This window comes from Ambystoma mexicanum, chromosome 3p, assembly GCF_040938575.1.
Source record: "Ambystoma mexicanum isolate Mex_15411 chromosome 3p, UKY_AmexF1_1, whole genome shotgun sequence".
In the NCBI taxonomy this organism is placed as follows: Eukaryota; Metazoa; Chordata; class Amphibia; order Caudata; family Ambystomatidae; genus Ambystoma; species Ambystoma mexicanum.
This window is the reverse complement of record NC_090925.1, coordinates 1,259,431,676-1,259,575,854: the sequence shown is the minus strand read 5'-3', so window position 1 is coordinate 1,259,575,854 and position 144,179 is coordinate 1,259,431,676. Positions and strand designations below refer to the sequence as shown.

Genomic DNA, 144,179 nt, shown 5'->3' with positions numbered 1-144,179 from the left:
AAAAACATTCAAAGTCAATGCAGCAGACCTGCATTGAATATTGCGGTAAGCCCGAGCAGTTTATTCCGACCTGAATCGCTGCCTACAGCTGATACTGCGGCCCACGATCAGCTGCGATTTGCCCGCGAGCGGCGCGCCTGGTTCCAAAATGGTGGGCACAACGCGGCCTCCAACCAAGGCTCGCACTGGTTGCTGAGCAACCTCTCATTACAATCGCAACGTGCATCCGCCGGCAGGCGGAAGGAAGCCGGCCACTTGGAACAAGGCCAGGGAAAAAGGCCTTGTTTGCCGTTGTTCGCCGGTGGCAGCCCCTGGCCTCCCGGACCCCTATTAAGGTACTTAACACTGCACCTCCATCAACATTCCCTTTACCTGCCTGCAGCCACGATCCAATATCGAATCAGCCTGCCGCTCTAAACTATAAACTACACTGTAAACCATAACACTTCAGCAGAAGTGCTTCATGCACTGAGCGAATACCATCCTCCGTGTGTCCCTTCGCCAAAAGACATCCTACGCCTAGTATCGGTACAAGAGGCCCTTTTAGGTTGCTTAATTGTGCGTGAACTACCTAACTGCTATTACTGTCTAGTAACGCTTCTCCTGTCCATCACCCTTAGTATTGACCACTGTTATGCATTGCCGCTCCTTTAGCTATTCACTCTCTCTCTACAGCTGCCTAACTATGTACTTCCCGTTCTGCTCAGAAAACGTGCTCCCTTTTCACCCTTGATTGCCTCCTTGTTCAAACTAGGTCCTTCCAACCTCAGAAACTCGTCACCCAGAGGCTTTTGACATTCAAATGTGTGTACATTATATTGAAGCCAAAGGAACAATCTTGTATATCCAGTTACCAGTGTCACAACCCCTCGAGCTAAAAATTGATTCTAGATGCCAGCACACCCAAGCACAGCATGTTAGAATTATCTATTGCATGCTACTATACTAATGTACTGTATATTAGCACATTGTATTTTCCTAGGTTTAGGCCTCTGAGTCAAAGACACCGCCTGCATTATACCAATTGTTGTGCCTTACCTGATGTTGCCTTATACTAGTTTGCACCTAACTACTATTGCTGCGGCTACACAGTAACCACTAGACCTTTACCTGATGTTATTCGCTGCACCCTTCTACTATCGCTACAGCCAGAATAGCCCCGCTATACAATGTACCTTAGTAAGAGCCAAACAGCCACGCTACCGTACCTCCTCATACCTTTATTACACCGTGCCATCTCTATTGCTGCCATAACTATGTACCCTGCAGAAAATGCACCTTGTCCAACTACAGAAAGCAACACCAGACTACGAGCCAGACTACCCCGCCTCTACGAGCCCATCTGCCATGACAAAAGACCCACCTCGCAACACACTAAAACCCGCCCTAACCATACCACACCCTGCCACAAATCCACCCAACCCAAACTCATCCCTATAACAATCCAGGACACACCTAACACTGCCACTCTATCCGGAGCTTTGATCAACGCTAGATCGCTAGTGGCCCACGTCACAGAAATAGCAGACACCTTATCCACAAACAACCTCGACCTCCTAGCAATCACTGAATCATGGTTGCACGATGCAGCAGGCCCAGCACTTTCAATAGCCATTCCAGAAAATTACCAAATAATCAGAATGGATAGGCCCAACAATAGAGGAGGCGGCCTAGCCATCATAGCGAAACCAAACCTTGAGCTATGACCACTGCCTCAAGCACCTCTCAAATCCTGCGAGCTCCTAGTAGCCAAATTGCCTATCTCCAACTGCTGCATCTTAAACCAATTATCTAATATATAGGCCACCTGGCCCCATTGGCTCATTCGAAGCAGACCTATCCAGCCTCCTAGCCAACAACATAAAAGACACCTGCCAAATATTATTGCTAGGTGACTTGAACCTTGGGTTAAATGACCCCGATGACAAACCAGCACAAGCTATAGCTAACATGCTAGATGAACACGGCCCAATCCAAAGAGTGCTTACCCCCACCCACAATAAAGGTAGAACCTTGGACTGGATCGCCACCCTGAACTGCGACACCGTCATTACCAAAACCGCTCCCCAACACTGGACAGACCATCACCTCATTAACTTCACTTTATCTCTCGATAAAGAAGTCAACAAAGAAAAAATCATGGCGCCACCACTGCCCACTAGAGCAAAAAAAATATAACCCCTTACAACCTCCTACCACTACTACTGCCAACCCTCAATGCTCTTCCCGACAACCTAAACCCAGAGTGTCTAGTAGAAAACTACAACAATGCCATAAAGAAAGGACTAGACATCATCGTCCCTCTTAAACTGCAAAAGAGCAAACAACAAGCCCACCTGAACACCTGGTTCACCCCCCATCTGAAAGAACTCAGATTGCACAAAAGGAAACTAGAAACCCAATGGTGCAATTCCCCTACAGAAGAGAACAAATCACAACTTAAAGTTTTTTTGAACAACTATAAAAAAGAAATCCTACTTACTAAAAAGAATCTCTTCAATGAAAGAAATGAAAAATCTAGCTCCAACACCAGAGAACTATTTGCCATACTAAGGGAACTAGAATCCTCCATACCCCCACCAGACAACATAATTAAGTACAAAGTATGGTGCACCAGCGTCCAAAACGCCCAACGAATAAAATCAAAACTCTCCAAACTAAAATCGCACTAAAAAAAGATTCTCTCACCACTAATGAAGCATCTCCCAGCAACCTCGCCAAAATAACCAACCATCCAGGCCCGAATCTCTTCAGGTTCACCAAAATATCTATCCCAGAAACAGAAAGAATTATAGCCTCACTTAAATCATCCAACTACAAAGGCGACAACTGCCCTCCCCAGATAATCAAGGATGCTGCCAGGGACCTAGCTCCCTTTATAACCAAGCTGATCAACGCATCCTTCTATTCCAACACCATACCAAGCAACCTCAAAGAATCTTGGGTCCTGCCTCTCCTCAAGAAGCAAACCCTAGACTCTGCTATTCCCACCAATTACAGGCCCATCACCACGGTGCCGTTCCTGCTAAAGATAATAGACAGAGTAGCATACCTGCAAATTCAGCAATATCTTGAAACTCACAAACTACTAGGCGCCTGCCAATCGGGCTTCAGGCCACAGCACGGTACTGAGACAGCCCTAATCGATCTTAAAACCCAAATCAACGAGATTAACGACAAAGGGAACACCGCCATGTTACTCCTCCTCGACCTGTCGGCAGCTTTCGACCTGGTGGATCACACAGTCCTGTGCCAACACCTGGCCTCAGCTGCCCATTTCTCAAAAGTGGCCATAGCCTGGATCCAATCATTTTTGGACAATCGAACTATGAGGGACTTCTCCACTCTAGTCTCAGCAGACCCCATCAAAATAACCTGCGGGGTACACCAGGGCTCCTGCGTCTCTCCCACCCTCTACAGCATCTTTACCAAACCCCTATTTGACAAGTTGGACAGACTGGGTGTCTCATATACTAATTATGCAGATGACACCCAGATCGTCATACCCCTTTCGGGCAACTTCGACTCAGATAAGGCCTTGGTAAACAAAATATATCTCATCATTCAGGCATGGATGGCCACACACCGGTTATGCCTGAATGATGAGAAAACCGAAATCCTGCTCCTCGGATCCAACACTAATCTAAAAAACTCAGCTCCAACTATAAGGCTTTCAACATTGATGGCAACACCATCACAGTGGCCAAAACAGTGAAAACGCTAGGCTTTCACCTTGATGCAACCATGTCACTAAAAAAACAAGTCAAATCACTAGCATCCTCTACCGCCTACACATGCAAGCTAATCAGGGCAAGCAGAGCCTTCCTCACCCAAGCTAGCTGCATCATCATCGCCAATGCCCTAATACTATCCAGACTTGACTATTGTAATGCCATGTACCTAGGACCCAACAAATGCATAACCAACAAACTACAGACATTACAAAATAACGCTCTCAGAACAGCCCTTAACCTACCTTCCAAGGAACACATTTCCAACAAAAGGAGAGAACACAAATGGCTCAAAATCTCTGACCGCATCTCTCTCAAAACGGCATCACTCACTTTCAAATGCTTAAACAATGCAGCCCCCCCCTATCTCGCAACCAGAATAAAGAAAAACATCTCCATCCGCCCCATCAGATCGATTAACTCTTACCTGCAGGTACCCAAATTCAGACAAAAGAAAACCGGCGGCAGTAGCTTCCCTGTCTTGGCAGCCCAACACTGGAACGCCCTCCCACTCAACATTAGGGCAGTCCAATCCTACTATAGCTTCAGGCGAAGTACCCTCACCTGGTTACGGTCCGATGATCCCCATGACTAATCCTGCCCTCTCACCTGCCCATGCCTTTGTTCAACCCTGACGGCTATGCTCAGCATTAAATATGTAAATATGTAAGCTCAACCGAACTGTCTCTATACACAGTATTAAATATGTAAATATGTAAGCAATTTATTAACTATATGCATATATGCACATTCCACGTAATGTAATGCTATGCTTCTTTTTCATGTGTGCCTTATCCTGTAACTAAGTTTTTATGCAATCTTACCTTCCTGCTCTCTGTTGCGCCCTGTTACCTCTGGGTTTTGCACGCCATAGTAAATAAATAAACAAACAAACAAACAAACAAACAATGCAAAAGCTTTACTAAAGGGACATTAAACAACCTTAACTCGGCCACCACCATGCACGGCTTATGATGCCACATACGCCAACAGAAAAGCCATACACATACCCCACACTGGTTATGATGACTTTAAATTAGAGGTGTGGCCAACACACACAAAAGAAGCCCTAATAAAGCTTTGTTATGTGATATGATTTTATAAAGCGCACATACGCCCAAAGGCATCTTGGCGCTAGGAGCAGCAGGTGAGGCAGCCCGAAATTAAAAGAGAAGAGTCTTCAGGGCACGCCTGAAAGCCAGATGGTTGGAGGTCGCACGAAGGGCCCAGGGCAGTTGGTTCCATGCTTTAGCGGCTGCCACAGAAAAGGCACGACCGCCAGTACGAGCTTGTTTAAAATGGGGGAACCAAAAATAGTAGGGTAGCCTGTGAGCGAAGGGAACGAGCAGGGACATAGAGAACGAAATCCTCCTGAAGATACTCTGCTCCCACCTTATAGTAGGCTTGGCATACCAGGCACTTAGATTTAAACCGAATCAGTTGTTCGAATGGATCCAGTGCAGTTGTTTCAAGAGTGGGTCATATGAGTGCGTGCTGGAGGGCGCAGTAGCTCGAGCAGCTGCGTTTTGGAGCATTTGAATGCGATTCAACAGATATCATGGTTGCCCGTAGTACAGCAAGTTACAGTAGTCAACTGTACTAAGAACCAACGCTCCTACCACGGGGGCATGAAGATGACCAGGGAGAAAGGGAACAACATTCCTCCGAGTGCGCAGTTTGAAGTGGCTGGCTTTACAGACCGCACCACCTGCTCAGTCATCGTCAGCGAAGATGAGAACTTGACCCCCTTTATGCTTACTTTAAAACACACAATTGGAAGGCTCTGCACTGCAACCATGAAGTTACATTTTTTTCTTCTGAATTTTAACATTTTTTTTATGGGAAACTTAACCATAAAGTCTCTTTGACCAATGTTTTTTCTCACGGAATGCATATATGCACCAGGCACAGCGCTCGGGAGAAGGCACGGCATCCAGGCTTTTGATGTCAAAAGGCACCCACGGCGGTGGGCTAAATGCGCCCCTCCACTGTGGGTGCCTTTGACAAAAGGCGCCATTAGCCCCCCACCACGCCAGCTCGGGGGAGTCTTTCAAGGACTTCCCTGAGCTGGCGTAGTGGGAGAAGGCGCGGCATGCAGGCTTTTGATGTCAAAAGGCACCCACGGCGGTGGGCTAAATGCACCCCTCCGCCGTGGGTGCCTTTGACAAAAGGTGCCATTGGCCCCCCACCACGCCAACTCGGGGGAGTCTTTCAAGGACTTCCCCGAGCTGGCGTAGCAGGAGAAGGCGCAGCATGCAGGCTTTTGATGTAAAAGGCGCCCACGGCGGTTGGCTAAGTGCGCCCCTCCGCCGCGGGTGCCTTTGACAAAAGGCGCCGTTAGCCCTCCACCACGCCAGCTCGGTGGAGTCTTTCAAGGGCTCCCCCGAGCTGGTGTGGTGGTAGAAGGCATGGTAGGCGCCTCATTGTCATTGAATGCACCCGCGGCGGCGGCGGGCTTATTCAATGACAATGGGCTGCTGACGCACCCTTTTCCTATCATTACCTCCTCGCCTGACTATTTTTGAAACTTTAAGATTCCTACTGATTTTTGGTCACAGAATGTTGGCATGTATGCTGCCAGCTTCCATGTTGAAGGCCAAATAAGTAGTCTATGTTTCCCTAGATAAAAATGGAAACGTGTGCGGAAGAATACACACAATAAGGAGTATACTGTTCACCAAGCAGCATACCTAATTCTCATTACCATCTGAGGAGAGAGAGTTCGAGCATGGAAGGCACGTGTCTGGCGTCTGAAGGAAGGAAGGGACGTAAGGGACGCAAGGGTCGTACCGTCGGCCGTATCCATGGAAACCATGACCCTCCCCTGCCATTAAAACGAATACAAGGAAATAGTCTCAGAAACGATATCTTCTATAGCACAAGCCACAGATGGAGTAAATACTATGCTGTGCAACGTATGCAACACTACCAATATAACATGGTTTACTGCAACACAACAGACAAAACGTGCAATAAGTGGTGGTCAAAAATGGAGTTGCCATGGGGTGTTAAATGAGCCCCGTCTCCACAGAAAGCATAGGGGCAACTGCTGCAGGTGTGGACACGGCAGATGTTTGACCTCCCTGATCACACACGAGGACACACCTTCAGGTGTTCCCACTCCGGCGATGTACCACAATCTACAAGCAGCAGTAAACGCAAGCTGCAATGTGGCATGATGGGAGGGCCAGAAACAACCACTCCTGGTCAGCCCTCCTATTCCCCAGAAGGTCATTCGAGGTAACCGAACTCAAAAAGTAGCTCACAATCTCAGAAGCCATTTTATCATTAAAAAAAAAAATGAATATTAGTGTTTTATGGTTAATTAAACCTGTTAACACTACAGTTAAAACATTTTACACAAGACGATATAAAAACGACATCCATGTTATGTTATGTTATGTTATTTTGCACTTATATAGCGCCTTATATACCATTGGTATGGTCTGAAGGCGCTGGTAGGTTGAACGCCCTTGGGAACCGAAGTTCTTGTCAGTAGAGGGAGGAGAGAGGGTCCAATAGGTGCGAGTGCGCATCTGGTATGTGTGCAGCTGGTGCGAAAATTCCTGTGGAAGCTGCTTCATAGCGGTAGGTGTGGTGGCTGAGAGGTCAGGAGTATGTGTTCGAATCTGGCAGGAATTATCCAGACCGAGAGTGGCAGCGTAAGGCCTGAGGATAACGCCTGGCTGGGGGTGCGAGACCAGCAGTGATTACATAGAGTGATGTGGAGTGAGTGGCGTCAGATGTTGATATGAGAACAGTTATACCGAATGGTGTCATAGTATCTCTGTGTTCTAGTTGGGTGGTGGTGTAAGGAGAGAGTAAGCGTGGGGTGTGATATGAGGTATGATCTTTTAAAGGATCCATGCATTCTAGGTATAATATGGACGTCATGCAGTTAAGCAATTCGTCCGTTCTGCACATTTGTCGGCCCTCCACCCGTCCTCTCGCCACACACGTCCTCTCGCTACACATGTCCTTTCGCCACACACGTCCTCACGCCACACACGTCCTCTCGCCACATACGTCCTCTCGCCACATACGTCCTCTCGCCACAACACGTCCTCTCGCCACAACACGTCCTTTTGCCACCACATGTCCTCTCGCCACCCACGTCCTCTCGCCACCCACGTCCTCTCGCCACCCATGTCCTCTCGCCACACATGTCCTCTCGCCACACACGTCCTCTCGCCACACATGTCCTCTCGCCACACACGTCCTCTTGCCACACACGTCCTCTTGCCACACACGTCCTGTCGCCACACACGTCCTCTCGCGACACACGTCATCTCGCCACACCACGTCCTCTCGCTACACACGTCCTCTCGTCACAACGCGTCCTCTCGCCACAACACGTCCTCTCGCCACACACGTCTTCTCTCACACACGTCTTCTCTCCACACACGTCTTCTCTCCACACATGTCTTCACTCACTACACCCGGCCGCCCTCCACACCCGGCCGCCCTCCACACCAGGCCGCTCTCTACACCCGGCCGCCCTGCACACCCGGCCGCCAATAATAATAATACACATCGTCAATTACATCAAATACAAAAACACAACTGGTGAAATTCTATGCTACAAATCTAATAGCGAAAATAGCTTAATTCATCGTTTAATATCACTTCATATTTTATCATTCGGTGCGCTATATAAGTACCTTTAACATAGCATAACATTTGGTATTACAACGTTTAAATATGCCCGAACGTTAGCGCCCTCTGGTGGTTGCTTGAAAAACGATATACAGCACAGGTTTATAAGCAAAAGCAAAAGAACGGGTATAGAATAGGTTATTCCTTCCACGACTTCTTATGGATTTGGGATCATTTCCGTCGCAGTTCTTGTTCCCTTTTTGTTTAGTCAAATAGATGTGTGTGTGTGTGGGGGGGGGGGGGGCACTTCAGGTTTTTTTCTTTGGTTAATCTCTTTGTTAGAAAGGTACTCGGAGCTTGCTCTGAAGCCTTGGCACAAGGTTACAAAGAACTGTAGACGAAGAACTAGAAGTGATTCGAGTTCGAGGTATGCTCTGGCCTTGCTGCTGTCGGTTTTCTGATCAATGTAGCGCTTAGGATTCATACATCAGAATAAAGACACTTTTAATGTATATTTTGGTTTTGAATCGCTTGAAGGCAAAAGTACATCAAAGATAATCAGTGCTGCTATTGGGCTTGACGATGCATTTTGGACAAGGTCCGTCTTCAGGGCTAGGGCACTGTATGTATTAACAGTAAATGGGGTCATTTCCATTTTTCATTCATCCAAAAACATATCACCAGAAAAGTATATTCGCGCAGGTCTAAACCCATGCGCGCATATCATACATTCAAATGATATTATCCCCATATATACATCTAAACTATCAGATAAAGTAAGCAAACGTTCACATACCGTGTCCCTTCCAAGTGGCGGGTCAAAACAACACATAAAACACATGAAGCAAAATGGTAATGAAATGAGTAATTGTGCATCTACAGCCCTTCACGGGTTAAATATACAAGGAAAGAGTGCCAGAGGCACCATCTCCTTTAACTGATTGTTACCTGATCTGTAGGCCATCAGGCCAATAAATGTCCATATAGCTCTGGAAATGGAGAACAAACCGGAGTTATAAAATGTTTGCCGCATAGAACCAGTGGCTATGTGATCAATAGTCAAATGTGAGAGCGTGTGCCTTCTGCCGTGTTCTCCGCTCGAGGGCGTTCACCTGAACACGGAAGAACGGCTCAGTATCCTTACGTGGTATAAACAGGGTTCTATGCTTTGTAACTCCGGTTTATTCTGGATTTCCAGAGATATATGTGGCCTACAGATCAGCTAACAATCAGTTGAAGTAGACGGTGCCCCAAACGAGATGCCAAATTTGAAGGAAGACCTCATGGCTATTCTAACTAACCTTAACACTCCTAATTCATCCACTTTGCTCATGGGAGACTTTAATAGGTGGAAGGGAAACCCAGCTGATAAAGAGGCTATCTCCCTGGAATTGGACTTAAAGAGCATTGACATTTCTATTCATAACAATGAACGGCCACATGTTAAGGGTAACATTTTGGATTGGGTTGCAACAAGAATCATGCAGATCAACTTGATTTAAACATCTGGTTAGTGGGATGACAAACTGCGGGTAATGATGGGCGCTGGGGGGCTTCAATGGCCCAGGCACGTAGCGATTGTGTTTAGATATAGGTTCATGATCAGATCAGAACAGTCTTCTTTGTGCTTAAAACTTATTGCTTTATTATTGCTTTTGCAATTCCACACGGTAAAAATGAAACATCATAGTGGCCTGGGCCATTGAAGCCCCCCAGCGCCCATCATTATCCGCAGTTTGTCATCTCACTAACCATTCAGCCAATTGGGGATCTGGAGTTGGTCCCCAGACGAACAAGGAGTGAGGCTGCAGGTTGACTTACCTAGTGGTTCTAAAGAAAGGTGTGCGGTAGGTAGGGATTCCCGACCCAGATAACTCCAACCAATTGCAACCTTTGATTTAAACATCCCCTGCTTCTGGTCGGACCACTTTTCTGTATTTATTTATTTATTCGGATTTGTAGAGCGCACGTCAGTCCGGGGGCATCGTGGTGCTTGTTACAGACATATCATAGTTGCATGTACACAAGTAATACATAATTTACAGGTGCAGGTGTGACATTTGTCTATGTCTTTTGTAATAACTTTTCCTGGGAAATGTACTCCTCGGGTGAAACCCTTCAGAAAGGTGACCTGTAGGAATATGAATAAAATTGGAAAATGTGACCTCAAGAAATGCTTACTTAGTATCAAGGAACACACACCAGATCTCGATCCTCCTGATCTGCTGGCTGTAAAATAAGATTCTGCCATGAGAGATATGTTGGATGAAATAGCCCCCGTTAAAACTAAGGTGCTTGGAAACAGACAAAATCATCAGAGCGGGTTCTCCCCTCAGCTCATTAAATTGAAACAGGAAAAATGATTAGCAGAACGGAAATGGAATAAAACCCAGACGGATGAATATAAAACTATTTGGAAAAGTATTGAAAAGGAGTATAGGGAAAACAATCTCTCTCCAAAAAGAATGTTTGTAATCGCGAAATCGAGGGATCTTCTAATAGTACAGGAAAACTCTTTCAAATCGTGAAAACCCTAGAAAAGCCACAGCGTAAATCAGAGTTAGCCTCAACTACTAAGGTAGATTGCTGTAGGGTTCAGCAAGCGTTTTCAGATAAGATTACCAGAGCTCATGTGGAAATCCTGTCTAATTCAGACTTAGTCCCTGAAACAACCTATATTGCGCCCCCTCCTAAGTGAGAGGGGATTTCTCTACTATCTCTGTACAAACTATGGAGGTAGTTCTTAAGAAAATGCGCCCCACTTGCTGTAAGGGTGATACTCTGCCAGTTAAAATGATTTAAAACAACATTAGCATCTTTTCTCCTTTCTTGCTCTGCTTTACTAACGCTACTTTTCGACATTGCATTATTCCTAAAGAGGTTAAGAAAGTTGTAGCTTCCCCATTATTGAAGAAGACAGGTTTAGACCCTAACAATCTCAATAACTACAGACCTATCACGAATGTGCCTTTCCTTCCGAAAGTTGTGGATCGAGTTGCCACTTTGCAGCTACAAAAACATCTTGAAGAGACTAATATGTTTCACTCCAGGCAATCTGGTTTTAGACTGTTTCATGGCACAGAAAATGCGCTGCTTGATCTTCAGAGTCAAATGATGGACTGTATGGACAAGAGTAAAGTGGGTATATTGAGGCTATATTTTTTTATTTTTTTAAATTTTATTTGCAGCGTACATAACCCGTAGTTATCTAGGCGCTAGTTTCGTTGAATTGTGGAAGTGCAGGTCATTTATAACACGCTCATTTTTTTCTAGCACAGATCTGGGATTCGAACCTGTGTTTGCTCAGCGCGCTGACACAGAGCTATCCTACCTATCTGTGTTTTATGACCTCCTGGACCACAAGAAACACTTATCCACCCTATCCTCAGTAGGTCATTGCTCTCCATCAGCAGTGAAATGGCTGAAGCCTTTCTTGTCTGACAGGATGTCAAGAGTGTGTTGGGGACAAGCTTCCTTGGGGAAATTATTGTCCACGTGCGGAGTGCGGCAGGGAGCTTGTTTATCCCTACACTTTGAAACATCTATTTACGTCCCCTATGTGATATCCTGGATAAAGCAGGGGTGAAATTGACTAACTATGCAGACGATTTTCAGCTGTTGGTAGAACTGAGTGGAACCTATAGTGAAGATTTGAATACTATACAGAATACCTATCAAATCATCAAGGAATGGATGACACATCATTGGCTATGTCTTAATAGCGGAAAGCCTGAGCTGCTGGTTTTTGGATCCCCCAAGCGAATTCAAAATTGGGGCAGTTATACGCAGAATTCAACATTGATGGCCACTCCATCAGGCTCCTAGACCAGGTCAAGACACTGGGAACTATAGTGGATCAGTCATTGGGTGCTGATTCTCATGTTGCAAATGTTGTAAAGAAATCCCAGTACCACCGGAGGCTCCGTAGGTTAGTCAAACCATATGTCACCAGTAAAAACGGTGAGATCCTGGTCAGAGCCATAATACTGGCACGCATTGATTACTGTAATGCCCTGCTTGGGGGAGCCAGTAAAAACTACATACAGAAACTCCAGGTTCTTCACAACGATGTGGTCCGCATTATAAATGGTGTTTCTAAAAGGGAACATATAACCTCAGCTCGGGGGGAGCTTCACTGTCTTCCTGTTGCCTCGAGGATTACCTTCAAGATTTTGACTCCGACTCATAAATGCCTCCAAGGGCTTGCCCCCATTTACCTGAAGACTTGCCTAACACGCCAAACACAGCGTAGGTCTACCAGATCAAGCAACACCAATCGTCTTATATGTTATGTTCAAGATGTAAAAAGGAATCCCTATTTGTTTACAGCACAATAGAATTCTGAATAAAAATGACAAATGGAACCTAAAAACGAGAAAGTCTCTATATTATAACATTTAATTTTGGAGAAGCGCTAGAGGAGGGCTTCTCTTCGTTTTAGTTTTGTCCAAGCCCAGGTCAACCTCTGTGGCATCCCTCCATTTGCAGCATCTCTACTTTTTTTCATATTCAATTTAGCTACACTTCTCCATCAGAGCGCTAACACTGTTTCTAAGGTTGAAAAAGTCTTTCTCAACACCAATCGTCTTGTCTGTCCCAGGATTAAGAGAAGCCGAGGCAAAGGCCGCTCTTTCCTGGTCACAGCCACTCTTGCTTGGAATGATCTCCCAGCCGAGATGCGGATAGAGGAGAGCCTGTCAATCTTTCAGAAAAGGCTAAAAACCTTTTTGTTCCAATAAGTAAATCCTCTGCCGCCCAATGACTGCTTCTTGCCCTGAACTCTCTCCTTGTGTAGATCCTCAGATACTTTTTGTCTTTGCCTGTAGTCTGGTCCTTTTCTGCTGTTATATGTGCGCCCTGATGCCTGCGGTCTGCGGCGCGGTATAAACATAAACATAAACCAAATCAAGTGGTGCGGACAAACAGTGGCGCCACAAATGAAAGGGCGCTGCAGTTCATGGTTTTTTACATTATGTGAGCTGGCTGTCATGTAAAGTGTCAGTCAGTAGAGCGTGACAGAGGCGCGGTGTGATTCTCCCCTGCCTCTGTCCCTCAGAAAGTAATTGACTGACAAAAGGATACCGCCAGCTCACACATTGTGACACTTTACATAGTGCGAGCTGGCCGTGCCTGCACAGGGCGCAGGTAGATCTGGGACCGGCACTAGAGTTGGCCTGAGGCATGGGAAGTATGTGCTGTCACCCCCGCGTCCTGCATTCTTTGGGGCCCCAACAGCTACCTGCTGCTGGCAGTATAATAAGTAACAAGGGCTTGGCTGCTTCCAGCCACAGGGCTTTTCTTTGTTCCTATTTTAGCACAGCTGTGCTGTCAGCTCCCGAAGCCCTTTGACATGCTGCTAGAGACAAATAACTCCCAACCCCCCAACGCCCCAGCAGCACATCACACCCATTGGGCCTCACAGGGCTTATCTCGCTCTTTATTTCAAGTAACGGTCCATTACTTTGTTTTGTGCAAGGGGTTGAAAAGGGGCATTTTATCATGAAAGCACACACACAAAAACGAGTTGCCGCCCAAATCTATCCTCTTTCAATGCAAAACAAAGTGGGGTCTGGGAGTCTCTCTACCAGAATCCACCCAGCCCATTCACCTGTGCTTGGGTGGATGGCCCCTGGAGAGTCTCAACCAAGTGTTTAGCTCACTGTTCCTTTCACAGAGGAGACATATCCCTGCATATCAGTCTTTGTCCTGCCCTGGGGCAGTCCAGCACCGAAATGCTAGGCAATTTTTCTCTAAACAAGAGTACCAACAGCAACCCCAGACATGTGTTTCGGCCTAGTCGGGCCTCATCAGTGAGGTGCAGCTGTGCCTCTCTAAGAACAGTGAGCAAGGGGTCCATATCTGGATTCCCCTGCTAACTTAGGGTGAGACCCAAAGTTAATTAATATGCAAAACAAAGGGGGGTCTGGGAGTCTCTCTACCAGCAAGAACACAGCCCGACAATAAAAATATGTTGACAAAAAATGGTTGTGCTCTATCTCAATAGTATTCATGTGTCTGCATTTGGTGTCTTAAATACATTTTGGGGGGCGGGGTTCACATTTAACTTGCATCATATAAAGGATGCCTTTGACAAATGATGCGAAAGGTTACCATTTCACGTTATCTGCCTGAGTACGAGGTCGACGGTAGCCCTCTAGTGCGACCGGCGGGTTGCCACCGACCCGTAACACCGCATCCGCCACCTTACTTCCTAGTGCCACTGGGACATTACAAGTCCTAGTGGAGCGAGAAGTCAGGCGCCAGATTTTTTAAGTCCCCATTCCCATACAGTCCCATAGGACTCCATGGGAACGGGGACTCGGAAGCACTGACACCTTTGCTAACCTCCTCCTCATGGTTGCAGTGCTTGTTAACAGGGTTAAAATGGAAATAAGCAAGTTACCACCTGCTGCAGCCCATGTACCTCTAATCCCTTGGGCTGAAACGCCATTAGAATCACAAATGAAATGTGTAAACTCTGCCTTCGCATAAACACCTCGGTAGACTAATGAAAGTTAGAGAAGCTTCTTGGATTTCTGGCTGAGCATCCTCACAGTGGAGTTATGGATCAGGGCGGCCCTGACCATTGATGGGTGGGAAGCAACGGAATTCCTCGTAGTGGCACAGTGCAGGTGGCTTTTATGACAAATTAAGTGGTGCATGCAGTTTACATCATTGCTGTTTGTGCTGTTCTCCAAAATACCCAACACTCCACGAGTAATGGGTCGGGCGTTCCAGCACTACATTACCTTTGTGGGTGCACTTTAGGCTATGGGTCTTGCCAGCTTGCGCCCAAGGCAATTTGAAATGTTTGTTAACTCCTTCGAGTTGGTTGACTGTACAATGCATGGGGACATTTTGAGATCTGTGTTATAGATCCAGATTTCCTGCTGTCATTTGAGGTGCTGTTTCACAGTAGTTGTCCAACCTTGTATTTAAAATCTAATTAATGTAAAGGTTACTTATAAATGTAATTGTTATGCATTGTGTGGCACACTTTGTTTCTCCTGGTAGTGCTGAGCATGTGGTCGAATGTCATCAAAGACACATGATAAAACCAGCTGGGATGCCATTTGCCTGCTTAGCACAGGACAGCTTCTGTAAAGATGGCAGAACGGATATCTTGACGGGACACCTCAGACCTTTCTTCTTTACAGCTTGGAAACAGTGTGTCATTTCGGCACCCCGTTTCTTTTCTCACGCACCCTTCTATCACTTTAGGTATCATTCCACGGGTTTCTTGATGCACTTGTGCATTTAGATTTACTCTTCACCATTTTAACTTTTGTATGATCTAACGCAACAGACCTCCTAAATGTTGGGCTGGGAAGGGAAGTAGTGCTTGCTTCTGAAGATCATTTTTGCGCCCACCTATGGGATCTCTGTGCTTGACTTATGCATAGCCACGTGTGTAATATTGTAAAGTGATGAATCATTTATAGCATTTACTGTTCTGTAGGAACACCCCTAATTTTTGCTACGTTTTTAAAAAGCATGTCACGTGTAGTGGAACGTAAAAGTGATTGCTTAACACTATGTATGTGTTTACTGGTTAGAAACAACTCCAATGATATCAGGGAGTGGCACTAATACAACCAAAGAAGTTCTGGCTGTTTTGCATATAAAAGAGCATTCTGGGAATTTAAGAATGGCCAAAGAGCTTTATATCTGCCATATATGTTTGTGAGAGTTTTATGACTGAATCACTAAATATTTAATGCATGCTGGGTTTGGTAGGCATTTCCTTTTTTTTTTTTAATAAACAAAAGTCACTGTAACAATTAAGCTTTTGTAAATATCAAGCATATATAAAAGTTTACACAACAACAACTTTAGCTGTTAGAGAGGAATGATTACTAAGAACTCGAGGTTACTCGTGTGTTTTTGTGCATCAGTCGGACAGAGAGGAACAACATGTACTTTAAATTTAAACGGGTACATTGATGCCGCCCTAGGCCACAACATTCTCTCATCTGAAAATGTAGGAAGCATTATTACACGTTTCGAAATGAACCTTCCATTTAGAATGTCCATCTCTTTTGCCTGCTCTCAAATGTGGGACGTGTACGGATATGTTACAGCACTGGAAGTAGAGCTTTCCAAATCATGCAGCAATCCAGCCCCACAGAAAAACCGAAAGCATTCTAGCACGTAGTATTATCGTTGCCAACATTGACTTTTATGTGCCTGCAAAAGAGATTTAGTAGAAAGGACACTCACTCTAAGCAGATTCTTATGTTCCAGCTTTGGAAGCTGCAGTTTCCGTTTCAGTGTTTCTGCTTTACCACTCTGGTCCATAGAAGAGCACTCACCCCAGTATACTCACAGCCACCTGCTTTCTTTCTCTCACTGTGAATCAGACACTTGGATGCCTTATTTACTACTTCAGCAATGCCAGTCTTGCCCGAACCTCCTAATGGCCAGACCTAATTTGGTTAAATGAAGGTTAAGATGTAGGTATTGCAACAAATGCAACTACCAATAGTGACATGAAACGGTTCACATATTCTTGCTTCTGGAAGCATGGACTGGTAAATCAACATGTATGGGCTGTAGGTTGGAAGGATGCTGGTTTGTTTTGGTTATTGGTTGGGGATATAGTGCCACCGAAAAGATAAACCTATTGGCATAAGAAGAGCAGCGAGCAGGGGCATATGGAATTCAGAAGGAAGACACAGCCTGCGGGCGTTGTTTGCTTATGTGCCCAACTGTTCCACATTCCTTTGCCATCCCCGCCCACCTCAGTCTTAACCATACCAACAGGGGTCTCTTTCAGAATGTTTAGCTTGGAAAGTACAGGTGGCAGATATATTTGTACACACCATAGCGTCTGCTGAAACACAAACTAAGCTACATCATCTCTTCCAGATTAAAATGAAGGCTCCCAGAGTAATGGCATGTATTTTTTCAACATTTCCAACTGCATTCATCCATATTGTTTTATTTTGTTATTTTATCTGTATTTATCCACATTTATTTTTTACTCTAAAAATAATAAGGTGCAACTAGTATTTTTCTACATTTATTGAAATTGAAAATGTAGTGATTAGCTGCTTATACATGGATGTCCACAGAGCTTGGGTAATGCACATCACGCCTAGATCTACAACCAAACACTCGTCCAGCTGTTGCTGCAGGTGTAACTAATCTCTATGCAGCCATTCAAACAACTCGAAAGGGAAATGCATTCCTTTTCATTGCCCCTCTGTTGGGTTGCTTTGAGGAGCCATTGGCCTGCAAGACATTGTTATTATCCGGGAGAGCTCTGAAAAACACATGTATTTCCCTTTTTTCGTTTCTTACCCAATACATACTGAAATATAAAATAGTGTTGATATATTTAGGTGTTGTGATGAATTCATGGAGTTTGTCACCTCTCCCCAAGGGGGAGCCACCTCTTTTCAGGGACTGAAAGTAAGATTTGATGAGCAGGAGCTAAAAGCAGCTCCTGGGCCTCCAGCATTAACTAGTGACCTGGAGCTGCCACTGGCAAACAAGGAGCTAGTGCATAGCGTTCCAAATGTCAAATTTCCACATAAGATGCAAACATATCACTTTGTCCATCATTTATGACCCCCTTATGCTTTAAATGTACCAATTCCGTTGGTGACGGTGGGCGGTCCAAATGCCTTTAACATTATCATTATAGATGTGTCCTAATGCATATCTATAGATTGTCACAAACTCACATTGACACAATTCCACATAGCGTATTTGTTCGGTATCTGTTGGCCTGGGGAGCCAAAGGTAGCTCCTGGTAGCTTTTGGTGTCACGCTAACCAGGCTCTTCTAGGCCACAAGCAGGAGCTAAATAGCCTGCAGCTCCCCTCAATTTCAAACCTTGCTTTTTGAGATTAGGGAGGTGAGCCTGCTACACTTAACATGCTCTAGGGGACGGGGCAGGCAAGATCCCTCTGGTGGTGACTCCCCCTACGGAAACAGAAAACTCCCAGAGAAGGAATGAACCAGCTAACTGCAGTGGCCTAGAGGTTAAGTGCTTGTGTTACAGCGCTGGGAGCCTGGGTTCGAGTCCAGCTTTCGGCACATAAACGGAATAGTTGTGTAATCTCCTTGTACAGTTGTGGGTACCCACCCTCCTTCTAAAAGGTCCAGTGGTTATGAAAAGAGTTCCTTGGTAAAGGGAGGGTGAAAGCAGAGAGGCGGGACTGTGGAGGTGAGGAATTGCAGGGTAAATAAAGGGGGAGGTAGGGCCATTGCGGGGTCCATTCACACCCTCCACTGGGCTCCCTTTTCCCCTCCTCAATGCCCCCTTTCCCCACATTAGGACCCTCCTTTACACCCATCCCTCCACAATTCTGGGCCCTTTTCCCCCATGATACCGTTCCCAGGGCCAATTTATTCTTTGTCTCCCCAGGGCCCACTTTATCCTACTTCCCCATGCCCTTCCAAATGTACCCCCCACTCATCCAGCCCCTGCTCCTCTCCCCTGGGACCCATTCATCCAGCCCTGCCTCGCCCACCTCCTCCTTTATTTACCCTGCCTTTCCTCACCTCCACAGTCCCGCCTCTCTGCTTCCTTCCACCCTCCCTTTACCAGGGAACTCATTACATAGCCACTTAACCTTTTAGGAGTGGGGTACCCACAACTGTACAAGGAAATTACCCAACTATTCAGTTTATGTGCTGAAAGCAGGACTCAAACCTAGGCCCTCCAGCCTGTAACACAAGCACTTAACCTCTAGTCCACTGCAGTTAGCTGGTATTTGGTGGAGCGGGGGCCAGATGTTCTATTCTAGTTGGCTTCAGTGAACATGTTTCACAATGCAAATAGTTATGCTCACAGGGGCATGCAGGAGAAAGATATATATGCGCAAAAGCGACTCTCAGAAGCACAGGTACCAGTGGTTCAAGTGGTAAGTGCTTGGTCTTGCAATGCTGGAGACCTTAGTTCTAATCCAATGTCTGGTATCCCCTGGGGATGTTTAAAAAAACGTTTTATTGAAAATGGGGATGCATTGCCCTGCACGATCAGCCAACAGCTAACACCCCTTCAATGCCTGCGTTCCCACTAACAGCTGTGCCTTTGTTTTCTGCACTCTGGCCTTGGTAACACCCATGCACAAGCTTGTCTCTCTGGCCACAACTGACTCGAACAAAATGAGGGGAAATGGTGTAATCTACGGGTCATGGTTGATACCATAATTGCACTGGGACTCAAACAGGACACCTTCTCAAGGTGCTGTGAGGTGACCACTGGCCCCTGCATAGCAAGCAAACCTGTATCAGCATCTCACCAGCAACTGAATGTGTTGCTTGCAGGCTACACAAAGGAGGCTGCAGTAGGTGCATTAACCTATTGGGCTGTCGACCCTCCTTCTTCTGAGAGCAGGAAACTGAATTTCCATGTTGCCTTCCTTTGGCACATTAGATCTATCTTTCACCCCAATTCTGAGGATGTTTTGCTTCACGAGAGTTGATAATCATTGTGAGGTGTAAGCCACTAATAGCTAAGCATGTCAGTTAAATCTTTGACTTTGTCATTGGGGTGCATTGATATGGGCAGGGCCGTCTTCTGTCCTCTGCTACTGTATGCTTTCTTATTGCTGCTTGTTCATGATTCTTAAATGTAAAAAACTCTGCTCTCAAAAGTGAAAGATTTGAAAGACTTGCTGTAATGAGCCTTTCCCACTCTTTGCCCTGAGGGGGGAGGGTGGGGGTGAGAGGGCTGCTTTCTACCTTTAACTTCCTCAATTGTGGAGTGGCTGGCTCCACCACTGACTATCAGGGCCTAATCCTGGAGGGAAACGGGCAGAGGTCTGCGCCCTGCATCCTCCACCCATCCCTAACGCTCCCAAATGGGACCACAGCCCATATGGGCACAGCCCTATGTCCTATGTTATCCCTCTGGTGCAGCCACCCTCACAATTTAGGGTTAGAATATGTCCTCTTCCATGTAGGCCTGGCCACCTAGGCCCCAGAAAGTGTCACAGCCTGCTTTGTAAACCTTAGTGACGGTGGCCTAGGTGAAGATGATCATGATGGAATACTGATGCCTTTTTCCACCCAGAGGCCACCTGGGATCATAATAAAATGAAGGGGTGTTCCTGCTCTGCTGCCCTCTGTTTACCCCCTTTCCTTAAGTGACATTATTTCTGGGCTCTCCAGGCAGATGTATCCACCCAGGAGAGATCTAGGAATAGGACATCTCTTTCTGCAGGCACAGTGGGGAAGATTCAGAGAGCTGCATACCTGAGACATCTTTCTGTGTCCCTTGCTCATTGTTGTGTTCCCTAACTTCGAACTCTCGGCCAGGTCTTGTTTCTTTTACTGCCAACCCCCCTGACCCCCTGTCTTCCACCTACTTCCCGCTCTATTATGCCTTCTCCTTTTTTACTCTCTTCTTGAAAAGGAAGGCAGGCCTAGCTAAGCCCCATGAAGGAAATCTACTAACAAAAGATGCATTCCCCTCTTATGGGAGGTGCTGTGAGACGAGTAAGATGGGCTGAAGGGGTGATTGGGTTGTTGAGTTGGGAAGCACCAGAGGCGTAGCCAGGATTGTCTAGCAATTGGGGCCTGAAGCTAATGTAGTTGGGCCCACTGCACTGACAGAAACATCTGTAAATGCCCACACAGAGCTGCTGGGTGGGCATTTACAGATTTTGGGTGGGCCTTGCCCCTCAGGCCCTACCCTGCCTACACCTCTGACTGGTGAGAGAAATTGAGACAAGCCCAAGAGTTGGGAGAGAGGCAAGCCCCAGAGTGGTGAAAAAACAGTGAAGCCGAAGAGTGGAAAGAGAGGAAAATACATGCATCTCTGTAGGGAAAGACATGAAGAGAAAGATTCAGAGAAGCCCAGGAGAGGGGAGAATATCGAGAATCCCCAGAGTGGAGGGAAAGAGACTAAAAGAATCCCAGATTGGGAGGCTGTCAAGGAGTTCCCCCTTTCTCACCTGAGTTCGATCTTTGCTGGATTTCTTGATCGATGCCTTCTTGCGAACTGCTCGAGTCTTGAATAAGGCTGCACGAGTCTCTTCCGACTCCAGCGTGCGTTCAAGTACCGGGATGCAGGGATCCAGGAATCCAGGAAATAACAGGGTGCGCAACTAGCACACGAGTCCAGGAATCAAGAAAGGAAGGAAAGGGACTAGAATTGGGTTAGAGTGGAAGAAGCAAGGGAAACAATACCGCGAGCTACGTAGCACACGTCTGGTCGCTACTTCTCAATAGCATTGAGATGCGCGGGGCCGCAGGGGCGTGGCATATTTATGGAACGTACTACGTCCGCCGTGAAGGCTGGTGCGAGGCGTGTCACGTGATACGGCTATGTTGGGAGGAACAATGAATGCAAGCCCCGCCGTGACAAGGACCAGGAAGTCCAGAAGGGGCACGTTCTGTGGGTCATGACAGCATGCCTCCTCCGAAAACCTGTTCCACCAGGTTTGCCCGGGTGTATAAGGTGAAATCTTCTGAGTAGTCGAGGGGCCTTGAGATTAGAAAGTGGTTCACGAGGAGGATATCCTTTCCATTCAACCAGGTATTGAAGCTGACCCCGTTTATACCTGGAGTCACATATTCGAGATACTTCATATTCCAATTGGTTGTCGACCAGTAGAGGAGGAGGTCGGTAGGATTTCCGGGAGGATTGGTGGTAGGGTTTTAATAAGGATGTGTGGAATATTGGGTGAATTTTCTTCCAAGAGTCTGGTAGACTAATCCGGTATGAAACTGGATTGATAATTTCCTTCATGGGAAATGGACCATAGTACTGAGGGGCCAACTTGTTTGGCCGTAGATGCCGGGGTAGTAATTTCGAGGACAACCAGACTTGATCACCGATTGCATAAGAAGGACCTGGTCTCCTTTTTAAATCTGCATACCTCTTAGTCTGTGTTCTGGCCTTCTCTAAATTTTCTTTGGCCTCTTGGTGTACGTTGATGAGGGTTTCAATCCAGGAGTCGACAGTAGGTACTGGTGTAGGATGAGGGAGAACAGAGGGTAGAACTGATGGATGGAAACCTTGGCTACAATAAAAGGGGCTGGTCTTAATTGCTGAATGGTCAGAATTGTTGTAGGCAAATTCAGCCACGGGTATCAGGAGGGACCACTCATCCTGAACCTTGGTGGCGAAACATCGAAGATACTGTTCCAGGGTCTGATTAGCACGTTCTGTGGCCCCGTTGGTCTGGGGATGATAACCAGATGAGAAGGCGTGTTGGATTCCCAAAATGCGACAGAGATGTTTCCAGAATTGAGAGACGTACTGAGGCCCTCGATCAGATATGATCTTGGAAGGGAGTCCATGTAAACGAAATATGTGTTCCAGGAAGATTCCAGCAAGTTCGGACGAGGATGGTAACTTACACAGGGGTGTAAAAGGAGCCATATGAGTGAACAAATCTATGGTAACCATGATGGTCGTGTACCCTCGGGAAGGTGGTAATTCCACAATGAAGTCTGTAGCAATGAATTCCCATGGCCTTGTTGGCAGTGATGGTTGCATTAGAAGACCCGCCGGTCTCTTGTTATCATGTTTGTTTTGACTGCAGACAGCACAAGCTTTGATGTACTGCTGTATGTCGATCTTCATTCCAGGCCACCAAAACTCTCTTTGTATGATATGATATGATATGATATGATAGTTTATTTATATAGCGCCTATACACAATGTGTTTCAAAGCGCTTAATATTAAGACGGAGGGGGTTGGTTATGCCACGATGTCCGGATTGAAGGGTATCATGACAGAGGTTTATGATTCTTTGTTGTAATTTCTGTGTAGGAATGACCAGTGCATTGTCCTTGAATAAGTATTCTTCCTTAAGTCTTAGGTTCCATGGATTCTTCCTTGAAATATTCTTCCAGAGGTCAGAGGACTGGGTTTGTACTCGAATTTCTTCCAGGAGGTTGACTGCTTGAGCTACAAAGATCGTGTGGGGAAACATCTTAGGATAGGCCTTGTCTTCAGTAGTTACATAGTCAGGACGTCGAGATAAGGCGTCAGCAATCATGTTTTGTGATCCGAGAACATGAGTGATTTGGAATTGGTATTGGGCAAAGAAGTAGGCCCAACGCACCTGACGACTGTTCCTGCACTCCAATGATTGTAGAATTTGAAGATTCCGATGGTCCGTGCGGACCTGATCTGGATATCTAGCACCCAGAAGTAGATGTTGCCATTCAGTGAAGGCCTGGCGGATGGCTAACAGTTCCTTTTCCAGGACGGAATAGTATGTCTCACTGGGAGTCAGGGTTTGTGAGAGGTAAGCAATGGGGTGTTCCAGTTTATCCTCAAGTTCCTGTTTCAAGACCGCTCCTATGGCGTAGTTAGAGGCATCCATTTCCACTAGGAATGGGCGATTTATGTCTGGTTGGGCCAGGATGGGGGCTTGCGTGAACTCTGTCTTCAATCGTTGGAATGCTTTGTCTTGCGGTGTAGACCAGATAAAGGGAGTGTCTTTCTTCAAGAGAGCAACAATCGACTGGACGATCTCGGAAAAGGTAGAAATGAACCTCTGGTAGAAGTTGGCAAGCCCCAGGAAGGATTGAACTTGTTTCACGGACGTGGGAGCAGGCCATGCCAGTATGGCCTTTACCTTTGAAGGGTCCATACCAATTCCTTCTGGGCTAAGGATGAATCCCAGGTAGTGAACAGAAGTAACGTGAAACAAGCATTTTTTCGGGTTTGGCTAAAAGTTTGTGCTCACAGAGTCGTTGCAGTACTGCCTTTACATGCTCTTCATGCTTTAGAGGATCCTTGGAAAAGATCAATATGTCATCCAGATAGACAATGACAAAAAGGAATAACATGTCAGAAAACACCCTATCCATAAAACGTTGAAAAACCGCGGGGGCATTAGCTAGTCCAAAGGGCATGACTAGATATTCATAGTGACCAAAGGGTGTTCTAAAGGCTGTTTTCCATTTGTCTCCTTCCCGGACACGGATCAAATGATAGGCACCCCGGAGATCCAACTTTGTGAATACTACGGCGCCTCTCACAGCTTCCAGGATATCCGAGATCAGGGGTAGTGGGTACCGATCTTTGAGGCTGCATTGATTTAAGCCACGATAGTCGAGGCAAGGTCTAAGTTCCTTGGTGTCCTTCTTGGGAACAAAGAACAATGAAGCACCCGCTGGAGATTTTTAGGGTCTTATGGTGCCGTTTTCAAGGTTGGTATCCAGGTATTCTCTGAGGGCCTTTTTCTCAGGTTCGGAAAGAATGAACATTCTGCCAAAAGGAATCACTGCTGAGGGATCTGTATCTATGGCACAGTCTTCAGGTCTGTGAGGGGGTAAGGCCTGGACTATGGCACTTGAAAATACATCAGTATATCCCTGTTAGGCCTCTGGGACTTGTATGATATTAGAAACCATGAGTGGTGTTTTCAGGTCTCTTGGTGGTTCTTTAGAGGGTGTCGAGGAGGGATCCAGGATTAGACAGTGGGACATACAAAACTCTGAGCCTAGGAATAGTGATCCTGCTGTCCAATTGATATACGGATTGTGCTTCTGTAACCAGGGCATACCCAATATCATGGGGTAATGGGATGACTTAATGATGTTGAATGTAATCCGCTCTTGGTGATGGTTTATGGAAAGTTGGATCTCTTTTGTCTGCAGGCTTATGGGTCCTGAAGAGAGGGGTCTTTTGTCAATTGCTTCCACCGGCTGCATGGTGATTCGTGTCTCGTACAGAATATGATGACTAACAACCCAGTCTTGATCAATGAAAATTCCCATAGCTCCGCAGTCCACCAAGGCCAGAATGGGATAGGTCTTATTCTTGGAGGGCGACAGGAAGGCTTGTAGTATCACCAAATTGTTTTGTCCAGGAGAGTTCAAGGATGGAATTGATGTGGAGCAAACATCTCTCTCCCGAAGCTCTGCTCCATCTAGGATCGGGAGCTGGCGTTTCCCGAATGCCGAGGAGGGGCCAGAGGACACTCCCTAACCAGGTGTTTGTCTGAGGCACAATACATGCACAACCCCGTATGAATCCTTCTCATTCTTTCTTGCGGGAATATAGGTCCACGGAAGGCTCCTATCTGCATGGGTTCTGGTTCAGAGATTGAGCCTGGGTTTGTGTCCGCCTTGGTGGTACTCTCAAAGGACGGCTTCGGAGGATTAGCTTTGGATTTCTTCTTCTCTGCCTTCCTTTCCTGGATACGAAAATCTATTTGCATGGCAAGGTCCATTAGTGCTTGGAATGAGTTTGGGCTAGCCACTCTGGGCAACTCATCCTTAATCTCCTCATTCAGTCCTCTCCTGAAAAGGGTAAAACTCGCCTATGGGGACCAATCAGCTTCCTTGACTAACTGCTTGAATCGGGTAACATAGGTGAGCATATCCTGGGATCCTTGCTGAAAGTCTAACAGGCGTTCCTGGGCACTATAGACCTGTTCTGGACGGTCAGACATGGTCTTAAGGGCTTGTATGAAGCCATCATAGTCATCTAGAAGTACGTCGCCGGAATTAATGAGGGCTGTGGCCCAGGTTAAGACGTTTCCTTAAAGGTTGGAAATTATGAAGCCCACTTTAGCCCTGGGAGTTGAAAAGTAGTAGGGCTTAAAAGTAAAGTGAACCAAACATGAATACAGGAATCCTCGAAGGGTTTTTGGTGAGCCATCGTATTTGTCCACTATACCGCTCAGCAATACACTTTCTTTTGTGGCAGAATCACGGGATTGAACTAGTTATTTGAGAGTGGCGTTTTCCGCCTTTAGATTCTGCACCTCGGTTGATAGCTCTTGCATGCCACGCATCAGGTCCTGGACGGCCGCTTCCATGTCCATATCGAGTTCGGTCGGTTGGCGTCACAAACTGTCAAGGAGTTCCCCCCTTCTCACCTGAGTTCGATCTTTGCTGGATTTCTTGATCGATGCCTTCTTGCGTACTGCTCAAGTCTTGAATAAGGCTGCACGAGTCTCTTCCGACTCCAGCCTGCGTTCAAGTACCGGGATGCAGGGATCCAGGAATCCAGGAAATAACAGGGTGCGCAACTAGCACACGAGTCCAGGAATCAAGAAAGGAAGGAAAGGGACTAGAATTTGGTTAGAGTGGAAGAAGCAAGGGAAACAATACCGCGAGCTACGGAGCAAACGTCTGGTCGCTACTTCGCAATAGCATTGAGACGCGCGGGGCCGCAGGGGCGTGGCATATTTATTGAACGTACTACGTCCACCGTGAAGGCTGGTGCGAGGCGTGTCACGTGATACGGCCATGTTGGGAGGAACAATGAATGCAAGCCCCGCCGTGACAAGGACCAGGAAGTCCAGAAGGGGCGCGTTCTGTGGGTCATGACAGAAGCACCATAGTGGAAAATCTCACCCAAAGGGAGAAAGACCGTGAGAAATACCATTTAAAGGTGAAAACAGAGAGACATGGTTAGAGCCCAGGGAAGGCACTTCAGCAGTACACGAGTTGTATGTTTGGGACTGTGAACAAACGCAGAGGCCCATGGTAAACAGACACAGGGTAGGGGGTTAGAAGCCAGCAGCCAGCCCTTTCATTGGGCAAGGCCCAAAAGTATGCCCTGGTTGTTTTCTTTTTTCCTTTGGTGTCATAAGGATAGAAGGTAGGTCAGAATAGGTTTCTGGATAGAGGACTTCATTTGTGTTCAACCATCTTGACCCCCTGACGAGCATCCTTATTACTGCAGAGTTGGAGAAAGATAGATGTTTTCTGAGAGAATAAAACATCTGAAAATCATGGCTTCTTGTCCGGCTCATAAGTCTGACTTACCACAAGTGGTGTGAGACGTGGGATATGAACAACCTGACACAAGGTTGACCCACATGTTATTGAAACTGTTGAACCCGAGAGCTAGACTCCCTAAAATAGCTAGCCCCCAAGCTACAGGGTTTGACCTGCTTAGCCTAGCCTAAGTAGAAATGACCACCCAGGAAAAGAGATTAATACTTACTGGCCCGTCATCTCCCTACCAAAAGGCACCTATATTCGGTTGACCACTCAGTCTGAGATGGCATGGAAAAACTCCTTGGATGTAGCCGCCAGGGTCATCGACCCAGACTAATTGGGAGAGGAAAAGATAGTGCTACGCACTATAGAGGGTCAGAGTTCTAAAATAAGACCCATCGATCAGATAGCCCAGGGAAATTTACAGCGGGCCCTGACACCTCATTTACAAGCGGCTGAAGATCTCTCCGCCACTGAGAGGAGTAACCTAGGATTTGGGCAGACTGATAAAACGTTAAACTCTCTACCTCAGGCAGACCATGATGCCCAGAGGAATGACCATAATCTAGCAGAAGCCTTTGAATGGACTACATCTGAATAACAAGGGCCAACCAAAAAGGACTTTACTTTTTTTTATCAAGAAATATCAATTACATCTTGGGTATGTAGATGGGGGGTGGACCATGGAAGGCCCAACTGGTCATCCTTCAAAATCACAGAAAGATCATAATGGAACTAGCCCATTTCCAGTTGACAGCATGACATCAAGGGAGAGGGAAAACTCAGGATCAAGTCCTTGCACATTTTATGGGCCCAGTGCAGATGCTGACTTCAAATCCTATGTCGCCTCCTGCATAATCTGCCAAAATGCCTTAACCTCCCCATTCCCCCAATTCCCCTTAAAGCCTCTCTGTTTTTGAAGTGCCTTTTTCCTGAATAGCCATGGACATTGTTGGACTGCTAGAATCCTCCAGATTGGGCAACCAATACATCCTAGTGATCCTAGATTACGCAGCCCGATATCCCAAAGCTTTTCCCATGAGAAACAACATGATCCAGCTTATTCTGAAACACCTAACTCCCTTCTTGTCCAGGATAGAGTTTCCTTAGGAAATACTGACTGATCAAGCCATAACCTTCTTGTCCCACCTTATGCAACAAGTACGGACCTCCGTACACCATCCACAAACGGACAGCTTGATGGAACATTCTGATCAAACTCTAAAGCGAATCCTTATGAAGCAAGCTGGTGGAGACTGATGGAAGGAATTGTGACCTGATGATACCGTAGGCCCTCTTTGCAGTAAGAAAAAACCCTTACTACTCATTGGAATACTCCTCCTTTCAGTTGCTAAATAGCAGGGAACCACTCGATATGCTTTGAGAAAATTGGGAAGTCAGAGAGGATGCTCCTTTACCCATGTCCAAGGCCACTGGCAAAGTGAAATCTCACATGAAAGAAGTGAGAGAGATTGTTAACACCCATCTACCCAAGGCTTAGAGCGCTAGAAGGAGAATTATGACCACAGGGGGGTTGCAAGTTCCCTTTCCATTGGCAAGCAGGTTTTAGTCTTACTACCACCTACTGAGAATAAGATGGTCTTGAGATGGTATTGACCCTTTGAGATCCTGTAGTACAACGGTCCCCTTAACTATCTTTTCTTCCAGCCCGACCAAAGAATAAAACCCAGAATTATCATATCAACCTATTAAAGCCCTGAGAAGCGGCACAGTAGAGCAAAGCACCATAACGATGGCTGTGCTCCCGGTAGAAGATGGGGAAAAGCCTAACCTAATTCCTGACATACTTAGTAGGGACTTCTTGACTTATTGGTGCACTTCCCTGATATCTTTTCAGAGGAACCAGGGAGAGTTAAAAATGTCTTTCATTCGATTAGAACGCCTCATTGGCAGTTGGTCAAACTAAAGCCCTGTCGGAGCCCCAAGGCTTTAATAAAGATCATAGTGGAAGAAATAGAGAACGTGTTGAAATTTGGGGTAACAGAACCATCAGAAAGTCCATGCTCTTCCTCTATCTTTCTTTTTTCAAAACCTGACAACTCATGGACATTCTACATAGATGTTCAAAGACTAATCTTGGTCTTGGATAGTTATCCTATGCCCAGTTGGGTTGAAAGAAGCCTAGGGAATGTCAAGTACATCAACACCTTGGACTTGACGAAAGGCTATTAGCAGGTCCCTTTGAACCGAGCAGATAGAGAAAATACTGTTTTAGCAGCCACATGGTCTGTGCCAGTCTATGATCCTTCTGTTTGGACTACATGAAGCCCCTGCCACCTTCCATAGGCTCATTGACAGAGTCATATGACCCTACTTATCCTTTGCGGGAGCTTATTTAGATGATATGGTGATCGAAAGTGCAAGTTGGGAGGTACATCTACGCTACCTACTTGAGGTCACTAGCACCTTGAGAAGGGCCGTGCTCACAGCTAACACTAAACATGTATCATTTGGCCAAAAGTGCCATAGGATACCTAGGTTACTTTTTCTGCAATGCATTAATACAGCCCCAAAGTGAAAAGGTAAAAGCAGTGGCCCAACCACTGGCCCCAAAAACCAAGCAGGAACTTAGAGCCTTACTAGGGCTTGTAGGCTAGTCCACTGAATCTCGACAGTCGTTATTAAATGCTGCTGATACTCTGACAGACAAACTTAAGAATTCACAACCCAATAAACTTGTCCGAACAAGGTAAACCCAGAATAGCCTAGATGCACTAAAGAAGGTCCTTCGCAGTCACCCGTTCTTAAAATGCCAGCCTTCAATAAGGAGTTCATACTACAGACTGACACATCCAAGGTAAACATAGGTGCTGTCCTGTCCCAGTTGCATGAAGTTCAAGAACGCCTAGTTTTGTACACGAGTTGGAAATTATTTCCCCGGGAACAAAATTATGCAACTCTGGAGTTGGAAGCCCTAGCCATAAAATCGGCCATCACCAGTTTACCTGACTGGCATGAAGTTCAGGCTTATCACCAGCCACTCTCCTTTAACCTGGGTTTATCTGCTAAAAGACACCAGCACCAGAGTCAAGAGGTGGTTTTTAGATCTGCAGCCTTTATTCTTCATCGTTGACCACAGAAAGGGCAAAGACTACGAGAATGTGGATTATCTCAGCTGTTACCCTATGGACTGACTAGAGAGGGGCCTGAATCAAATGGTGGGGGTAAGTGATGAATCCAGGGAATTTGTCACCTCTTCCCCCCGAGAAGGAATTAAGTCAACCCTCACCCCCCCTCACCTCCAGGCACTAACACCTTTATGCAATACGTGGGAACTAAAGTGTATGGTAACCGGTGGTCAGTGATAATGTCGAATCCAATAATGTCGACAGTCAAAATGTCGAAAAAATAATGTAGAAAAAAATAATGTAGAAAAGCAATAATGTCGAATAATAAATAAATGATTAAAATGTGTTGAATATGAGGGGTGAGAGGGTGGTGAGGGGGGTAGCAGGGGGGTGTTTGGTGAGGGGGTTTGGGGGGGGACCCCCCTAGTAAATGATATTTTCCTTGTTTATTTATTGAATAAATAAATAAATATATAATTAAAATGTGTTGAGTATGAGGGGTGAGAGGGTGGTGGGGGGGTGCAGGGGGGTGTTGGGTGAGGGGGGTTGGGGGGAACCCCCCTAGTAAATGATACTCTTCTTGTTTATTTATTTATTGAATAAATAAATAAATAAATATATAATTAAAATGTGTTGAGTATTAGGGGTGAGAGGGTGGTGGGGGGCTGGAGGGGTGGCAGGGGGGTGTTGGGTGAGGGGGGTTGGGGGACTCTTGTTTATGTACTTATTGATAGTGCTAAAAAAAATCGATATTTGTTTTTCTAAAAATTGACTCTTCATTATATGTATAGGTTTTTCGACATTATTGTTTTCGACATTTTTTTTTTGACATTTTTGTAAGTCGACATTTTTTTTTCCACATTATCACTATGAACCATGGTAACCCTATGACCCTTGTAGAGGCTAGCTCGGCTTCTGAATTAAACATTCTTCATCCCATCTAGGAAACAGAAATGAGACAGAAAGATAAGTCATATAAGGAGCCAATCGCAAGAGAGTATCTGCAAAGCCTGCAGAGTTTAAGAACGTAACAGAGCAAACAGGGGGCATGGCCTACAATAATGAGAGAACGCGAGTTGCACTGCACCACAGTTTGGACCTGGCGAGTCCAGCTAGATCTTGCAGACAGGGAGCTGGAATTGTCCAGCCTCACACTAGGAACGAGAGCCGAGAACATCGGAGGGAGGAGGGCAGGCTCCAAGGATAAGCAGACCACCGCTCTTCCACCCAATAGGCCGGGAGAGAAGGGAAGCCACTGACCATAGTGGAGTCCAGGCGATGACTTGTGCCAGCAGCTCAGCAGAGACAGAGGAATGCCGGACAGACTGCACAACCCTCCTGAGGAGGGGCCCCTCATCACCAGAAAAACACTGGAAAGCCCCAGAGTGGCGACAGAGAAAGAGACAGGGACGGTCCATCCATCCATAATGAGCGAGTGGGTGCCGACCCACCAGAATCATCCTTGTCCATCATGGAGGAGTTGCGCCAGCCCAGGAGCACCCCCTCAGCTGCTGTTGACCAGCTTGCAGCCCAGCTTTTTCACTGATGAGGAATGTTGAAATCGAAGGACTCAATCAAAGGTACTTTCCGATGGGCAAACCTGCATGTGGCAATAGGTCATTGTAGGGTGTGATAAATTTATTTCTGGATAGGAAGAGGTGTTCGTACTTAATTAAGATCACCTTTTGTTCTGCCAAAATGGGCACAAAAGTCTGTTTTTCACCTTTGTTAGGAATTATCCAGAGAGATATTCCATGACAGAATTGTTCTGATGTCATTTGAAAGTTCCCCCTTCCTCTGAGCTCAGGAGGCTGAATTGCTGTTACACCTCCATTTTGCCCATTAGATGCATCTTTCACAACAGTTCAGATGCTTTTTCATTTCACAAAGAAGCTAATCATTGGAGCAGTTGAGCCTTTGTCTTCATCATAGGGGGCGTCTATTGATATGGCTTGGGCTGGCCTTTGTTTCTGCCACTTTAGGTCTGCTGCTGCCACTGCTACACCATCACATTAATCATTTGTGAAAGGTAAATAAATACACCGCGCCCCGAGGTAAGAAATTTGCCAGGCTCTTGCCGTCGCACCTTTTGCTGTCGGAGCACCTGGTTGGGTGTCACAGCAGAGTGATACTGTCTGTCTAAATATGGGAAGGCCTCAGCCCTCCCCATCCAGGGGATGGCGCTGCTTATGGGTGGGAGGCCTAACGGGGAGAGATCCAGAGCCAGTCCTACTCTTGAGGTGAATGTTGGCAGAAGAGAGGGTCCCAATTCTTGTCCCCACCTCTTGTGCTAGCATGTTTGTGTGCAACCCAGCAACATCTACAGCCTTGCCTCCAAGAACAGAAATGTGCCACTGTTTTTCTGTACATTGAAGAATCTCAAAACAAGAAGACGACAAGAAACCTGAACACTTGTAAGTGAAAGAGCCATCGCAACCGCCTAACACTTGAGGCAGCAGCGTCCCAAGTTCCGGAGCCAGAGAAAATGACCCCAAGAAACCCTCACTGGAGGCAGAGATATGCCTCAACAGGGAATGGAAACGGCATGCACCAAAGCTGCTACCATGCGGTTCATATGCTAGGGCCACAGAACTGGAGAGTAACCCCATCTCCAGCCAAAGGCCATAAGAGGCTCCCCTGGTAACACCAATCAGGAGGAAATTGCCTCATCCCAGCAACACCAGGGACAACATCAAAGAGAACAACCACAGATGGATTAGGTGATCAGTTATCATCAAACACAAGTGAACAGGGTCGATGGAACCAAAAACACCAAATCCTTGGAAGCAATTAACACACTTGGACTACACATCTCAATTAGTTAAAAATGTGTATCTTAGAGCAAGACGGGTGTCTGATTTAGACATAACACAGAAGACTCATTACATACAAATATACAACCACAAATGCTGCAATGAGTGAGGCCCCAAAGTAATTATCTTAGGAAGAAAATCATACAGTATAAACAATACATATCCTACTGTCAAGCGAACCACATGACAGGGGTCATAACAATAAACAAAACAAAGTGCTGCGTGGCATAATCATAGAAACAGTCTGCATTTTTAAACACTGTGACTTAAAGTCAGGTGATCAGTTGACAAGAGCATGTGTCATCCCTTCTGAACTTCCTAGTGGCATCCAGCCAGAGGCATCCCAGTGAAGGGCGGAACATTCAAGGGTGAAGATCAGCCATTGACCAGCCTCTTTGCCTCTTAGCCTATGAGCCTTTGCTTTTGCCTTTGTCCCTGCTGCACCTGTCTACCCACACTGCGCAACCCACCCATAATGCATTCATTCTTGCACCTCCTGCTGCTCCTCCTACTCGCCTCTCTCTACACTTTCTCCAATCACGCTACAACTTCCTCCTTTCCTACCCCTATTATAAAACTCACAACTTCTTCAGAGGGCTTCTTCAGAGGACCCTCCAGTGGTGTGCCCGATCCCCACGTGGCTGCAGGAGCAGCGTTTTACATCTCCCCAGAAAGGTAAGCCATCCAGGCTTGTGTGGTGGGGCAGAGCCTTAATATTGATTGGAGCGGCGAGCGCTCTTTCAAAAACATTGTTTTTTAAATTAATGTGTACCTGATCAACAAAAGAGTTTTTTAATCCCTGCTGCACTGCTGAAGTGTGCATTTGCTGTGTACACCTCGTGTCTAAGCCAAGTGGGCTATTGTTTGAATGTTTAGCATGCCACTCACCATCAAGGCCGCCGCAGCAGGATGCACTGTCCTGCTACTGCTCTGATTGGTCCGGCTTAAATCTTCAGGGCCTATTTGAGGAACCGGCAGACAAAAACTGAACCCTCTGCAAAGCCTTCCTCTAAGGCCCCTGTCCGGCCCTATCCGGCACTGAAGGGAGAACCTCTCCCTGCAGCTACTCAGCACCACTCTCAAAGGTTTTCATAATGATCTGGTGATCTACAGGCTCTGACCATGAACATAAACTTGATTTCAATTGCCCTGGTAAGAAGTTATGGATCTCTCTGGTCCACCCACCTCCCTTGGACACAATGGGCCTCATTCCGAGATTGGAGGTAGTCATGGCACTATTTGCGCCATGACTGCCTCCAATAACGATACCGGCACCGGTCTCGTTCAATGGGGATTTACCGGTGTAGTCCGACCTTTGCGGGACCGGTAAGTCCCCATTGAAAAAAACATTTCCCATTCCCATTTGAGCCCCCATAGGGCTCAATGGGAAAGGGGAAGTAGCTAATAACGGTACCGCAATTTGCAGTACCATTATTAGCTCTGAAGTCCCTTAGCGGGTCCCGTCTATAACGCCTGGTAAAACCAGGCGTTGAAGGAGGGACCCGCTAAGGGAACTCGTAGTAGGGCGGTAAGGGATTACCGGCACCGGTCTCCTTAACGTTGCCCAGTATCCCTTACCGCCCTACTCGTAATGAGGCCCAATATCTGCTCAAAGTGCTGCCTGCTCCTTTTCCTCCATGCCTAATCTGTAATCTCTAACTCTCTGCACCAACAGTATTATGCATCGTGATGTGCATCATACCGACTGCTACTGCTCTCTCAATGCCCTGCTTCAATGAAAAAGAAAACACATTACTTATAACTCTTTCTATTCTCTGGTGTGCTTCCACTGTGCATCCAGCACCATTTTGTACTGCTTTTGAGTGCTTTTGGCTGAAATCGAATTTAGGTGTGCTACCAATTTGTTAATGATATGTTTAGCTGCGCATCCCAGCGTGCTCATTGTTCTCTGTCTGCTTGGCTGCCTGGTGTGATTCTACTGTTGTGTAATGCTTGACCCTCTCCCAACCCACTCTGCCAGAGACACCTTGGATGCTTTCATTTCAACAGACATCTCTCTCTCTTATCCTCTCACTACCCCTCTCTCCTGGTCTGACCACTCTCTCCTCTCTTCCCACCTTGACCTAACCTGTCCCCTGACGCCTCTGCCTGCACTGCCAGTCTCCTTCTCTGCCATTCGACCGATGAAGCGTGTTTCAGTTGCTGCATTTGTCTCTTCCTTCATCCCTCCTCTACCCCTTCATTAGACTCTCCTTCTGACTCTGTACTAGCTAACCTCCATCTCTCTATCTCCAACACCCTGAACATTGTGGCCCCCATCATGAGGATCCGCATGAGGTCTGCCTCCAAATGCAACTCTTGGTATGACTCTGATTTGGCTGCTTTGAAACACAAGTGCAAAGCTGCAGAGCAGAAGAGGTAGGCACAGGCATCTAGCTTATCCTCTGACAAACTGCCTGCCGCCTATTCCAAAGGCAATACTGTCTCTCCATCTGCTCCAATAATAGGGCTCATGTCCAAGCCTGCATCTCTGGAGCCACCAATAACATGGCTGAACTCTTTCAAATCTGCAAAGAATTTGCCAAGCCTATCGCAGTTTCCTCCTCTCCTCCCCCCTCCCAGGCCCTCGGCTCTGCACTGGCCACCCATTTGTCCTCCAAAACTCTGGGCATTCTGTCCACTCTGTCATCTGGTCCGCCCCTCTTCTCTCACATACCTTGGTCACCCCACACCCCATACTCTCCTCTTTCTCTCCCATTGCACCAGATGAGATGTCTAGAGTTGTCTGCTCTATGAAAGTCTCCTCTAAACAGGTGCTTCCCTGTTCCTCCAGAACAATCAATCAAGAACAACATTGCCTCTCTAACTCCAACCATGGCTGACCTCTGTAAGTACTCATTTGCCACTGGCTCCTTCCCTCAACCCCTCAAGCACTCTCTTGTGCACCCTCTCCTAAAAAACTGTCTGCTGTCCCTTCTTGCATGGATAACTATCACCATATCTCTTTCACCCCTTTCTTGGGCAAACTCATGGAGAAGCTGGTCATCCCCCAACTGACCCTTCAGACCAAAATGGCTGGCTGCCTCCATGACCACTAGTCCAGTTTTAGGGCTGCCAGAGGCATGGAAACTGCTCTCCTGAACACCTGTGAAGACCTACTCTCCAACATGGACTTTAACACTCTCTCTGTTCTAATCCTCCTCTATCTCTCTTCTGCTTTTGACATAGTCAAACACTCCATCCTCATAAACCATCTCTGTCATACCCCAGGCATCACGAACTGGGCCCCTGTGTGGCTGACCTCCTTCCTTTCAAACAGACCTTCCCAAGTGCAAATTGGCCCTTTTGTCTCCTCCACCTCAATCTATACCTGTGTCATCCCTCAGGGCTCTATCCTATCGCATAGGCTCTTCAACCTTTTCCTGGCCCCCTCTGGCCCACCTGATCTCTACTTTCTCCCCTCATTTCCAGTCTTGTGCAGATGGCACACAGCTCTCTTTCAAGCTGCCTTCCCCTACCTCCTCCCTCATACCTGACTGCCTGACTGCATTTCAGGCATAGCGCTCTGCCAATGATCTCTTCCTTAATGCCAGTAAAACAGAGATCCTTCTCTTTGGGATGCCTGCTCCTTGCGTCCCCTCCACTCTCTGGCCAGACTCCCTGGGTCCTCTCTCTTCACCGACTTGTGAGGTTAAAAACCTTGGGATCATCTTTGACTTCCTCTCTCTCTCTTTCTCTCTACATATCATGGACCTTGCCAAGGAGTCCAATTTTCAGTTGCACCTCCTCATGGGCACTCTACCTTTCCTCACCTTCTCCTAGACGTTCAATGTCTCCGGGGCCCTGGTTCTCTCTAGGCTTGACTACTGCAACAGCATCTTCCTCAACCTGACTCTTTCCTCCCTTCACCCCCTTCAACTAATCCAGAATAGGACTGCAAGACTTATTCTTGGCCTCAAGCCCTAAGATCTCTCCAGTGGCTACCGGTGACTGCAAGGATCAAATTCAAGACCCTTTGCACCATCCAGAAGGCTGTCTGGGGCCTAGGACCGCTTCACAGCCAGCTTTCCCTCCCTAAATGTCTCCGGGCCAGAGTGCTTCAGTCTTCTGACTCCAACTCTCTGCAGGTCATACGCTTCTCCAAGCAGAGAGTGGGAGGTAGATCCCTTTCCTCTGCAGGCTCCTCCTTCTGGAATGACCTACCCCCCACCCCGCTCAGACTTGAGCCAGATCTTCTTAAGTTTCCAGAAACTTTAAAAGACTTTCCTTTTCTCCTCTTTCTTCCCTCTCCCCCTCCCTTGTTAACTCTCCATCTGCCTCTGTGACTAGGGCCAGGTCCCTTCAGAGTCATACAGGGACCAGACCACCCTCTACCAGTCCCTCTGCAACCATTGCCAGCACTTGCCCTCGGGCTCCCTTGCCTGGACTAGCCCAACATTGTCCTCCCTGTCAACCACACTCATCCCCCCTTCTCCTAGCACTTGCCGCCTTGACCCTCCCAGCATTGCCCGCCTCCACCCTTGGTGGTCCCCCACTCCTGCACTTCTCCCTCTACCTCCTCCCCTGCACTTACCACCTTGTCATGCACTTGCATGGTAGGATTGTCAAATGGCCAATATAACTGTTTTTGTTGTTCTACTTTTTTGATTCCGCTGCCAACACCTGTGTATAGGTGCCATACAAATGTCCAATAATAAATAAACTCCAAACTCCCACTGCTCCATCCCTCTTCCACCTCCTTCCAACAAGCAAAACTAACAAGCTAACCATACCTCCTTTAATGCCTATCCAACTCGCATCTCTTTCTCTGAGACTCAACTTCTCGACTCTTCCTCACCTCATCTACTGAACATTGCACTCTGGAATGCTCAGTCGCTATGCAACAAAACAAACTTTGTTTAACATGGACTGCTTTCACTCCAGATCTCTTCACATAGACTTTCTTGCTATCACTGAAACCTGGATTTCTCCCTCTGACACTGCCCCCCTGGTGGCCCTTCATGACTCCATGACTCCAAACTATCCTTCATTCACTCTCCTTGACTGACTGGCATAGGTGGAGGCGTCGGACACCTACTGTCTTCCCTCCTAAATCTCCAATGCCACCTCTTCCCCCAACGCTTTTGAATTCACCATCTCTACTATTGCTCTGTCTCACTCGGTTCACATATCCATTTATCGCCCTCCTGGTCCCACTGGCCCATTTTCTGATGCAACTCCTTGATTCTCTTTCCACTAAACATCACCTAATTCTCTTAGGTGACTTTAACCTTCCCTCCCCAACCACTTCTCAGAAATCTGAACTTCAGTCCTTTCTTAGTGACCAAACTCTTTATTCTATTCATAACCTACCTACCCACACAGGGGGTAACTCTGTGGATCTCTTATTCATCTCCACCTCTCTCTCAGACACTAATACTACTGTCACATCATCCATAATCATCCATATCTGATCACTCAATTGTTTTCACCACCATCTCCTTTTCATCCTCTGACCTTTCCTGACCACTTGCTTCACCTGTTACTAAAAGGAATGTAAACCTTCTGCCATTCCCCCTTTCGCTCAGACCTACAGTTCTCACTCTCCTCCTTCCACTAACACTGCCTTATCCAGCTTCCATTCCCTACTATATGACTCATTCTCCTCAGACTTCCCACTGCTTACATTCACCCCTGAGTCTCAGCATCCTCAACCATGGGTCATCCCATTCATACGATCTCTCTGCACAGAAATGCGTTGGCTGCTGGCCAAATGGACGCGTACCCATACACATGAGGACCTGCAAGCTCTCTCAAGTCCACTCTTGATAGAGTGAAAAGGGAATTCTACGTAACCCTCAATGATTCTCACTCCAACCATCCTCGCCAGCTATAGGGCACCCCAAATTCACTCCCCCTAAGTCTATGATTATCAACTCCACTCTCACAGCTAATGAGCTAGCTGAATACTTCGCTGCAAACGTTTCCAAAATTAGAGACTCTCTCCTGACCTTGCTCACACTCCCTCCTCCTACATTCTACACTCTGCCTATTCTACCATCATCCTCTGCCTCTATCTCCCACTTTAGTCACACTAATACTGATGAAGTGCTATCTCTACTGATGAAGGCTAACCCCTCTTGTGCCCCATCAGACCCTCTTGCTCCTCAGCTATTCAAGCCTATTGCTCCTTTAGTGGCCTCTCACCTCGCTGAACTCTTCAACCTGTCCTTCGACTGTGCTTGTTTTCCCTCTGTTTTCAAAACAGCCATCTCCTAAAAAAACAAGGTGCTGACCCGAACCTATCATCTAACTTTCGCACAGTGTCTCTCCTACTGTTCCACTCGAAAGTGCTTGAAAAGGTTGTGTTCAACCATCTTACCAATTTGTTAGACATCCACAACCTTCGAGACCCCCTACAAGCAGGTTTTCTCTCCTGTCACTCCACGGAAAGTGCACTAAGGAATGTGTCAAACTTCATCGCCTCTGCTAAGCACCCCAACCTATCCTCTACCCTAATTCTTCTTGACCTGTCTGCTGCCTTTGACATGGTCTAACCCTCTGATCTCCATAATTTCTTTTTTCTTTTTTTTTACTAAGCATTTTAGCGTAAATTAATACATAACTTGCTTTACTCATCCCACATTTCCTTTAAGTAATTTTCCAACCTAGCCGAACAAAGATGAGAAGGAAAGATAGTCATTACCATTGTTCAATTTCTCTATTTGGTGACTATCTGTCGGACTTCTTTTCCAATTCATGTGTTCGGCTCAGGTTTACCCGTTTTTAAGGTCCATATGGGTTATTTACCATATTTGTCATTCTTATTAACATATTTTCCAGATACATACCAAGTCCTCTTACAGTTTTCTTGTTCAGATCGACATATAGGGCTTGCCACCATTTGTTGGGGCCAACATGTTCTGGAGATATTTCTCTCTTTCCTCATTTAGTTCTCCACAGAACATTAATAAATATTCTAGGGATTTTTCCAGGCCATACTTCTTTAGATTCTGTCATGTCCGTAGCACGTTTAGCCTGAAACGAAGAATCAGGTCCCTGTGCTTTGGGTTGGCACTCTTCCTTAAATAGATAGGGAGCAGATTAGAGAAGTTCACTAAAGATCTTGGCAAGGTGTGAGACTTGGAGGCTGTCCGGCTTGCTTCTGTTTGTGCCCAGTCTATTGATAGGAGGAGAGTTTTGACTCTTTTAGGATGATCGCGTAGGGTTTCAACCTGGGAGCATAAGTTTTCCAATATTGTGATGTACTCTTCTCTCCATCTTTTAAGAGGTCAGAAATCTGGAGCATTATTTTCATGTTTCAGTATTTTATATTGAACAGGACACTCCATTAGTTCTACCTTTCTATACGTCGAGAATGCTTTCCAAGTCACTTGTACGTGGATTGATTGTAGTCCGAGTTCGTGACGGATCACACCTATTGGCACTGAGTTCACAAGATTTAGTAATCTTCTCCAATATCTGGCCTCTAATTTGTCCCATACTATTCATGGCATTCCTACACACGTGTCGCTAGCATATGTTATCACAGGAATCACGTTATGTTTGTAGACGTCTACAACTGGTTGTAATGATAATTTCCCATATCTTTTCTTCTCAAAGAGGGCTTGGGCTATCAGCGGGTCCATTTTAAGTTCCAGATTTGCAAGCCACGGTTTTTCTCCGTTATCATCACTTATGATGGCTCCTAGATATTTAGTGCTTTTCGTCACTTTAATCACAGTTTGTTGTAATGTCCACTTAAATTTTCTTTGGTGTTTCATTTGCCCTTTTTCAATTATAAGGATTTCTGTTTTATCAGCATTGATTTGTTGTTTATTTTCATCCACATAACGTTGTAGAGCATCAAGCTTATGTTGCAATCCTGTCGCGGTCAAATAAAGAAGAATTAGGTCATCCGCATATAGTAGGTGCCCCAAGACAATTCCACTCATACGTGGATGACAGGCTCTTGCAGGTTCTATCCACTTGCTGATATCAGATATATAGAAGTTCTACAGCATTGCCACTAATGGGCAACCCTGTTTTAAGCCTCTTTTTGTGGGAAGAGATTTGCTCAGAGACTGTTGTTGGTCTAATCTAATCTCTAGACTTGTATTAGAATGCAATGCAATAATGGCTTCGAGTAGATTTTTGGGGGCATCCTTTTTTCTTCAGCTTATACCACAAAATATTGCGATCAACCCTGTCGAAGGCGGCGGCCATATCCACACATGCTGCGTACAGTTTCTTGTTCTCTTTCATTGTTTTCATCTTTAGCAAGTTGAGTGTTAAAGGATTTAGTCCACAATCTACCTTCGTAACAAACCCTGTCTGTCTTGGGTTGCGGTTTTCGCTCGTTGTTAGCCATTCGTTTAATCTTTTAAGTAGGATACTAGCATACAATTTCCTGAGCACATCTGATAGGGATATTGGTCGATAATTTCCCAGTTTATTTCAATCTCCCTTTTTGTACACTGGGGTTACGACCGCTTTCAACCATGAGCCCGGAATATGCGTGCTTGTTCCAATCCTCCTAAAGATCATCACAGAGGTTAGCCCAGATTAGGGTTTTGCTTTAGGACGAAATATGAAAGTCCGTCCGGTCCCGGAGCACGGGACTTACTTGTCTTCTTAATTAAGTCCAATATTTCATTTTTCGGTTTCATCTTTTGCTGGGGCTTTTATTGTCGCTGGTCTACACTATTTTGATTGTAGATTTCACTGAAATGTTCCAACCACTGGTGTTCATCTTTGGGGTTAATTTGTTCATGTCCTTTTTTACATGATTGTTTGTTCATTAATGACCAAAAAGCTTTTACGTTTTTATTCTCTAGTGTCATCATCATATATTCCGAGTCCTGTTGATATAATTGGGCTCTATGAGCTTTTGCCCAATTTCGATATCTTGCTTTCAGGAGCTTTCCTTCTTGCTCCATTGTGTTGCTCTTTAGCTTTTTTAGGACTCGTAGATCTTTAGCTAGTTGTTTTTTCTTAGTTGTTACTTTCAAGTCCAATTGATGTGCGTGGATCTTATTTTTCAAATGCTTTTAGCCCTTATCTCTAAACAGTATGAAACAAGATGTGTATTCCACCCCCAAGGATGGTGTCGCTATCCAGGGACCTAGTGCTGTTTTTAGCTGAGGAATCAGCTTATTTGTTATATGCAGACGGTTCAGGCCATTCTTGACACTTACATTATGAGGCAATTTTTCCCGAACTTTAGTTTGTTTACGCCCATTACCAAAGACCGGTTCACTGCAAGTTAGAATTAGCTGTCTGTGATCGCTATTGGTGGAGTCTGATATTTTTAAAGTTTTGATGTTTTGGAAGGTGATAGAGTCTACAGAGAAATAGTCAAGAGTTGCACTGGCATTATAAGAGCTCTGTGTTTTTTACTACTCTCTTTCTTCTTGAGATTTGCAATTGAGCCCTTGTCTTGCACCGCACCAATTCTCTGTCTCCTGGAGCAACAACACCTCTCAGCTCACTTCTCTAACTGTTGGCGTCTGCACCTCTTTACACTGTACACCTCTGCTCTTGGGGCACTATTCTCCTCCTTTGGGTTCTCGCACCAACTCTTTGCGGACAACACACAAATCTTCTGCTCTTGAACTCTCCTCTGATCTCTCTATCAACATTTCCAACTGTCTCTCTGCCATTAAATATTGGATGTATTTGCACTCTCTGATGTTAAACTCTACCAAAACAGAAGTACTCTTCTTCCCTGCCAAAAGCTCTCTCTCATCTCTTCCTCTGCCTATCCAGTTCCCACCTGACACTCTCCACTACTCTTCTTCAGCGAGAAACCTCAGTGTCATCTCAGACACTTCTCACACCTTCTCTTCTTTGATCTCCAAAACTGGAAAAGCTGCTCGCCTCAACCTCCTAAATATTAGAAAACTCAGGCACCTCCTTAATTTCAAACGACCAAGCATTTCTTAACAACTCTTGTCTTCTCTAAACTGGACTTCTGTGCCAGCATCCTCTTTGGTCTCCCTAACTGTGCTTTCTGTCCTCTCGACAAGATCATCCTCTTCGCTACCAGGACTCTCTTTGAACTCCCTCCCTTCACACCCACTTCCTCGTACCATCACCAGACTGGATGGCTGATGATGCAAAACAGGGCCAGAGTTAATTGTCTTCTGCTGGATCACAAATCTATCCATGGTAAGGCACCACTGTATCTATCCTCCTCTATTCAACTCTACAAGCCTTCTTGTAATCTCTGCTCTGCATCCACGAATACCCTTGAGGATCCTCGCCCTCCCGGTGCTTCCACATGCTTCCACTATTTCTCCCTTCTTGCTCCACTTGCATGGAATTCTCTGCCCTGGATATACAAGAAGCAGTGCACATGGCTTTGTTCAAAACCAAACTAAAAGCCTATCTCCTCCCCTCTGAGTTACCCTCTTAGCCTACCTCTCATCTGCCTGCTAGCTAACATTTTTCCCTCGCTTCTAATCCGCCTCTGTACCTTACTTCCTCTGCCTCCACTCTAGCACTTCACCCATCATGGTCACATCCCGAGCACAGCTGGCTGTACCACATACCTGCACTTCCTCCTGTATATAAATAAATAACTGCCAAGCAAGCTCAGCTGGGTCGCACTACATAACGAAAGACCCCTGACTACCAGGGATCAGAAAGGGGAAGCCACACCCACCCTTCCTCGAAAGCCTTACCAGGAAACCAGTGGGATCAAAGCCTGGAACACAGACAAGAACTGTTGCTTTCCTGGGCTGTTCTCCATGAGACACGGCAAGTGTGTGTGGAGAAAGTGGGCGGGGGTTAACCCCTATTTATGAATGTTTCTCTTTACACATTTTTAGTTATTTGCCCGCGTGTATGGCGCCTTTTGCCCTGCACATTTCCACTGTGTTGTGAAAATTAGTGAACGCTGCCTGCCATGGGCGTATGGTAGGCAGCATTTAATTGTACACTCTGCCTGATATGCGCGCATGGCAGGCACCGTGTACAATGGATCCTATGGAGTCTGTCTGCTTTATGCTGGTGCAGAAACCCAGCAGACTCCATAGGGATCCAAGCATTTGCGCTAGCTTAGAAATGGATGCTGGGGCATTTGTATGGTGGAGGCAGCAGACACGCAAGTTGCATTCTGCCCTTCCTCGCCTCCATACAAATTAATGAAAAGGTGGTGTGGCGTGCATGAAAGGCGTGAAAGCCTTACGCCTTTAATTAACATTACGCCACTGACAAACATGAGCCCCTTATCTTTTTGAGAGGGTTCCTGTTACATGTTCCCAATTCTACATAAAAATTGAATAAGCCCTGCCAATGGTCTTTGTCGCTTCCAGGTAGTCCTTTGTTAGAGTTCTACAGGAAGCTGGGAGGCATCTGCTATGGATCAATCTTTAGAAGCCATGTGGGACATCCAGCAGCTTCCTGTGATAAGGGACAGGCTTTGACTGCAAGTCGGAGCCCCACAGTGTAAAGGGAGTGCGGGTATTGCGGCTCTTTGCTACGTTTTAGTTTGCTGTGGTAGAAGAGGTTTTGAATTGCTGAAGATGCTGGGCTCTGAGGCCCTGACATATCCTTGCTTTCCTAAGATGGAGTGATCAAAGACTCCAGGTTCTGCGGGTCTTGGGGGCCTCCTAAACTCCCACAGAAGGCATCTGCCGAGACAGTTCTTTGCAAGAACTCGAAACCCAAAAAGAGGAAATTGGCAAAATCGAGGAGTTGGAAACAAGGATGAAATTGGCAAAATCGAGGAGTTGAAAACAAGGATGAAATTGGAAAAACCAAAATCGAAGAGTTGAAAACAAGGATGAAATTGGCAAGATCAAGGAGTTGAAAACAAGGATGAAATTGGCAAAATCGAAGAGTTGAAAACAAGGATGAAATTGGCAAAATCGAAGAGATGAAAACACTTGTGTATAGGCGCGTTACAAATGCCATATCATATCATAAGGATGAAATTGGTAAAACCAGAATCGAAGAGTTGAAAACAAGGATGAAATTGGCAAGATCGAGGAGTTGAAAACATTTCTTCTTAATTTCAGAGTGAAAATTCTGTAGAGTAAATGATTGCAAACGAGCCAGCATGAATTAATGGCATCCTGTGACGCAGAAATTCCAGCCTGGGGTCTAGGTCTCAATGTAACAGAGTGACCATGAGCAGCCAGTTGGCCGGGCTGACATTGGAGCAACAGAGCCGGGACATCATGAAGCACATATTCTGGTCGTCCACATGTCTGTGTGCTCCTGAGGCAATGTCCCAATAACTATTTCTATAGCAATGCATCTGCCACGTCTAACCCCAGGACTGATGCTGGTATAACACCCTACGCTCGAACCTAGTCAGATTTTGGTCTATTCTAATTGACCCACCCTCTGTCGCACCGAATCCTGCATGAAATCCCTCATTAATTATCCAACAAGATAGCTTAGCGAGTTAAGCGCTGCTCCCAGATACCTGTGTTCAACCTGCAGGACAGAGGGACTTAACAGTGCAGTTAGCAAGGTCAGGTGGTGTGAGACTCAGTGGGGGCCAGCTGGGCATCCATCAGCAAAACAAATGGATGAAAACGGGGCCTGCCTTTGCTCGTCCTTTGTAATGCTGCTCTCCCTATCCTTCGACCTGTGTCTTACAACTGTATCCTTCTAATTGTTTTCTTAGTATGCCATATCACTGTGTCCCGGGTTGTGTATCACTTGGTTGGATTCACAGCTAGGTTTGTGTGCATTGTAGAACCACACACCCACAACCCAACACCCGTTCCAATCTCAGCAGGGCCGGCTACGCGCTTCACCCTTCTGAGGTTGATACATTGAGTACCATTAAATTGAGCAGTATTAATACCTAGTATTAACGTGCTTGGAAGACAGAAGAATTTGGCATGGTGTGCTATATAAAACAGTGATATTTGTTTATTTAAATGGTGTATTTTTCCTTTCTTTAGGAAAAACGTATGTATTATAGGTATGACAATCTTTAATTTATTTTCTGGTTCTTTCGAATTGCGTTGGTTATGATATGATGATATGATAGTTTATTTATATAGCGTCTATACACAATGGTTTCAAAGCGCTTCAAGGCAAGGGATGGAACAAGGGAAAATACAATGACATTCTTACAGGCCATGAACAGTAAGGATGTGAAATTAACTATCGAGCTAAGACATAGATAAGGAAGGGAGGGGGAGAGTGGTTAGGAAATGGAAACAGACAGGCCACTACCGTACTAGGCCTGACGACGTTTCTGGTAGAGCCGGAGAAAAACAAAAGGTGAGGCAGAGGGGTGCAGAAAGGGAGGGGAGGAACAAAACAAGTGACTATTGTACTAGGCCTGACGACATTTCAGATAGTGCTGGGGGGGGCTTGGGGGGAGTGGACAGACGAGGTTTCTATCATACTAGGTCCAGGGATAATTCTGATAGAGTAAGTGCATAGAAGAAAGGAAGGTGAGGAGGGGAGGAGGTAGGAAAAGGAAGAAACAGAGAGTAAGCAGTCAAAAAGAGTGGAAAAGCAAGAGAGGAGAGCGAATACAATTGGCTTATTGTGCCCAGCCTCCCTTCTGAAGAGATGTTTTTGCCTGGCCTGCTTCTAAAACATGAGCACATTTCAGAAGCCAGGCTTTTCTCTTGGAGCATGGCGATGGTAGCCGTTTTTGCTGGCGACCTACCCAAGTCTGTCCTCATCTGCCGTCCCTCTGGATGAAGGCTGGGAAAAATCATAACATTCACCAAGACCTCTTGGAAACTGGAAGTATGAGCTGGGCACGTGTGAGAGCAGAAAATATTTCTTTATTCCTAAAGTCATAGACATTTGTATCAAAATATTTACATTGTGTGTATACAACAAAGATCATATTCCGTCAAAAGAAACAGTCAAGCATTTGGATATGTGTGACGGTTGAAGGCAATTTGTATGTGTAGCTGGCAGGGAATGGGAGATGCATAAACTGGGAGGGGATAATGGCATCCGCATGTTCGGATCTTCGGCACAACACATGACACCCTGCTTTATAAGCCTAGGTCCAAAGTGAAGCTGGCCAAGGTATTAGAATACACATGCCATCAGGGGTGTTGCTAGGTCTGGAAAAGATCCGGGGCTACGCTAATGTTGGGACTGTCATGACTCGGGGCTCGCTCGCCTTTTGGTTGTAGCCTCTGAGATTCAATCTGGGGCTACGACCAAAAGGCCTGGGGCTTTACCCCTCCCCCCTCAGATTCCTCCTAGCAACGCCTCTGCATGCCAACACAGAGAGGACCACATGGCTCCTCTTCAATAGGCCCTACTCGGGTCAAGCTTCCTGGTGTACTAGTTGAGCAGGTGACGAGGCAGTAGCTGTACCTAAACAATAAGGCACCTGTGACTTGTACTTGGGCAGGCGGAGACCTTTGAACTGCATCTGCGTCACTATGGTAGTCACTGTATGTAAGTGGGCCTTGCTCTTACACGTGCACAGGCAAATGGTCCCTGTGGTTGTGTTTATGGCTTGAGTGATGGCGGGCATGATCGCTGTGGCACTGTGACCGGAAGCGATCTTCCATGATCAGGGTTGTGGATGGCTACATTCATGGCCGATCGACATCGCGATGCTGCAGTTGTGCGCAATCTCTTGTGTCAATGGAAGGGGCATCAGAACTTGACCAGAAACCTCATGCCCTGATGCAGAGTAACCTGTTTACATGATTAGTGCATGTCTAAAAGCTTAGAGAAGTTAGTTATGTTGTCTGGTACCACACCTGTGTAAACAGAATGGAGCACTGAGCCAAGTGCAGGATTCGTGCAACAGCATGTTCCAGTGAGGAGTGTTCACGCCCTCACATTTCAGGACGGAAGCCCCTCTGGAATAGCTGGAACAGCTTGAGACGTTCAAAGAGGATTTTCAGAGGCCTCTGAGTTACCAAGAAATGGAGACCTACAGCGAGAGTTGTCCAAACCCCATAATGTTCATTGATGTTGCTGAACGTGGGCGCGGGCGGGCTCTCTGAACACTCAGAGTGCAGCATAGAGTGCAGTAAGCTACCCCACTCTGAAAACTGAGGTTCTGCAGCAATATTGTGGGATATTTAGACTTTCTAGGCTTGAGGCCCCTACTGCAGCACGATTAGAATACGCAACAGTCAAGGCCCGCCTTAATCCTCTATGGTGTGTCGCTTCGCCCGAGCTCTGTTGAAGGTGACACTCATGCATGTCTCACTATTGCTATCGTCGTCCGGCTGGGGGCATGCCATCCCGAGTTACTTCACACTAGAGGGCTTGTTCTGGCATTCCTGCGCACTAGCGAAGTGCTCTTCCAATCTAAAGCATGACTTGGATATGTAGCCACATCTAGGGTTGATGGAGCCCACAGAATATTGCTACACCGCCCGTCCGATGCGCAGTAAGCCATCAGGCCGCCATACCAGAAACACTTTCTTATGATTCCCTGCATCATATGTATTACTGATTCTGTGACAGAAGGGGACAGTGAAACTAGAGATCCTGCAGACTTTGACCCAGGGAGGGGGCACTACAGTGTAGGGCATAATAATGAAGCAGCAGAGACCTGGCGCTCAGGCACAGTTGGGATTTGCAGGTGCCCGGCCTACTGGAGACTTCCTAAAATGTGCATGTCATCCTTGTGCAGCTGCATATCCTTTTAACTAATCTCATCAGCCAGTTTCACCGACCCTGCCTCTTTCATCGTGTCCATACCACTATAAGGAAGGGTGGCATTAAACTACTGGGTGCTCCTACCATTTCTTTCCAAATGTAACAGCAATTTTATGTTTGACAGCCAGATCTTAATGCATAGACATTTGACCCACAAACACAAGAATTTGGCCCACGGTATTTTCATGTTGGGGTTACTAATCAAAGGCTGGTTTAAATAAGGCGAAGGGGGTTTGGAGTGAGTTCTGTTGTGCGTCACTGTCACGGATGATATATCAAGGGATTCCTGTAAATATGGCGGCTGTCTCCGCGTGGCGCGCATGTCCGCTGCTCCTCTGCTGCCTTCCTTTCAGGCACTGCTTGGGAGGAGCTGGTGGTTGCGATGTGTGTGCTGTGCTGCGCCGTGCTCCGCCGCGAGAGAAGGCCCCCTTGCCTTGACAGGCGGCCCTTACTTCTTCCGGAGCACCAGGTAGAGGATTCCCGTCAGGAAGCTGAGGCAGAAGCAGACCCAGGCCAGGATGAAGCAGTAGCCGTGGTACCACCCACCAGGATAAGTTTGGGGAAACCGTGCGGTGTAGATGGACGCTGCGATCAATATGCACAACCCTACACAAGAGGACAAACGGGAGAGTTAAGATGGCGGTTGCGGCAATCAGACAGTGCTCATTTCAAAAATACATTGGAGTTCAAAGCAATAAAATACATGAAATGGATTTATAAAATATGCAAAACACCCCAGCATTGCTTTTTTTTTTATATATACAGTTGGCTGAGTTTGGAAATGCGTGGACCTTGTTGGCCTAGTGAATAGTTCAGCTTCTGGAAAACCTGCTGTTCGCACTGTGCATCCTGAAAAGGTTATCTTGGTGATCAGCCAATAGGTATAGTGTGGAATGTTAAGATGCATTGCCCATGACCATAACCCAATCCCCACGGACCCCCGCCCCCTTAAACCTTTTCTGTCACAGGACCATGCCACGAGATCTGAGTGCACCCAGTGTTACAGTAAAAATAGCTGCGCGTGCGCGTTGCTGTTTCAAAGTCAACGCCCAGAGCAGGGCCGGAATCTAAGCCAGTGTCACTGGACGCAGCTGTGCCATCTTTGAAAGATGCCTTATTGTATAGCTCATTGTTTGGGACAGGCTGGCAGAGACTAGATTATGGTCTGGTCTTGGTAGGAGGTAGAATGGTTTGGGAAAGGCTTTAGTTGCTGCCAGTGTCTTAGTGTGGGTAAGAGCAGACTGGGAAAGAGCAGTGTCTTGGTAAGAGCGAGAGTCGGCTGGGCGGGAAGAGGCTATGCATGTTAACAGTGTCTTGATAGGAAATAGAGTAGCGGGGCGAGGCTATGCGTGATAGCAGTGTCTTGATAGGAAATAGAGCAGGTGGGGAGAGGCTATGCGTGATAGCAGTGTCTTGATAGTAAATAGAGTGGTCAGGGAGAGGCTATGCATGATGTCAGTGTCTTGATAGGAAACAGCAGGTGGGGATAGGCTATGCATGATAGCAGTGTCTTGATAGGAAATAGAGTAGGCTGGGAGAGGCTATGCATGATGTCAGTGTCTTGATAGGAAATAGAGTAGGCTGGGAGAGGCTATGCATGATGTCAGTGTCCTGATAGGAAATAGAGTAGGCTGGGAGACGCTATACGTGCTGTCAGTGTCTTGATAGGAAATAGAGCAGGTAGGTAGAGGCTATGCGTGATAGCAGTGTCTTGATAGGAAATAGAGTCAGCGGGGAGAGGCTATGCATGATAGCAGTGTCTTGATAGGAAATAGAGTAGGCCGGGAGACGCTATGCGTGCTATCAGTGTCTTGATAGGAAATAGAGCAGGTAGGTAGAGGCTATGCGTGATAGCAGTGTCTTGATAGGAAATAGAGTCAGCGGGGAGAGGCTATGCATGATAGCAGTGTCTTGATAGGAAATAGAGTAGGCCGGGAGACGCTATGCGTGCTATCAGTGTCTTGATAGGAAATAGAGCAGGTAGGTAGAGGCTATGCGTGATAGCAGTGTCTTGATAGGAAATAGAGTCAGCGGGGAGAGGCTATGCATGATAGCAGTGTCTTGATAGGAAATAGAGTAGGCTGGGAGAGGCTATGCATGATGTCAGTGTCTTGATAGGAAACAGAGCAGGTGGGGAGAGGCTACGCATGATAGCAGTGTCTTGATAGGAAATAGAGTCAGCGGGGAGAGGCTATGCATGATAGCAGTATCTTGATAGGAAATAGAGCAGGTGGGGAGAGGCTATGCGTGATAGCAGTGTCTTGATAGGAAATAGAGTAGGCTGGGAGAGGCTATGCATGATAGCAGTGTCTTGATAGGAAATAGTCAGCGGGGAGAGGCTATGCATGATAGCAGTGCTTCATAGGAAATAGAGTCGGAGAGGCTATACATGATAGCAGTGCTTCATAGGAAATAGAGTCGGAGAGGCTATGCATGATAGCAGTGTCTTGATAGGAAATAGTTTAGACTGGGAGAGGCTATGCATGATAGCAGTGTCTTGATAGGAAATAGAGTAGGCTGGGAGAGACTATGCATGATGTCAGTGTCTTGATAGGAAATAGAGCAGGTGGGGAGAGGCTATGAATGATAGCAGTGTCGTGATAGGAAATAGAGTCGGTGGGGAGAGGCTATGTGTGATAGCAGTGTCTTGAAAGGAAGAGAGTCAGCGGGGAGAGGCTATGCATGATAGCAGTGTCTTGATAGGAAATAGAGTAGGCCGGGAGAGGCTATGCATGATGTCAGTGTCTTGATAGGAAACAGAGCAGGTGGGGAGAGGCTACGCATGATTGCAGTGTCTTGATAGGAAATAAAGCAGATGGGGAGAGGCTATGCATGATAGCAGTGTCTTGATAGGAAATAGAGCAGGTGGGGAGAGGCTATGCGTGATAGCAGTGTCTTGATAGGAAATAGAGTAGGCTGGGACAGGCTATGCATGATAGCAGTGTCTTGATAGGAAATAGAGCAGGTGGGGAGAGGCTATGCATGATAGCAGTGTCTTGATAGGAAATAGTCAGCGGGGAGAGGCTATGCATGATAGCAGTGTCTTGATAGGAAATAGAGTCGGAGAGGCTATGCATGATAGCAGTGTCTTGATAGGAAATCGAGTAGGCAGGAGAGGTTTTTCTTGATAGCAGTGTCTTGATAGGAAATAGAGTAGGCTGGGAGAGGCTATGCATGATAGCAGTGTCTTGATAGGAAATAGAGTAGGCTGGGAGAGGCTATGCATGATGTCAGTGTCTTGATAGGAAATAGAGTGGGCTGGGAGAGCTATGTGTGATAGCAGTGTCTTGATAGGAAATGGAGTGGGCTGGAAGAGGCTATGCATGATAGCAGTGTCTTGAGAGGAAATAGAGCAGGTGGGGAGAGGCTATGCATGATAGCAGTGTCTTGATAGGAAATAGAGTCGATGGGGAGAGGCTACGCGTTATAGCAGTGTCTTGAAAGGAATAGAGTCAGCGGGGAGAGGCTATGCATTATAGCAGTGTCTTGATAGGAAATAGAGTAGGCCGGGAGAGGCTATGCGTGATATCAGTGTCTTGATAGGAAATAGAGCAGGTGGGGAGATGCTATGCATGATAGCAGTGTCTTGAAAGGAATAGAGTCAGCGGGGAGAGGCTATGCATTATAGCAGTGTCTTGATAGGAAATAGAGTAGGCCGGGAGAGGCTATGCGTGATATCAGTGTCTTGATAGGAAATAGAGCAGGTGGGGAGAGGCTATGCATGATAGCAGTGTCTTGATCGGAAATAGAGTAGTCTGGGAGAGGCTATGCGTGATATCAGTGTCTTCATAGGAAATAGAGCAGGTGGGGAGAGGCTATGCATGATATCAGTGTCTTGATAGTAAACAGAGCAGGTGGGGAGAGGCTACGCATGATAGCAGTGTCTTGATAGGAAATAGAGTCAGTGGGGAGAGGCTACGCATGATTGCAGTGTCTTGATAGGAAATAGAGTAGGTGGGGAGAGGCTATGGATGATGTCAGTGTCTTGATAGGAAATAGAGAAGGCTGGGAGAGGCTATGCATGATAGCAGTGTCTTAATAGGAAATAGTCAGCGGAGAGAGGCTATGCATGATATCAGTGTCTTGATAGGAAATAGAGTCGGAGAGGCTATGCATGATAGCAGTGTCTTGATAGGAAATAGAGTCAGTGGGGAGAGGCTACGCATGATTGCAGTGTCTTGATAGGAAATAGAGTAGGTGGGGAGAGGCTATGGATGATGTCAGTGTCTTGATAGGAAATAGAACAGGTGGGGAGAGGCTATGCGTGATAGCAGTGTCTTGATAGGAAATAGAACAGGTGGGGAGAGGCTATGCGTGATAGCAGTGTCTTGATAGGAAATAGAGTAGGCTGGGAGAGGCTATGCATGATAGCAGTGTCTTGATAGGAAATAGAGAAGGCTGGGAGAGGCTATGCATGATAGCAGTGTCTTAATAGGAAATAGTCAGCGGAGAGAGGCTATGCATGATATCAGTGTCTTGATAGGAAATAGAGTCGGAGAGGCTATGCATGATAGCAGTGTCTTGATAGGAAATAGTTTAGACTGGGAGAGGCTATGCAGGATATCGGTGTTTTGATAGGAAATAGAGTAGGCAGGAGAGGTTTTTCTTGATAGCAGTGTCTTGATAGGAAATAGAGTAGGCTGGGAGAGACTATGCATGATGTCAGTGTCTTGATAGGAAATAGAGTAGGCTGGGAGAGGCTATGCATGATGTCAGTGTCTTGATAGGAAATAGAGTGGGCTGGGAGAGCTATGTGTGATAGCAGTGTCTTGATGGGAAATAGAGTAGGCTGGAAGAGGCTATGCATGATAGCAGTGTCTTGAGAGGAAACAGAGCAGGTGGGGAGAGGCTATGCATGATAGCAGTGTCTTGATAGGAAATAGAGCAGGTGGGGAGAGGCTATGCATGATGTCAGTGTCTTGATAGGAAATGGAGTAGCTATCAGTGTCTTGATAGGAAATAGAGTAGGCTGGGAGAGGCTATGCGTGATAGCAGTGTTTTGATAGGAAATAGAGTAGGCTGGGAGAGGCTAATCATGATAGCAGTGTCTTGATAGGAAATAGAGTACGCTGGAACAGGCTATGCATGATAGCAGTCTTGAGAGGAAATAGAGTCGGCGGGGTGAGGCTATGCATGATAGCAGTGTCTTGATAAGAAATGGAGTAGCTATCAGTGTCTTGATAGGAAATAGAGTAGGCTGGGAGAGGCTATGCACGATGTCAGTGTCTTGACAGGAAATAGAGCAGGCGGGGACAGGCTATGCATGATAGCAGTGTCTTTTTAGGAAATAGAGTAGGTGGGGAGAGGCTATGCGTTATGGCAGTGTCTCGATAGGAAAAAGAGCAGGCTGGGAGAGGCTATGTATGATAGCAGGGTCTTGATAGGAAATAGAGCAGGCGGGGAGAGGCTATGCATGATAGCAGTGTCTTGATAGGAATAGAGTAGCTGGGAGAGGCTATGCGTGATAGCACTGTCTTGATAGGAAATAGAGCAGGTGGGGAAAGGCTATGCAAGATGTCAGTGCCTTTGTAATAGGTAATGTAGGCTGGGAGAGGTTATCTATGATGGCAGTTTCTTGGTTGGGATAAGAATAGGCTGGGGCTGTATAGGAGGACAGTGTCTTGTTATGTGCTAGGGTAGGCTGAGAGAGACAGCAATTTGGCAGTATCTTAGTAGGCATTAGAGTAGACCGGGGAGACTGTATATCATGTCAGTGTCTTGATATGAGCTACAGTACGCTGGAGGAGGCTGTGCATGCTGGCAGTGTCTTGGTAGCAGGTAGAGAAACCCGTGAGAGAGTGTGCATGATAGCAGCGTCTCGGTTCAGAAGTAGAGTATGCTGTGAGAGTGTGTGTGTGTGATGGCGCTGTCTTTGTAGGAGTTAGTGTAGGCTGGGAGAGGCTGTGCACGAGGGCAGTATCTTGGTAGGGGCTAGCGTGGGCTTGGAGAGGTTTTGCATGATAGTAGTTTCTTGGTGGAACGTAAAGTAGGCCGGAAGAGTTGTGGCATGATGGTAGGGTCTTGGTGGAAAGTAGAGTAGGCTGGGAGAGTCGTGGCATGATGGTAGGGTCTTGGTGGAAAGTAGAGTAGGCTGGGAGAGTCGTGGCATGATGGTAGGGTCTTGGTGGAAGGTAGAGTAGGCTGGGAGAGTCGTGGCATGGTGGTAGGGTCTTGGTGGAAATTAGGGTAGGCTGGGAGAGTCGTGGCATGATGGTAGGGTCTTGAGATGAGCTGAAATAGCCTGGGAGAGTCGTGGCATGATGGTAGGCTCTTGGTGGAAAGTAGAGTAGGCTGGGAGAGTCCTGGCATGATGGTAGGGTCTTGGTGGAAAGTAGAGTAGGCTAGGCGAATCGTGGCATGATGGCAGGGTCTTGGTGGAATGTAGAGTAGGCTGGGAGAGTCGTGGCATGATGGTAGGGTCTTGGTGGAAAGCAGAGTAGCCTGTGAGAGTCGTGGCATGATGGTAGGGTCTTGGGATGAGCTAAAATAGGCTGGAAGAGTCGTGGCATGATGGTAGGGTCTTGGTAGAAATTATGGTAGGCTGGGAGAGTTGGGGCATGATGGTAGGGTCTTGGTGGAAATTAGGGTAGGCTGGGAGAGTCGTGGCCTGGTTGTAGGTTCTTGGTGGAAAGTAGAGCAGGCTAGGAGAGTCGTGGCATGGTGGTAGGGTCTTGGTGGAAAGTAGGGTAGGTTGGGAGAGTCGTGGCATGATGGTAGGGTCTTGGTGGAAAGTAGAGTAGGCTGGGAGAGTCGTGGCATGATGGCAGGGTGTTGGTGGAATCTAGAGTAGGCTGGGAGAGTCGTAGCATGATGGCAGGGTCTTGGGATGATCGGAAATAGTCTGGGAGAGTCGTGGCATGATGGTAGGGTCTTGGTGGAAAATAGAGTAGGCTGGGGGAGTCGTGGTATGATGGTTGGATCTTGGTGGAAAGTGGAGTGGGGTGGGAGAGTCGTGGCATGATGGTAGGGTCTTGGTGGAAAGAAGGGTAGGCTGGGAGAGTCGTGGCATGATGTTAGGGTCTTGGTGGAATGAAGAGTAGGCTGGGAGAGTCGTGGCATCATGGTAGGGTCTTGGGATGGGCTGAAATAGGCTGGGAGAGTCGTGGCATGATGGTAGGGTCTTGGTGGAAAGTAGAGTAGGCTGGGAGAGTCGTGGTATGACGGTTGGGTCTTGGTGGAAAGTGGAGTAGGCTGGGAGAGTCGTGGCATGATGGTAGGGTCTGGGTGGAAAGTAGGGTAGGCTGGGAGAGTCGTGGCATGGTGGTAGGGTCGTGGTGGAAAGTAGAGTAGGCTGGGAGAGTCATGGCATGATGGCAGGATCTTGGTGGAATGTAGAGTAGGCTGGGAGAGTCGTGGCAGGATGGTAGGGTCTTGGGATGAGCTGATTTAGGCTGGGAGAGTCGTGGCGTGATGTTAGGGTCTTGGTGGAAAGTAGAGTAGGCTGGGCGAGTCGTGGCATGATGGTAGGGTCTTGGTGGAATGTAGAGTAGGCTGGGAGACTCGTGGCATCATGCTAGGGTCTTGGGATGGGCTGAAATAGGCTGGGAGAGTCGTGGCATGATGGCAGGGTCTTGGTGGAATGTAGAGTAGGCTGGGAGAGTCGTGGCATGATGGTAGGGTCTTGGGATGATCTGAATTAGACTGGGAGAGTCGTGGCGTGATTGTAGGGTCTTGGTGGAAAGTAGAGTAGGATGGGAGAGTCGTGGCATGATGGTAGGGTCTTGGGATGATGGTAGGGTCTTGGGATGAGTTGAAATAGGCTGGGAGAGTCGTAGCATGATGGTAGGGTCTTGGTGGAATGTAGAGTAGACTGGGAGACTCGTGGCATCATGGTAGAGTCTTGGGATGGGCTGAAATAGGCTGGAGATTCGTGGCATGATGGTAGGGTCTTGGTGGAAATTAGGGTAGGCTGGGAGAGTTGTGGCATGATGGTAGGGTCTTGGTGGAAATTATGGTAGGCTGGGAGAGTCGTGGCCTGGTTGTAGGTTCTTGGTGGAAAGTAGAGCAGGCTAGGAGAGTCGTGGCATGGTGGTAGGGTCTTGGTGGAAAGTAGGGTAGGTTGGGAGAGTCGTGGCATGATGGTAGGGTCTTGGTGGAAAGTAGAGTAGGCTGGGAGAGTCGTGGCATGATGGCAGGGTGTTGGTGGAATCTAGAGTAGGCTGGGAGAGTCGTAGCATGATGGCAGAGTCTTGGGATGATCGGAAATAGTCTGGGAGATTCGTGGCATGATGGTAGAGTCTTGGTGGAAAATAGAGTAGGCTGGGGGAGTCGTGGTATGATGGTTGGATCTTGGTGGAAAGTGGAGTGGGGTGGGAGAGTCGTGGCATGATGGTAGGGTCTTGGTGGAAAGTAGGGTAGGCTGGGAGAGTCGTGGCAGGATGGTATGGTCTTGGTGGAATGAAGAGTAGGCTGGGAGAGTCGTGGCATCTTGGTAGGGTCTTGGGATGGGCTGAAATAGGCTGGGAGAGTCGTGGCATGATGGTAGGGTCTTGGTGAAAAGTAGAGTAGGCTGGGAGAGTCGTTGTATGATGGTTGGGTCTTGGTGGAAAGTGGAGTAGGCTGGGAGAGTCGTGGCATGATGGTAGGGTCTGGGTGGAAAGTAGGGTAGGCTGGGAGAGTCGTGGCATGGTGGTAGGGTCGTGGTGGAAAGTAGAGTAGGCTGGGAGAGTCATGGCATGATGGCAGGATCTTGGTGGAATGTAGAGTAGGCTGGGAGAGTCGTGGCATGATGGTAGGGTCTTGGGATGAGCTGAATTAGGCTGGGAGAGTCGTGGCGTGATGTTAGGGTCTTGGTGGAAAGTAGGGTAGGCTGGGAAAGTCGTGGCATGATTGTAGGGTCTTGGTGGAAAGTAGAGTAGGATGGGGGAGTCGTGGCATGATGGTAGGGTCTTGGGATGATGGTAGGGTCTAGGGATGAGTTGAAATAGGCTGGGAGATTAGTGGCATGATGGTAGGCTCTTGGTGGAAAGTAGAGTAGGCTGGGCGAGTCGTGGCATGATGGTAGGGTCTTGGTGGAATGTAGAGTAGGCTGGGAGACTCGTGGCATCATGGTAGGGTCTTGGGATGGGCAGAAATAGGCTGGGAGAGTCGTGGCATGATGGCAGGGTCTTGGTGGAATGTAGAGTAGGCTGGGAGAGTCGTGGCATGATGGTAGGGTCTTGGGATGATCTGAATTAGACTGGGAGAGTCGTGGCGTGATGTTAGGGTCTTGGTGGAAAGTAGGGTAGGCTGGGAGAGTCATGGCATGATTGTAGGGTCTTGGTGGAAAGTAGAGTAGCATGGGAGAGTCGTGGCATGATGGTAGGGTCTTGGGATGATGGTAGGGTCTTGGGATGAGTTGAAATAGGCTGGGAGAGTCGTAGCATGATAGTAGGGTCTTGGGATGGGCTGAAATAGCCTGGGAGAGTCGTGGCATGATGGTAGGCTCTTGGTGGAAAGTAGAGTAGGCTGGGCGAGTCGTGGCATGATGGTAGGGTCTTGGTGGAATGTAGAGTAGGCTGGGAGACTCGTAGCATCATGGTAGGGTCTTGGGACTGGCTGAAATAGGCTGGAGATTCGTGGCATGATGGTAGGGTCTTGGTGGAAATTAGGGTAGGCTGGGAGAGTTGTGGCATGATGGTAGGGTCTTGGTGGAAATTAGGGTAGGCTGGGAGAGTCGTGGCCTGGTTGTAGGTTCTTGGTGGAAAGTAGAGCAGGCTAGGAGAGTCGTGGCATGGTGGTAGGGTCTTGGTGGAAGGTAGGGTAGGCTGGGAGAGTCGTGGCATGATTGTAGGGTCTTGGTGGAAAGTAGAGTAGGATGGGAGAGTCGTGGCATGATGGTAGGGTCTTGGGATGATGGTAGGGTCTTGGGATGAGTTGAAATAGGCTGGGAGAGTCGTAGCATGATAGTAGAGTCTTGGGATGGGCTGAAATAGCCTGGGAGAATCGTGGCATGATGGTAGGCCCTTGGTGGAAAGTAGAGTAGGGTGGGCGAGTCGTGGCATGATGGTAGGGTCTTGGTGGAATGTAGAGTAGGCTGGGAGACTCGTGGCATCATGGTAGGGTCTTGGGATGGGCTGAAATAGGCTGGGGATTCGTGGCATGATGGTAGGGTCTTGGTGGAAATTAGGGTAGGCTGGGAGAGTTGTGGCATGATGGTAGGGTCTTGGTGGAAATTAGGGTAGGCTGGGAGAGTCGTGACCTGGTTGTAGGTTCTTGGTGGAAAGTAGAGCAGGCTAGGAGAGTCGTGGCATGGTGGTAGGGTCTTGGTGGAAAGTAGGGTAGGTTGGGAGAGTCGTGGCATGATGGTAGGGTCTTGGTGGAAAGTAGAGTAGGCTGGGAGAGTCGTGGCATGATGGCAGGGTGTTGGTGGAATCTAGAGTAGGCTGGGAGAGTCGTAGCATGATGGCAGGGTCTTGGGATGATCGGAAATAGTCTGGGAGAGTCGTGGCATGATGGTAGGGACTTGGTGGAAAATAGAGTAGGCTGGGGGAGTCGTGGTATGATGGTTGGATCTTGGTGGAAAGTGGAGTGGGGTGGGAGAGTCGTGGCATGATGGTAGGGTCTTGGTGGAAAGTAGGATAGGCTGGGAGAGTCGTGGCATGATGGTAGGGTCTTGGTGGAATGAAGAGTAGGCTGGGAGAGTCGTGGCATCATGGCAGGGTCTTGGGATGGGCTGAAATAGGCTGGGAGAGTCGTGGCATGATGGTAGGGTCTGGGTGGAAAGTAGGGTAGGCTGGGAGAGTCGTGGCATGGTGGTAGGGTCGTGGTGGAAAGTAGAGTAGGCTGGGAGAGTCATGGCATGATGGCAGGATCTTGGTGGAATGTAGAGTATGCTGGGAGATCGTGGCATGATGGTAGGGTCTTGGGATGAGCTGAATTAGGCTGGGAGAGTCGTGGCGTGATGTTAGGGTCTTGGTGGAAAGTAGGGTAGGCTTGGAGAGTCGTGGCATGATTGTAGGGTCTTGGTGGAAAGTAGAGTAGGATGGGAGAGTCGTGGCATGATGGTAGGGTCTTGGGATGATGGTAGGGTCTTGGGATGAGTTGAAATAGGCTGGGAGATTCGTGGCATGATGGTAGGCTCTTGGTGGAAAGTAGAGTAGGCTGGGCGAGTCGTGGCATGATGGTAGGGTCTTGGTGGAATGTAGAGTAGGCTGGGAGACTCGTGGCATCATGGTAGGGTCTTGGGATGGGCTGAAATAGGCTGGGAGAGTCGTGGCATGATGGCAGGGTCTTGGTGGAATGTAGAGTAGGCTGGGAGAGTCGTGGCATGATGGTAGGGTCTTGGGATGATCTGAATTAGACTGGGAGAGTCGTGGCGTGATGTTAGGGTCTTGGTGGAAAGTAGGGTAGGCTGGGAGAGTCGTGACATGATTGTAGGGTCTTGGTGGAAAGTAGAGTAGGATGGGAGAGTCGTGGCATGATGGTAGGGTCTTGGGATGATGGTAGGGTCTTGGGATGAGTTGAAATAGGCTGGGAGAGTCGTAGCATGATAGTAGGGTCTTGGGATGGGCTGAAATAGCCTGGGAGAGTCGTGGCATGATGGTAGGCTCTTGGTGGAAAGTAGAGTAGGCTGGGCGAGTCGTGGCATGATGGTAGGGTCTTGGTGGAATGTAGAGTAGGCTGGGAGACTCGTGGCATCATGGTAGGGTCTTGGGATGGGCTGAAATAGGCTGGAGATTCGTGGCATGATGGTAGGGTCTTTGTGGAAATTAGGGTAGGCTGGGAGAGTTGTGGCATGATGGTAGGGTCTTGGTGGAAATTAGGGTAGGCTGGGAGAGTCGTGGCCTGGTTGTAGGTTCTTGGTGGAATGTAGAGTAGGCTGGGAGAGTCGTGGCATCATGGTAGGGTCTTGGGATGGGCTGAAATAGGCTGGGAGAGTCGTGGCATGATGGTAGGGTCTTGGTGGAAAGTAGGGTAGGCTGGGAGAGTCGTGGCATGATTGTAGGGTCTTGGTGGAAAGTAGAGTAGGCTGGGAGAGTCGTGGCATGATGGTAGGGTCTTGGGATGAGTTGAAATAGGCTGGGAGAGTCGTGGCATGATAGTAGGGTCTTGGGATGGGCTGAAATAGCCTGGGAGAGTCGTGGCATGATGGTAGGCTCTTGGTGGAAAGTAGAGTAGGCTGGGAGAGTCGTGGCATGATGGTAGGGTCTTGGTGGAATGTAGAGTAGGCTGGGAGAGTCGTGGCATCATGGTAGGGTCTTGGGATGGGCTGAAATAGGCTGGGAGAGTTGTGGCATGATGGTAGGGTCTTGGTGGAAAGTAGAGTAGGCTAGGAGAGTTGTGGTATGATGGTTGGGTCTTGGTGGAAAGTAGAGTAGGCTGGGAGAGTCGTGGCATGATGGTAGGGTGTGGGTGGAAAGTAGGGTAGGCTGGGATAGTCGTGGCATGGTGGTAGGGTCTTGGTGGAAAGTAGAGTAGGCTGGGAGACTCGTGGCATGATGGCAGGGTCTTGGTGGAATGTAGAGTAGGCTGAGAGAGTCGTGGCATGATGGTAGGGTCTTGGGATGAGCTGAAATAGGCTGGGAGAGTCGTGGCATGATGGTAGGGTCTTGGTGGAAAGTAGGGTAGGCTGAGAGAGTCGTGGCATGATGGTAGGGTCTTGGTGGAAAGTAGAGTAGGCTGGGAGAGTCGTGGTATGATGGTTGGGTCTTGGTGGAAAGTAGAGTAGGCTGGGAGAGTCGTGGCATGATGGTTGGGTCTTGGTGGAAAGTAGAGTAGGCTGGGAGAGTCGTGACATGATGGTAGGGTGTGGGTGGAAAGTAGGGTAGGCTGGGAGAGTCGTGGCATGATGGAAGGGTCTTGGTGGAAAGTAGAGTAGGCTGGGAGAGTCGTGGTATGATGGTTGGGTCTTGGTGGAAAGTAAAGAAGGCTGGGAGAGTCGTGGCATGATGGTAGGGTCTGGGTGGAAAGTAGGGTAGGCTGGGAGAGTCGTGGCATGGTGGTAGGGTCTTGGTGGAAAGTAGAGGAGGCTGGAAGAGTCGTGGCATGATGGCAGGGTCTTGGAATGTAGAGTAGGCTGGGAGAGTCGTGGCATGATGGTAGGGTCTTGGGATGAGCTGAAATAGGCTGGGAGAGTTGTGGCATGATGGTAGGGTCTTGGTGGAAAGTAGGGTAGGCTGGGAGAGTCGTGGCATGATGGTAGGGTCTTGGTGGAAAGTAGAGTAGGCTGGGAGAGTCGTGGCATGATGGTAGGGTCTGGGTGGAAAGTAGGGTAGGCTGGGAGAGTCGTGGCATGGTCGTAGGGTCTTGGTGGAAAGTAGAGTAGGCTGGGAGAGTCGTGGCATGATGGTAGGGTCTTGGGATGATTGGAAATAGTCTGGGAGAGTTTTGGCATGATGGTAGGGTCTTGGGATGAGTTGAAATAGGCTGGGAGAGTCGTGGCATGATGGTAGGCTCTTGGTGGAAAGTAGAGTAGGCTGGGAGAGTCGTGGCATGCTGGTAGGGTCTTGGTGGAATGTAGAGTAGGCTGGGAGAGTCGTGGCATCATGGTAGGGTCTTGGGATGTGCTGAAATAGGCTGGGAGAGTCGTGGCATGATGGTAGGGTCTTGGTGGAAAGTAGAGTAGGCTGGGAGAGTCGTGGTATGATGGCTGGGTCTTGGTGGAAAGTAGAGTAGGCTGGGAGAGTCGTGGCATGGTGGTAGGGTCTTGGTGGAAAGTAGAGTAGGCTGGGCGAGTCGTGGCATGATGGTAGGGTCTGGGTGGAAAGTAGGGTAGACTGGGAGAGTCGTGGCATGATGGTAGGGTCTTGGGGGAAAGTAGGGTAGGCTGGGAGAGTCGTGTCATGATGGTAGGGTCTTGGTGGAAAGTAGGGTAGGCTGGGAGAGTCGTGGCATGATGGTAGGGTCTTGGTGGAAAGTAGGGTAGGCTGGGAGAGTCGTGGCATGATGGTAGGGTCTTGGTGGAAAGTAGGGTAGGCTAGGAGAGTCGTGGCATGATGGTAGGGTCTTGGTGGAAAGTAGAGTAGGCTGGGCGAGTCGTGGCATGATGGTAACTTCGTGGGATGATTGGAAATAGTCTGGGAGAGTCGTGGCATGATGGTAGGGTCTTGGGATGAGTTGAAATAGGTTGGGAGAGTCGTGGCATGATAGTAGGGTCTTGGGATGGGCTGAAATAGCCTGGGATAGTCGTGGCATGATGGTAGGCTCTTGGTGGAAAGTAGAGTAGGCTGGGAGAGTCATGGCATGCTGGTAGGGTCTTGGTGGAATGTAGAGTAGGCTGGGAGAGTCGTGGCATCATGGTAGGGTCTTGGTGGAAAGTAGAGTAGGCTGGGAGAGTCGTGGCATGATGGTAGGGTCTTGGTCGAAAGTAGTGTAGGCTGGGAGAGTCGTGGCATGATGGTAGGGTCTTGGGATGATTGGAAATAGTCTGGGAGAGTCGTGGCATGATGGTAGGGTCTTGGGATGAGTTGAAATAGGCTGGGAGAGTCGTGGCATGATAGTAGGGTCTTGGGATGGGCTGAAATAGCCTGGGAGAGTCGTGGCATGATGGTAGGCTCTTGGTGGAAAGTAGAGTAGGCTGGGAGAGTCGTGGCATGCTGGTAGGGTCTTGGTGGAATGTAGAGTAGGCTGGGAGAGTCGTGGCATCATGGTAGGGTCTTGGGATGTGCTGAAATAGGCTGGGAGAGTCGTGGCATGATGGTAGGGTCTTGGTGGAAAGTAGAGTAGGCTGGGAGAGTCGTGGTATGATAGCTGGGTCTTGGTGGAAAGTAGAGTAGCCTGGGATTGTCGTGGCATGGTGGTAGGGTCTTGGTGGAAAGTAGAGTAGGCTGGGAGAGTCGTGGCATGATGGTAGGGTCTGGGTGGAAAGTAGGGTAGGCTGGGAGAGTCATGGCATGATGGTAGGGTCTTGGTGGAAAGTAGGGTAGGCTGGGAGAGTCGTGTCATGATGGTAGGGTCTTGGTGGAAAGTAGGGTAGGCTGGGAGAGTCGTGGCATGATGGTAGGGTCTTGGTGGAAAGTAGGGTAGGCTGGGAGAGTCGTGTCATGATGGTAGGGTCTTGGTGGAAAGTAGGGTAGACTGGGAGAGTCGTGGCATGATGGTAGGGTCTTGGTGGAAAGTAGGGTAGGCTGGGAGAGTTGTGGCATGATGGTAGGGTCTTGGTGGAAAGTAGGGTAGGCTGGGAGAGTCGTGGCATGATGGTAGGGTCTTGGTGGAAAGTAGGGTAGGCTGGGAGAGTCGTGGCATGATGGTAGGGTCTTGGTGGAAAGTAGGGTAGGCTGGGAGAGTCGTGGCATGATGGTAGGGTCTTGGTGGAAAGTAGGGTAGGCTGGGAGAGTCGTGGCATGATGGTAGGGTCTAGGTGGAAAGTAGGGTAGGCTGGGAGAGTCGTGGTATGGTGGCTGGGTCTTGGTGGAAAGTAGAGTAGGCTGGGAGAGTCGTGGCATGGTGGCAGGGTCTTGGTGGAAAGTAGGATAGGCTGGGAGAGTCGTGGCATGATGGCAGGGTCTGGGTGGAAAGTAGGGTAGGCTGGGAGAGTCGTGGCATGATGGTAGGGTCTGGGTGGAAAGTAGGGTAGGCTGGGAGAGTCGTGGCATGATGGTAGGGTCTTGGTGGAAAGTAGGGTAGGCTGGGAGAGTCGTGGCATGATGGTAGGGTCTTGGTGGAAAGTAGGGTAGGCTGGGAGAGTCGTGGCATGATGGTAGGGTCTTGGTGGAAAGTAGGGTAGGCTGGGAGAGTCGTGGCATGATGGTAGGGTCTTGGTGGAAAGTAGAGTAGGCTGGGAGAGTCGTGGCATGGTGGCTGGGTCTTGGTGGAAAGTAGGGTAGGCTGGGAGAGTCGTGGCATGATGGCAGGGTCTTGGTGGAAAGTAGGGTAGGCTGGGAGAGTCGTGGCATGATGGCAGGGTCTTGGTGGAAAGTAGGGTAGGCTGGGAGAGTCGTGGCATGATGGCAGGCTCTTGGTGTTAAGTAGGGTAGGCTGGGAGAGTCGTGGCATGATGGCAGGGTCTTGGTGGAAAGTAGGGTAGGCTGGGAGAGTCGTGTCATGATGGTAGGGTCTTGGTGGAAAGTAGGGTAGGCTGGGAGAGTTGTGGCATGATGGTAGGGTCTTGGTGGAAAGTAGGGTAGGCTGGGAGAGTCGTGGCATGATGGTAGGGTCTTGGTGGAAAGTAGGGTAGGCTGGGAGAGTCGTGGCATGATGGTAGGGTCTTGGTGGAAAGTAGGGTAGGCTGGGAGAGTCGTGGCATGATGGTAGGGCCTTGGTGGAAAGTAGAGTAGGCTGGGAGAGTCGTGGTATGGTGGCTGGGTCTTGGTGGAAAGTAGAGTAGGCTGGGATAGTCGTGGCATGGTGGCAGGGTCTTGGTGGAAAGTAGGGTAGGCTGGGAGAGTCGTGGCATGATGGCAGGGTCTGGGTGGAAAGTAGGGTAGGCTGGGAGAGTCGTGGCATGATGGTAGGGTCTGGGTGGAAAGTAGGGTAGGCTGGGAGAGTCGTGGCATGATGGTAGGGTCTGGGTGGAAAGTAGGGTAGGCTGGGAGAGTCGTGGCATGATGGTAGGGTCTTGGTGGAAAGTAGGGTAGGCTGGGAGAGTCGTGGCATGATGGTAGGGTCTTGGTGGAAAGTAGGGTAGGCTGGGAGAGTCGTGGCATGATGGTAGGGTCTTGGTGGAAAGTAGGGTAGGCTGGGAGAGTCGTGGCATGATGGTAGGGTCTTGGTGGAAAGTAGAGTAGGCTGGGAGAGTCGTGGCATGGTGGCTGGGTCTTGGTGGAAAGTAGAGTAGGCTGGGAGAGTCGTGGCATGGTGGCAGGGTCTTGGTGGAAAGTAGGGTAGGCTGGGAGAGTCGTGGCATGATGGTAGGGTCTTGGTGGAAAGTAGGGTAGGCTGGGAGAGTCGTGGCATGATGGTAGGGTCTTGGTGGAAAGTAGGGTAGGCTGGGAGAGTCGTGGCATGATCGCAGGGTCTTGGTGGAAAGTAGGGTAGGCTGGGAGAGTCGTGGCATGATGGTAGGGTCTTGGTGGGACGTAGGGTAGGCTGGGACAGTCGTGGCATGATGGTAGGGTCTTGGTGGAAAGTAGGGTAGGCTGGGAGAGTCGTGGCATGATGGTAGGGTCTTGGTGGAAAGTAGGGTAGGCTGGGAGAGTCGTGGCATGATGGTAGGGTCTTGGTGGAAAGTAGGGTAGGCTGGGAGAGTCGTGGCATGATGGTAGGGTCTTGGTGGAAAGTAGGGTAGGCTAGGACAGTCGTGGCATGATGGTAGGGTCTTGGTGGAAAGTAGAGTAGGCTGGGGGAGTCGTGGCATGATGGTAAGGTCTTGGGATGAGCTGAAATAGGCTGGGAGAGGCCGTACATGCATGCAGTGTCTTCCTAGATGCCAAGGTAGGTTGGGAGAGACTCTAAGTCTAAGTGGGTCAATGAGAGGATGTACATAGTGCACAATACATCACCTCTTCCAGGTGACCTGCATGACCCGGTCCGGAGAGGGTGGCCGGGAGTCGACTGCCATTGAAGGGGAATGGTTCAAGCTGATGCCCTAACCTAAGACCGTTTTAGGGTGGCGTGGAAGGAAGATGGTTTCACTGCTGGCAGTTGATGGCATAGAACCCTCTGCCTTCAGGAGAGGAGTAGCTGAATTTGGGCACTGCCAGCAAGACTTTGTTGGAGAGTCCCCGGGGCCGAGAGTGAGCAAAGTGTTGGATTTTGACACCGAGATAGAAGGGGACAGAATCATTGATTCTGGGGTAATCTTGGTTTTGGATTAAGTTGTTGGCATCGGGGGCCATCGTGTTTATTGGCACATTCAGCAACTCCCCGAACTGTGGAATGGGGGGTTGACCACCTGGGTGCAAAGCTGGTATCGTCCACAGAGGAATGGAATTGGAAGGAAAGATAGTAGATTGTTAACCTTAAAGTGGTGAGGGGTATTGGGGAGCTGGTGAGCTCTGGCGGATGGTCTTTTGGGAGGAGAAAGATCCTATTTGCCAGAGGGAAAGATACGAACCAGCATTGGGGGGTGGGGGACTGGTGACCACTGAACCTAGATGGTCCGGGAGGATGCAGCTCTCCAGCCTACCAGAGAGGTCCAGAAGACAAGGAGCAGTCTTTCCATGCATGATGGGCGAGTCTTGCTAGGAGCTAAAGTAGGCTGGCAGCACTGGCTGTTCAGGCTGGCGCTGCCTGCCTAAGAGTTACTTTGGGCCGGGAGAGGCCCTGAATTAAAGGGCTTCATTGGCAGGAGCCGGACCCATCCCAGGGACCCAATGGCCGACGGATATAACTTACAGCACATGAGCATGATGGCGCCGGTGATGAAGAAGCGGCATCCTTTCTCCAATGTAAACAGTTGACCTATGAAGGCCACCAGGGCGATGAAGCCAAAGATGATGGCCAAGATCATGAAGGCTTGGACGGCCCTCATCGCACCTAGAAGAGCAAGACAAGGGGAGAAAGTGGGGTCAGTGAGTAAGAACTTGGCGCTCGGGATCACACAACAAACATGGCGGAGTGGAGGAAGAGGTGTGACGCAGCAGGGTGCCGAAGGAGGACAGGGTCACTGCAGGGTGGAATACACAGCACCCCCTGCAGGGCAGTGCGAGACTAGACAGGGTCACTGCAGGGGGATTACACAGCACCCTCTGCAGGGCAGCGCGAGATGGACAGGGTCACTGCAGGGGGATTACACAGCATTCCCTGCAGGGCAGCGCGAGAATAGAGATTACACAGCACCCCCTCCAGGGCAGCGCAAGACCAGACAGGGTAACTGCAGGGTGGATTACACAGCACACTGCGCAGGGCAGCGCGAGACTAGACAGGGTCACTGCAGGGTGGATTACACAGCACCCCCTGCAGGGCAGCGTGAGACTAGACAGGGTCACTGCAGGATGGATTACATAGCACCCCCTGCAGGGCAGCGCGAGATAGACAGGGTCACTGCAGGGGGATTACACAGCACCCCCTGCAGGGCAGCGTGAGACTAGACAGGGTCACTGCAGGGTGGATTACACAGCACCCCCTGCAGGGCAGCGTGAGATAGAAAGGGTCACTGCAGGGGGATTACACAGCACACCCTGCAGGGCAGCGCAAGACTAGACAGGGTCACTGCAGGGGGGATTACACAGCACCCCCTGCAGGACAGCGCAAGATTTGGGATTACACAGCACACGCTGCAGGACAGTGTGAGATAGACAGGGTCACTGCAGGGGGGATTATACAGCACACCCTGCAGAGCAGCACGAGACTAGACAGAGTAACTGCAGGGTGGATTACACAGCACACCGTGCAGGGCAGCGCGAGACTAGTCAGGGTCACTGCAGGCTGGATTACACAGCACCCCCTGTAGGGCAGCGTGAGACTAGACAGGGTTATTGCAGGGGGGAATTACACAGCACACCCTGCAGGGCAGCGCGAGATAGAAAGGGTCACTGCAGGGGGATTACACAGCATCCCCTGCAGGGCAGGGCAAGACTAGAGAGGGTCACTGCAGGGGGGTTTACGCAGCACACCCTGCAGGGCAGCGCGAGATAGACAGGGTCACTGCAGGGGATTACACAGCACCCCCTGCAGGGCAGCGCGATACTAAACAGGGTCACTGCAGGGGGGATTACACAGCACACCCTGCAGGGCAGCGCGAGATAGACAGGGTCACTGCAGGAGGATTACACAGCACCCTGCAGGGCAGTGCGAGACTAGGGATTACACAGCACACCCTGCATGGCAGCGCAAGACTAGGGATTACACAGCACACCCTGCAGGGCAGCGCGAGATAGACAGGGTCACTGCAGGGGGAATTACACAGCTCCCTGCAGGGCAGCGCAAGACTAGACAGGGTCACTGCAGGGTGGGTGGATTACACAGCACCCCCTGCAGGGCAGCACAAGACTAGAAAGGGTCACTGTAGGGGGATTACACAGCACTTCCTGCAGGGCAGCGCGAGATAGACAGGGTCACTGTAGGGGGGATTACACAGCATCCCCTGCAAGACTAGAGAGGGTCACTGCAGGGGGGTTTACACAGCACACCCTGCAGGGCAGCGCGAGATAGACAGGGTCACTGCAGGGGGATTACACAGCACCCCCTGCAGGGCAGGGCAATACTAGACAGGGTCACTGCAGGGGGGATTACACAGCACACCCTGCAGGGCAGCGCGAGATAGACAGGGTCACTGCAGGAGGATTACATAGCACCCTGCAGGGCAGTGCGAGACTAGGGATTACACAGCACACCCTGCATGGCAGCGCAAGACTAGGGATTACACAGCACACCCTGCAGGGCAGCGCGAGATAGACAGGGTCACTGCAGGGGGGATTACACAGCTCCCTGCAGGGCAGCGCAAGACTAGACAGGGTCACTGCAGGGTGGGTGGATTACACAGCACACCCTGCAGGGCATCGCCAGATAGACAGGGTCACTGCAGGGTGGATTACACAGCACACCCTGCAGGGCAGCGTGAGACTAGGGATTACACAGCACCCCCTCCAGGGCAGCGCAAGATAGAAAGGGTCACTGCAGGGGGATTACACAGCACCCTGCAGGACAGCACAAGACTAGGGATTACACAGCACACCCTGCATGGCAGCGCAAGACTAGGTATTACACAGCACACCCTGCAGGGTAGCACGAGATAGAACGGGTCACTGCAGGGGGATTACACAGCACCCCCTGCGGGGCAGCGCGAGATAGACAGGGTCACTGCAAGGTGGACCACACAGCACCCCCTGCAGGGCAGCATAAGACTAGACAGGGTCACTGCAGGGCAGATTACACAGAACCCCCTGCAGGGCAGCGCGAGACTAGACAAGGTCACTGCAGGGGGGATTACACAGCACCCCCTGCGGGGCAGCGCGAGATAGAAAGGGTCACTGCAGGGTGGATTACACAGCACACCCTGCAGAGCAGCACGAGACTAGACAGGATTACACAGCATCCCTTGCAGGGCAGCGCAAGACGAGACTAGACATGCTCACTGCAGGTGTGGAGGGGGTTAAACACTGTTATCTTTGCACGTGCGGAGAGAGGGCCGGGGCGCAGTCATTGGGCGGCCAGGGCGTTTGTTATATTTCAAACTTTGCTCCTTACCTTCATTATCTCCAAGGTCAGGGAGCAAGGTGCACGTGTCGGATGAGCACATCTTCCAAATTCCCGCCGACTGGTCATTATTGTTCCTCATCCAGACCTAGAAATTCGAAAAGAAAGCACCCAGTTGAAAACCCTAAACTGCAAGTGGGGGGCGTGGCTAGATGTTCTCTACAGGCTGGGCCTGTATTTTATTCACCTGGGCCGAGGTCCCCATAAACCAGCAGAGACATGCGCGTGTACCTTGCCTGTTTTCTTTCATGTACTCACGGGACCAGACCGAAGAATGAGATTGGTGAGGTTACATTCATTGCATTGTAAATGTATATGTTACTATTGCCTAAATAAATGGCACGGCACTCATTCTATCATCCGTAAGGTTGAAAGGCAGGTAGGGCTGGGCTGGGACAAGAAATAGGCCCAGTCACACAACAAAAGTGGCCCACCCCTCGCCTTCCGGACCTTGACCTCTGATGACATCACCGGAAGTAATGGCATTTGACCCCACCCCAAAGTGACACCCCAATAAGCGATGAAACACGACCCTTTCACCCCTTGACAAAACAGGAAGTGGCATCAAATAGCATTGTTCCTAAGCTCTTTTTTATAGTACAAATATGCATGCAATATCACCCAGCCTGTGCTGGTACTCATTTATCGACCTAAGAAGGATGAAAGGGTTTTTGAAAAAGAAAAAAAAAATTGAAAATAAATATCTTTTCTTTTTTCCTTCCAAACCGGCCCAGGCATGACCAGAAACCGGCCCCCACTTCCCAGAGATGATTTCGGGCCGGCCACGGGCCGAAAGGCTAATCCGGCCCTGAAGGCAGGCAGGATCCTGCCAAAATGCAAACATATGCATGCAGGTTCAGCTCAGGGATCTGTGCTTGTGTACTTCACCCCATGGGAGGAGCCCTCTTAACTGACCTGTCCCCCTTCAGTCCTCTATGTATTCCCCGCCTTTCCTGTACAGCGCGGGGTGGTTCGGTGTGCGCTATATTAATGCTAAGCATGCCGAGGTGAATGTGTTCTCTCCTGCCACAAAGAGAAATCGTCATGCCAAATAAGTGAAGTGCTGAGTGAACATTCAAAAGCTAATAAGGCAGACGAATCACTCTCTGCTTTTACCACTAACCTTTATTTATTTATTCGCATTTTTAAAGCGCTCACACAGCCCGCGGGCTTCGAGGCGCTGTTACAGGAATACTTTGTTTGTTTGTTGCGTAATTGTTTTTTTTTGTCTTAGTTGCGTATTTATAACGCGCTTAAATACCCAGAGGTTTCTAAGCGCAGATGCGGAGATCAAACTTGTGTTGCTTCGTGTCGTCTTGCTTCCAGGGGAACATGTTGCTGCTTAGCTATCCTCCCGGGACCTTATTCACGCACACTCATAACATATGTTGAAAAAGAGTTCTAGAAGGAAGTTCTGTAAGTTCTGGCTATCTTAGCCCATGACATTTTTCTTTCCTGTAAATGTTATAAGTACAGGACTACAAAAAACAGCATGCAATATGACGTGAGCCTAAATTCCAAAACTGGTCCATTGCGTTCGATGCCATCAGTAGAAGCAACCTATGGGAGAAACTTGATAATTGGAATTGCCCAGCGAACATATTGCAGCCTATAAAAGCCCTCTATACCAACACGTCTGTCAAGATAAAACCATCACAAGCTGGACATCTGTCTAAAGAAATTCTAACAGAAAATGGTCTGAAGCAGGGCTGCCCCCTCACAGCAACCCTGTTGAGCCTCTATATTTCAGACATCATGGACTCTCAAAAGAACATCTCTGCCAATCCTCCAAACCTTAACAATACTCAAATCACACATATATTGTATGCTGATGACTTGGTAATCGTCGATAAAACGCAAGTGGGACTCCAAAAAAGAATTAACGATTTAACTTCATACGTTGATGCAAATGATCTAAAAATAAATGTCAAAAAAACCTGAATCATGGTTCTGGTCCACAATCCGAACCTGAAGCTAAAACGTTTAACAATATTCCTTGAAGGGAAAAAATGTGAAGTAGTAACAACAATTAAATATCTAGGCGTAACGATAAACCAGTCACAAACTGAAAAACAATGGGTTGAGAGCCTGAAAGAACAAGCCTTATCTCTCTCTCGGCAAGGGATAATATTGCGCCACAAGCATGGTGTCTACTCTTTAAAGCCGCTAATAACATTCTACAGACAGAAGATCATGGCTACCCTAACATATGGTTCAGAAACTATGCGAAACGCACCACAGGATTTGTGGACGAGTTTAGAAGGGCTAATATGGAGGACGATCCTGTCTTTGCCACCAACATATCCGACACTACAGATACGTCATGAATTGGCACTGCAATCGTTGGAAGCAGAGAAAAACTGGAAATCCTTAGCTCTATACAGAAAGACCCTCGTACAAGACCATATGCCATCTATCAACATACTACGTGAAAAAGAAACCACAATAAAAGCTACAGTTCTGAATTTATGGAAGGATGCTTGTCTGAAAATACTAGAACCTGACGACATCAGCATGGACATGTTAATAAATCGACCTCAGAAAGCGAAACAAAGGAACGACTGGAGTCGAACAATCCAACAAAATGTACAACACAAACTGTCACTAAACATGAAATTGATGACTGATCCTTGAACCAACTCCCACGGTAGCTTCAGCAATTTCCAGAACGAGCTATGAGGGACACCTTTCTGAGATTGCATCTGAATATACTTCCAACCAGAGAGATTCTGAAAAAGACGAAACAGCTGCCTGAATCCCAAGCCTTTTGTAGATTTTGTAAAGTTGAAATACTGGCAGGAAATGACAATTCGTTAATCTTCAGAGTTATCCAATTCTGGAATTCAATAATGATCTAAAAGGAATCGGAACTGAAGTCAAATCTACAAAACATAAGAAAGAAAATGTAAATGTGATTTTAATTTTTGTTTCTGTTCTTTTCTCTTTGAATTAATTTGTACTACAATTTGAGTGGAAAAGTTTGAAAAAAAACTATAACATTCAATAAAAAATAAAAAAAACTGGTCGATTATTTGAAACCTGGCATAGAGCACCTATAGACCCTCCCTACTTCGGCAATATAACCTGTGGAGTGGGGGGCATTACCGGTAGGGTAATACATGAATGGGGAAAAAAAGTAAAGAAACAAAATGGCCACCATGGAAGGGACGAAGGGACTTCACATAGTCCCTTCGTCCTTTCCATGGCATCCACTCGCAGGAAAGAACTCCAGGACGCTGCAGCGTCAGAGCCTTGTCGGGCAGGTAAGGCCCAGGCGAGGGCCAATTTGACCCTTGCAGGGTACTAATGGGTTGTTCTACTTCCAAAACACCCAGAAGAGCCTTGTTACATGCGTGTAGCCATTCTTTGACACAGACATTCAGCATGTTAAACATAACATTTGCTGTCTCATAAAAAAGTCAACACTTTTTTTTGTGTGTATAAAATAAGCAAGTATGCACTTTCACCTGCTGTGAGGAACAGGTCTGGTACACAACACATTTATACAAAGCTGAGCTGAGGCTAGAATGGCAGGTTGTGCACTGGAAGAATGTTGGAGGTCATGGCCTCCATGCCACACACTGTCTAGGCCACACTGAAATCCGGAAGTACTGATAGTAGTTGGATGTGGGAGGCAGGTAGGCTCTACTCCACTTCAAATGCATAGTTACATAGACGTTTGCCATCAATGACCATGCTGTTTGTTGTTGCCCGTTTCAGGGACTGCCTGTAGTCAATGGCCATGCTGTTCATAGTCGTAGGTGGCAGGGACTTCTGACAGTTGGTGGCCATGTTGTCTGTGGCTAGAAGTGGCAGTGGTTCCTTACAGTCAGTGGCCATTTTGTTTGTGGTCATCGATTGCAGGGAGTTGCCGCTGTTTTGTGCATGTGACCAGTTTGCTTTGGAGCCAATGGAAAAGCAACATAGAAGCCTAGAGATTTGAAACACAGTGGGATTTGGAGACCATGGGCGATGAGGAACCCCCTAATGCGTCTTCACTCACGTGGTCACCGCGCCCCTGAATTATACACACATTACATGATAGTAGAGAGAGTATAAGAAGGGAACAAAGTGACAAACGACTAACTCTGACTTAACTCTGCTGTCCCATTAGAGTCAATGACCAGTCGGTGTGGATGCACCCCAATCTCCCATGTGGTCCAGTCCTCCTCTGTCCTAATCGGTGGAACGCCTCTGAATTTACGCCATGCATGGCCTTTCACCACCAACACGCCCTACGCAGTGCCTTGTACTACCCCATGTACTTGCCTGTCTAAAGCCTTCCCCCCACCCCATGGCGATCCGCCGTGACACAGGAGGACCCTTAGCCGCCAGTTGCGGTTGTAGTTGAGAAACATACGTACGTTTGCAATGGTGGCAACGAAAAGCATCACCACCACGGCGATGTGAACCACAAAGATCCCGGCAAGTATCACCAGCATGATGTCCGCCTGCAGCTATTCCACCCAGTTGAGACTCTGCAAGAAAAATCAAGGGTCAGGATCAGGAGTTCAAGCATAGGCATCCCAATGTTACAGTGCTCATCTCGCCAACATGTTCTTTCATCTACATGTTACTGCATGTCACCATGCTTTGCATGGGACCATCTCGGACTGCTGTTGCACCAGTAGCTTTCCCTCTTCCCAGGCAGTTTCTGAGGCAGTAACCACGCCCCCACCAGGAAGCTATTGTGCCAATCAGGATGGGTGCTCCCATCCATATGTGTTGCATCAGTAGCTGCCAGATAGAGATTGAATATGCAATTATGTACTAGTGAAACAATTGTGGCAGCCATTAAGCCCAAGTCAAGGAGTTATTTCATCTGCAATCGGACACTATGCCGCAGTTGTGCACCCCCACATGCCTGCTCCCCCTATCAATCTATGGTAACACCCTGGGTGCGTCCCCCACGTACAGCGCTGCGCCGCTCCCCAGCTAGGTTTGCGTTTTATAAATCCCTCCCATGCATGCAAGACACTCACTGTGGCCGTGATCATGATGCCGCCAGGAAGCTATTGTGGCAGTTCCCCAGCCCTTATCAAACCGTCATTGTGGCAGTAACCAACCTTTACCAGACACTTTCTGGGTAAGACACTTTCCGCCATCATGAATCTATTTGAGGCGATCGGTCTCCTCAAGAGGGCTGTTGTGGAGGTAAGTGGCTGCTACCAGACAGCCGTGGAGTCTGAAATGTTGCCACTGTCAGACTGTTACTGTGCCAGCAATCATGTACCCCGCAGAGAGTTATTTTGGCATTATCGTAACAGTGAGTATACCACCTTGAGAGAGTTACCCAAACAGCATTAAACTCCCATAAAACAGTTCCAGTGTCAATGTTTCCCCCAACATGCAGTTTTGTGACACAAATTAGAAATTGAGGCTTGGCCGTGGACACCCTGAACCGGACATGTTCAATTTGTGTTCCCTTTTGGGGTGGGATCAGGCCTGATTTGCATATATTCTTTTCCCTTCTATAATGGTCTGTCAGGGTGCAATATGAGGGTTGCCCAGCGTGTTTCCACTGGTTAAGATGAATTCATAACCTTCCAGCCAACCACCTTCAGTTGTGTAGATGTTGCCCTGAGCGGGACATTTATGCCCAGACGTGGCTGCCGAGCCTGCTGGGCCTGATGAGGCCAGAGCATATCTAGGGGGGGGCTTGCGATCTCATGCAGAAGGGATGTGACCCAGCAGCAGAAGCTGGACTTCACCTTTTGGGGATTTGTAAATGGTCTTTCCTGTCTGTAATGGCACGCACATTGCTTTTAAACTAGTATAAGGTTCATCCTGCCACTTAAAGTACCTGGCACAGTATTTAGTACATTTGTTTACAGGTATGATTGCTCTCATCTCCGCAGTATTGATGCCTTCCTTCGTCCACCCTGTGACCCTTCCAGAAACCCAGAATAGGGCAGCAAGACTTATCCTTCGCCTCAAGCCCACGGACTGTATCTCTCCTGCCCTACAAAGCCTTCACTGGCTCCCGGTCTCAGCACGGATTACATTCAAATCCCTTTGTATCATCCACAAGGCTTTCTGGGGCCGGGGACCACTCTATCTTCAACGCTTCCTGACCAAATACTCTCCTTCTAGACTCCTGCGTTCCTCTGGCACCCACTCCCTGCGCGTGAAGCGGTTTGCCAAACAGGGAGAACTGGTGGTCGATCCCTCTCCTTGGTGGGCTCTCTCTTGCAGAATAACCTCCCTCCACCACTGCGTCTTGAACAAGATCTCCCCAAGTTACCTCTTCCTTCTCCCCCTCTCTTCCCTGCTAGTCATACAGTAGTGTGACTGGTGCGCAGGGCCCTTATGTATCCTCGGGGCCTGACCCCCCACATCTCTCATCCCAGCCACTGTCTATTCACTGCACTTGCTTAGGCTCACCCTCCCCACGGGAGGTTGCACTTTCCTTTTTCCCTTCTTAAGCACTTCACCCCGAGCACTTCTCCATGAGAACCACAGCACCTATCCCTCACCATTCCCCCCCTCCCCCTCTGCACTTGCACGTTCTGAACACTCACAAGGCATACAAGTTTTGTCTCCTCTCCCTTTCATTATCATTTCTTTGTACTATTAATTCGAACTAGTTATCCTTTTGTAATTCATTGTCTATCCTTCCCCTGTCACTTTGAAACAGTTTTGCTAATTGTATAAGCGCCTAACAAGTCACCAATAAAATAAAATAAAATAAATAAATAAATAAATAAATAAATAAATAAAAAAGCAATATCTGGTAATTTTATTGCTTGGAACACATTAAGGTTTTGGAATGGTGTCCTATTGGTGATATTACTTTGCGTTTTTTAAGAGGACACAGTTGAGGCAGGTATATAGTGAGGGCATTCTGGCACATGTGTGTAATATGTCACCTACTTCGACTGTAGCCTTGATTCAAGAACTCCTTTTTTTTATTTAAAGGAAATGATGTCTGGGTTCCTGTTGTGGAGGAGTATGCAATGAATGGTGGAAGTTCGAATTGCAGATACACAGTTCCTTGCAATTGAATGGATGGGGTGACCAGTAGGGTGCACCCAGTTTCTGGTAGGGTTGCCCAGATTCCCAGGTCACTTTCAGCTGCTCCCTAAGTGCAGGGTAGTTTCCGGTGTGGATCAAATCACATTTTAAACACAGAAGTACAGAGATGTAGGTAAGTGGCGCCAACTCGGGAGGATAGCTCAGTGGCAACGGGCTCGCCTTGGAAGCAAGACAACACAGAGCAACACGGGTTCGATCCCCAGATCCACGCTTACAAACCTCTGGGTATTAAGCGCGTTATAAATAAGCAATCATATCAGCTCCACATACACAGAGATTCATGCATCCCCTCCAGGCATCGCCCTGGGGTTTTGCCTTTTTCTGCCGGGGCTAGGGCTCGGAAGTGCTCAGTGAGGGTTGCACATGGCGGTCTCCATACAGCTATAGGTTTTCATTGGGCATCGGGATCAGTGCCCGCTGGCAAGAGCCATACTGCAGCGTAGCACCAGTCCCAGCTGGAGGGTCGAGGGGGAGGAAGTTAGCGGACTTCATGCATTTCTGTAGGCCCAGCTCGACTCCGATAGACTCTCCTAGCGTTTGGGTCCTGCCACGCAGGAACCCGCCTCCTAGGGTGTGCATGCGCTCTACCAGTGTGCCAAGGCCCCTCACACTGCCCATCCCCGCGCCCTGAGGAAGTCGCTAGCCAGATGGACGCAGGAGAGAGCCTAGAGGCTCAATGCACTGTATCTCAAGCCCCACAGGACCTCGCCTCACAAGCAGAGTGGTCGCGAGAGCGCTTCTGCAGAGCGCCCTTAGCGTAGCACAGCGCGACTCGTCACGTGACTCCGCTACAGGTGGCAGGGATTGGAGAAACAACAAGCACACATAGGAACAGTCCCGTAAAGACGGCAAGGGTGGGACAAGTTTCCGAGAGCTGGGACTGAAGTCCAATTCAGTGAGCTCTGAAACATGGCACACGGGCACGGCTGCCAAACTCTGCCTACAGGTCGCCAGGCTCTGGCATTCCTGGGGCCTGGAGCCCCGGCCGCCAATGGGGCGTCACGCAGAGTGCGTTAGATGCAACCGGTCCAATATCGCCCCTTAGCGATCAGAATAGCAGCTGTTTCTGAACGTCAAAGATGTCTATACACGTGGCAAGACACTGAGAAAGACTAGTATCTCATTTCTGCTATTTCTTTCTCGGAAATCCCCCCAAAAGCGTGTTGCTGGTCTGTGGCCACCTCATTTTAATACTTGATTTTCTTTCTACTTAAATCTTAAAGCCCAGGTGTGTCTTAAGCTACCTGGCACATACTATATCCATGTGCCTTAAACTACCTCAGACACACTGTCCACGTGCCCTAAACTTCTCGCACTGTCAACATCAGGGGGGGGGGTTCATTCTAACGAGCTGATGTTTGCTTTTTTCAGACATTAGACGTCATCCTGCCCGTCCCACGTGCCCCAGAGTGTGCAGTGTATCTTTTTGAAAAGCTTCCCACAATCATAAAACAGTGAGCGGGGCGTGGGTGTTGTGATGGGAGTAGACAAATGAATATAAGGCAATATCATATTTGCTTCAAAAACGGACGTTTACCATTCCATAAAAACACTAAAATCTTGAGTACAACATGTCTATTCCTTCAGAGGGCAAAGGCACTGGATGGCAGCCCTAACATAACTGCGGGCTTGCTGTAACCCTGACTCTGCCTTTGCTGGCAGCAGTGCTTTAAGCGGGATTGGAAATGGTGGGGGGCGGGCTAGTTAAGGGGTGCGGCCTAAGGACACGCCCCCTGATGAGAGCCCCCCCTGCATTAACGGGGGGGGCTTGTAAATGTTGGAGCTGCGGCACACTGGCATTATTACCTTTGATGCGCCCAGCCCCTCCTTTTAACCACAAGAAGGGTCAGGGCGCACCAAAGTGTGACACCAGTGTGCCCCAGCTCGCATGCAGCAGGTAGTCCTTTCATTCAAGGAGCCCACTTTAACCACGGGCTCCTTGAATGAAAGGTCTGTACTTGAAACAGGAGGAGGGACAGTGCTTAATTTGTGGGGGTGGTTGCCGGTGCCCAACACCGGCACTCTTTTTTGGGCACCGAAACTCATATGAGGCTAGCGCACATACAATTGCTTTGTTTGTTCTTCCACTTCGCTTTGCTTCGATTATAAATCATTGGGATTTGTCATTCTGATCTCGATCTCTCTTGTGCTTGCAGGTTGCAGGCCATGGATGGCTGGGCCTGGGAGGGGCCAGCAATAGCAATGAACAACAAACTGTTACAAACAGCCAATGAAAACTACCATTCTGTTGTTACTATGCAGTATTTGATACATTGTGTATAGTAACACAGAATGTGCAGTTTTCATTGGCTGTTCTTCGGAGCCAGTGAAATTAAATGGTGATGTGTTGTTGTTGCCACAGGAGGCAGCGCGGCACCACCTTCATTTCACGAGTTACTGTGAAGTGAAGGTGTCGAGGCGTGGCGTCGTCGGTCCTGACTTGTGAGAGAGAGAGCCTGCCCTGCTGCACTGCGTGGTGCCGACTAGTTGCTTCCTGGGGCTCCCTCTGCCTGCTTTTGCATTTGTGCAGGTGCCAGTGTGCGCACCCGGCCCCCCACCCTGATGCCCGACAGGAGACCAAGTCCCAGCCGGCAAAGCAGGTAAGTCACTTGTTGCGTGCGGTGCAGCCTGACCCGTCACAGTCAAGTGATCAGGCAAGGAAGGCCCAGGTCGGGGCCCGGGTGGTGGCACGGTCCCCTGGTGGTGTCCTGACTGCCCAGGAGTCAGGACCCCACCAGGGGCCCGTCTGCACACGAGCTTCTGTCTGTGTGACCTGTGTGCAGTGTGCTGCTGACTGCAGTCAGTGCCAGGCCGAGGCCAATTTCTGTGACCAGGGGCTGCCAGTTGCCGCGGGCGCCAAGGCCCATGGATTGTGCCCAAAAGTATGTTTTTTACTTTTTTCTTCGAAAACCTGACCTTCCGTGTGGCCGGTGGCCCGGGCCCCGCCCCACGAAAGGTAAGTTTTAAAAGAAATAACTTATTTTGAGTGGCGGCTGTGGCCCATTACTTCAAAAGTGATGGGCCCAGCCGCCCAAATATACGTTTTTTCTTTTAAAATCTTAACTTTCGTGGGGCCGCTGCACCGCGCACCTATTTTTGTCATCAGGCTCAGCATGGCGGTGGTGGCCCCACGGAAGGTAGCCCAAGTGATTGAGGCAAGGCAGGGCAAAGCCCAGGACCGGGCGGGGCACGGGCGGCAACGTGGTCTCACTAGTGTCTGTCACAAAAGAAATGAATTGTCGTTTGCAACTTTGGCCACTTTTCCATTGGTGCTGAGCCCGACTCGAGACAATTGTATGCCCCAGTCCAACCCTGGATAGCATTCATCTAAGCGAAACATGAGCTGTGAATTTGTGCCTGGGTGTTTCTGTTCTTCCTCTTAATCTTATCGGCCTCATTAGTTCACAAACGAGCTTCAGCGAGGGGACCCGGAGCGGTGTACGTATAGGGCCAAAACCGAACCGGCTGCACTTTGCGAGAAAAGCCCATGCAAAGACGACCTTCTGAAATGCCATTTCAAGCTTAAAGATACACACATGGAAACTAGACAGGGATAAACATGGTACACATGCCCACTAATCTGTCGTCATAAATGAAAGCACTAATTGAATATTCGTGTATAATTCTCAACCGTCTTTTGCTGTCATTTGTTTACATAATTCCAGCGCATGTTTTCTATCCTGATGTGTGGTTTATACACCAGATGTGGCCCCTTAACCTGGGTACAATACGCTCTGAGCATGTGCTCCAAATGAGAGCACATGCAATCCTCAGATAGGAATCCTCAGATAGGGAGTTGGGTGCCTGTTACACCCCGCAGTTTAGTGAAGTATGTCAAGAACATGTCAGTGGGAAGGAGATATCCGAATATGTATTCTCCTCAGGCTCCTGAATATTGGGTGACCAAACATATTTAGTTTTTTAATATGTATAAAGGTGGAAAGAGGCCCTAAAGCAGAAGTAGCACAGGCTGTTGATTTGCAGAAATGACTTTTTCCAAGTTATCCAACACCATGCTCATGCTTGAAGGAAGGGTGAAGGGGGATGCATTTATGAGATGTGATGACTGATAAGGGCTTGAGAGTAAATTGATTACACAAAACACCTGGATGAGGTGACTGAAGAACGGGCTGAGGGGAGGGTGCTCTTCCTGGAAGTAACCGATTAACAATACTTGGTGTACTTTAACAGACTGTCAGATGGGGGCAGAAGGGGTAGAGACGAATACAATGCAACAGTGACTGAAACAGAATGCTTTTTTATTTATTTGCATTTTTAAAGCGCTCACACAGCCCGGGGGCATTGAGACGCAGTTACAGGAGGAGCATGTCTATTTACTACTAGCCTGTGCCAGCAGTTGCTGCAGCTCCAAACATGTGACATGGAGCAGCAGCAGTGTGATGGGCTGGTGGTGGGCCGATCTAGGTAGGTCTAGCACTGAACTGGCGCAGCCGGCGCGCCCGTGCTGATGGTGGCACCGCGACTGCGCTGAGAGCAGCGCCGTGCCCGGCATTATGGGGCCAATATTTTTTGGGCACTGCCACTTATTTTTTTACAAATTAAGCACTGAGGAGGGCTGAGGGGCCAGCCCCCCCTTTTGTTTTCGAGTAACTGGGCATCATGCTGGGCGATGACTAGTTAGTTACTCGAAACAAAAGGAGAGCTGGGCCTTCCAGCCCTCCTCCTGTTCTGAGGACATACACCAGGCAGCCCACACTGCACGGTAACGTCTGCTGCTTGCAGCTGTCAATACTAAGGTTTGAAGTGTCCGCTGGCTGGGGCTAGTCGGGGGTGGGCTCCCACAGGGTCCTGGCTCAGGAGCCGTTTCTGTAGACTGCCGGGGCCGGGCCGCGGCAGGCCCGGCCCACTTAAAGTCCTGGCTGGCAGGGGTGGGCAGCTCACTGTAAAACCTGGAGACTTTAGTTCTAAGCTCAGCGTCCTCGCTTGACTACACTGTGTGATCCTGGTCATGTGTGCAACTGGGCTAAAATCTCAGGGGGCTGGGGGTAACCCTTCAAATGTTGGGAGAGGGGCTACATTCATAGACTCTTGGGGACGGGCGAACTGGTGTTGGTAGATCTAAATTCTTTACATATTCTAATAAGACTAGTCAAACTTAAGGACTGCTGCAAGAATGGGATGTCTCGCCACCCTTCCAATTACTCCCCCGAAATGCAAGTACAAACACCCCATCACAATGGGCATTGCCCACAAATGTACGCATACAGATACAGCTGCGAGCAATGCCAGCCTTCCCCTTACTGATTGCTGGGCCGCTGTCACCTGTGCAGCCGCGGGCACTGTGCATTGCCTGTGCCCTACTCTCTCCTGCCATGGCTCCGGAGGTCAGCCAGGTCGAGTGGACACCCCCCAGCATCTCGGAGCCTGGTCTGCCCGCTGGCCGTGTTGCCACTGACACGCAGGCGATAGAACCTTTCTTCCCGTGGCATGATGCATGCCAGTGGTTGCGCAGATGCGTGTATGGCGGGCACTCCCAGCACCATCTCTCGCGCCTCTGGACACCATGGTCGGACTGGACTATGGTGCAATAGGCAGCGCTGGACGGGCCATCCCAACATGCAGGTGTGGGCCAGTCTGATGATTACTGCTCTGCACAGGTGGCAGTTTTGATCGGTGCTACTGACCAGTTATAGTTTAACAGCCACCATTTGCAACAGAGCAACCACCTGCCTTTGAACAGTACTCGTAGAGTCTCATGAAAAGTGACACATGTGCGGGCAGTAAGGGATTACCGGTACCGGTAAGGGCACCGGTACCGGTAATCCCTTACCGCCCTATTACGAGGTCCCTTTGCGGGTCCTCCCTTAACGCCTGGTTTTACCAGGCATTAAGGACGGGACCCTCCAAAGGGACTTTGGAGGTAATAACGGTACCGTTATTACCGTCTTCCCCGTTCCCATTGAGCCCTATGGGGGCTCAAATGGGAATGGGGAAGAGCCCTGGTGAATGGGGAATTACCACCCCCGCCAACCTTGGAATGGGGCAGTAATACCTCCATTCACCAGGGCGGAGTCGGTATGGGTTTGGAGGCAGCCATGGCGCTAAAAGCACCATGGTTACCTCCAAACTCATAATGACCCATAGGGCCTCATTAGGAGTTTGGAGGTAACCATATTTACCGCCTTCCCCAGTCCCATTGAGCCCTATGGGGCAAAAATGGGAATGGGGAAGGGCCAATATTCAATGGGGAATTACCGCCCCGCCAACCTTGGAATGGGGGTGGTAATTCCCCATTGAACATTGGCGGACTCGTTACGATACCGGCACCAACCATGGTGCTAATAGCGCCATGGGTTACCGCCAGTGTTGCAATGAGGGCCATACTGTGGGTGTTTGGTTATTTGCCCACCCATTGATGGCCCACGGCCATACTAATCCCTGTGGAGATCCCCACCCACTGCCCGACCCTCCCTGCCCTATCTCTTTGAGCTCGCTCCATCCAGCAGTATCATGGGAACTGGCCCCTTTTCATCGCAGGCCAGTTTCCTTGAATCCTGTTCCACCGACATTTATCGCATTGTACGGCAAGAGCGCCAAGGGGGCACTCCGGTGGTGATAGTGCGTGGTACAAATATCCTTTAACATTAACAAATATGTGGATTGGGGCGGGGATGAGTATTAAGAAAGGCGAGGGTGTTGGGGGTGCGGGGGTCTCCCCCTGCAGTAAAATGCAGTAAAAAAATTCGGTGAAACCGGATCCGATGAAGCGTATCAATGAACTATCGCCTGTCTGTGTTTTTCTAAGCAGTCTGCTAAGAGGTAATGGCTCAATTGCAGCTGTACAGGGCTACTCGTTTAATAGAAATGTCTTAGCCAGGTGTGTCTTCAGCCACTTGATGTATATATCTCCTGCATGCACTGAAATCATGCCAAAAGAAGCAAGCCAAGGTTTGGCGTGAAGTATTAGATGAGCATTTGCCAGGTGCTGCCATCTTACGCTCGGGTAATCATGGCTCCATTTTTCAGCTGTGTGATCTTATGGCCAGGTAGTGCCATTATATCAGATCAAATGCCTATCCATGCCTACCCGCCTACCCGAAGGGCGTTGCCAAAGTTCATTTGTTGGTTATGGGGGTCTATTATACCCCGTTGCCAGATACGGGGGGAAATGGTTTTAAGTTCTTGAGGAAGCTCCTATGTGGTGATGTCGCTAGGGGGAAGGGCCGGGGGCCTGGGACCCTCCTCTGAAATCCGGCCCTCCCTTGCACCCCCTTGCCCCACCCCTACGTCAGCTGGGCTACTCACTCTGCACTGTTTGCAGTGCTGTGTTCCTCCCTCCCCACGGCACACACACAGGGCTGCAATCAACCCTCCCTTGCACCCCCTTTCCCCCACCCCTACGTCAGCTGGGCTACTCACTCTGCACTGTTTGCAGTGGTGTGTTCCTCCCTCCCCACGGCACACACACAGGGCTGCAATCAACCCTCCCTTCCACCCCCTTTCCCCCACCCCTACGTCAGCTGGGCTACTCACTCTGCAATGTTTGCAGTGCTGTGTTCCTCCCTGCCCACGGCACACACACAGGGCTGCAATCAACCCTCCCTTGCACCCCCTTTCCCCCACCCCTACGTCAGCTGAGCTACTCACTCTGCACTGTTTGCAGTGCTGTGTTCCTCCCTCCCCACGGCACACACACAGGGCTGCAATCAACCCTCCCTTGCACCCCCTTTCCCCCAACCCTACGTCAGCTGGGCTACTCACTCTGCACTGTTTGCAGTGGTGTGTTCCTCCCTCCCCACGGCACACACACAGGGCTGCAATCAACCCTCCCTTCCACCCCCTTTCCCCCACCCCTACGTCAGCTGGGCTACTCACTCTGCACTGTTTGCAGTGCTGTGTTCCTCCCTGCCCACGGCACACACACAGGGCTGCAATCAACCCTCCCTTGCACCCCCTTTCCCCCACCCCTACGTCAGCTGAGCTACTCACTCTGCACTGTTTGCAGTGCTGTGTTCCTCCCTCCCCACGGCACACACACAGGGCTGCAATCAACCCTCCCTTGCACCCCCTTTCCCCCAACCCTACGTCAGCTGGGCTACTCACTCTGCACTGTTTGCAGTGCTGTGTTCCTCCCTCCCCACGGCACACACACAGGGCTGCAATCAACCCTCCCTTCCACCCCCTTTCCCCCACCCCTACGTCAGCTGGGCTACTCACTCTGCACTGTTTGCAGTGCTGTGTTCCTCCCTGCCCACGGCACACACACAGGGCTGCAATCAACCCTCCCTTGCACCCCCTTTCCCCCACCCCTACTTCAGCTGAGCTACTCACTCTGCACTGTTTGCAGTGCTGTGTTCCTCCCTCCCCACGGCACACACACAGGGCTGCAATCAACCCTCCCTTGCACCCCCTTTCCCCCAACCCTACGTCAGCTGGGCTACTCACTCTGCACTGTTTGCAGTTCTGTGTTCCTCCCTCCCCACGGCACACACACAGGGCTGCAATCAACAATGAAGAGCTCTGTTCCCTCTGCCACCAAGACCAGCCCCTCCAATCAGAATGTAGAGCACAAAACTGTGAATGATGGGTCATTAGTGACGTAATGGTTTTGCACCTACATTCTGATCAGAGGGAGGGCAGGTGCAGTGGGGTTTGGTAGTTGGTGGGCACAAAAGCTTCTCTGCAGGTGTTCTTGTGACATCACACATTCCCTTTCATAGGCGGCCCCTGCATGCTTTTGTCTGTGCCCCCCCCTACTTTTGTTTTTGGCCCCCTCTGTGCCCCCCCTCCGCTTCCCCCCTAAATTTGATTCCTGACGACGTCCCTACTCCTCTGTGCCTAGGTCCTGTCCTGTCTCGGTGGCTAAACAGCAGACAAACTAGGGGGACAATCCTGTAATCCCAGTTTTCCAATTTGATGGAATTGCGTAATGCCGTTACTGCTAGAATGGGGACTCTTAGACACGGACTGGCGCCTTGCGTGGTGTGCTGTACAGTTGGCAGCTTGCAGGCATGAAGAAAGGCGGCATGGGCACATGGACTGAAGCGTGGTCCCAGTGAAGGAATAAGGGTGGCGTGAGGGGGCGCTGCCCTCACAGCACGCAGCCCTGGAAGCACTGACTCACACTCCCTCACGCCCTCGCATGGTACACGGCTCCTGTGACTAAAGCACTCCAGCGGGCGCTGCTGCCAAGCCTGGCTGGGAAGCCTGCGGGAGGGGGGCACGCGGCCTCCAGGACATCACGCGAACCGGCTGCACGCGCCAGCAAGCTTATCCTTCAACCCCTTTCCATTCTTTTTCTCGTTGTAATCATTTCATACATTTTTTGGGGGGGGGGGGGGGGTTAGACTGGACAGAGACATTGGACCAAAGCCTATACATATAAAATGACTGCAGACCTTCCTCCAAACCCAAAGGGGGTGAACCACTTGTCGGGATATTTGGAAACATTTCCGAATAAAACGTATAGGATTTTCTTCCCGAAGGGTTCGGTTCAACCTGCTGCAAACAAATGAAATATTGGAAAAAAAGAGGACTATTAGCTACGAAAACCTGTAGACACTGTTTAATCCCGGAGCAGACTGACGCCCTAAGACTTTTGCTATTGTCTTGTGGCGCATTGACCAGCCAAAGAGAGCAACATTTGGGCCATCTACTCTCTAAATATCAGTCATATCGTGAGGAAGATTGGTGGATAGTAGCAGTGGTGGCCTTTTACCGGAAATTGGACTTGAGAAACGCCAAAATAGGAAATTGAAGGGCTAAAGAACTTGGATTCCTGTCAATTTCCTGCTACTTCCCATGTTCAACTCTCCAACTTCTGTTTATCTAAGTGAAGATTTTTAAAGGAACGAAAGGACAAAATGATGATAATGATGATTTCTTGTAAAACAATTAAACAAGTAATAAAACAAAAATAATCGTTTAAAGAACTTTGCCTAATGGGAGGCGTGAATGGAACAAACAGCGGCACTGGAAGGCGTCAGGCATACACTACTCCAAGATGGCGGCTGGAGAAAGGCACGGCTCATCTGCGCTTCAGAGAAAGGAGCCAGAACTAGTTCTCATGCCAAACCCTTACCCGCCTACATGGACCTCTAAGCACTCTACATGGACCTCTAGGCAGAAGCGGACATTATGAATAGCAGATATATGCCTGGTTAAGAGTAAGGCGAGGAAGCCCATGCGCTCTCCCTGAACCGTGCCATGAGTTCCCTTTGGATCTCAGCCATCCATAGGTGTCCATTGAGGGGGGAAAGGGGTGGCAATTGCACCCGCCAATCGCTGCTTTGCCCTGACCCACCGAATTGATGCCCAGCCCCAAGCATGAACAATTGTCACTAGTCTGAAAGGTGCTCCTTCAACAAGCATCACTCATTCAAAATCACTTTGTTTGCTTATGATATGATATGGCATTTATAACGCGCCTATACACAAGTGTTTCAAGGCGCGACGAAGCAAGGGAGGGTGAACAAAGGGAAGACAGAGGCAACGATCTTACTAGGCCAGGTGACACTGAGATTGCGCAAGTTGGGATAATTCCAGAGTTTAAAAGGGGCTGAAGGGGTTATGTGGTCACACTAGGCGATGCCCCCCTGACACAGCCTGCAACTCCACAGGACCTCCTCACCAGAGATCCGCTACTCTCTATTCCTGGCCGCACATAGCCTTGTACTCTGTAACGCGTTCTCCTGCCCCCAGGACCTGGATACCCCCCTGTAATCCCAATAATTGACATACAATAAATGTGGTTCCGAGTATTGAGTGACGTCGACTGGGATTTTAAAGTGGGCATGTGTCTCCACCCAAACTGGAAACCGGCGCATATGGCCGCTCCGTGCCTGTAGCTGGGAGGTTTGCGGCCTACAGTGAATAAACCCCACCTTGGCAAAGACTCACCCAATAGTGCCCCCCATCTGCTCTAGGATCGCATGTACTCTGAGGTGGGGGGCTTTGCGTTGTGAACCCGGCGGGATATCCCTGTGAGTTGTCGTGCTCAGTGGCCAGGCCTGAGAGCGGGTAGGGGGGGCTCCAAAAGCAGTGTGACCGCATGATCTGAGTGATTGCCCAATGCCCCTTAAGAGAATCCGACATAGGTTGGTAATAAATTGAGCTTGATGCTGCTGCAGCTTCACTGTCACAGAAAGGATCTGTCACATCACTGCCAGTTTTACTTTTTTTTTTACCATTTGCATGCAATTATATGGGGGGGCGAGACCTCCGCCCCTCTCACCCCATACTGCTCTTATATTTTTTATAACCCTAACTCCCACCACATATAATTTCGGGGAAATTAGCATTTTGGTTTTCAGCAATTTCCAGTTCGCAGTGATGACATGACAGGTTCACAAATAGCCAAGTGTCACTCCTTTTATCAACTGAAGAAGAATGAAAGGTGGAGACAGCCCAGCTGTAATTCCCATATTCTCTGCATACCTCCCAGGATCTCTGGAGGTCTGAGGGCGGGTGAGTCAGGGCTTTAGGAATGAATCTACTTCATCTCGAGTAGTGAGTGTTTTATGAGTTGCTCATCAGCGGTGATCTGCATGTCAGGTGGCATAACGTGGGTCTCGAAGATAAAGAAGTCAAAAGCTCACAAAAGCTAGTAATGACCATACACCACTGGCCACCTTTCCCACGTAACAACATCACTGGAAAGCAGCTGGGATAAAACGACCAACAATAAACCTTGCAACCCTAACTATTCCACAGAACGTCATTTTACATTCGTCTACAGTACTTGTGTGGTGTTAACACCCGATCTGGCGTGCCGGATCGGGTCTTAGTTCCCCGGGGGCGTGCCCAGGCCGATAACACCTGTTAAGGCCATTAGCAGCCCGGGTTACCAAAGCGGTACCCTGGGGTGCTAAAAAAAAGGATCTTCCTTCAACGGGAGGTCGCGCGCATCCCGTTGTAGGAAAATCCTTTACAAAGATGGCTGGCATGGAAAGGGAAGAGCGGCTCCGGAGCCGCTCTTCCCTTTCCATGGCGGCTGTTAGGGGCAGAAGGTGCGGCTTTGGGGTGTGGGGGATCAAAAATGAATAAATAAACTGGGACGGATGGTGGGGGGAAGACGGCAGCGGGGGAGCCGGCCTTCAGGTGGCATGGAACGCGGGCTTGCATCAGCAGTTCAAGCCCACGTTCAACTTTTGTTGCCACAGTCTTGCAGCTTGTCAGAGCTGCAAATTAGTGGTATTCCTAACTGTGTCCAGTGATAAAGTCAACTGGGAAATGTCCACCAGGGGGCGACCTTTCCCAAGGAATTCACCCTCAGTAAACTCAAACACATTCTCCAAATAGTCTAGGATTGCAGTTTATAATATCAAATAATACCCCTCATATAACATTTGGGTAAAGTATTTTAGGGGACAGGGGGAAAAAATCGACTACCTGGCCACTTTGCCCAGGTGACATTGTCGCATGGAACCACCATGAGCCAGCCCGTTATTTGAGCAACCTTGGTTGACTCCACCGATAATGGAACCTGTAATCTATGCATAGGCTTCCGCAACGTGTGCACCAACCCACTCAGCTGTGCACTGAAAGTTGCAGGGATCTTTCCAAAGCTGGAATAAAAAATAAGGAGAAGAGCACATAGAAAGCGCCCTGGACACGCCAGAGGGGGCTGCGCCGCTCCTTGGCCTGGTCGCTCGCAGGGGGCGCTTTCATTGGCAGGAATGTGGGTGGCGGACATGTCATCACGCAGCGTGATCGCTGGCTGCGCGCCCCCAATCTCGCGAGACGGCGCTGCTTTTAGGCTCGGGGGAGAACTGGGTCCCAGGGTGATGCACAGCGCTGCAAGTGGGGCGTCGGCATGCAATGGGCCGGGGTGGGGGGGTCGCAGCCGACCTGTCCCCACTCCCCGCCCCGGAACCCCCTCCTCAGGCGCGGCGATGCTCCCAGCTGTTCCAACCCTCACATGGTCCAGGTTGGGCGTGATTCTCACCGCCCGGGAAGGGGATTCTGGGATTGAAGTTTGACATATGCAGAATTGTCCATTGGTTGGAAATAGTAACCTGTCAGTGTTTAATACATCTCCTGCTCCGTTCTTGATTGTTTAAGAGGCTTTGTATGATTTTTAATAAACTGTTAATAAAACTGTGGAGGAGATTTTGCTCGGCAGTTTTCCCCCCGACTTCTGAAAGCGAGTCCCCCATGGCCGCTTCCTTTAGGGCTGGGGTGGGGGGTGCTTGAGGAAGGTGTGACGTCGGAGGGAAGTGCGTGAGGGAGGTGTGACATCGTCCACAGCGCACGACTGTAGGGGTGTCATTAGGGGGCTTTGAACAGCTCCCCTGATCCAGCCTCTCTCTAGTTTTGGGAAGCCGAAACACTTGCATGAAAGTCCACAAGGGAGAAATGGCGAACCAGGAGGGGCACTAAGCTTGGAGGTGCTGTTTGGTTATCTACCAATCCATTGGCTGCCGAAGGCCATACTAATCCCTATGTCCCCCGCCCCCCATTTCCTTTCCATCCCCGCCCAAAACACACCCTCCTGGGATCTCTTTGAGCTAGGTTTTGCAAGCCGGACTACCAAACTTTGCACCGGAAGTCTTTCGAGATAATTAATGACTTAATTGGAGCTGTAAATGCAGTAATGGGGTAACCAAAATGTCTCAACCGGGTCTGCCTTCAGCCACTCTGCTTGTCCTTCACAGAAGTCCTGCTACAGACAAGCATTGGCAAACTCACCAGTGTAAGCTTGTGTATAAGCTCTGGCGCAAGCAACACCATTGAGCTGATCGGGCTCTTGCCCCTGTCCCCTGAAATGTTGGGCTATGTTGACTCAACTTGGCTGAACTAGAGATAGTGCCAGCCCCAGGTTGACCAGCGTCCTATGTGGGCGCCGTCAGCTCACACTACATTGTGTGAGCTGGTTGCATCCTTTTGTCAGTCAATGACTTTCTATTTATGAGTGACAGAGGCGTGGTTGAATCATGTTGCGCCCCTGTCATTCGCTAATAGAAAGTCATTGACTGACACTTTACATGACAGTGTCATGTAAAAGGCGCCTCCAGCTCACGCAATGTAAAGTGTCATGAGCTGGCTGCGCCCTTTTGTTTGTGGCGCCCTGTGTGACCGCACCACTTGATCGCCCCTTGAGCCGGCTCTGCCTACAGCGTCGTGGCCGGATAGAACAGGACAAAGACGTTAAACGGCACCTGGGCTTTGTTGTCAACAAAGGCCCTGCAATTACTGACATAAAGCATTGTATTGTTAGCACCTGCATTCATATGCACACATTTTTAGGCAATTGAAATCGTGATGTGGGGTTAGTACTTGCATGCCAGGGGAGTGATTGGAAGGGTAGGGGGGGCAGTAGACCACTCATTCTCACAGCAGTCCTTAAGTGGGTGCTTTCAGACGTTACTGCTTGTGACATTGAAGCGTCACCAGAATAGTCTCATTGGAATGCGTAAAGAAGCTACATAGGGGGTGGAGCCTCCAAGTTAGCCCCGCCCATCACCAGTTAGCTCCCAGTGAAAGTAGGTTTTCTTGCGCCCCTGTGTATAAGTATTAGGCATTTGCCAGGCACTGGTATTATATGCCCAGGCACTCGCACCATTTTGCAGCTGTTACCATCAATGGTCTGTTACTACCACTACAGCTGTGCCTGGCGAATGCCTTTGCCATGCCTACACAAAGGCCAAAACGGTTGGCATTGCCAATGCTTTCTTTCTATTGTCTGCCGTGCCGTCTGCAGGAATGAGTTGGTGGGCAGGGAAGGTGCACAGTCTGTGAATTCCTGTTAGGAAATCGGCCTGGGTGGCACATTTTTGCCACATGGTCAGCAATAATGAGGAGATGGCTGGGTACATAGGCCAGTGAGGAGAGAAGATTGGAAGAATTCAGTCAGGAGATGTAATGCAGTGATGGAAACATTGACCGGAGAGAGAGCGGGCAGCCGGACTTTCATTCAACAGGCCATGTTGACAATTGATGGGTGCCTGCATAGAAACAGGGCGCACCCGTGCACAGTGCGCAGGAAGACGCTCACTCGCCCCGTCGCAGGTGTTCTGGGGGGAGTAAACTGCAGGTCCCCCTTGCTCTATCGCAGTGGTGTCCCTCCAGTTTTGTCTCACTCCGTTACTGGCACACCATTTTGCCTCTGCTGGGGGTTGAAGGTCCGCACTTATGGGTAATGTCTCCTGGCAGAAAGTGGGGGAGTGGGTCCAGGAAGACCCACTGGTGTTGGGGGGGGTCCATCCAGGTTGCTGTATCATAGTATCCAGATCACAATGCCTGGAGGCCTAACTTTTGGGCGAGTCACTTGGGTCATTTTTGGGCCAACCCCCGGGCCAATTTACAAGAGGTGGCCTGGGTCTGAATTGCCCCCCCCCCCTGTGATGCATGATCATGTTCACAATATAGTCATCTTTAGCCCTGTGAGCATTGCGGGCTGTGCCCCGCTCCCTCTCTTTGGAAGCCGATAGTGAAAACAGCAGAGGCGCTATAGGGTCCAAGCGGAAGCCATCCTTGAAGCATCAGCACGAGGTCCACACAATACCCAATATTGGGGGAGCAGCTGAACAAGCATTTATGGTGCGCTCATATGGACCACCTGTGTAGAGCGCCACCGACCTCCATTAGGGGGCCCCCAGGATGGGACAGGTGCAGTGATCATATAGTTGAAGTCAAGTCTTAGAGTGCCGGCCACCATAGCCATAGGCCAGGCCCTTGACATGAAACTCTGGCCTACCTAGAGGGTCTCGGGTGAACAGAGGGGCCAGCCTCCCCGCCCCATGGAGGGCTCTAAGGGGAAGCATGGACAGGCAGCAATGCCCTCGGCTGAGTCCCACGGTTGCCATGGTGAGTGCATCAAGTTCACAATGGGATAGGGTACATTACAACGCGTCGATGGTCCTATCTTCATTTTCAATACCCGCCTCTGCCCATCAGTGCCTGGCAGTGAAGGGCCTGTGGTCGCTAATAAGAGGTGTTGGCATCACAGAGCTCGAGGATTTCTGGCATGTATGTTTACTATCGAAGCTTTTCATGGCTGTACCTCATTAAAGCTTTTGGCATTTCAACATAAAAAAGACGTTCCCCAGCACCATCTGGTTTCCAAATCGTTCCATCTGTTGCCCACACAGGATGCTTTTTGAAAGGGGAGTAGATGCACTGCTGACAATGCAACTTGGAGGCACTGAACAGATGGGGAGTGCATTTTTGTTTATTTTAAGTGTTGATTTATAGCGCGATTTATACCAACCAGTGGTTTCTAGAACCTGGGTTGCGCTGCGTTAATAAACGCGTTGCCCCTGAGCTATCCTTTCTCCCCTTATCGCAACAGCTAGGCGCTTGGTAAAGTGCTGTAATGCGCGTAACACTTTAAGAATGAACGTATCTTATGCCTGAAGATGACCTTAGTCTGTGGAGACGTTGTCTCGGTGGCGATCGTCTCGCTGTTGCTGCCTTTTTTTTAAATTCTTTGCCGTTAGGTATTTTATGGTCCCATGAATGTGTGTACATGCAATTATTTTAAATGCAACATGGAAATACTATCCTGATTTTTAAATGAATGAAGATGTTGAATTTAATGAGGTTTCTAAAATGTTTAACATTTCAGAAATTGTGGTTATGTGAACATTCTGTGTGTTAGTACTGTTATTTTTTCTTTTATAACTTTTTTTAAAACCATACAATAAAGGGGAAAAAAATATGTTACACACAGATCTCGGCAGCAGGCGCATTGAATCACAAGCCATCTCCTCCCCCACACGAGGCATGTCGCTTGTGCACAAACGCTTCCTGGGTTCTGTAGTGCCTTGAAGTAGCGAGCCTTTGGATCACTCTTCCTATTGCCTAACACAAAGGGGGCTTTGTCAGACCAGGGCACTACAGAGGAAGGAAACGGTTCAAATAGGGACCCTCTGCAGGGACGGCGCCAAGCATGGGCTTGGGATGGCTAAAGCCAGGCCCGTTTCTTGGCCCGAGGGGAAGTGGGCGGCTGCCCGGGGGCGCAGTTGCCCCAGGGGGTGCATTTGCCCTTGGAGGTGAAATTTCGCTCTCGGTGCGATTGCCTTGCAGCGAGTAGCGGCAGCAGGTGCCGCCTCTGCCTCTTCTAACCCACGTAACGTTACGCGAGTCAGAGAGGCGCGGGCCACCATTTTTTTAAAGTATCGCCCTGCACCACCGAAATCCTTTGTGATGGTTTCCGGCATCTGCCACTTCAGCCGTATTGATCAGTCCTCCAGGCTCCAGCCCCATGTTTAAAGAGAGGGGTGGGAAGGGCTGCGCGTTGGTTTGAACGTGTGTTTACATTCCAATGCGGCAAAGACATAACTGAATGGATTTTATGTCAATCGGCACTTTTTCGAACTTAAGAGACCGCTGCAATATTATGGGTGCCGTTCGTTTCTGTCTTTGCAAAATCTTACTCCAGTCCCTTTGCATGCACCCCACTTGGTCACGATCACAAAGGCGCCAGTATTTCTCCATATGATGGGGGAACGTGAGGTTTATTATCTCAGGCACTCTTGCAGCTCTCCAGCGCTTCCCATATCCACCTTTCGGGATTTCTTGTTTGTGTGTGTTTTAGGTGGCACTTAGTGCCACTTATAAACTGAAACTATTGCATGAACGTAGGTAGCGCTAGGAGGACGATTGGCTGTGAGGAGGAATACACAGCATGTGGGTGGGGTTTGGTTATTCACCCACCCATTGTCTCCCCATTGCCGTGCTAATCCCTGCAACCATTCCCACCCACTACCTGCTCCTCCCGCCCAAAATAGGTCTTCCTGGGATCTATTTGAGCTGGTTATATCAAGCCATAGCATCAACTGTGTGGTTTAGGGCCTGCTAGAGTTTTGGAGTAGAAAATGGAGATGAGGCGCGCACTCTGGTTCCCAGTCAGATTTACCTGCTACAGCAACAGTTAGTCTTCTCCTCCTCTCTTCTGAGCGGTAATGGCTTAATTATAGTTTTAAATGAGCTACCGGTGTAATAAAAACAACGTCTTAACAAGATGTGCCTTCAGCCACTTGATATATATGCAGGAGGTGTGTCCTTGCATCGGTTCTTTGCACTGAAATCTGGGCTTGGGTATAGGCATTAAATAGGAATTTGCCCATGTGCACATTTCCCAGTTGTTACTATCTTATGTCTAGGTAGTAACGTTATGGCAGTGCCTGGCAAACAGTGCTGGAAATGGAAATTTCACTCTGGGAACCCTTTCCTCCCGAGGGTGATCACAATGAGGGCCTGGCAACGTGCAATGCACTAATGAACAATGTTTTTTAAATTATAGTGATCTTCTGGAACAGTGCAAGTGCACATAACGGCCAGCACCACAGGTGCGCACGGAACATCAGTCAACAAAGCAACACGCATCAGGCCTCATAGAAACATATTTTCTTGTTAGTTCCAGGTACATGTTTAAATGTTATCAACATACAGAGATTGCAGGGCCAGGAGGCAGGGTATGGGGAAATCAATAAGGAGCCGAGGCTTGGGGGTTGGGGGCGGGGGTAGGGGGGAGGTGCAATAAATGCTTTTGCAGCAGCAAAGTCAAGGAGAGGATCCTTAACATAGACAAAAAATTGGACACAAATCTTTATAAATCAAGACTAGTATGTACTGTTTGTGTACTCGGCTTCACCTGAGGAGTGACTGCAAAGTTCTTGCATCACAATGTAATAAAATCTGTTTCATTTGTATAGCAGCGATTTATTGACGTTGGGTAGGAGTTACTTAACCATGGGGTGTAGTTCGGGAGACGCGCCACTGTCGTGCTCGCGGTGGAGGGGAGGGACAGGGGGGGGTTGCATTTTAGTGTTTTGCCCTGGGCACCAAATGGACTAGAAACTGCCCTGGCTAAAGCCCACCACCCACTTTGACACAGCAGGCATCACTCCGCTCTTACGCCCAGCCCAGGCTCAGCCTGCAAGAACCTGTCACATTTCTCACCTCAGAGTGCGGTGTATTTACTTAAGCAAATGCACCTCTCTCCGAGGTGAGATAACAGCCATTGAAGTGAACATAGAGGCAGAGGACAAAAGCTTGCCCAGGGGATATCAATAGTCCCCCCTCCCCATATGTTGCAGCTAAAGGCCTAACTACTGGCTCAGCTTTTACATGGCCCATGCTTTCGATAATTACCATTAACTAAAAAAAAGTGTATTTGTGTGCATGCAGGGATTGTATGCAAACGTGCATGTACGCGAGGGAGTATGCAAGTGATTGCATGTTTGTATGCTAGGAGGTGTCTGCAAGTGCACATGTATGAATGACTGCAGAGTGAATGGTGTACATGGGTGTGACTGCGCGTGTTAATGAGCGCACAGCTCACATGTTATGGTTGCTCCTGTGTGACTGGTGGGTGAATGTGTCTGAATGTGTTCCTATCTCTGTGTGTATCTGTGTGTATGCCAGCTGGGGCCTGGGGAGGGGCATTGGATAAACGAATGGCATGTTTTACTGCCGTTTTTGGGCAAAGGAAAGCCAGCTTGAGTGTTTTTATGTGATGGTGGGGTTGGAGTGGGGTTTGGGGGATACTACAGTGGGACTGGCCTGCCTGGCTCTTACTGTGGCATGGAATGTTGTACTCACATTAAGGTCAAAGGCAGCATGATGAGTGTTCTTACATGGGGAGGGCATGTTTCCTTATTTTGACTTGGCTTTTTATTTTGCTGGTGTTAACGTCAAAGGCAACATAAATATTCTTACATGGGGGAATATAACATGAGGAGTGAAACATAAGTGTTCTTATATGGGGAGATTTGTGTAATGAATGCTATTTATATAGCGCGTTCGCCAAAACGCTGTACAGAGAACATATGTACATAGAATGTATCACCCAGCCGAAGTTTCCACTCGTTTAATGAGCTTTATTTATTTATTGCATTTATTGGCAGAGCCCAAACCCGTAAGTATCACGTTGCTCGTACAACTTGGTGAGCAGGGAAACACAGTACACGACAGAGCAAGAGAGCGGTAACAAGCTGCAAAAGCAACATAATAGTACAAGGTCCCTACAGGAGTGTAGAGATCAGGGAGGTCACTTAAAAGTATGAAAGGCTGAGCTGGCCTTGTCAGGATTTGAACTTGCAAATCACACTTGGATTACAACATGCGCTCAGCCCACTGAGCTATCCTACCGGCTAGCCCGTAAGAGCATGCTTTGTTACTGTGGCATTGCATTGCATTGCATTACTGGTGTTAAGTATTCTTACATTGGGGTGGGGGCATTCGTGCAGCCTGCAAGGCAATGTTTTTTTTTTTTACTGCGGCAGGACATGTTTTACTGCAGTTGGGGAGCAAATACAACATGATGAGTTTTCGTATATGGGGAGTGGGGGATTTGTGTAGCCAGCAAGGATATATTTTCTTATTGTGGCATGGCTTTTTTCACTGGCATTAAGGCAAAGGCAACAGAAGTATGTTCTTACATGGGGATGCTGGCATGTATGGGCAGAGCCAGCATAAACATGCTTTGTTGTAGTATTGTTACTGGCATTATGGACAAAGCAACCATGAGTATTTTCCTATGTGGGAATAGTGGCATGTGGGAGTACAATCGATATGAAAATGCTTTTTACACTTGCAGAGTACTGGCATGTAGTGGGCAAAGGCATTATGAACATGTGTTTGAAAATGCTCCTGGGCATTGTTGGTGGTTTGGCATCTAACGTATTTTTTATGTCTTACCCTGCAAAACCGATTGAAAACTGTGTGGCTTTTTACCTAATTTATCGCAGAAAGTGTACTGTAAAAATGCACTATTTTAGGCCATTATTTAAAAACTTTTCTCAAGGGGACACCCACTACCCCCCCCCCCTGATTGGTTCGCCCTCCCTCACTGCTCTCTGTCACTCCTGTGCATTTGGCTGGGGGCAGAACAAGTGCCCGTCCTTCTGCTGGCTCTTCTTAGTGTGGACCCTACCCCATTAGCTCCAGGCCCCACTTGTTACAGAATCCCGGCTGCACCTCTGCGGAGAAGGGCTGAAAGATGGACCCAATGGGCCAAAGGAAGGCGTAATATCTACTCAGCCTCCCGGGCTTGGGGAGGGGCAGTAGGACAGGGTGCGGGGGGGGGATCAGTAGCGCAATAGGTTTAATGTCCCGTCTCACTAAGAGTTTTCAAAACGGCCATCCAGCCCCCCAAAAATGTTGAGGCTGGCTCCGTTCCTGACCCTCTGTACAGTGCTCTCTACCTGCCGAAGCTCTTCTTGGCACTAATGGTATTTGCCAGCATTGGGCAACTCGATGATTGTTGTTTCGTCAGCCCAGTGCAAGGCTAAATATGTCCCCAGTGGCATCCAAACCCGTGCCCTGTAGGTTACACACAGATCTCTGCTGCACGTGCATTGAGTCACTGAGGTATCTGCCCCTAATTGCCCGCACCCGGCATGTTCCGTGTGCAGAGCACACGCCCTTGCCTCGCCTTCCTCACACGACCTCACCAGGGCCCTGCCCTGGCAGCCTCGCCCTGCTGTCCGGTTTGGCGATGCTCGTCTCCGGAAAGAGTTCTTTCCAAGTGGAGGGGTGCGACCGCCCGCCCGCCCGGCATGGCAGAGCCCCAAGATTGCGAAACCGGGCCTCGCTCAATTATGCCGAGGGTGTGGACTTGTTTTCACAAGTGCACCAACAGGAGAGCGGAGCCGCGCCTCTGCCTTCAATGTCTCATCACTGGCCCCGGGGGGATTGCGCAAGATGGCGCCAAGCGGTTCCCACTGCGCCTCTCCTCGCCGGCCATGGCTGGCATCTCACTGCCGGGCGGTGCCATCGGATCCGCCTATGGCATGGACTGGGCTGCGACCCGCGTGGCTTGGCAGATGGGACCCCGCAGGCTAGCGCCAACCTGCCAATGGTCTGGCAGCACCCATACTGTTTATGGATGGCTGATGGCATGGTTGCCCACATGATACTAGTAATGTCAGAGTTCTGCTCAGGTGTTCTGCCTCTGGCATGGATGCCCACAGGTTCGGCCTATGGTATGGCTTTCCACAGGATGGGGGTTTGCAGGCTGGCACCTCCTTGGCCTACAGTCTGACCACATTCAGGCCACGCAGACTCTGCCCCTGGCATGCGTGTTCACAGTGGGGCGCTGGCTTGACATTCCATTGCGGTCTGCAGGCTGGCATTGGGTCGCTCTATGGCGCGAGAGGCAGTCCTAGACAATGGGTGCCTGCTGGCTGGCGCCTGTTTGGAGGCTGGCATCTGCTCGGCCTAGGCGCCTATTAACACTGGCAGAGGCTCAGCCTAGCGCGGAAGTCTCCAACCGGTGTGGCTCTCCAGATGTTTTGGGCTGCAACACACCTTTGACTTTGATGGCTAAGGTTGCTGGGATTTGTAGTCCAAAACATCTGGCGCGGCAACAGCTGCAGAACCTCTGGCATAGCATACAGAGGCTGGAATAGACTCGCGATTCCTGGTGCCAAAACATATGGATAGTGTCTGGGGAGCGCTCTCAGGACATGGTGTGCCAGGAGATGCCCTCTGACTCTAATCTTGCCCTTAGGGTGTGCCAGTCAGAGTTCATGTGCAGGGAATGCTTCGTCTATAAATCGCTGCATTGACTGCAGCTGGCACCGGATTGGAGTACCGACACCCACAAGGGCACCTAGTCTGTTTTATGCAATACGTTTCCACAGAGTAACGAACACTTGATTGCCCAACAGTGTGGACTTTCTCAGGTTGACGCCCGATAGCTCCACGGTTCGGCTGCATACATGCTGCCGCCGGATTTGCCCATGGTATAGAGTGGCACACGCGTGGCTACGGGTTGTTAGGTGTGTCTGGCTGCTTGCATGGCACTTACACCGCCCTAAGCGGGCCCAAGAGAGGAGGAAGCAGGAGAAGAAGGGGTTAATACGGTGTTCTGTTGATTGTGCCGATAGTTCTAATGACGGCCCAATCTACTTGCAAATGCTGAGGAGGATGGCTAGAGGGGGGCGGGGGCGCTAGAAGCGAGGAGGAAGGTGGGCGAAGGAGGCGAGAGATGCCTGCAGGCGGGCACCTATGGCGGGGGATGTGCCCAGGCGGACAATGGCTGGACCTAAAGGCAAGATGGGCGAAGGCTCAGACTGGCCCATGGGTTTACAGCAGTTTTTTTTAATCAAAGCGGGCCAGTTGTTAGTGGGCCAGTATGAGTTACTGCACTAGTTTTAGAAACTGCTAGTAACCAAATAAATGCACTGTTTGCATTATATTTTATCAAAAACTCTCCCTTAAGTAGTACTCAAACTGCCTTCATTATTTCCAATTTGTAATGAAGGGCAGCGCAGGAAATGGGCTGAAACAAGGCAGGGCGGAGCTCTGCCCCCCAGACCCAAGGGCTTCCAGAACCTGTTTTTCAACAAAGGCTCAGAACACTCAGCACACAAACTGTGGACACCTCAATGTAAACTTGCAGTGGTTCAAACTGGTATTTATGTCCTGCAATTTACAGACATCTCTTTATTAGGGTGAATATTGTGACCAATCAAAACAGAAGAGTCCAATATTTGCTTAAAAAGTTTTCTTACTGAATCCCTATGAGACATTTTTAACATTTAAAATTGTGGACATTATGTTGTTCCCACAATGCTCTTTGCTTTTATGTAAATCACCAGGAATGCATCCTATATAGAGACCCAGTGTTGCGCAACCTAAGAGGGGAGTCACAGCTCTTGGCCCTGCCCCCTCCTTCCCAAAGTCCCGCTCCTCTGAAGAAGTGACGGTTCCCCCAATAAATGTTTTTCATTTCCAGCACTGATCGAGGGCCACTTTTTCATTGGTGTCCGGGACAAATTTACATCCCAGTGTGACCCTGGACGGGCATCGCCTAGAGGATGCCTAAACGCTGATGCTGGACTAGCCCACGGTATTGCCCAAAGGTTGACACTGGCGTGGCTGATGGCATGACTCTGTGCAGTGCAACATCAGCTTGACCTGCAGCATGGGCCAGGCCGACTCTGGACGGGCATCGCCTAGAGGATGCCTAAACGCTGATGCTGGACTAGCCCACGGTATTGTCCAAAGGTTGACACCGGCGTGGCTGATGGCATGACTCTGTGCAGTGCAACGTCAGCTTGACCTGCAGCATGGGCCAGGCCGACTCTGGACGGGCATCGCCTAGAGGATGCCTAAACGCTGATGCTGGACTAGCCCACGGTATTGTCCAAAGGTTGACACCGGCGTGGCTGATGGCATGACTCTGTGCAGTGCAACATCAGCTTGGCCTACAGCGTGGGCCAGGCCGACTCTGGACGGGCATCGCCTAGAGGATGCCTAAACGCTGATGCTGGACTAGCCCACGGTATTGTCCAAAGGTTGACACCGGCGTGGCTGATGGCATGACTCTGTGCAGTGCAACATCAGCTTGACCTGCAGCATGGGCCAGGCCGACTCTGGACGGGCATCGCCTAGAGGATGCCTAAACGCTGATGCTGGACTAGCCCACGGTATTGTCCAAAGGTTGACCCCGGCGTGGCTGATGGCATGACTCTGTGCAGTGCAACATCAGCTTGACCTGCAGCATGGGCCAGGCCGACTCTGGACGGGCATCGCCTAGAGGATGCCTAAACGCTGATGCTGGACTAGCCCACGGTATTGTCCAAAGGTTGACCCCGGCGTGGCTGATGGCATGACTCTGTGCAGTGCAACATCAGCTTGACCTGCAGCATGGGCCAGGCCGACTCTGGACGGGCATCGCCTAGAGGATGCCTAAACGCTGATGCTGGACTAGCCCACGGTATTGCCCAAAGGTTGACACCGGCGTGGCTGATGGCATGACTCTGTGCAGTGCAACATCAGCTTGACCTGCAGCATGACACTCGTTTTTGAAGGGGTCAGCATGGACGTCCAAATCTGCATCCAGGTCCACCACTGCGCCCCGCGTGGGGTAGATGCTGCAGATTGACTCCAGCTCGTCCTGTATAGTCATGGATGTCTGAGAGTTTGCACTGGTTTCTCCTCTGGTGTGGCAGTGCAGAGCCTAGCACCAGGTCACCCGGTGGCATGGCATCTGTATACTGACACCAACCAACTTAAAGACACTGATTTATGGGAGCTGACACTGACCAACTTTGTCTCCTGCAAAAAATCCAGCCCTTCACCTCAGAAAACAACTGCAGACCTGCTGTCCAAGCCTTGGTCCTCTCCCACCTGGAAGGTGGCAGTGGCCTTTTGGAAGGCCTTTGCGGAAACTACCCGGGCTCCACTGAGACGTGTCCTGCATGCAGCAGCAAGACTCATCAAAGAACTCTGCAAATTCCACCACATCTCCCCGACCCTCATCAAACTGCACTGGCTGCTGCTGCAAGCCTGTATCATTTTCAAATCCTGCTGCCTCATATACAAGGCTGTCACCCTGAAGTCCCCAAGCAACCTCACTGAGAAACTCTGCATGTCCGGTGGCCTACAGTCCACCAGAGGTAAAGACATGTGCAGACTTGAACTCTGCCGGTGCAGGAAGCAAAAAAAAAACAGAAGACATGCCTTCTCTGTCTATGCCCCAAAGCTCTGGATCCTCCTCGCCATCAACGCTCGACTCACCCCCTCACTTCTACAGTTCAGGAGAAGCTCAACACCCTCCTCTTCATGGAATGGCTCCTCCCTAACACCTAGGTCCCTACACCGTCCACTCCCCACCTTACCAGAGACAGAGTGATCTGACCCCTCTGTTTCCTCTCCTGGGTATTTGCAGATCCATTTCTGACTATTAACGCCCCTTCTCCGTTAATTCTCGACTCCCTTGTTTCTATGCTCCCTAACCTTATTCTTCACCCTATGATTGTAAAGCGCTCCATTGCTTCCCGAAGCTAGGTCTGCACTCAATAAATACACTAATAATAATAACGGGGATACCTGCATCCTCACCACTGACAACTGCAATGACTCTATGAACATTCCACTATTACCAGAGGAACTTATGACATTTGGATCCATATCATTGTGGCTTGCGGTATGCTATCTATAGGCTGAAACGAAGCAAGCCTGTGGTATCAACATCCAAGTACTAACACTGACTCGGTATGGCCACACAGTTACCGAAACCGACTTGGACTACGGTGTGGCCAGTCACAAACTGAATCCGGGTTGGACTACGGTATGACCATCCACGTACTGAAACTGACTCTAGCTACATTATGGCTATCCACATACTGAAACCGACTTGGACTATGTTATGGATATCCACATACTGAAACAGACTCAGTCTAAAGGATGGACATCCTTGTGCTTTAACCGAGTTGGCTGACAGCAACATGGTCTGAGGTAGAGAGATTCTGATTCCGTCTACTCTATAGACATCTGCATGCTAACACCGGCTCTCTGACGAGAACTTGGCAGGCAGAGAGCAGTGCCATACCTAGTACTTTCTGTATCCCAGTACCCGACTCTTTCCCGGCCAGCACCTTAGCTGGGCAGGAATGAAGACTCTTAAAGCCTAAGCCCCTCTTCTTGGCACTCAACACCACACCTAACAATGCAGTGTCCCTGGTTGCACCACAATCCCTGCCCTGCTGATCCAGTCCCAGCATGCGCAGGGTGTCGGCTTCAGGGAGGCTCTGCAACGAATATCCAGCTCACCCACAGGTGTGGCCCTCGAAGGCTGACAGCGCCAACATGCAATTAATGCGAGAAAGATGGATGCCGTTGCTGGAAAAAGATTCTGGTTGCCATTTACTTTGAGTCTGCGCAATGGGTTTTCCTGACGGTAGCTCCTATTGGAGGAAGCAGGCCTTGGGTTTACTAACGGTAGTTACTATTGGAGGACGCAGTCCGTGGGTTTCCTGACGGTAGCTCCTATTGGAGGAAGCAGTCCGTGGGTTTCCTGACGGTAGCTCCTATTGGAGGAAGCAGTCCGTGGTTTTCCTGACGGTAGCTCCTACTGGAGGACGCAGTCCGTGGGTTTCCAGACGGTAGCTCCTGTTGGAGGAAGCAGTCCGTGGGTTTCCTGACGGTAGCTCCTACTGGAGGACACAGTCCGTGGGTTTCCTGACGGTAGCTCCTACTGGAGGATGCAGTCCGTGAGTTTCCTGACGGTAGCTCCTGTTGGAGGAAGCAGTCCGTGGTTTTCCTGACGGTAGCTCCTACTGGAGGACGCAGTCCGTGGGTTTCCAGACGGTAGCTCCTGTTGGAGGAAGCAGTCCGTGGGTTTCCTGACGGTAGCTCCTACTGGAGGACACAGTCCGTGGGTTTCCTGACGGTAGCTCCTACTGGAGGACACAGTCCGTGGGTTTCCTGACGGTAGCTCCTATTGAAGGAAGCAGTCCGTTGCATACCTACCTAACCTCCGTAATTTTTCTGGAGACTCCGGAATTTTAGGCATTTCTCCGGGTCTCCGGAAAAGACCCTGCAACCTCAGGAATGTTGACGGTCTTGCCGGGTCCCGGCATATTCTCCACATGATTGGCTGCCGCCAGTGGCCAATCGGGTGGAGAAGTGGGCGGGACCCAGAAATGGCACGAAATGTTCGTGCCCACTTTCCCTTAATGTGACCGCCGTAATAATGCTGCTTACAATCCATGTCATTGGATTGAAAGCAGCATGATTTCGGCAGCACCACGCCTTCATTTTGCTTACTATAGCACTGAATGAATAAATGATTTTCAGTGCTATAGTAAGCAAAATGAAGGCGGAGAAAATGTTTCTAATGACAGCTACAACAACCGAGTTTACCTTTTTGACAGTTGGCCAGGGCGTGTGGGCGGAGCCATGTGTAAATGGGCGGAATCTCGTGTGGCTGTGGGCAGGGCATAAATCTCAGGAATTTTGATTTTCAAATGTAGGCAGGTATGGTCCATGGGTTTCCTCGTGGTAGCTCCTATTGAAGAACGCAGTCTGTGGGTTTCCTGACGGTAGCTCCTATTGGAGGACGCAGTCTGTGGGTTTCCTGATGGTAGCTCCGACGCAGTCTGTGGGTTTCCTGACGGTATCTCCTATTGGAGGACGCAGTCTGTGGGTTTCCTGACGGTAGCTCCTATTGGAAGACGCAGTCTGTGGGTTTCCTGACGGTAGCTCCTATTGGAGGACACAGTCTGTGGGTTTCCTGACGGTAGCTCCTATTGGAGGACGCAGTCCGTAGTTGCACAAAGACACATAATTCGGGGCCAGATAAAGATAATGAAGCCTGGAGAGCACGGGTAACCGTCGAGAACGTTTAACTGGGTGGGGCAGCTAAAAAAAATCAGGAATAGAATCCCTAAATGCTCGGGCCTGGAAAAGCAGAGTGGCCATAATGTATAAGCAAAGCTAGAGCTGGAGGAACAATAGGATTCATGTGGTGTAGCCGGTGGAAAAATGGACAGACCAGTTGGGCCTCAGGGGGCGTGGCTGATGCCAATGCCTGCCAGTCTATCTGTTTCAGCCCTGACGGAGAGCAAAGTCCCCGTGTACCACTTCACCCCTCATCCGTCCCTAGACAGGGGTACACGCTCCTGTCATACCTCCATTGTCAGGTGTCTCTGAATTAGCTGCAAGGGCGTCTTACTGCTCTTCAGCCCTGACCCGAATCTGAAGGAGGCACCTGACCCCCCCCCATACATCTGCAGGCCAGGCCTCGCCCACTTCATACCACCCCAGCCTCCACGACCTTAAATAATACCCCTCATATGACTAGAACCGCAGGAGCACAGCCCTGGTCGTTCCCCGAGGGAGGGGCAAGGCTTCTACGATATCTGCAGAGGGAGTGCAAGATGGGGGTCAGCAGCGGTGGGCTAGCGCGCAGGCAAGTCTGCCGATTTCTGGCTGAGAAACAGATATGCAGCAGGGCGTGTAATAGCCGTCAGAGTACAAGAGTCCTTTGTTTTGAAATGCTTACGCTGACCGCCAAATCCACACCGTTAGTATCACCCGGAGGAGCGCCAGAAATGGAAAGTATGTATTATTTACTGTGTGATCTTGGGTGGAGCTATGTATAGTCCTTCTTTCATGTTTATGGCCGTCCCCATTTTTTTAAATTAGTTTAGGTATTAGTGGTGCAAAGCACCACCTATAAGCTGAAACTATTACATTAGAGTACAAATAGGGAGAAATGACATGCGAGGAGGGACACAAAGCTTGTAGGTGTTGTCTAGTTATTTTCCCACCCATTGACTGACCATGGCCAGGCTAATCCCCAATGGCGATTCCCACCCTGCCCCTACCCACCCAAAACACCACCTCACAGGAACTCTTTGAGCTCACTTTTATCAAGCCTTACCATCAAACGTTGCAGTGGAAGTGCCTTCTAGTGTTTTTTTTAAAGCAGTCCTCTGAGAGCTAATAGTTTAATTGGTGCTGTAAAAGCACTACTGGTGTAATCAAATGTCTTAACCCGGTCTGGCTTCAGCCACTCTATTTATAAGCACTCTGGCATCCTTCACTGAAGTCCTGCTAAAAACAAGCACTGGAAAAGCCAACAGTTGTGGCTATTGTATTAGGCATTTGCCAGGCACTACTTTTAGATGGTTAATAAGTGGTATTCCGAAGTTTACGCAAAAGCCCACACGGGTGACATTGAAAATGCTTGTTTTTAAACTCTGGTGATCAGTGGTCACCGTAACGCAATGGAAACTTCAGCCCTACGGCCTTACCCACATACTTTGCGCAATCTGCCACGCTCTATTTACGAGTGTTTGCTGAGGCGAGGCTCGGTATCTGGGTGTTGTCCCTGTGGAAGCCGAGCGTGCAGGCGGTGTCGGCGCAGAGGGTGCACGTGTCCAGGCCACTGCGTCCTTGTCTTTCTCTCTCTCCAAGGAAGGGCCTCCTCATTGAACAGTCGCAACATTGGACCAGGCTTTCCAAAAAGTGTCATGCTTGAGAGAGAGGGTGGGCTTCGTTTGTTGACCCTCTTTTCATACTTCAGACACAGGGCTCCAGTCGAGGGTACACACGGGTGGACAAAGTCCCCCACTTTTTTCAGAAATCCCCCCACTTTTTTTCAGTGGGCACCTTGATATGCTAATTTCTTGTGACACCACATTCAACTGGAATGTTAACGAGTCCCGCCACTTCTTTTTTGAGGCTTTGACCCCTACCTCAGAAGTCGATGGAACAAGTGCCGGGTACTTGGGTGCCAGCCACCTCCCTCATTTCTCTTCACAGCAGAGCTGCGGCACTAAGGCCTATGCCAAGCACCAAGGCAACTTCTACAGTTGTGCACGTATTCCTCACCAAACAGCACAATGGTTGGAATGGCAATTCTAATTGTAGAAAACAATTTGCTTGAGCTTGCAGCGCTCTCTGCTAGCCACCCGACATCGTAGCACTGCAGATAGGCCATTGATCGGTGTCATTGTTACCAAAGCGATATTTGTTTTATATTGATTTTATTTATTTAGACACTTCTATTGCGCACCTGGCCCAGAGGTATCAAATCAGGTAAATTACAGGTACAATCAGGCATGTGGGCAGCGCAGGGCTACATGGTGGAATCGGGTAGGTTGCATTACAGGTAGGCCAACAGGCTGAGACACACCTCATGTTACAGGGACTGCAGCAAATACCCAGGCAATGGGTCAAATCAGGTAAATTACAGGTATAATCAGGCATGTGGGCAGCGCAGGGCTACATGGTGGAATCGGGTAGGTTGCATTACAGGTAGGCCAACAGGCTGAGACACACCTCATGTTACAGGGACTGCAGCAAACACACAGGCAATGGGTCAAATCATATGGCGGGTTAAGGGCTTTGTCTGCCCTTCCCAGATGGCCATCATGTCCCCAACACACGTTCTGGCCGGGGAGCAAGCGTGATCTGCAGCAGGGGCGGGCGTGGGGGTCAGGCCAGGACCTAAAGCAGGGCTGGGCGGTCTGAATCCCAGTTAGGTGTCTGCAAGGAGGGGTGTCTGCAGGCTGCTGTCATTCCCCTCTTGCCCCCATACTTCCAGGTGCTGTTGGGCCTCATGGGGCAATCGCAAGGTGCACATGCGCGTGAGCGCACACGCACAAGCAGTCACGCACGCACTCTCCCTCTCCCCTTTCACCCTCTTATTTTATGAGCCTTCTGAAAGGTGTACGGTTCAAAAGTAAGGTGAAAACCAGAGGCGTAGACAGAGTAGGCCCTGAGCGGGCAAGGCCCACCCAAAATCTGTAAATGCCCTTCAGTCGCGCAGTGTTGGCATTTACAGAAGTTAATGTTACTGTGGTGGGCCCAACTACATTAGCTCCAGGCCCCACTTGTTAGAGAATATTGGCTACGCCGCTGGTGAAAACATGCCGCTGCTACGGCAGAGCAGCGGGTGGCCACTGAAATAGCTGTAGATTATGCTGCATGCGGTTTGTGGGCTAGCCAAAGACAACAATAAAAAAATGTCTACTCACATGAATGTCTTGTATGTAAATAGTACGACCATTTCAACAACACAATCTCAATTGACCTTTAATTCCTCATAAAAGACATTCTCCAACGGAATGGTACTGTTATATCGCCGTCAGAAGGGTGTAATGCTGAGTTCACTGTGGATTGAAATCTGCAATCTGGTGGTTAGATAATTGTCTCTGCAGTGCGTGAATTAAGACCCTGGGGCAGAGGGATTCAAACTGGGCACAGCCACATTCCAGGGGGCGGGGGAGTGCGCAAGACCCCAGCATGAAAAGTAAAAAAGAAAAACATTTTTTAGGGGGGGGGGGAAAGATGGGCTGGGAGAGCCCAGGGTGGGTGCTGCTCCACCATAATGGGCAAAGGGGGCGTTGAACCAGTGGCCCCCTCACCCATTATGGAGGAGCCAGCTCAGTGAAACACTGAGCTCTCCCTCAGCTCTTTTTCCAGCTGAGGGGGTGCTCCTGTGCTGGCTGAACTATCAAAGGGAAAAAATGTTTCCCTTTGACAGTTCAGTTCCCCAGCCGCACGTGCTCAATGAGCCTTGCCAGGCTTGGGGGCTTTGCTTTGCCAGCCATGCATTGGAAATGCTGGCTGGGGAACTGCATGTCTGTATGTGCGAGGAGGAGCTCCTGTGCCTCCTTACACATACAGAGAGAGCCGGCTAGAGCAGGGCGTTTCAGCACCCACACTCAGGCTCCAGCATGCATGTGCAGGAACCAGGAAGCTTTTGCTTCTCGATTCTTGTTCATGATGCAGGAGCGGGAGTGCTGGGGAGGAAACTTGAGGACTGTGGCAGAAGTTAATTTTATGTTCATTTATTTTTTATTATTTATCTGTTTGGATGCGTGTATGCTTGTGTTATAAGTAAATGTATGATGATGGGTGTGAATGATAGAGTGCTTGCAGTGTGAATGCTGTGTGAATGTGTGTGTTTGTGTTGGTCCATGGAGCTGATTTTGGCAAGTAGGGTGGGGCGGGGGTATTGTACAACAAAGATATTTTTTAAAAGCCTTTGTTGCACAATTCCCCTACCCACCTGCCAAAACCAGCTCTCCTTCTCAGGTGCTGTGGAGCCCAGGGGACAGGGATGGTATTTTTTTACTGGACATCTATCATAGATGTCCAGTAAAAACGACCATGCCTGCCCCCTGTGCTCCACAGCGCCTTGCATACACCACAATCACTTTGATTGCATGCGTGTGTTAGGCGCTGTGAGGCCCAGGGGACAGGGATGATATCTTTTTACTGGACGTCTACCATAGAAGTCCAGTAAGAAAATACCATTCCTGCCCCCTAGCGCCCCCAGCACCACTTGCAAACGGTTTGGCTTTTTACACCATGTTTTTTAAAGTATGCTCTAAAATGCAACATTTTTAACCCTTTATTTAGTCAAAAAATTCAGAGGGAGAAGCCCCCCCAAACACCCGTTGATTGGTTCGGGCTCCCTAGCTGTGCTCAGCTGCTGTGGCATATCTGGGAGAAGTAATCATGGCCCCCACTTTCACCAGCCCCCATTGGCCCTGGGACTGTGCTGGGAGCAGGATGGGGGAGACATGTCATAGTGGTGGGAGTGGGATGGGAAGAGCCCAGGGACAGAGCCCAGGGCCAGTGGTTGGACGGGGAGTGCCCACGGCTTGTGGTAGGATGGGGAGAGCCCAGGGCCTGTGGTTGGGCAGGGAGAGTCTAGGGCCTGTGGTTGGGCAGGGAGAGTCCAGGGCCTGTGGTTGGGTGGGGAGAGCCCAAGGCCTGTGGTAGGGTGGGGAGAGCCCAAGGCCTGTGGTAGGGTGGGGAGACCCCAGGGCCTGTGGTAGGTTCCATGTGTTAAAATCGTGGCAAAAATGGCTGTGGACACAAAATATTGCAGCAAAAAGGCTGTGGTTTTACTGCCGCAATCCATAGACCAATTACACCATTTAAGGGGAGCGGGGGACATCCCCGCAACCCCAGCTCCCCTTAAATAGTGTAATTTTATCACTGCATACCCTGTGGTTGGGTGGGGACAGCCCAGGGCCTTTGGTAGGGTGGAGAGAGCCCAGGGCCTGTGGTAGGGTGGGGAGAGCCCAGGGCCTGTGGTAGGGTGGAGAGAGCCCAGGGCCTGGGTTAGGACTGTGATGAGGGAGCCAAGAAACTGTGACGGGAGCAGGGTGCGGTGACAGCACGCAATAGTTCATTGCCATTTGGACTTGCTGTCCCTTTGGCATTTTTGGTGGGGCCCGGCCTGCCCACATTTTGCTTGGGGGTTGGGGGGGCAAGGCCAAACAAGTTTAAAGACCCCTTCCCTGGGGTGCGTGGCCAGGCCTGCAACACACACATCTCTGCACCAGGTGCACTGATGCATACTTGCCAACCCTACCGATTTTTTAAAAAATGTTCTCAAAATTCGGGAGCAGGATTTCTCTTCTGTGTAACATCCTCCGAGCAGGAGCAGGCGACTGCTGTGTTTTCTGTGCCCTCTGGACTAAGTAGATGGTGAGCGGCGACCACTAGCAGGGTGGAGAAATATGCATTTTGTCACCATATCATATCATGCTTATGGCCAAAGCCAGCAACCTGCACCATTTGCTGCCAACTTGACACTTATTCCCAGAAACATTCCTTAGGGGGGGGAGCACCCCCACACAAGTAGGTTGGAGAGTCTCCAAAGGTAGCCTCTGCCCTAGCATTTTAACCATTAGCACGCCCCACTGGAGTTTAGGTCTAGCTGCACGCCTGGAGCTGACCAAGCGGGGTGTTTGTAGCTTGCCGTCCCTCATGTGCTCCAACCAACAACATTGTCAGAGATCAAAAGCTCAGAACAACGGCCCGAGACTGGCGTTCCGCATGGTTTAGTCGCTTTTCTACTGTTGCCTGCCAGCATGGTAATACTGTGGTTGTGATACGGTGTCTGGTCGGCTCTACAGCTGCAAGTTCATTGTGCCTGGCAGGCTGCATTGTATCATAATCCCAGTTAAGCCTGATTGGTGCTCGGTTTGGGGTGTCTTTGAGATGACGGTATGCATACTTGGCAACTCTACCGATTAATTTTTAAAAAGAGTTTTTTTTTTTGGGCCTGGCTGCCTGAGGCCTGGCACAGCATGATCAGCATCCTCTGGTGCAGAGCCGGCCTTGGGGGGGGGGGGGGGTGAGCCGGGCGACCCTGAGCTGGCGTGGTAGCAGAAGGCATGGCAGGCACCTCATTGTCATTGAATGCATGGTGGGGGGTTAATGGCACCTTTTGTCAAAGGCACCCGCGGCAGAGGGGCGCATTTAGCCCGCTGCCGTGGGTGCCTTTTACATCAAAAGCCTGCATGCCGCGCCTTCTCCCACTACGCCAGCTCGGGGGAGCATTTCAAAGACTCCCACGAGCTGGCATGTTGGGAGGCTAATGGCACCTTTTGTCAAAGGCACCTGCGGCAGAGGGGCGCATTTAGCCCGCTGCCGTGGGCGCCTTTTACATCAAAAGCCTGCATGCCGCACCTTCTCCCGCTACGCCAGTTCGGGGGAGCCCTTGAAAGACTCCCCCGAGCTGGCGGGGCTCATTCAATGACAATGGGCTGCTGACGCGCCCTATTCCTATCATTACCTCCTCGCGGACTATTTTTGAAACTTTAAGAGTCCTACAGATTTTTGGTCACAGAATGTTGGCATGTATGCTGACACACTTTGCTATTTTATTAGGATTAGGACCTCCAGGGCATGTGCGTCAACCCACCCCCTGATTGGTCTTTCTAGGATTCAACCCTGTGACATCGAGAGTGGTCAACCCACCCCCTGATTGGTCTTTCTAGGATTCAACCCTGTGACATCGAGAGTGCATACTTATCTCTGCAGCTATCAGACACACTCTCTTCCCAGGATTGAAACGGGTTCCTCTCCGGGTCCAGCCCTATCTCTTCCCTGCAACCTTAGGTCCAGCCCTTGCTTCAGGAATCTGGGGGCATCCTGGGTGTCCGAATAGTTTACGCGGGCGAGGCTGGTTCCGCATTTTATCCTCGTGAGCTAGTCAGTCAGTACACGTGGGTTGAAACGTTGCGCGTCGGTGGTAGCAAGCACCGTCTAAACACGCGTGCACGGCGTGTGGCTGTATACACAGACGCACACCGACAGACGTGATGTACGCAGTGACGCAAGGCTTCATCATAGTGGGGGGACACGCGGGCGCTGCAGAGTGACCGGCGTTGCATTTGACGTGCCCTGGAATGGGAGCTTCTAAAGCTATCGGCATTGCTGATTTTGACGTGTTTTAATTACGCATAATAGCACAGGAAAATGTGTCAATAACCTCAAATAGACTTTACTCAAACCTTCTCGCAATGGATGCATGTCCTCAAAGCGTTCCGAAATGGGAAGACTTGGTGCTCATGAGGAAACCAGCTAGGGCTGGAAACGCGTCTCACTTTCTAAGCTAGACAGGCGGCCATTATCGAGAGCTGTCTTCAGGGCATTCACTGGTGGTCACCCAGTGCCACTCACTGGGCATCCATTGCTAATTCCTGGTCACCCAGCGGAATTCCCTGGGCACCCAGTCCCATGTGTTGTTTTTTGGGGGGTGCAGACCCTCGTCTTGGGGCAGTGTGTTTAACACATTGCATACTGGACTCAGAAAATGAGGAGCGTTGGCTGGCAGATTTTGCTCCTAGTTGTGGGCTGAGGCTCGGCGCAGAATGGTGACGTTGCCAAGGGGCACTGGCCGGCAACTGCTGATCCTGTACTTCCACAGCAACGGAAGAACAGGGCGGGGGCATATAGTCAGGTTCACAAGGGGGCACATTATTTCCCCTCAAGACTGTTTGCCGGGTGCGTGGATAGTCTTATGCATTTCCCATGACTAGTTTATGTTGCAGTAGAATGATTGTCCCGAGGATACACATTGTACAATTTATGAATTTAATGGATGTAATTAATTCGTGATATGTTCTATAATGTCATTCATGTAACTGTAAAATAAATGTGGCCAAATGCCTTCCAAAAGAATCATGTGTCATGCCTCTTTTCTTGGCCTTACTGCCTGTGAGAACCAAAACTGCTCCCCTTCCTTATTACCTGAATAGCCTGTCTCATTCACTGCCTCATTCATTGCTCAATGCCTCGTTTACTGCTCACCCTACCTAATCTGCTCACTGGTCTTCTGGCCTCATTCGTTACTAGCCACCTCTTTCATGGATCAGCGTGGCCCATTCACACCTCACCATTCCTGATTAATTGCTAGGCCTGGCTCAATCGCTGCATCATTCATTGCTCAATGTCTCATTCACTGCTCGCCCTACCTAATCTGCTCACTGGTCTTCTGGCCTCATTCGTTACTAGCCACCTCTTTCATGGATCAGCGTGGCCCATTCACACCTCACCATTCCTGATTAATTGCTAGGTCTGGCTCAATCGCTGCATCATTCATTGCTCAATGTCTCATTCACTGCTCGCCCTACCTAATCTGCTCACTGGTCTTCTGGCCTCATTCGTTACTAGCCACCTCTTTCATGGATCAGCGTGGCCCATTCACACCTCACCATTCCTGATTAATTGCTAGGTCTGGCTCAATCGCTGCATCATTCATTGCTCAATGTCTCATTCACTGCTCGCCCTACCTAATCTGTTCACTGGTCTTCTGGCTTCATTCGTTACTAACCGCCTCATTCCTGGATCTCCGTGGTCCATTCACACCTCACCATTCCAGATTAACTGTTCGGCCTGGCTCATTCACTGCTCGCTGCCTCATTAATTGCTCAATACCTCATTCACTGCTCAATGCCTCGTTCACTGCTCACCCTACATACTCTTTTTACTGGTCTCATTCATTACTAGCCGCCTCATTCATGGATCAGCGTGGCTCATTCACTGCTAATTGGCTCATTCCCTTCCCCCTGTACCGCCCTTTCCTCACCTACTGGCAACCCTTTCTCCCTCACTTGTCTCCTGGCCTCATTCCCTGGTCATCCTCCTTGCTCACTGCCTATGCTCTACCTCTTTCACGTGCCACCCTAACTCATGCTTGAGGTAGACTGCCTCATCCCTACACACTTTCTTGTTCACCAGTTACCCTGGTATGTTCACCCGTCACACTCTGTTCATTCTCCTTCAGTTTGTGGCTCACCCTCCTTCACTCACTTGTCACCCTGCCTCTTCCAGTGGTCAGCTTGCTCTGCCCACTTGCCACTCAATCTCACTGATGATCACCTCGCCCTGCTCAGTGGCCTTACTGCTTCACTCACTGGCCCTCCTCCCTTCTGACTGGTCATGCAATGGTCTCCCTCTCTTGCTCATGCTCACGCCGGCACAGCCCCTGGCCGCTCTGGCCTCCCATTTTGTGATCGCAATACTTTAGTCACTGGTCACCGTGCTCCAGTGGCGTAACACAAAATGTGGGGGCCCCCCTGCGAGCCATGCTGAGGGGGCCCCCCCAACTCGGCAACAAATCACGGGTTGCGCCACACTCTGGGCCGGCCTAGACTGTCACGCTTGCACAATACGCATGAACGTGCTGCTGAAGGGGTATGCCGCACACTGCACTAGGAAAAAGATATAAATATGTGTTTTAATGCAATATACAGCACACTTTCTGAGATAAATTGGCTATAAAGCCAGAGTGTTTGCAATTGTTTTGTAGGGTAACACAATCCAATACATGCAAGTCACCAACAGTGCACAGGAACATTAATGCTTCCAACTGGCTGCACAATGTAGACCAGTATAAACACGTAATAACATTATAGTACAGAATGCCAGGCCACATTTAGACATACCTAGACTGTTTTCAGCAAAATGCCAGTCAAAGCAATAACACTCATCAAGAAGAGAGCACACAATAAAGCATGTGTCTCCATGGCCTCGAACAACACGGCCAAACTCTTTAAAATCTGCAAGGAACTGGTCAATCCTGTTGTGGTCTATACCTCTTCTGTTCCCTCCCATGCCCTCTGTACAGCTCTGGCCTCTCATTTCTCTGCTAAATCTCAGGACATCCTGTCCTCTATGTCCTCTTCCTCTCTCGGCCCATTTTGGCCATCTCTTCTCTCCTCCTCCTTTTTCCTCTTTCTCTCTGACAACACCTGACGAGGTTTCTAGACAAGTCCGATCTATGAAAGTGTCGTACAAACAGGTGCTCCGCTGCTCCTCCAGAACCATCAAAGCCCATATTGACACCCTCGCTCCAGCCTTGGCCGATTTCTGTAATCACTCTTTCGCCACTGCAATGTTCCCCTCTCCCTTTGAGCACTCCCTTGTGCACCCACTCCTCAAGAAGCAGTCTGCTGATCCTACCTGCTGGAAAACTATCGCTCAATCTCCACCTTTCCTGAGCAAACTCTTGGAAAAGCTTGCCATCTCCCAGCTTACTCTCCATACTGAATCTGTTGGTTGTCTCCATGACCATCAGTCTGGCTTCAGAGCTGCCAGAGACATGGAAACTGCTCTCCTTAACACCTGTGCTGCTCTCTAACCTTGATTCCAGCATTCCTTCTATTCTCATCCTTCATCTTTCCTCTGCTTTCGACAGGGTCAACATCGCCATCCTGATCAATCGACTCTGTGAGAACCTGGGCATCACAGATCAGACCCTAAAGTGACTGACCTACTTCCACTTGGACCGCCACTCCGCTCCCAGGTCGATCGTGGTCCCATTATCTCCGCCACCTCTCTCTACCTGTGGCATTCCCCAGGGCTCTATCCTCTCACGTTGGTTTTTCAACCTCTACTTGGCCACTTTGGCCTCCCTGATCTCTACCTTATCCTCTAACTTTCAGTGTTGTGCGGATGACTCAGCTTTCCTTCAGGCTCCCCTCATCCTCCTCTCCTCTCTTGCTCATTCCTGACTGTCTATCCACGAATCAGGATTGGTGCGCCTCCAACAATCTCTGCCTTAATGCCAGTAAGACAGAGATCCTTCTCATTGGGACCCTTGCCACTGTGTTTCCTCTCTCACTATAGCAGACCACCTTGGGCCCTCTTCCTTTGCCTTCCTGCGAGGCAAAAAACCTTGGTGTCATCTTCAACGCCACACTCTCTTTCTCTCCTAACATCTCGGACATCACCAAGAAGTCCCACTACCAGCTGCTCCTCCTCAAAGGGACTCTTCCCTTTCTCACTCTCCACCAGAAGCTCACTGTCTCTAAGCTGGACTACTGCAACAGCCACTTTCTCAATCTGTCTTCCTCTAGTCTCCGTCATCTGCAAATAATCCAGAACAGGACTGCAAGACTTAGCCTTGGCCTCAAGCCCTGGGATTGTATTTCTCCAGCCCTGAAATCTCTCCACTGGCGCAAGGATCAAGTTCAAGAACCTTTGCATTGCCCACAAGGCTTTCTGGGGCCAGTGCCAACACTAAATCCAATGCTCTCTTCCAAAATACCTTCTTTCTCTAACCCTTCACTCAGCTACCTCCAACTCTCTAAGGCTTAGACATTTCTCCAGGCAGAGAGTGGGGGTAGACCTCTCTCCTCTGCTGGTGCCTCCAACTGGAATGGCCTCCCTGCCCCTCTCAAACTTGAGGAGGACAACCTGAAGTTTCGGAAGCAGCTAAAAGCTTTCCTCTTTGCTGCTGCTTTCGCTCTCTCTCCCCCCCTGCTGACCTACCTGACCTACCTGTCTGCTGTACTGACTGGCTGCTTGGCTACCCTCAGAGTCTCTGAGTCCAGGCTCTTTCTTGATTGGTCACCCTTGCACTGCCTCCGGGCCTACCATGCACTTAGGGGCTGTAACTGTAACCCTGCAGTCCATTGTTCTCCTTGCACAACCAATAGCTGCTCTGCCCTGGCTGCACTTACTGAGAGCATTGCTGCCCTGTTTTCCCCTCCCCTCTCACTTGCACTTCCCTGCTCCCTTTTCCCTTGCACTTCTCGTTCTCACAATGACACAAGGCCTAGTGAGATCGTTTGTCTTGTCCTCCCTCTATCATCCCTCCCTTGTGTACACTTGTGTACAGGCGCATTATAAATGACTTAAATCACATCATATCATTTTATCACAGATGCCCAAAAAAATATACAATGCCGCAGTAAGAAATGGCTAGACTGGCAGCACCCAAATGGCAATCTAGCCAGGTAATTAAAGTTAGCAGGACTACTTTATCAGAAATGTCCAGTTAAAAGAAAGTCATACCAAACTGAGGAATGACTAGACTGGCTAAATCAAAATGCCTCTCTAGCCACTAATACCACATATCATGCCTGCTTAGCCTGGACATGGACAACCATTATGATTTATCACACAATCCTGCCCCCCCCCACACATCCACTCTCCCTCCCACCCACCACCCCAACCTCCACAATCAGCTCCTTGGCCCAGAATTACCTCTGCGTCCCTCTTCCTTGTCCTTGAGCTTTCGTATGAGGCTCCTTGCCTCATAGGTAAGTACTGGGATGAGGCACAGTGGGACTAGGAGTGATGAAGATTACAGGTAGCTAAATCAGGCATTACCTCCATGTACCTCTACCTCTTCCCAGTACTTTTGTATAAGGCAGAGTGCCTCAAACACACGTACTGCCTCGTATATAAGTACTGGGACGAGGAAGAATAGGGCTAGGAGTAAGCAAGGCATTAAACACAAGTAGTAGCGCAACACCATTGAGTTGGCTGGGCTTCAGCACTACCCCCCCTGACATTTTGGGCTATATTGACTCAACTTGGCTAACCTTTAGAGCAGTTCCCCACCGAACAGGACACAGATTTTAAACGGCACCTGGTTTTTGCTGTTAACAAGAACCCAGCAATTACCAACGTAAAGCATTTCACTGTTAGTACCTGCATTCAAATGCCACATTGTTTAGGCGATTGAAATCGTGATGTGGCTTTAGTACTTGCATGCCAGGGGAGTGATTGAAAGGGTAGAGAGGGAACAGGAGACTTATAGGAGAGAGTTAACTGCTTGTAACATTGAATCTGCACTAGAATAGTCTCATTAAAATGCGTAAATAATTTGGATGCGCCCACACAAATAAGTTTCCCCCTCCCCACCGCATGTGAAGTTAGCACCTCTCCCAACATTTGAAGGGTTAGCCCCCCGAAATGAAGGTTTTCTTGTGCCCCTGTACACAAGCACACACACACCATTCACCTAATACACACCCAGTCATCCACACATTTAAGTGTGCACCCTTTCACCATACACTCACACAGGTAGCCACCTATACATTTATGTGTGCACCCTTTCACCATGCAGGCACACCCCCACAGCCACCCATACATTTAAGTGTGCACCCTTTCACCATACACACAGGCAGCCGGCTATACATTTGAGTGTGCACCCTTTCACCATAGACTCATACACGCACACCTCATGGAGTTGAGGGGGGCCCTATTACTTAAAAAAGAAATTGGGGCTCATTACGGGTCCAGCGGTAACCGTGCCGGTGCTACCGGCGGGTTGCCGCCAGACCCATAAAAAATTACTATGGCCTGACTTCCCGGTGCCACCGTGATATTTCAAGTCCGGCAGCTGGGAAATCAGGTGCCGGTAATTCCGTTAAACCCCAGACTCCACGGGAATGGGGACACAGAAGCACCTGCACCATTGTTAACGGTGCCGGTGCTTCCGTGACAGGTCTGCCTACCGTGGCTGCTGTGCCTGGCAGGGTCAGACCTGTCGGGCACGGCAGCCCCACCAGGCAGACCTGTAATATGCCGGTCCGGAAACAACAGTGCCTGTAAGCTTACCAGCACCGTTGTTTCCGGACCGGCATGGTCAGAATGAGCCCCATTGTTTCTTTTTTAAGTCACTATAACTTCATTAAGAAATTATTTCAGTTAAGGACCGAACCATAATCAAAATAATTTCTTTATGATGGCTGAGTGGCTTCAAAAACAAACAATTTCTTTTTGAAGGCATAGGGTTCCCCACCCCCCCCCCTCACCCCATGACATGGAGGCCTCCAGCCTAGGGTCTTCCATGTCATGGGGTACGGGGGCCCTCAGACTTCAAAAAGAAAGTTTCTTTTTGTAGTCACTCTGCCTTCATAAAGAAATTATTTCTGTTACAGAAATGTTCTTTATGAATGCAGAGTGAATTTCAAAAGAAACTTTTTTTTTTTTAGAAATGTTTTTTTTTTTTTTTTTTTTTTTTACTAGGGCCCCCTCCCAGCCATGTGCTGGTGGGGCCCCCCACACCGCGGGCCCCCCCGCACCGCAGGGGCTGCGGGGGCCCCTGTTACGCCAGTGCCGTGCTCTCTGGTCACATTACCCCCAGCAGGTGGGGACCTGTGCCGTTCACGTCTCACCCCAATTCATTTGCACAGTGCACGGTCCTGACTCAGGCATCCAGCTCACTGAACTCTCTCACAAGTTCCCTGCCAAATGGAGAATTAAAGAGCTGAACAAAATGTTTTTTGGCCCTAAATAAGCACTGTTCTGCTTTAGGGTGTGGCAAATTCCGTAGAATGCTAAACTTCTACAAATGCTTTTCAGCCATTGTTCACACTTTTTCATTTTCTAATGGAAAACATGCACAGGCGCCATTTTTCAGGCAGGACAACTGGAATGTTTTGTTAGTAAGTAGCTCTACTGCACCCATCACGACCGTAGGGGTCTTACTTCGCCTGACCTTGTCTGAGCAGCGGCACATTCTGACCCCGCCAGGGTGTCGGTCATCAAACCTTGGTCTGTGGCTATAGAAGGAGGTTTGGGGCAGTGCTTTTAATGGGGAAAAAAAAGTGCAGGTCCTCAGCAAGCGACAAAGCCGGACATTGCGGTGCAGCACTTTCGGCGCCAGCTGTTTTGGCGCGGCACCTTAGGCATAAGTCCCTTTTCGGCACACCCTGTTGTTTGCAGGCAATGCCCAGTGAGATTATATTATGTGCAAAGGAGCACCCACTTTGGTAAAGCGGTGTACCCCCCGAGATCCCTACACACACAATTCCAGTTGTTATGCATTGTGCTAAGACAGTTTGAATATCTGATATTAAATGAGACTGTCTTTTTTGCGTATGAAACGAGCAGAGCTCATAGCTGTAAACTAAGCTCTAGAAGGGCAGTTTTATTATTGCTCGCTTTCATTGCTCAGTAAGAAAGTCGCTAGGTAACTGGAGCTGTGTGCGAGTTTTCAGTCACAAACGTTCCATGAGAACTCCAATTAAGCATTTCCATATTAGAGCAGGCACTGATAATAACAAAGAAACATCTTTAAAAAAGTCATTTCCAGGCTTTCCAATCACGCCCTGCTCCAGCAAAGGACACCCATGGTAACAGGGGAAGCCCACTTGGTGTTCTGCGCCTAGTGTCAGAGGCGCAGCCAGGATCGTCTAACAAGCGGGGCCTGAAGCTAATGTGATTGGGCCCGCCGCAGGGACACGACTGCTGACTGGGCATTTAGAGATTCTGGGTGGGCCTTGCCTGCTCAGGCGCTACCCTGTCTACGTCTCTGCCTAGAGTGCTGAGACCCCAGTAGATGCATGCTTGTCTCTCCTTTTGTTCTGCAGGGTGGGCCCTGAAGGAGTCATTATGGGTACTGCAGGAGGTGGCGAGAGGAGAATCGAGAGGGTGCTGCTTTCCCCAGCAAAGGCTGCAGAAGCGTAGTCCTTTAGGTTTTGATGAAGTGAAATTAAAAGCATCCATTTTCACCTCACAACATATTTGAGTACCGGTACACTCTTTCAGGGGTAGAGAAGCGCAGGTACTCAAATGCTCAAACATAAGTGCAGGTACAGAAACGGCCCATTTCAAGCACTGTTTTGGGGAATTGAAAGCAGGATTGGGCAGTGGACAAACAACTTAGGGAAAATGATACAAGTAAGGCAATGAGGAGGGACCATGGTTGTGTTTGCTGGGGTGCATGTTTCTTAACAGTAATTAGTTACAAGTGGGAGAGCAAGCTTAAGGGATGTGCACTACGTTTCACAAGGAATACTTAAATGTAGGGGCAGTAACTAGAGCAGGTGATACTTGCTACAGGATCTACGTTATAACAGTGAGCCTTTCAATGACAGAGACATCTCTCTCTCCTCCCCTCCCCCCTCCCCTGCATTTTACAGAAATCTCTTTATTAGGGTGAATATTGTGAACCATCAAAACAGAAGAGTCCATTATTTGCTTAAAATGTTTTCTTAACTAATCACTAATAAGACATGTTTAACATTTAAAATTGTGGACCTTATGTTGTTCCCATAATGCTCTTTGCTTTTATGCAAATCGCCAGCATTGTGTTCTATACAGAAATACTGTGTTGCGCAATCTGGCCAGGGGCCACACCCCTTACCCCCACCCCCTCAAAGCCCCGCCCCTCCTAAGAAGTGACAGTTCCCCCAATAAATATTTACCATTTCCAGCACTGGCAGGGGAACACCCCTTGCAGCCCCTCTTGATCCCCCCACCATAATGAATCCCCTTACCCAACCCCCATCAATATTGTGGTGAAATGTGTTTAAAAAAACGTGTTATGGGATTCAAAAAATGTGCTTTGTAGGTTTGATACGATACCCCTCTGGCTAATTATGGTTGGTGCGTGGTTGCGTGATGGACTTGAGCGGTGCTTAAGCGGGCCCTGTGCACAATATCTCAGTGGGTTATTGCACCTTTTGCATACAGCTCCCTGTAACATACATCATGGATGTACACTCTGATGGGTGGTCCTCCTTTTATTTTTCCACTGTCACTGAAGTGAGGGCCATGCTACTTTGGGGAGTTTGGATGGGTGGCGAGTCCGGCAGCTCTGATAAGGTTGTCGGGCACTAACAGCAGGGACAGCGCCGTTCCAGAGGCTGTTGTCTGTGGACCGCCCCCACCCATGCCCCATCACCACAGCACACCCTGGATAGGTGTGCCCCCAGTGGGAGACAGAAGGGGGCGTATGTATCAGTTGCGACCCCAGCAGCTGTGGGATTTGCACGGTTTACGTTCCGAATGCACATGCATTTAAGCGTTGGGAGATACAGAGGTGGAGGGGAGCGCGCAGATAGCTGGGAACTGTTCCATGTGCGCCTGGCACGGGCGTGGTTTCATGTGTACAGGGCTTCTCCAGCCCCAGGTCTGACGAGCTCTAGGGAAACAGCTTCAGTGTGGACACTAAAGGGAGCAGGGTGGGGGCACGAGCAGGGCTAACCGAGTCCGCGCATGCCCAAGCATGTTTTCTATTGACAACGAAGCCCCCCTTGCCACGCGCGTGTTTTGCCTGCCTGCTCAAAATGGACATGGCAAGAGCAAATGTTTCTGGCCTCCCAAACATAATTTAGCCCCGTCAAGGCCCTCTGTGACGCAGGCGCCAGGCCGATACCTGGATACACTAAATGTTCTCATGCCACTCAAGTTTTGCAAGCACCTCACGGGAGCTGGGCGAGTCAGGAGTGGGATTGGGCCGGCCCGGGCCAAAATCTATGCTATGACCTGCCCAAAGCAGGGGCCCGACCAAAAGCCCCTCAAGTTGCCTGGCCGCCCCCGCAAAAAAGACATTTTTTTGTAAAAAAGCTCCTGAAGTGCAGATAGCATGACAGGAGGGTGCTCACCTAATTTCTAGTACCGCCCCAGCCACTCATTGACTGGCTGGGATGGGACAGGATGTGAGGCAGCGGGACAGGAAGTCAGGTGAGTGAGCTCCTGTTGTGCAGCGGCAAATTTAAAGATAAGTGAAGTGAAGCCCTCGACCTGCTTTTCTCACCCCCCAGCCCTCTCGTACCTCTTTTCTCAGCCCAAACCCCCAGACCCCTTTTCTCGGCCCCTAGAACACCACACCCCTTTTTTGCTGCCCACAGCCCCATACTCATGTTTCACCCCCTCACAACCCTTTTTCTCAGTCCCCGGCCATACCCCTTTTCTCGGCCCTTAGCTTCACACCCCTGTTCCCAGCCCCAGACCTCTTTTCTTGACCCCCAGGCCCCTGCGTCCCTTTTCTCTACCCCTAGCCTCCTCACACCCATTTTCTCAGCCCTTAACCCCCTCACAAAACTGTTCACGCTCCCAGTCCCCCCCACACCATTTGCTCCACCCTGAGCCTCCAGCCGCTGACATACTTTCCTGCGTTCCTTTTCTGGTCTCGGGTCGTGTTTGGCCCCAAGAGCCAGGCCAGAGCCCCTGGCTCAGCCCTAGCAAAGAAATCCGCAGCTCTCCCAGCTCTACACCTCACTGACTGCTGCCGCTCGAAGCACTGCACTCCTCCTAATTGGCGCTGCCTCGTGCCAGATTTCCAAGCTACATATTTCAGACCCTGTCACACTTCCCTGAAAAGCTGACCAGTCAGAGGGCTGGGAGCTTGAGGAGCAAGGCAATGCTTTGTTTACAGACCCCAAAGGTTAGAATAGCCAAGCCAATGACGCAGTCCTTCTCGCGGTGGCATGGCCTTCCATGGATGGCTTCAAGCTACTGGGCAAATATTATACCTATCTGTTTAGGTCTTTCCTTTGAACAGAAGTAAGTTGGAATGTAACACCGTGAGACCCGAGAGACCAATGCCTTGTGAAGGCTCCTCTGCCTGGGCAAGAGCCAGACACGTACAATGACGGTCAGGCCATGAGCGCTGACGCTTCACCGGCCTACACAGGGCTTAATTCCCAGGAGTGTTTTATAATGGCAAAACCCCATTGGAAAACGCTCTGTGAATAAGGGCCACAGTGCGCAGACATGACTTCGTAGCAGTTGGTCTGTTTAAACTTTCCAGACAATACTGCTGTAGATGTGACATGCCTCGAGGTGGCTAGGAACCTGCCCGCTTCTGGTTGGAACGGTACGTTAATGAGTTTTCAACCTTTTGCGTCAGTCTGCTTAGTGAAATTGGTTTATGGGATTGTGCTCTGGTTTCTGACCCCGGGAAAGTGAAACAGATACTGTATAGGTTTGATTGGATTGGTCCCTGGAGGCAATGCACGCCTATGACTAGTTGAACCTTACCATCTGCCAGGTGAGCATAAGAAAAGCAGGTACCCTTGCTCCATTCCTTGGCATATACCCTGGCAGAAACACTAGGCGTAGCTTCCTGCGCGTCTGGTGGAATCTGCCATTAGTTAGCCAGGGAAGCTACAGTCTTGAACGCTGTTCTGCCAGCGATCAAGGCCGAGGACTTACCCACTAGGCCAAAGAGGACTCACTGCTTCGAAGTAGAGCCTGCAACTGAATATGTAAGTTTGCATACACTATTCTACTGTAGGCTAAATATTAAACTTGTGCCTATTTAAACAATAACCTCTCTGTGGCCGTGCGGTTAAGTGCTGGGCCAGAGTTCGTGTCATGCTTTTTTTTTACATTGTAAGTTGAGGTAGGGATTTTTTTATGTTTTTATTGATGTACCTGGACCTGCACTTGTAACTCATTCATGTTACAGCCACAGATTCATCAGTGGAGTTCTTTTATTTTTTTTATTTTCGGCATTCAGTGATATGTTTAACTTTTTTTCGAGTGGTCGGTGAGGGAGAATTGTATTGAAATAGAAAACATTGCAGGAAAACCACATTCAACGAGATATTTATTTTTTATTTTTTTAAGAACCTGCACCTGTAACTCATTCCCGTTACAGGTGCAGGTGCGCCTAAAGGCCCGCACGCCCGGCTTGCGGCGGCGAACAGGGCGCGCCAAAACAGGACCCGCGTCCATCTAGGCGCGCCAAACCAGCGCGCGCCGAACGGGCGGCGCCGAAACGTCCTGCTGCAGCAGGGCCCCTCTAAACCCGAAGCCAGCCCTGCTGTACCCACTAAGCGGGCGCCCGCCACGCCCCCATGGTGTACCCGCCTCTGAGAAAACCGTGGGTGTTGGGGCCTGTCGTGGGAATGGGAACGCTGTGTCGAGGCCTGTGGTCGCGGCGCGCTGGGATATGCACAATGGGTACATTATGCGCCCCAAGCGGAAGGCGGCGAGTGGGGTGGCGAGGCCGGCAAGGTCCACACACATCATGGCAGTGAGCCCGTGGCGTAGCACCCTTAAGAGAGGGCTTCCCCTCCGGCAGAATAGTCACTGGGCCCCAGGGGCAGGCGCCAAGAGTCAGGGGAACATAATGTTCGAACATTACGAGCTCTGCCATGTTTTTATGTACTGGATTTTTGGTACAACCCTGTAAATGCCGTGCTTATGTATTCATGTAATGGTGTACGTAATACATATTGCCGTACAAAAAAAATACACACACATTCCATCTGCACCTCCTTTGGCGCCGTTCATGGAGTACTTGTCTGACAGAAGTGCTGGCCCCCATATCATTGGAAAAAGGCGCGTTAGCCTCCCTTAACTACAGCCCTTCCTTTTCCTTTCTGTGCATACATATTTGGGTGCCAGTATGACGACATTCCTCTTCAGGAGAAGTGGCCTCCAGGTTTGGGCCCTATATTTAACAAAGGGACTCCACCGCTGGAAAGGACACCACCCATCGACACAATGCTCCAGGTGTGGGGGTCGCAAATGGACACAGTCCCACAGGTGCTGCTTCGAAACTGGACACAAGGTCTAAGGTTCCATGTGACCTGCAGAACTGGACTCAATGCCCTACATATGGCCTACAGAGCTGGCCTAAACACTCCACATTGTACCCGCAGAGCTGATATGATAGGTTATTTATAACGCGCTTAATACCCAGAGGTTTCTAAGCGCGGACCCGGGGATCGAACCAGTGCTGCTCCACATCATCTTACTTGCAAAACCACGGGTGACCTTTAAACTGGACATAATAGTCCAGGTGTGAAATGCAGAACTGGACATAAATCACATTAGGCGCTCGGGACTGGATAAAGTAATCCAAATGCGGTTTTCAGAAGGGGACACGCGACCTGCAAAACTGCACACAGCACCTCGGCTGCTGATTTCAAAATGTGGCGCAGTACTCCACATGCAGCCTTCGGAACCTGACCCGATGCTCCAGATGTGCGCGCACCACTCGACGCAATGTTCCTTATGCCCCAGAGCGGGGCACAATGCTCCATATATACCCGACGAAATGCACACCATGCTCACATGGGGACTGCCTCTAGGTCTCGCGATGGGCCTGCCTTTGCAGCACGTTCGATGCCACCGGTTGGTTAATCTAGCGGGGCTCCCTTGCGCACCTGGGGGTCGTCCGTCTTTCCCCCAGTATGTTGTTGTATTGCACCGGCTCTTGCAGTGCATCGCACCTTCACCAAAGCAACCCCCGCACCCACTCGCCGCCAGACCTCATAGAAGTGACTTGCATGCCTGGCGCAGACATCCCAGCGCCTAGAAGCCTCTCTGCTTCCAGTGTGCACTGCATGGAAAGCATCCCCTGCCACGCCCAGCGAGTGCACCTTTCACACTGTAAAGCGCTGTGGACAAGTCTTATACATAATTAAGACAGTAAATAGTAATGAAGCGTGTATACACTTAGTATACACCGACACAAAATACATTGTTTTATACAAATAAATATATACACGGATGCCATTTGCCTAACATTTAAGCGCTCTGAGGCCTCCGGGTCAGCAGCGCTCTTAAAAAATAAATACATTTCATATATTCGTTTGGCGCCTTGAAGCTACAGGTCTGGCATTGTGTGCGCTCTATAAATAATACACACAACATTATAAATACACAACTAAATAAACACATACGTACATGCATAAATAAGGAGATACACATTTAGAAATTACTTTATTTAAGTAGTGTCGCGTTTTGTGCATTTCCATAGCGCCTGGCGGTCCCAGGCTTCGCAGCGCTGCGCAGCACAATGTCCATCGGTGCCAATAATAATCGACTACTACGGAAGCGGCGCAGAATAAAGCATCACTCAAAGAGGAAAGGACATGGAGAGGAGATAATATGAAGCCGTGGAGGCGGCTCTGGCCTTTCAGGCGGGGCTGCCTTGCCCAGCGAGCTCCACGATCGCCAAGCGTTGCCCCTAATGTGTGGCACCTCCCTCCTCGTCGACCCCCCACCTTTTGGGTTCGGGTAGGGGGGCGGGGTCGCTTGGCCGGGTATGAACGTGGCTGGTTGAAGCCGAAGCTAGTAATGGTGACATTGTGTGGAGCCGAGTATGGCTGGGCACTGCGCCCTCATTGCCCTGGCATCTCCAACTTGCTGGGCGAAGTGTGCACACAGGGCCACTTGTGTCCGCGTGTACTTCACCCGGCGTTCCAACGTGATAGATAGCTTCTGTTTTTCCCCCGCAGCGCTTTCCTCTGTGCGAATGGATTTCTCATCCCGTGATGCTAATCGTGCATTATTGTCATGTTTTAATCTGATTAACTAACCGTAGAATCACGCGCAGTGCCTTTTCCCTTCTTTCTTGTTTCATGATGTTTTTAATGCGGGTTTTGATACAGTGCATGTGTAAGGTTTTGCAACCAAATCACACCCAAAATATTCATAATCAGCGATAATAATGACCGGGCTTTTTTTAACAAAACTTCTACTCGTAACTTCTTTAGCATTGTGAGCACTGCTACTAGGGTTGATGGTAATTCTAGGACTCCAGCTGACACCTGCGCGAGTTACAGAACCGCGCCCTTTTTGCTCCGAGCGCCTCCTGTCCTCTGGGGCTTCGCACCCAAGAAGGGCGCCCTGGTGTATGCGCGTAACTTTAATGATAGGTAGTGGTACCAACCCAAAATTAAGCTGGGATGGGTGACTGACAGGCTGCCCCGGGAAAGGTGCCCTGTAACCCTGAACCACTGAGCTATCACACCCAAAGGTAGGGGCACGCCCTAGGTCGAGGAGTCACGCGGTAAGAACTGCAGGCGACGGGGGTCAGAGAAAGATGAGGTGTGGCGCACTAGTAAAGAACATGGAGTGACAACCAGGTATGCTTGAACCCTGAGCAAAGACAGAGCAAGAGACCAGCAGAGCAACATCCAAGGTAAAATAGAGCAGCAGGTTGGGGGGTCTGCTGGGTGCAGGGCCAGGGAGGGTTACACAATCTCCAGTATTCAGCCTGAAATTCCTTGCACCGCATTTCATGTTTTCACCATAAAGACAGGGCACCCCCAGAGGCCGGCAACAGAGGCGCGTGTGGGCACGCGACACGGCCCGCGCGCTCTTCTCCGTGTGAAAGAAAGGAAGCCCGCGAAAGGCATCCTGAAAAGGGCCTTCCTATGGGGAGAACATCTCCCTGTCGTGCATGTGCCTCGCGCACCCAGCGCGTGCCCTGGTGGAGCCGCGTCAGAGCAGCAGCGCCCCCAGCGGCGGGCCTAGCCTTCGCCTACCTGGCTTCCGCTGTCCCTCGGCGTCCGTCCGGCCTGGGGAAGGAGCCCTCTGCCTGTCGGTTCCTGCTCCTCGGGGTTCCGCAGCTCCTCTGGATGTAGGCGGCTCTCCTCCTTGGCTTATACGTTTCCTCTCAGGGTTTTTGGGCTCTCCTCGACCATGGGAGGTGCCTCCTTGTTTTTTAAAGTGCCCCAGATGAATCAGCCTGCATAAAAAAAAACACAAAAAAATCAACTACACCCAGTTTTGTTGGCAGCCGGGAAGAAGTCAGACTGCTTGCTTGGGAGGAGACCAGAATGGAAGAGAATTGAATTGCAGGCCGGTGAGTCACACCCCAAAGCCCGTGGATGACACAACTGGGGTGGGGAATTGGGAGAGCACAATTTTTTCCCACATAAAAACCCAAACCGGCAAACAACATCATCTGCCAGGCAACGGGCATGTCAACAGATACCGAGGTAGCGGGTTGGCATCCCCCAGGGGGAGGGATGGGGCGTGGGCAGCAGCCCTGTACCGTCGCTGGCCCGGCCACATTCCTTAGGTAGAGCCTTTTGGGCGATGGCAGGTGCAGGGCGCGTGCACGGATCCCGAGAGGTCTCTTCTTGGGCGGTGAAGGAGCGCTGGAATGAGCAAGCTAGGCCTACAGGATCTCCCCATTGCCCCAGTGCTGCAGGGCAACTCGCCCCCAGCCCTTTGCATGTCTGTGATTGCAGGGCAGATAGGGGTCACCCCGATAATCTGTTATACCCCTGCCACTTTACAAGTGCCATGCATGCATGCACATCACAGGGAGTTGGGGAATGCCAGGCCCTAACGCCTGTTAGAACAGCCAGAGGCAATGGGCAGAGTAGACTCTACTGGTCTCCAGCTCTGCCTTTGCAGTCCCACTCTGATTAGTCCTTTGACACGTCCCATGTCATTTTCCCTTGTTATAGAGTCACCCCTCCACGAGGATACACTCGCCTCCTTTACTGAACGCATCCCCCATGTCCATTTCCATGTCTGTATACCACCCCTCTCTGCCCCTTCTCTCCCAGGAAAAGTCCTCTCCCCACGTCTGAACTTGCACACTCTCGGGAGTTCTCCACTGGACGGTCTCTAATCTGTCTATGCTATTCGGGAAATGGGACGCGAGCGCAGCATAGCAGCCTGTGCCGATTTGACCACAAGGCCAATAGTCCAGGTATGCACCCAGAGCTGAGAACTTGACTGCTGAGCAGGCCTCCAGATCGGCACATAGAGCTCCAGCCGTGGCTTCCAGAACAGGAGAGCGTATTACTGAGGCAGCCTACAAAAGGGAACACATATGCAGCCTGCACATTACCCCTGATGTGACCCTCAGAACCAGGCACAGCAATCGAAATGTTGCCTCCAGCACTGGAACCATTGCTCCAGGGATGCCCCCACTCCCCACAAGGGGAACATTCTAGTTCAGACGTGGCCTCCGGAACAGGGCATTACAGCAAATCGGGCCTTCCAGGACTGGACACACTAATCCAAATATGGATTATTAGAACTGGACACAGGAAAACAGATGTAGCCTTCAAGACTAGACACAATGCAGCATATGCCACTTTCATCATTGTACCCAAAGCTTACAGTGTGGCCGCAGGCACGCCAAGGCTGTAACATACCACAGGCACCAGGACTGGAGACAAACCGCACCAGTCGAAGTCACCAGATCTGGGGTGCAATCCTTGGGTGCTTCCTTCAGATCCGGTGCCCATACTCCAGATGCGACTCTGAGCACAGAAGGCACTACTTCAAACGTGGCCTTTAAGTCTGAACAGAAGAGGCCACATGTTGCCTGAACACACTCAGTGCGCTACAGTAGAAAGAGAGCACATGCTATATGGCCTTCTCCTTTGCAACTGGGGTACTTTATCAAGAATCCAGTTATCATCCAAGCTGAAAGGTACATTTGGAAGCTTTTAACCCTTTCTTTTAGGATTTTTATAAGCACCTAAAATGTGGGGTGCGCAGGGCTCAGAAGTTTTATTCTGCCTTGCACAAAGGATTTCCTTCCCACATCTTTGTTCTCGTTCGTGGCCGCATGTACTATTTTAGTATTTTCCGCTTGTATACACAGTCTTATATGTGTGAATGACTAATACACGAATTATGTAATACAGATGTTAGTTTTGGCAAAAGGTTGGCAGCTGAAGATGCCATATGTGTATGGGTCTTGTAGAGAAATCATGTAGTCCAGCTTGCTGTTTCCTTCCTGTAAAGCATCCGTCCCATCAGTTTTGTAACTGTTACTTACAAGACAGCATCAGGCATGTCCTGATTGGTTGAATGCTTGTGTCCTCCCCTTGCCAGCTCATGCAGGAAAACAAATCCCAGCCATTGTTTCTTATAGTTGTTGGTCCCAGTCTTTCTTCTTTTTCATAGTCCTCCGTCATAGTCCTTCTCCTTCATCACAGTCCTTCTCCTTCCTCACAGTCCTTCTCCTTTGTCATATTCAGTTTTCTTAGTCGCAGTCCATCTGCCTCATCACGGTCAGTAACTACTGCCCCATCATCCATTTTCCCTTTCTAGGTAAGAATCTTGAGAAAGCAGTAGCCACCCATGTACTCCAACCCATCGACACCAACAACCTCTTTCATTCCTACCAATCTGGCTTCAGACCCAGATGCAGCATGGAAAACACTAATATCAAGGTGATCGATGATGCCCATAGCATCCTCCGTGATGGCCATCCTTGCCTCCTGGTTCTCCCCGACCTGTCAGTCGCCTTTGACACAGTAGATGACCAGATACTCACTGGCATTCTACATCGCCGCATGGGGATCAAGGAGACTGTCCTCAGCTGGTTCAAACTGTACCTCTCTAACTTCCATCAGTCCACCCAAATGGATTCCTCCAGATCACCAACTCTTCCAATCACCTGTGGTGTCCTGCAAACACCCATCCTCTCTTCTCTGATCTTCATCCTTTACATGGAACCCTCCTGGCTCTACACAGCATCCCCATCCATCAATATGCAGAAGGCACGCAGCTCTAGCTCAAAACATCCTCCTCCATCAAGGCCTGCCTCACGTGTCCAGTGCTTACCTGAAGCTCAAGTCCAAATTCCTACTGCTGACCAACAACACTGAACACGCTGACATCCAGCCTTGCTTCTCTGCTATGAACTGCAAGGCATTCACAGCCCAGCTGACCACCTGTGCCAAGTCCCTTGGGTTCTACAGCGACAGACCACACTCCTTCAAGGAGCACATAGCAAGGAAGATATGATATGATATGATAGGGCATTTATAGCGCGCCTATACACAAGTGTTTCAAGGCGCGATGCAGCAAGGGAGGGTGAACAGAGGGAAGACAGAGACATCGATCCCAGTAGGCCGAGTGTCAATCAGATTGTGAAAGTGCAGGGTAAGGGGCAGAGGAAAAGTGCGGAGTGAGAGGTGGGAAGGGGACAGTACAGTACAAGGTTTAGTAGAATAAATAACAATAAGAGAAGCAGGGCCAGCTGGTGGCAAGTGAAATGGTAAGTGCAGATATCTAGAGTTGTCAAGTGCTGGTGGGGGACTGTAGGGATACAGAAAACAATCCCCAAGTGCGGGGGTTGCCAGGGAGGCAGTGCAAGTGTGTAACTGGCAGGGGAGGGGACTTGGGCCCGAGATCAGAGGGTGGCCAGGTAACCAGTACAGTGTCAGCCAGAAATTTAGCAGGGGAGAGGAGGAGAGAAAGTAGAAGCAAAGAGGAAGGTTTTGAGGTGCTTCGGCTCCGGAAATGGTTCTCCTCAAGTTTCAGGGAGGCAGGGAGGCTGTTCGAGAGGGAGGCTCCAGCTAAGGAAAGAGATCTACCACCAACTCGTTGCTTGGAGAAGTGACTGATCCTGAGGGAGTTGGAGGTGGATGAGCGAAGAACTCGAGAAGGAAGATATTTAGGAAGAGAGAGTTGAAGGTATTGAGGCCCCAGGACCCAGAAGGCCTTGTGGACAATGCAGAGGGTTTTGAACTTAATCCTCGCAGTCACGGTGAGCCAGTGTAGAGATTTCAGTCCTGGAGAGATATGATCCATGGGCTTGAGGCCAAGGACAAGTCTTGCAGTCCTGTTCTGGATGAGTTGCAGAGGGCGGAGAGTAGAAGCAGGCAGATTTAGAAGGAGGCTGTTGCAGTAGTCCAGCCTAGAGACAACCAGTGGTCTGGAGACAGTGAGCTTCTGGGGGAAGGAGAGGAAAGGAAAAATACCCCTAAGGAGGTGTAGCTGGTAGTGAGACTTCTTAGAGACGTCAGAGATGTGAGGAGAGAAGGAGAATGTGGAGTCGAAGATGACCCCAAGGTTTTTTGCCTAGCAAGTGGGAGCAGGAGGAGGGCTGAGAGAGGCCGGCCAGAGAGAGACCGGAAAGGAGGGAGCAGGTGTGCCGATGAGGAGAATTCCAGTCTTACTGGCATTAAGACAGAGATCATTGGCAGTACACCACTCCTGGATAGCACACAGACTGTCAGAGATGAGAGTCGAAGAAGAGGTGGCTGAAGGTAGCCTGAAAATGAGCTGAGTGTCTTCCATATAGCACTGGAAGTTGGGGCAGAGAGCGGCAATGCAGTGGGCAAGAAGTGCCAGGTATTGGTTGAACAGCCAGGGAGAGAGTTTAGACCCCTGAGGGACACCACAGGTAGAGATAAAGATAGAGGAGAGGAAGGACCCAAGTTGGATCTGAGAGGGTCGATCGAAGAGAAGAGAAGAGAAGTCAGCCACGCCAGGGCCTGACCAGTGATACCCAAGTTATCACGCAGACAGTTGAGCAGAATGGCATGGTTGACCGTGTCAAAGGCAGAAGAGAGATCAAGCAGGATGAGGACACGGGGTGTTGGAATCAAGGTTTGAGAGCAGGTCTTCACGGACGTTCAGGGGAGCAGTTACCGTGCTTCTGGGAGCTCTGAAGCCAGACTGATGGTCATGAAGACAACCAACAGATTCAGTGTGAAGATTAAGCTGGGAGAAGACATAAACACTTGCTTGGTACAAACTTTCCCTCCGGCCAAAATCAAGCCCTTCATCCCGACAAGCAACTTATGATCTTCTGTTCAAGAATTGGCCCTCTCCCACCTGGATGGTGGCAGTGCCCTTTTGAAAGGCTGCCTGGGGAACACACCAGCAACCCTGAGATGTGTCCTAAATGCTGCAGCACAATATATCAAAGAACTCCGCAAATTAGACCACATCACCCGAACCTCATCGAAATGCATTGGCTCTCGCCACAAGCACGTGTCACCTTCAAATCCTGCCGAATCACTTACAAGGCCATCACTTTCAAGTCCCCAAGCTACCTCGATGAGAAGCTCAGCATCTCCGGAGGCGTACGATCCACCAGAAGCCACGACATGTGCAAACATGAACTCTGCCGGTGCAGGAATGAAAGAACCAGAAGACAGGCCTTCTCTGCCTATTGCTCCATATTCTGGAACATCTTCCCCATCAACACCATACTCGCCCCCTCGCTTCTATATTTCATTTATTTATTTATGTTTGTTTTCAGTTCATAAAGAACTTTAACAAAATGTAACATACATTTCAATGAAATGACATTTCATTTCCATTTCATATTTCTAAAAACATCCTAAAAACCATTCAACCAACCTGATACATAAATCGATAAAGCATGTACAAACAAGCATTTAATTTCAACATTATTAGAAATATACATTAAAAGAAAAAGGAAAAGGGTAAAGCCCTAGGTATTCAGACTGCCGCAGTCACACAAATATTCATCTATGGCTTTCGTTAAATGTGATTTACCTCAGCACTATTTAATTCTTGCTTTTTAAAATATTTCACTGCCTCTAGCCATATGTGGTAATGTGCAACGTGCAAGGAGTCGGACAGTAATTCCAAAAGTCTTCAGTCTTTATCGAGTCGTAGCTGTGAACAAATCTTTCAAAAATATACATATACATTGCTCCTAATATCCCACATTCAGTGAATGCGTGCTTCGCTGTTTATGATATATTGAGAGATTTGCAAATTCGACAATACCTCAGTTCTAGAGGAATTTTTAGTTGCGATCCCCGAATAGATAACAAAGGGAGCTGGTTTGTATGCGAGAGCATTATAAGATTAAAAACTGCTGGGCTTGGACTCTGGAGTCTAGAAAGGAGCTCAAGACCCTCCTCATCAAAGAATGGCTCTTCCTTAACACCTAGGTCCACAACCCGGACCTTCCCCACCTAACCTGACACTGGGCAAAGTGCTCCCTTCTGTTTCTTCCCCATGTTGCTTGTAGATCCCTTGCAGCCAAATTGCATGCACCCCGTCTCCCCTGTTGCTAGCTCTCCCTCCCTTGTATTTACCCTTTGCAATCTGCCTACTCAGCTGTGTACTTCCTGCTATGATTAGTAATGCCTGTCATTGTTTCCCAAAGTTAGGTCTGCGCTACCATAATATTAATAATAATGACAACAATAATATTCCTTCATTACAGCAATTTTCATTCATCATAGTCCTTCTCCTTCGCCACATCTATTCTTTATCATAGTACTTCTCAATCACAGTCCTAATCCTATGCACAAGTGTCTACACATCTGCCTTTGGGTGGAGGATAGAATGAGGGCTTTGCGTGGCTGTTTCCCCAACGAGTGGTTGCATGGTCGGACCCATGAATAGGTCTTGTTCTGTGCACATTTTCCTATGTTCTTCCCCATTTTGAATGTTCCGGCCCCTACACTGCCCACTGCGCAGACCACACCCACATTCTGCAAGGTGTCTCGCGCAGGGCATCCGACTGTACTCTGAGACGTTACAAAAAAGTCCTGCGTAGTCGATTCTATGAATCGACAAACAAGATTTTCTGTGCGGTTTGACTTGCAAAGCCCCTATTGACTGCACAGAACATTCCATGAATCAGGCCCTGAGTGTGCAATTTCCAGAGCACGAAAAAATGATGCTGTGGTATTCAGGTTGTGGCAATTGAACAGACATTCAAGATGGTTCATGAGTACAGATTGACCCTACCGTCTTGATGAAGGTGTTATTAACTACTTGTATTGCACTGAAACGGGTCGACATTAGTGTATGTGTAAAGGCAAACACACACACCAAGACAGTGAAGGTTTCTTTCACACTTGTTTTCTTTACCAAAACCCATGAAGTGTATACAGACAACAACACCAAGAGCAGCAACGAAAAGACAAAGGGGACCAGGAACAGAAATAACAGTCCTTGCCCATGTCTGTAGGAAGTAGAATGTTTTTTATATTGTTTTTTTAGACAATGGTTAAACAGTTAAGAATTACATTGAGTATGACCAGTTTATAGCCATCATTTTAGATGGATATAAAGGGTTGGTTCTTAAGCAATAAGGTACTGTAGATAGGGACAGCTTTCTCTCTGTCTCTCTGTCTTTCACCTAGATAGACGGCCCACCACCGCTCACTAGGGATAGTGCACTTGCACTAAGGGAAAGTTGTAGTCTGTGGAGGGACAGGCACCTATAATTTTAGGTTTATAAATAAATATTAGTTCCTCACAGTGTTAAAGTGTTTAAAGTGTACATTTTGGGCGCTAGAGAGGTAATACATTTTGCCCAACGGGCCTATTGTTTTTTTTTTGTCTCAATTAAGAGACACCAGTGGCTTAAGCTGATCTAGCCTCCTCCAGCAGACACGGTGAGAGCAGGTCACGTGACTTCACTCTTCCTGTCATTTGCCTGTCCTCGATTGCTAACCAGACCCAGCTCGGGCCTTCAATAAGCGACACCACCAGAGTAAACCGATCCAGCCTTCAGCAGAAGATGCAGTGAGAGCAGGTCATGGGACCTCGCTCTTGCCGCCTTCTGTCTGTCATCCACTGCTGACCATGCCCACCTTGGGCTTAAGGGACACTGGTGATGTAAGCTGATCTAGTCTCCAGTAGAAGATTCAGCTAGAGCAGGTCTTCCTGCCTTCTGACTGCCTTTCACTGCTGCCCATGACCACCACAGGCTTCATTTAAGCAGTCTCTCCTAGGCATACTAATCAGAGGGCATCATCAGCAAATGAAGCATGAAGACCAAGATGCTGCCCGTTTGTGTCTGTATGGGACTGGCAGGGCTAACCTCTGCACTTTGCTAATAGTAAAACATAACCATCTGTCCTCACAAACCCAGCTCATCCGAACACTCGCCAGGGATGGCTTGGCAAAAATCACTTGTCCACCTTGCACATCTAACCTGGTCAACCTTTTCCAAATCCCACTTGTCACCATTCGCCCTTCCCCCTCATGTCATACATGCTCTTTAATGCAATGTAACACTCACTCACCTGTCCTTAAAATGCAGCAGAAATTTTAGACTTGATCATTTCCATTAACCTCAATGCTGTCTTTAATACTGAAACCTGGCTCAAACCAACCTCCTCTGATGTCTTTGATGTTCTCACCCCCCCCCCCCGCCACCTGAATACCGAATCAATCATGTTTACTGATCGGGGAAAACAGTGTGAGGAGTGGCAGTCATATACATAATTTACTGGCCTTTTACGTACACAATCAATCACCATTAAATTCAGAACCAAACTGGCCGCCATTGGTATACTCAAGAGCATTCTATCAACACAATTCATTAGAGCTCTTGTGAAATGCTGGTGCAAATGGCCCTCAAACCAGAGAAATGTCTAGCCCTACAGGACTTACGTTCCAAATAGCAGACCCTGATAACCGAAGCCAAGGCTACTTATTGTATCATCAGCCAACAAAACACTGCTCGAACCACACACTAGACCCATAGGTACCAGAATTCGAGGAGAAGTATCAGGCTATCAATTAGTTCTTTATAAACAAGATCAATAAAGTCAAGTTTCACAGTGAAGGCTCCAAATCCTCCGACCTCTCCTCACTGTATCCCCCATGGGCTGTTCAACCCAGGACCGTCCTCTGTCCCCTCTTGCCCGAGGACCTCTTGTAAATGCTTGCATCCTTAAAACTGACCCGTTACACCAACAACATCCTCCTGGCCACCATCCTTAAAAAATATACTGGTCCTCCACTAACAGTGTTTTTTCTTAGGATTGTCAACACTTCCCTCAGTGAGGTTACACTCCCAGATGTCCTAAAAACAGGGTTTATATGAAAACTCCTGAAAAAAATACCCTTGACGTGGAATAACTAGCAAATGTACAGGCCTATCTCAAGCCTCCCGTTTACCGGCAAAGTAAAAAAATGAAGCTAACCGGTCTGCTCCGTGATTACCAATCGGGGTTCTGTCCAAAATCAAGCACTGAAACAGCCACTATGCAGGTGGCCAATGGCACCCTTTTGATGATCGATAAAGCAGTGTGTGCCTGCACGTCCACCTGGACCTCTCGGCTGCATTCAACACAGTCGGCCATCACATACTACTCACCCTTCTTATACACAAGATAGGCTTCTTTGGCATTAGGCTGAAATGGTTCACATCCTAACTATCTGGTAGACACCAGGCTGTCAAGATGGGCTTCCTCTGGTCTGAACGCTGCCCCACCACCTGTGGAGTCCCTCAGGGGTTCATTCTCCCGGTCATCTTTAACCTCTATACCAAACCACTGGTCTAACTCCTAGATGATCCCAACTTTGTGATACAGCAATATGCTGATGATACACAGTTATACCTAAAGGTCAACGGCCCACAAGATGTCTCTCCCCTTCGCTCAGGCTTTGAAATGATTCAAACGTGTATAGCAAATGCCTACTTAAATCTTAACCCCACTGAATTTGTATTCCTGGTCATTTTGCAGTAAGACTATCCCCAGACTATAATCTAGACTGGCCTGTAAGGAGAAAACTAGGAGGCAGTCTTCTAATGCTACGCTCTGGTCCCCTGGCACTTCATCCCAGTGGAAATCGAGACTGCTCCAAGTCTCCGTCAGCTTAGGTAACAACTGTAGAGCTGGCTTTTCCAACACCACCTTGGTTTAACATGGATTCTAGCTATCCTGTGCACTCTGAAACAAATGTATCATGAACTCTCTAAATAATATTTTTACTTCAGTATTCAAATTAGACATAACTTCGTACATGAACCATTTTGTAATTCAATCAATGCAATGGTTTCCAATTCAATATTCACACATTTTGAGGTCAGCATTTATTTCCTCTTGAACAGTGTATAATATTGTCACATTGCACTTTAAAGGTTTGCTGGTTGTTTAGAACGTTCATGATTATTAGCTTTGCCAACACGTGTTTCACTTGTAGGACTTTGTTAATTTATTCAAGATCTTATAGTGAGCTTCTTCAGGGCTAATATCTAATATTTCATAAATTAACTGCTATGAAACCTTCTCTTGTATTGAGACTCTCGTTGGTTATCAACTGCTGTGAACTTTCTCTTCTATTGAGACTCTCCTTGTTTTTTTTCCCCCAGTGTATATGTTCCAACCAGTTTTGATGAGCAGTGAAATATACTCATCTTCCACTAATTCGGAAAGTTTTCTCCTTATTACTGGAAGATATCATTTCATTCAACTTTTGACGATAAATATTCCATTGAACTCCATGTGGCTGTTAAGCTGTGCGTCTCTGGAGCGCTGCGTACCTGGGGTTTCAGTTGCTGGTCTCACTGGTGACGCCAGACTTGTAGTTTCCAAACCGAATGTAGATATCGCAACGCTAGGAAGCGACCCCGACCCAACCCTAATGGAACAGGGATGGATTGGAATCACCTCCCAACGCCACTGGCTCACCTCCCTGTGGATTACAGTGACGTCGGGACAGTGCAAGCACTGACAGGGAGGTGACTAGGTTGAGCTGGTGCGGTCCGGTAGAAAGCCACAACTGGAGGACGAGAGGTCTTCAGAGATGTCCAGGCACGATCCACCAAGGCAGTTGATGATCCGGAGGGCTGGCACCCAGAGCCAAAGTGACAAGAATTTCAAGGCCAACAAGGAGGTCAGGAAGATAGAATGGACCCAGGAACAGGGAGACCCAAAGAGAGGGAGAAGACCAAGATGGGAATCCCCCCCCAACCTCCTAAGAGCCACGGAGCCAAGGGAGCTAATCCCAAAGGAATTGGACCCAGGGAAGGGAGAGGAACTGGCGGGTAGCAGGAGTAAGGCAGCCCGTAGTCGGGACAAAGAAACAGGAACCAAGGAGCAGGGACCTGATGCGAGGCACCAAGCAACGGTAAGTGGGGACAAACCGCGTTAAGACGCGAACAGTAAAGGGCTGGACGCTATTTACAGCGTCCAGCACGAAAGCGAGGCGTGGACCGCTAGCGGGACAGCGCATGCGCGATGGCCGAGCGGGCACCGGAACGAGGCTTGGAACACAAGCTTGCCTGCCCGTTCCTGGTTACCCGCGGGGCTCGCGCACGCAAGCGAGCGCCGACCCGCTGCCCACAGCCACGCTTCCCAAGCTGGTAACAGGGGTAGAACCGCCACGTCCGGGAACGGATGCGGCGAGAAGGCCAGGTAAGTGTCCTAACAGTGGCTCAGTGTTTCCGCATTATACGAAAAGGTGTATATTGCACTCATCTTTCCTTGTCCTTCTATTTTGTCATAGGTCCTCTTCATCACAGTCCTTCTACTTTCACAGTCCTTTGTTATCACAGTACTTCATCATAGTCCTTTTTCATCAGTCTTTTTCAATCCTCTCAGTCCTTTTCATTCATTAAAGTCCTTCTCTTTCATCAGAGTCATTGTTTGTCATACTCCTTTGTCGCATTGCTTCTCCTTCATTATGGTCCTTCATCACAGTTCTTATCTTATGGCAAAGTCCTTTTCATTCTAACCAGTCCTTCTCTTTCCCCACAGTCCTTCTCCTTCATCACAGTCCTTCTTCACCACATTCCTTCGGTACACACATTCTTTGTCAAAATCCTTCTCCTTCATCAAAGTTCTTTGTCACAGTCCTTCTCTTTATTATTATTATTATTATTATTATTATTATTGTATTTATTGGGTGCCTTCCCTAGCTTCGAGAAGCAATGGAGCACTTTACAGAGTTATACAACAGTACAGATGCATAACGGAGTGCAGGTGGCGCAAGGAGGCACGTGATGGCCTAGGCATTGAGGAGAGACTCCTTGAAGCGTGTAGAGAAGCTCCTCAACGCTCACACCAGAAAAAAACAACACACTAGGGAAAATGCCTCAGCACACCTCTTGCAAGGAAAACAACGTTTTATTTCCACAAAATAGAAATGCACCAGAAAAGACCTCTGTTGCTATATATATATATATATATATATATATATATATATATATATATAATTGGTTATATATAACACACTTAATAACCAGAGGTTTCTAAGCGCAGACCCGGGGATCGAACCTGTCCTGCTCGGTATCATCTTGCTTCCAAGACAAGCACGTTGCCCCTGAGCTATCCTCCCAAGACTCCCATGGAACGTTCTGGTAAAATCAGTATGAGCAACACTTTATGAAGGCAGACACCGTTGTCAGTGACATAAATTACATTCTGTGCAATCCCACGTGGCTGGTTGGTCGAGACCATATACATAGTCTACCTGCTCCATAAGGGATGCCAGGCCATTGGTCCCAGCCCCTTCTGTCCGTCTTCTTCCATGTGGGTTCCTCCTTTCACATCAAGGGGTGAAGCTACCACTGATTGGTAATTATGTGAATAAAAACAATACAAGTTCTATTACTAACCGGATGTGCACCTGGTACTGCAGTTATGGGCTAAGAGGATACTTCAAGGCCATCAATTCTGACAAACTTCATTTCAATCGCAGACATGTTGACATACAACCAAAGTTCCCCACCCTCGTTTTAGCTATGTTGTTTTATCCCTCCCGGCACCTCACAGCACAAATCACGTGACCTATGGTGAAGGCAGCTAATCCCTGTTTTCTTATCTTTTCTGATCGATTGGGGGTCTAACAGTTTTATGGTTGGTGGTCTGGGACTGACTGGTACCTTGGAATAAAAAAGAAAAGGTCAGGCGCACACTCTAGTTCCCAGTCTTTTTAATCCTTAAATTAGTAATAACAGGGTTTGATCCCAGCAATGTTAAAAAAGAACAGGGTTAAATCCCAATTGCCATAAAATGTTCAGATAATATACCACTGCCAGTTCAAATGCAAAGTAGTTCTGCTCCTCCAAGTACTTTTGAGTCTCCAACTCTCTTCAGGGAGGCTGTGGATGTTTGGAGGGGAGTTATTTCCTGGTCTCCTGAATAAAACATTGTGCCATCACTACAAAGACCAGAATTCCTTGAGAGTGTAATTAAACAAGCAATTGACAACAGCTGAATATAAACACAGCCTCCCTGAAGAGAGTTGGAGACTCAGAAGTACTTGGAGGAGCAGAACTACTGTGCATTTGAACTGGCAGTTGGGATTTAACCCTGGTATATTTTCTGAACATTTTGTGGCAGTTGGTATTTAACCCTATAATTGTTTAACATTGCTGGGATCAAACCCTGTTATTACTAGTTTAAGGATTAAAAAGACTGGGAACTAGAGTGCACGCCGGACCTTTTCTTTTTAACTTGATGGTACCTTGCAATGCTGGGGGTTTTGGGACAGGGGCTTTTGGGTGCCCTCCTTCTTGTCGGATCGCTTTTCACAGTGAGCTCTGAACCCCCTTGTGGCCTTGCAGGGCGTATTCCTTCTGGGATACAAAATGTTGGCAACATGAGGCAATAAGCGTCTATGAGTCTCTGCAACTCTGGCCTTCCTCACTGGTGCCCAAGCTACAATATGTTACTTCCTGCATACACTTTATTTCTATGTGTGTGTCTTGGGCCTGCGGCCCTGGCTTCAGCGCAAAACCAGGCAGTCGATTCCAAAATAGCTGCTAATATCTAAGATGGCATTTGATTCCCCATGTATACCAGGGCAAAAACATGCACTCCCATCCCCACACTATGGCCTCTAGCGACATCCCCCTGCTCCCTGTAACCTCCCCTAGCCCCTGATGCACATTCACAGGCCTCTGTTTAATCCGAAAGCACAGGGGGGGCCTCAGAAGACGGTTTCTCCTTCCCATCATTCCCCTTTCATTAATAGTACATTAACAAACTCCCATGTAAGCCCCCCTCCTTTTCACCCCTTCTTTCCCTTTCCAGTGTTTCAGCTTCTAAATATGGAGGTGACCCCTCCTTGGGCAACCATGCTTTACATATGGCCCGTAACCTTTCTCCTGCCTGCGCATATTGCTCATGGGTACATGTCATATTTATGCATCCTCCATCCACTGCTAAATATGCCTGAAAGCACCCCAATACTGGAACTCCCTACCACCATCGCTCAGAACTCCCCAACCTTACTCACTTTTTAGACGCAACTACATCCATTGGTTAAAGAACACAAACCACTAACACCTCTAACACCACACGGCTGCTCTCCGCGTTGCATGCTTTAAGAGAATCTGTAAATTTGTAATACTAAACTTGTATATATTTGTAATTCTTTAAATACATCTACTGCATTCTCTCCTGCCAAACTGTACACATGTTCCTTCATCGACACACTGTAATTATGTAATGTAAAGTATAATTATGTAATGTAAAGTATAAGCATCCTGTAACCAAGCTTTGAATCACCTTGCTGCTCATGCACCCTCATACCCTCGGGTCTGGTGCGCAATACAAATGAATAAACTAAACTAAACTAAACTAAACTAGTGTTCTGTGTAGTTCTCGGGATCAGGCGGGGGAACTCTGGTCGTGCCTGGGGGGGTGGAGACGTTGTTCTATTACAACCATGCACGGCTTATTTGGATTGTCATTCTGAACTGTGCTGTCTTTTGTAACCCGAAGTTGCGCTGCTAAGCCTTGCTTTGGCACAACACCGAAGTCCCAGCTGGCAGGTGCAGAATATTACCAATACAAACCTGACCACGGGAACCAACATCTTCACGATCACAAGGATGGTGCCTAAGAAAAAAGTTCATCAAACCATTCAGTCTCTTGTCTGCCTGCTTCTGTTTGCATGTTAGTGATGAGAACATGCTGGGCCCCATTATATATACATAAGGGACCCATTTTCTACGTCATTAGGAGGTATGTAAGTACAGCATGAACCACAAACTTTTTTGCTGACCTCTCCCTCCAAGGCAGTAAGTAGGTCCAGAACGTGCCTATTCTGCAGCGTCATCAGCCTGATTGCACGCATTTCCGTCTTGATTGCATTGAGGCCTTGCTCTGTGTCATTGGCCAGTTGGATCACATCCCACCGCCCGATCTGGATCCACTTGGCATTCATGGCGGTCTGCACCCCTGATAACAACAGCAATGCAAAAAATGTTTCTTCTTTGCTGCACAGCAGGTACTGATCTAGTATTTCCTTAAATAATTGTGAGGAATCTTGTGATAGGTAGTTAGAACATTTACTCCTCTGCAACTTTTCTCTTTTTTTCCTTCTCTAGCAAGATGCAAAAAGATATGTTTCTGTGGTGGCATTGTGATGGGGTGCCGGACCGTGGTGTAGTTATTGGAACCGGCAACCCCCCTGGTCCCACTATTAAATGTTCTTCAGGGACCATCAGCAGCGCTGAGGGCAGCAAAGGCAACAAGCAGGTGCCCCTCCATGATGGCGGGAGATGCATAAATGCCTGCTGGCCACACACCCAATAGTTATCCATAACAGCAGCTGTCCGATTTTTAAGATCTGGAATGTATAATGTTTTGTTGCAGCTACTATTGATCACCACAAGGACACTACCTTTTTGGTAAAAGCACAGTTCATATTCTTCCTTCTTTTGCACTTTTGCTGGTTTTGCCATTGCCTCGATCCATGTGAGTTTTGCCACTTGCTCATTCCAGTATCTGCCACACACACTGTTCACTTTATCTATCACTTCTTCTCCAAACCATATTAGTCTTCCTGCCATGCAGCTCATTTTGTTTCTGGCCATCTGTTCACCACAAACCTGACACCTTCCAGTTTTAGATATGCCCTTTGCCAGCACTGCACACTCGTGGGGTTTTGGCTACATTGCAGTTGATCAGGCTCTGACACTTCTAGTCATATGCTTTGTGCCTGGAAAGTGCTTTGCAGCCTGGACAATATCAGATGGAGTAAGCATTGGGCCTCCACAATCGGAATTTCTTGTGGCATTAACACTTTGAGGGCTACCTTTGCATGTGGAATCAAGGAGCACACGTAACAGCTTCCATTAACTTTCCCCACTGAGCTCATGTCTCCGTACCAACTAGTGCTTAACTCTGGATGGCACACATCTTCAATTGTATGTAACCCAAGTCCTTCATGCTGATCATATTTAATCCTTCTTATTTGTCTCTTAAGATGTTTTGATCCACTAGAAAAGAAAGTGTCATTCATAAGTATGTTAGAGAACACATTAGGAAATGATGATAACAAGCACATTTGCAACACTCCTCTTACGTGGTTGGGTGACAAGAGTATTACATCAAAGGTTTTATCCTGGACGGCGGCACAGTATTATTTGTGTCAGTTATATTTGCAATTACAGTTGTATCATTTTCATGTGTTTGATATCCCACAGGGCTTTAATAAGCGATATGTTAATCCTAGTTGCATTTCCTATCCCCCCTTTTTATATCACTACTCCATATAAAACGACATCCTAAATATATTC

The 144,179-nt window shown here is 49.0% G+C and overlaps 1 protein-coding gene across 1 annotated transcript; it reads right to left on the bottom strand.

The window, feature by feature from the left end:
* Positions 1 to 46,570: 46,570 nt before the first annotated feature.
* EMP1 (epithelial membrane protein 1) lies at positions 46,571 to 128,119 on the bottom strand. The gene is made up of 5 exons (XM_069652749.1): positions 127,696 to 128,119; positions 73,810 to 73,923; positions 69,437 to 69,533; positions 66,644 to 66,784; positions 46,571 to 49,054 (listed from the first exon to the last, which is right to left on the bottom strand). The coding sequence occupies exons 2-5, from the start codon at positions 73,885 to 73,887 to the stop codon at positions 48,897 to 48,899; spliced, it is 474 nt and encodes a 157-aa protein (XP_069508850.1). The 5' UTR covers positions 73,888 to 73,923; positions 127,696 to 128,119; the 3' UTR covers positions 46,571 to 48,896.
* Positions 128,120 to 144,179: the final 16,060 nt, after the last annotated feature.

Coding starts and splice junctions, on each gene's coding strand:
- EMP1 (XM_069652749.1), bottom strand. CDS start 73,887: ATGCTGGTGATACTTGCCGGGATCTTTGTGGTTCACATCGCCGTGGTG. Junction 69,534..73,809: donor TCGTTGCCACCATTGCAAAC/GTACGTATGTTT, acceptor TCGAATTTCTAG/GTCTGGATGAGGAACAATAA. Junction 49,055..66,643: donor CGCCATCATGCTCATGTGCT/GTAAGTTATATC, acceptor CCTCTTGTGTAG/GGTTGTGCATATTGATCGCA.